Source organism: Hetaerina americana, unplaced genomic scaffold (genome assembly GCF_022747635.1).
Source record: "Hetaerina americana unplaced genomic scaffold, ioHetAmer1.1.p SCAF_2, whole genome shotgun sequence".
NCBI classification, from domain to species: Eukaryota; Metazoa; Arthropoda; class Insecta; order Odonata; family Calopterygidae; genus Hetaerina; species Hetaerina americana.
The window spans coordinates 111,062,376-111,206,554 of record NW_027286763.1 but is presented as its reverse complement, the minus strand read 5'-3'; the positions used below and the strand labels follow the sequence as shown (position 1 = coordinate 111,206,554).

The 144,179-nt window shown below is 41.0% G+C and overlaps 1 protein-coding gene and 1 long non-coding RNA gene across 2 annotated transcripts in view; both read right to left on the bottom strand.

Annotated features, from left to right (window-relative positions):
* The window catches only part of LOC139688231 (uncharacterized), a 309,590-nt gene extending 281,456 nt beyond the window's left edge, over positions 1-28,134 (bottom strand). The window contains exon 1 of the long non-coding RNA XR_011700729.1: positions 27,901-28,134. This is a non-coding gene — a long non-coding RNA (uncharacterized lncRNA). The remainder of the gene's footprint in view (positions 1-27,900) is intronic.
* Positions 28,135-61,497: 33,363 nt separating this feature from the next.
* On the bottom strand, positions 61,498-126,144 carry LOC139688211 (uncharacterized). The gene is made up of 14 exons (XM_071585641.1): positions 126,009-126,144; positions 83,561-83,874; positions 81,564-81,884; positions 78,965-79,065; positions 78,135-78,300; positions 77,157-77,945; positions 73,274-73,532; positions 71,124-71,361; positions 69,479-69,903; positions 67,379-67,587; positions 66,163-66,336; positions 65,820-65,924; positions 64,672-64,890; positions 61,498-62,480 (listed from the first exon to the last, which is right to left on the bottom strand). Exons 1-14 carry the CDS (start codon positions 126,142-126,144, stop codon positions 62,313-62,315), a joined length of 3,624 nt encoding a protein of 1,207 aa, XP_071441742.1. The 3' UTR covers positions 61,498-62,312.
* Positions 126,145-144,179: the final 18,035 nt, after the last annotated feature.

Genomic DNA, 144,179 nt, shown 5'->3' with positions numbered 1-144,179 from the left:
CTCATAGCTTGAACTCATAGCACAGGTTGAAAAGCTTTTGTATCGTCACGATAAATGCCTCAATTTGAATAGCGACTATGTAGAAAAATAGTTAAACAATGTGCCTTTCAATTGCACATAATTTAACTTTGTCTTGTCACAAGGTTCATATTTCGTTTCAAAACGTATGTTACTTCCTGAATAGAACTCGTATCTTAATTACATCTAAAAGGCTTATTTCCCTCTCCCTCCACCTCCGCCAGCATTCTCCCTTGAACATCCCATTGCCTCTCTCCTTCCTCAACTCGCCCTCACTCATCCGGATCCTTCCCAACAGCCTCCTCTCTCCCTCTCTCTCTCTCTCTTCCCTTCCATCATTCCCAGAATAAAATCATTTATTCACCTATCCACCCATTTTATTTCCTCCTCCCTTTATTGCGCCCACTCCTAGAAAGACTACGCCCGTGCTCTCGAGTCAACGACCAAGGCTCTGAGCCATACAAAACGATGCTCCTTGATAAAGTTGTCTCTAGTCTTTCCATATCTACTAAAGGCGCCTGTCATCGCTGTACACGCATCTCAAGCAACTCGTCTTTTCGCGCGTCATCCCCGCCAACCTTTCAAAACACTTCCCAAATGTACGAGGGTAGGTTGAAAAGTAATACACACATGCTTGTAAAACGCGAACAAAAATAAATAGCAAGATCGAGCGAAAAGTACATTTATTTACAATCCTTTAGTTTCAAAATTATACATTTATTTTTCAACGTAGTCACCGTTAAGGCTAACACATTTCTCCCAAAAGGTAACAAGTTTTTTCATTCCGTCACTGAAAAACTCCTCCGACTTTTCTCGAATTCAGGACTTGGCAGCTGCCTTCACCTCATCGTCCGAGGTGTAATGATTACCCCTGAGGTGCCTCTTGAGTTGAGGAAAAAAATCTGGGGAATAAGGAGGGTGTGGAATCGGTTCAAATTTCAGGTTTCGCAGAGCCTCTCCAGTTACATGCGAGATGTGTGGACGAGCGCCGTCATGTTGCAAGATGATTGGCACCAAGCTGCATTTTACACGACAAACGTCTTCTTTAGATATTCCAATATGGTTTGCAATATGCTTTTTGAGTGATTCGCTGTTCATTTTGGATCAAATCTTCCACGAGTTTGCGATGTTTGTCGTATGTGGCAGTGATCGAAGGTCCGCTGCGTGTTTCATAAACAACTAAGCCTTTTTCAAGCTCACAACCATGAAATTTTACTACACGTCGATTTAAAGTGCACCTATCGACAGCATAGTAAACATAAACAACTTTTAAAGGACGATGAATCTCAGTGGGAGTAACTTTTTCAGCAGTTAAAAATTCGATAACAGTACGATGCTTAACTCGCGTTGAGATATCACTAGAACACGTCTCCATACTTCCGCTTCTCGAAATGCACTGGATGAATGAAACGACCTCAAACCCGCGCATGCACGTTGAGGGGGAATCTTCCTTCCAAATGCTACAAGTAGTGCTGCTGACGGTCATTTTGTTTGCGGTCTACAATGTGCATGTGTGCATCAGTTTTCAGCCTTCCCTCGTAGGAGAGCTCTTCTAGTTTACCTCCAACCCTTCAACTCTACCTTAGATTTCCTCTTCCTCGGAAATACCATTCGATGAGCACACAGACATGTCACAAATGGAATATGGAAGTTGACTGTGGATAAAATGAAAGATGTCCTTTTAGCTAATATTGAAGCAGTAAAATATCAATGGATTTTAACCTTTTTTTCGAGGATAAAAGAGCCCAAAGAAAGGACGATTTAGCGGGTCCTGGATCTGTGGATCATGGAACGAAGATTTTCAGTCCGATGCCCTAGTGCTGAGATGATTCGGTCCACAGTATGTGCGAGTGCGAAATTTACAGTTTCCATTTGATCCAAGCGCATGATTGCTATTTCCATAGAATTCACGGTACAGCGGGATGATGTCAAATGAATCACCGGGGAGAATGGGAGATTGAGGAGGGAGTTGATGAATGACCTTCTTACCTCAACTATCCTCGAAACTATTGCCGTGCGGTTATCGAAAAAACATTGCATTTCCCTTTTATATTACGATACCTTAGTTTATTAATTACTGGGGCATTGTAGGTTTAGGGAGGTCGAGGAGATACCATCATCAAGGGGTGGGCATTTGTGGAGATATCGCTTGCTATCTTTGCTATAATTACATTGGCAAGGCCGACAATTGTCTCAAAATTACAGAGTTAGATTATAGCACTGATAGATTCAAAAAATTATTTTTCCCGCGCACTATTCGCGACAACAATAAAAGAGGGAACACCTACGACAGCAATAGGCACGCGCTGTCGAAAATAGGGAGAATACAAGATTAAATTCCCACAAAACACTCTCCAAGTCTGGTATCCTAACGTCACCCGCCGTGTGCCATGAGGGGTGTAGGTGGATGTATAAAGTCTATTGAATTTGTCAATTGACCGTCTGGAATGTTTAGAATACTAACCGGAATTAAGTGCCTGAATTTCATGGGTACATGCCCTCTTTCAATGTCTTTCCTTGTCGTCTTTGTGTAGGCATAAAAATTAGCTGCTAGCCATGTAATACTCGTAATATATATGTAGGCATGTTGCATGATTGGTGTTCGGTCACCCCCTTTCCATTCGGGTTTTTGTGGATCGCGGGGTGCCAGGTTCATGAAGAAATAGAGTGAATGCGTGTAGAATGACTGGTGACCTACCACCCCCTGCCACACGTCCTTGCGACGGCTTGCGGGGTATTGTGTGGATGTAGATCTTTGGCGGGAATCAATCCAAGTCAATCCCTAATGACACCTTCACCAGGTTGCATGCATGAATCATAATTTGCCAGAGTATGTGCACATATTTGATGTGATAAGTGAATGTAGTAAAATAAATCAATGATTAAATTAAAAATTAATTAGAGAGTTACATTTTGTTCAAGTAAAAATTTCATGCTCAAAATTTTTCCTTCGTAATATTTGCAACAAACCCCCGGTATATCATATTGGCTATTTATGGCAGAATTATATGATCTCTATTTTGACTTACCTATATGTGGTACCTATGGGCTATTAGATAACAGTATCAGAAGTTAGTTATTAGTTATTTCATTAGTTTTTGCCAAATATGGGAAACCTATTTCCCTCAAGACAAATATCCCTCTAAAATTAATTTTAAACGAGATTTGGCGCAGTGCTATACGTGGCAACACAAGCGACGTGTGTCTAATGTCGCTGCCATGACAGGGAGACCACTGCGAACTGCTCTGGGCTCCCCTACGAAACGGAAGGCCACGAAACGAAGCGGAAAACCATTTTAAGAATCATAAACAAACTGTCTCTTCCAACTCTAAATACATACGCTTCCATCTAAACCACCACAAAGAAAGTTATAATTTCTTCCCATTCCTGTTTATCCGAACGCTTTTTCCCCCTTTTTTTAAATCGCCGGTGTGCATATGAGACTGCACTTGAAAAAAAAACACGCCGGCATTTCAACGCAACTTTATGTCCACGCTATAACTTTTTGATAACATAAAAAAAGAAACCGAACACAGTTGTATTCACAATTAATGTGCAGTTCCATTTCCGAAGACCTTTTTCATTTCCGCCGAAAGAGTATCGAACAAGAGACAAAAAAGACGCGGACTGCGGGAAAAAAGTTCTAGGAAACCCCTTGGGCTCGCGCTTCGTCGACAGAAAAATACGCGGACGAGAGAGGAGAAAAACTTACTTCCATCATTCTCGATAGAGCTTCATTTCAAGTGCAAACTCGTCGAATGAATCCGAACGGGACGATTGAATGGATTTAAGTAAAAGGGAATGGCAGGGTTTGACCTTGATCCGGATCGAGGGGAAACGAAAATAAATTATATATAATGGAAGTCGCCTTATTTTATCCCCACAGGTAAAAAAATCACCCCGGGCGCCGAGATAGGAGCACGGGAACCCTGGGGTAAGGGTCGACTACATCCGGCACCCTGCGTGCTGCCTCTTTAATGTGTACTGCTGAAATATGCGAGACCCCAATTACGGTGGAGAGATGACCCCGGCCAGATACGGGTCCAGGGCAACGGTCGGGGCGGGCACTACATTTGAGGGGTGGGGTCCACGGGGGGCGTACGTATATGGCCGCCTTGATGGTCGAATACATGGAAGCGGAGGCCTTGAAAATTCCAAACGACCTTCCGAATGCCACTGCGCGCTAATCACGTGAGGGAGGGACACGCAGAGGGCAGCGCCTCGACCTCAACACCTGAAAATCGATATGTCGCATCGAAACTGTAAAACAAGGATGAAGAAACAATGTATTAAGATCCCGTTAGTTTATCGTTGTGACCAAATTCAAACTGGAATGCAGTTATTTGAGCAGACGGATCATCATTCAAATATGGGGGCTGTCCTGAAAGTAATTACGTTTTGAAATAAAATATGACCCTAGTGACAAGACGAACTTTAATTACGAGGGCAGGCTGAAAAGTAATGCATAAATGCTCGTGGACAACACACAAAATGACCGTCAGAAGCACTCCTGGTGGCATGTGGAAGTAACATTCCTCCTCAGCAAGCATGCGCACGTTGGAGGTCGTTTCATTCATCCAGTGCATTTCGAGAAGCAGAAATATGGAGACGTGTTCTAGTGCTATGTCATCGCGAGTTAAACATCGTCCTGTTATCGAATTTTTAACTGCTGAAAAAGTGACTCCCACTGAGATTTATCGTCGTTTTAAGACTAATTATGGTGACAATACTGTGGATAGGTCCACTGCAAATCGATGAGTGGTAAAATTTCGCCTCCTCCACAGGCAAAAAAGGTCAAAAGACAACCATCCGCAAAAAAAAATTTTTGACTGTGTTTTGGAATGCTCACCGAGTTCATGTGACCAAATTTCTGGAAAGAGGGAAAATGGTGAACACCTCCAACGCCGAGCATGTCGTGTTAAAGGCAGCCTGGCACCAATAATCTTGCAACATGTCAACGCTCGTCCACACCCCTCACGCACAACTGGAGAGGCTCTGCAACACCTGAAATTTGAACCGACTCCACACCCTCCTCATTCCACCGATCTAGCGCCTGGCGATTTTTCCTCAACCCAAGAGACACCTCAAGGGTAATCATTACACCTCGGACGATGAGGAAGGCAGCTGTCAAGTCCTGGATTCGAGAAAAGTCGGAAGAGGTTTTCATTGACTTTGTTGAAAAATAAATATGTTATTTTGAAACTTAAGAATTACACTTTAATGTATTTTTTTCACAATCTTTTGTTCGCGCTCTACAAGCACGTGTGCATTCCTTTTCGGCCTACCCTCGTATATACATTTGAACGGAACATTTCTAAACTATTTTTCTACATAGTCGCCATTCAAATTGAGGCATTTATTATTATTATTATAAATACACATGTGTTGATAGACAGTGTCAGGTGGCACACAAGTCCCAAATAATTGCAAAAGATAATACATAAAACCAGACAAACACAAATCTCTTTAACAAAACAAGTGAATCCTCATCCCATTTACAACCATTAATCAGCAAGAAAAAAAAGATACATAAAAAAAAATTAAGCTATAACATATAATACCATACACCACACATAAATCAAATTTTTACATATATGCCTTACATCTATTCTTAAAAGTATTCACTCTGTTAGGAAAGGGCTCGAATATTTTTGCAGGTAAGGTGTTCCACTCAACAATTGTTCTATTTAGAAAAGAAAATTTTTTTTTATTTGTCCTCTGTGCCCGGCATTTTATCTTAAATTTGTGATAATTTCTGCCTATAAATCCATTTCTGACCTATTTCTGCCTATTTATCATAGTGATAGACCACCATTTCAATTCCGTCCCTGAAAAAATCTGCCACCTTACACTTTAATCACTTGCTTACTCCGGCATGCATTTCTACGTGACTGTCAAAGGGCTTTGTTGCAAATCACGTCTAGCGAGAGATCCGCAATCGCATAATAGGCAATTTTTACGAATCATTTCGTTGATTTTCACCGCCAGTTCATCTATCACAAGTCTAGGCCGATCATTACGGTCCTCGTCGTGGACATTGGCGCTGTGGCCATTTTTTTCAACTGAATGCACTGAACTGCCTCACTCCGCCTTCATTCATTATTCCCTCTCCCTACACTTCACAAATTTGCCCAAGAATTTAAATTGGCTTGCGGCTTTTTTACCAGCGAAAACCTAATCACAGATCGCACTTTACAACTCGCGCGATTTTCTGTTTGCGGCGCACATTTCAACAGTTCGCAATTTGAACAAAAGTAGAGTAATCACAGTCTGTGTGCTCACACTACCACAGCAGGATGCGTGCACTGAGTGAAGGGACGTTTCGACATCAAGATGGTGGCCTCCTTAACCACCGCCACGCTGGGCCGAAACGTAAGTTGCTTTCTTGACAGTCCTCGTATTACCCCCAAAGGAATTCGATCGATTCAATGAGGTTGCGCCAGAAGCTATTTTTAGTACTTTTAATCCTAAGGGTTAAGTCGTAACATAACTCATTGATGAGGCTACAACCAGTAGTTGGGAAATCATTAAAAACCATAAATCAAATTATTAATTCCGCCTGGCCTCGGATATCGACCCTCTGGTTAGAGTGCTCTACTTAGAACTCCTCCGGAAAACAAATTTTTGTATCGTTCCTCTGAGCTTCTTACAAAAGTCAAGAAGAGGTGTGCAGTAGCTTTAATGATAACGTATTCTTTGTGGTCTGATGTTATGTGTTAGCTGCAAAGGTATGGCAGATAAGAATATCTATGATACCTTTGTAGATAATTCATGCTTTTGAGAAAAAGAAGAAATTATAGTTATACTTATAAGCCTTGCCAAACATGCCGCTATATTAATTACGTTGAGCCGTTGTTAAATTTCCTTTTCCCCACTCCACCTTGCTTGCTTAGCAATCTCTCTTTTAGAATACAGCTACCAGCGATCCTTTACCGATGGATATTCCCAGCATCCACTTTTCCTGCCTTCTCCGAATTTCCCCCAACAATCCTCTCTCCTCTGCATGCGTCCATACCTTCTTCTTTCGTCCTCCTTTCTTCCCATGTCACATTTGCCATCATCCTGCACACACACGCCTGAAAATCCTCCAATCTGCGCTTATCCTCTTGCCCCAACGACCAAGTTTCCGAGACATAAATAACACCCTCCATATTAAATTTTTCACAATTTTTTTTCTTTTCATATTGACTTAAGGTCACTGTAAAAAACTTTCTCTTCTTTTCATAAGCTTCCTTACGCAACGTGAACCTTCTTTGAGTCCCCGTTCATTCTAGTCTGATTCACTTTTTAATTCTGCCTTCTTTAGTTCATGCCCTCCTCATTAAAAGATTGATTTTGTCTTCTTACTCCTTAGGGCCTTAATTATCTTTGTTTTCTACGGAGATTATAGATGTTCCGTAATATTCGATACGCTTCGGTGACTTTCATAAGTTTCTTTTTTAAAACAATGTACTTTCGGCCAAAACATGCTGCAGATAGCACACGACCGGATACGAGGATGATCGTCATCACCCGGTGGGCAATACCACAAATGAAGCGTGCTTCCCTTCGCGAGTTCATCAAACTATGAAGAATCGCCAAACGCACGTCAAAATCACACCTAGACGGTGCAAAAAAGATAAGACGTCACTTGAAACGCTGCCATGAAATAATACAGATGAAACTATCAATGCACATATATATATATATATATATATATATGTGCATATATATATATATATATATATATATATATATATATATATATATATATATATATATATATATATATGCACGAAATTTAACAATGTTAGTTCAACGACATCGAGCAAACATAAACGAGTGTTTTCGATGATACAATGGAATAAAAGAAGTCGCGCAGAATTTTCACTTAGTAGGCCCATTTACTAAGATATTGAACCTAAAAAAAGTCTCGGTAAATATTTAAATTTGCAACCAAAAAAGTCGCTTCAAAGTTTCAACTCGAAATATCAAGTAGAAGACAATCTTTGACAAATATAGCACAACACTTTGTTTTCGCCAAACAGTCTCCTGGCGCCTTGGCGACATCTTCAAGAAGTGACAGACTGTGAACTCTGTTGCGATAGCACTAAGTACGTCTCGTATTATGAGGCGCTTGAGATTTCCTAAAAAAACGACGCGCTTTCGAAGAGAAGGAAGAGAGGAGGCCAAAAATAAAGTAAATTTCGCATAGTTTCTCGATTGATGCTTCGGAAATATTCGCACGGATGCTCAACGGAAACGGTCACTGCACCCGAAACAACATTCCTCGGTCGAACTACAAAAAAACTGGATGCTCGACAACTTTTTTCTTAAACAGCAATCTCACCGGTGCTTGGCAACACTCAGCACTTGCATCACGGTGCAAAACGCCGGAGTAGGATGGACACTTGGCAGGGTGGGCAGTTCGCGAAACGTTATCGCAGGAAGCACGGCCTTCCGGAAGTCGAAAGAGTGCGAACATTTGGGTTGAAGAAATTACTCATGCATCTCGCTCAAACATCCCCGATTAAAACTTCGCGATCCTAGAAAAAAACAAGTTGTTTTTTACGGAAGGACGCCGCGGTCGATGCAGCGAAGGAAACGACCGCCGTCTTCAGCGCGGAAGTAGATCGACGCTCGGCGAGAATAGGTGATCCTCCTTCCGTCGTTATGACTTAAAACAATCAAAGGGGATGCTAAAGCACAGGGTGACTCGCTGACTTTAAGAAGGCTTTTGTGAAAGATGAAAATACAACTAATCCGATCAAAAGAATATGTGGTCACGGAGAGGTAGAGCCGGTGATGTACATTATTATCCAAAATATTCCAACCAATCAAAATTATGCAAGTTAATGCACGATATGCGCGCGTCTCGTCTGCATCCTTTTCTTTTGAACGAAATATCTTCCTGATCAAAGAGGATACTTTGCTTTTCCACGCACAGAGTATTTTTATTACGGCTTAGATTTCGTTAGCAGGACAATTCCTTCCGCCGTAACGCTTCCATTAGTACCTTTTTCCTACGTTTGAATATGAAAAGAAATTAAGCGATTCAGAAAGGAAGGAGAGAGTGAAAATATTCGAGTTGATTTTGTGACACTCCTTGGAATGAAGGCATACGAGTACGCCTCCGTTTAAAGCACCCAGGGTACAAGGTTTGTATGAAAAGTATCCGTAACAAGTTTTTCTGCAAGTGTGTGAAGTGCTAAATTCAGACTGTCGATTAAGTTTACGCACAGAACGTATTGGCATTGATGAGACAGTGACAGTGCACAAACCATTATCACTTAAAATTTAGCAATGCGAAATATCTGCGCCAAACTCTTCCCGAAGGTCTTTCGACGACCAAAACAGTAGAGCCGGAGCGTCTGTCTGCGAAGACATTCTGAAACGACATCGCGACGATTTCCCTACCCCCTAACAGTCCCGACTTGTTACCAGCACACTATTCCCTATTCCCAAATATTAAATCCTCCTTCAAAGAGTACCATAATGGGACATTAACTGCTGTCAAAGAACGCTCAAGGGATGTACTTCGAAGAATTTGAGGCAATATCTGAAATAAAGCTATTTTGCCCCAGAAACTTTTCCCGATACTTTTTATACAAATCATATATGTTTTGAGATAGAAAGTCGTGGAGGTCAATGCAGTCAAAGAGACTCTCGCGGTGAGGAAAACTGAGAGTCTCGGGAACGGAAGTGCACGTTTGAAAGAACAAGTGAAGATGAAAGAGGCGAAATTATCGGTAGACACCAATGCGGGGGCAGCAGCGAACGAAGACAATTAGAGAAAGGAACAAGTTCCCTGAAATTAATGACGATGTGGTTGTTGACTTTGCCGACGATGAAAGGGAAGGGCGACAGGTATTTTTTTTATTTTTTTCTTTGCTGGTCCACCGCTTGGGGAAGAATTTGGATGGATACAGACTGATCATCGCAATACTTTCCAACTTCTTCCAAAGAGACACAACCCAAGATACCACTCTACAACAAGTCCCTCTTCATCTCCGTACACTTCCTTCTTCCCTTCATCCAGTCCAGCATTCCTATCCTGTTCCTGCCCTTTCCTCGTATGCCCAACATTCTCCCCTCTATTACAGTCTTCAACATCCCACTGCCGATCAATTCGTCCTCATCCATTTCCCTACCTCCTTTAGATTTCTTCCTACAAACCCCTCTCCTGGCCCACCTATAATGTCCTCATTTGTTTTCCTTTCGGTCCATTTCACCTACTCCATTTTTCTCCACACCTACATTTCAAAAGGTTCCAATCTACGCCTATCATTCTGCTTCAACAACCATGTTTCCACACCGTACAAAACCGTATTCCATATAAAACATGAAAAAATTAAGTGATTAAAATCAACAAATGGCACATTAGATGATTTTATTATTATTATTGAATACCCTGCAATCCTCCGCTAGGGTGTATGGCAGGGGTTGAATGCATACCATACTACCCTTGACCCAAAACACCTTTCCTTCATAGTGTAGTCGGAAAACTTTATATTATTACGATCCCTTATCGTTCGTGGGAACAATGACATGTTTAACCTATTTGTTCCACACTCTTCCACTAAAAATGATTTTTTGAAGTGCTTGGAGGATTGGAAAAAAACGTTGGCACAAGGATATAATAACTAATGGGGAATACTTTGACGGGGACAAAATAGATATTCATGATACAAATTCTTTGATCAATTTCTTGGAACAGACAAAAATCGAAGACAAGCCAAAACACGTCCAAGAAAAACAGCTGTCAACAATTAATTGAATATGCAAAAATGGTCGAACTTTTCGGCATAAGTGAGAGACCAACATAACGCCACAAAACAATCGAAAATCACATATACGTAACCCGCGAAAATTCAAAATTTGCGATATGCATTGGACAGACCTCGAATATATATGGTGGGTCGCGGGAGGCCAGGGGTAGAGCGTTGAACCACTGGCCGGAGGGCCCGGGTTCGACTCCCGGGCACCCCACTCTGGGCACCGTATCCAAAATATTAGAAAGGTTTGGAATCACTCCCAGAGAGAAGGTTAAATTACAGATTAAATCTCTTGCATAAATTGGAAGGATGTCTATTTCGCAGTGATGCTGAAAATGTATTATTACTTCTGTCGTCCTACGGTAGGAGATATCATGTAAATAAAATTAGAGAGATTAAGTGCAGAACAGATTAATTTAAGATCTATTTTTTCCACGAACAGTAAGAGATCAGAATAATACTGTCCGACCGCGGTAGGGGTCATATCCTGGTCAAAATCAGTCTGGTGTGTATTCACCCCCTGCCATACACTCCAGCGGTTGCTTGTGTTGCAATAAAATATCTAAACAATGTATCTAAAAATATTTTGCACACGCTACTCATTTTATTATAACGGCGCTGCACAAATTTAGCTCCTCCAATTCATAGAAACCTTACCTAAAAATCTATGAATTGAACGCAATTTTCACCAAATTTGGACCATTGATCTGTATTCACGTTACGTCAAACCATTTGAAGAAAAGAAATTCAATAATCGAACGAAAATGAGTATTAGCGGAGTTGCGACACCTAATGGACAATCTTTTGCATTTTATCGCGCAAATAGCAGTGCGAGAGGGAGGGAGGGAGGGAGAGAGACAGCAGGGGAAAGGGGCGGAGGTCCGAGGGGGAGTCGATGGGAGGGGGAGCGAGCGAGGGGAGGACGGCATGGGGCGGGACACCAGCGCCACCCACTATTTATACGCGGCAGGGCATTGGCAAAGGGAGCGGAAGGATTTGGAATTTCAAAGGCATCGAGGCGAAAGAACGGCGAGTAAACAAACACAAACGCCGTTGCGTTCCCTAGGAGTTGACAACAGTCGACGGCGCGGCGGGAAAGAAGGGAGTGGGGGGGGAGGAGGCACCCCCCCTACACGGCGATCGAACTGAAACCCTCCCTGGATCAGAGATGAGCCTCCGTTATGGAGCCTATCGATCTATGCGTCCGTCTACACAAGGTTCGTAAAACAAGTATCAGTAACAATTTTTTGCCGACGTGTTCGCATCAAGTGCTGAATTCAGATCGTCGGTTAAGAGTGCGCATGATCGCAGATCGTATTGGCATTGATAAGATAGTGACACAGTATACCCTATTATCACTGAAAATTTGGCGATGCGAAAGATCTGCGCTAAACCCTTCCTGAAGGTCTTTGAGCAAACGACCAAGAACAAAGTCTAGCATCTGCTAGCGAAGACCTTCTGAAACGACACCGCAACGATTCCCCAACCCCTTACAGTCTCGGCACCAACAGACGATTTCCTATTCCCAAAAAAGAAATCCTCCTTCCCTCAAAGGACACCAACATGGGGCCCTAAGTCAAGTCGACAAAGAAGCTTGCACGCGTACCCTTAAAGACCTCCCGGGAGCCGGGTGACACCTGCCAGGGAGCTTTCGAGTCGTGGAAAAGCCGCTGGCAAAAGTGTATATCGACGCTCAAGGGATGTACTACGAAGAATTTTCAGGAATATTAGCAATATCTGAAAGAAATCTATTTTCCAGAAACTTTTCCCATTACTTTATATACTAACCATGTATACCTGTGCAAGGGCACACTTCCAGGACACGCACAAACATCCCATTCTCTAAAAACAATACCCACTTCCAAAAACTATAGTTTCGGAAGCGAACTTACACTCGTGTTGTGACCGCTGAACCCATCAGTCACGTGAGAGTTTTATGGTGTCTTGAGCGATTAGCGCCTGGTCCATGACCGCATCCCTTCATTCCGGAAATCCGATACACAAATGTGTCAGACAAACATACACACACACACACACACACACACACGCTGGCACGCGACTACCTGTAGATCCGTCATGGCGCGCATGCGCGGTAAGTGCATTACGAGGGGATTTCGAAAATTGCGCCGACGGTTGACAGTTTCGTGGAGGTCAATCAGTTGGCGTCAGAGTTAACGGGAGGGATGGGCCCCCTCCCTCCCAGAAATATGACTCGCTCTTAAATATCATGGGTGCTGCACAGGATGAAAACGTTAAAGGACCCTTCTAGTTGAAAATCAAGATTATGTAGGAAAGGCGTCTTATTTTTAAAGGAGCATTGCACATATAATTAAAATGTCTAAGAATGATTTGGTGGCAAAGGTGATCGTAGGAAGAAGTAGCCTGGAGGAGGTGATCTCATTGGACTGACTCGGAAGAATTATTAAAAGGAATGGAAGTTGTAGATAGGAGAAACTAAAAGTAGAAGAGCTGTGGACAAATAAAAGAAACTACTAAAAGACAGAACAAATGATACGGAGGAGAAAACTTACTAAACGTTTTATCTAAGACGCTGCAATTCACGGGTCGGAGAGACTGAGGAAGTATCTCTCTCAAGCACTTAAATGTGGCATGGCGAAAATTGAAACATAAATATCTGGTGCATGGAAAGTATAAAAAAATGAAGAAGTTCTGGAGAGGATAGATTGAAAGGATCTCTATAGGAAAAAGAAAGGCGTTTCGAGTGTTTATTTATTTCACATTTATCAGAAAACAGCACTTTGGCCTTTGAATCGGGCTTATAATGATAATACAGCAATAGAAACAATTACAAACATCCAAACCCTGGACGGAGAAAAACCCACCCAAGGAGCCCGCACCCTCTGGGTTGGCAGGCGAGGAGGATACCTCGCCGCCAACGAGGCCGGAATAGGTCACGAGAAAGGATCGCACATCGAAGAGGATAATAGGAGGAAAGGTTGAGTGGAAAGAGTGGGAGAGAATGGTGAAGAAGGATTTGTTTTGATTGCGGGTATTATGATTGGATGATTTACTGACCAAGTGTTAAAGGGTGCGACACAGGACTGGACAACTTTCACAGAACTATCTAACGGAAATTTTTCCGTGGAGAGATTAACTACTGATGATGATCCAGGGATGTTATTCGGTAAGGACTCACAATGAGGGCATTTTGGCGCCAGGACCCCCGACGAGTCCCCCAGTGTTTAGGCGCGAGGGAATCGAGAATTACCATAGCAGTGACGCGAACACAAGCATTATCGTATTGTGAAAGATAATCTAGATTTCAAGATTTTAACGAAATCACTCCCAGAAAGAACAGGAAATTGTAGAACCTCGGAAAAGACAATTTTTTTTGGAGTCACTGCCTCTGTATTACCTAGGACCGAGCATCAATAGACCTTAAACATTATATCCGCCCAAATCCAATACACACACCGCTAATCAGGTGCATGTATTTAATACTACGATAAAATGTATGTACTGGAATGAAATTCCGTGCCTGTCTGTAAAATTGAAAGGGAAGGTAATAAATGGTTAGAAAGCTCCGTTTGCCTTGGGAAAACGCCTGTCGGCGGAATGCGCTGATCCACGTGGAAGCCCTTCCTCATCACACGCCAAACATTTAGTTTCGCCGTCATTATCGAGGTCTTTAATTCCAATACTTTTCAATTATTCGTTTCGAGTGAAATTGTGTTGTCATTGCCAAATACAATGCTGTCCAGAAAGTAACTTACGTTTGCACGTAGCGAGCAAAGCAGTGGAAGGAAGACGAATGTTTGCTGTATTGAGACACACACACACACACCAGTGCAGTACGCCTCGAGCTGCAGTGTTTGGAAGACCATGCCGCTTGTCGTTTGTTTACAGTGGTGACTCAAAATGAAGAATACAATTGGAAATCCCCCCAAATGTTTTAAATTCGTTTAACGATAAGGTTTTTTACTGGCATGAAACTTAAAAGCTGCTGGCATTCATCTTAGGGAAATTTGTGCTGTGGACCGACTGAGTGATGAGTAACAGTGTTGTGCGTCAGTGGTGTTATTAGTTCATAAAAGTGAACGGACAAATGTCCATGATGTCCAAGAACTGGCCGTCGATCTGTGGTGAACAATGAACTGCTCCAGAAAGTTACGAAAAATTTCGTCCAAACTGGTAGTGTTTTACGATATCTGGGTTCTTTATAAAGTTTTGCACATATTCAAAGGAATCGGTTGCATGGAAAAACGGCTGAAAAGTTAGGCTACCGCATGTTTTGTGCTCATCTCGACGAGGAACTCTAAGATACCGTCATCGATTGGCTGCGATCTAAGGCGGTAGAATGTTATGCTGAAGGAATTACTCAAGTATTTAAGATATATGGCAAATTCTTGGATCTTTTTAATGAGTATGCGGAAAAAAAAGTAGTGATGTGCAGTTTGGAGATGAAAATAATAAATTTTCTCCATCCATTCCTGTCTTTTTTTCAAAGCCTGAGGGAGGTTAACTTTCTGGACAGTCCTCGTGTAGCACCATTGGACGAAGGGGAATATACAGACTCGTACATACCTGTACGAGTGCTCACTTAAATAAATGTGACAAAAATGGACGCCCATCATCCGGAAAGTTACAGAAGAGCACTCAATAAAATATTCTAGACACGCCCGATACTGCCAAACGCGTGCCTAAAGACCCCTCATTAGGTAAGAAGTAATCTTGAAGGGTGTCCGAATTCGTAATGCATAAATATTGACCGTGGACTTAACGGGCCAGTGGCACCGGGAAACGGAGCAAAGGATCTTATAGCGCACCATATTAGAACTCCCATTGAAAACTAATGTTATTCTTTATTGTTATTCTTCACATATTTAAAAAAACGTGGCGTACAAATATGAAGAAATTGCATAATCCGAAGAAAGTCAAGAACCTAAAGGGGAAGAAGATACTTTAGATACGCCAAAAATGAATATCTTTCATTCGCTTTGAGGATAGTACTCGTATATGCTCCACCCGTTGCGACCCATGCCCAAATCTAATCTCTCTTCGGTAAATGACAACTTGGGTGCCCTCAAAGGCTAAATTAGACCACGCCAAAATCAATTCGAACCCTGCTTCTATGGCATATTTCCTGACTTATACGAAAGGTTCATCCGCCTGGAATGCTATCATCGCCGGCTACGTTCCTTTTTGTCACACAACTTTCTTAAGACTACTCACATCAAATGAATTAATTGAAATAGGGGAGAAAAGGTCCCAATTACTAGTTTTATTTCAGTATTAAGATGTCCAGGACTAACAATAGATTTGGCATTCTATATATATGTTTCGACTCCGCAACTAACTGATGAAAGAGACATCACGGAGCCGATCCTGGTGTCGATCGGTGATACCACCGATCCGAGATACCGTTCCATTCAGTGCGAGCCCGGTGTCTCGCACCGCTTCGACGGTACTTGACGGGGACAACGACCACGGCGAAGCGGCTTCTGTACAGCAACTGCATTGGCAAGGACGAATGTGTGACAGAACAGCTGTGCGACGATAATCCGATGGCCCAGAGGGAAAAGTAGCGACACGCGGAGCGAGCCGAGGCTCCGGAGACAACGCCAAGAAGACAGCGGAGAACGCATCGGTTGCAAAACTTCCGAGATTTGTTGACAGAGCACGTCCAATTCATACCTTTCAAATCTCCGCCTAAAAATATGAAGCGGCTATCTTTTTTAGATTTGAAGAATAAACAAAAATGCCGAACGTAAAAGATACAATCAACAATGTTGATCGTAGCCATTTCCACGATTGACATTTTAGATTATATCGTAAATTGGCTCTTTAAGAGGATGGTCAATTATGTAAGACATTACATTTCGCAACAGGTATCCAACGCTTTTGACATTGCAGCGGAGGAGAGATTGGTGCTAAGCTTACGCTACGCAAAAAAAAAATCGCTCCGCTAATTCCCAACCACCAGAGCCAGGTCTGAAGCCTATCAGGAGCAAAGATAATTCAAGGCTGGGACTGATAACTTTCTTTGGAGGTTCGTCATCCTAGCATTTAATTTTAAAAAAGACTTCGACCAAATATCTAACATAAGAACTGCTTCATCCACTTTCGTGGGGGGTTACTCCCCCCCCCCCTGCGCCTTGGATGAACTTCCGATTCCAATTCAGCTGCCATTTTAGCACACGACTTGCAATGCTTCATTTACTTTCGATACCATTTTGGCGCGAATATATCCACCCAGAGCACCTCTTTGATCTAGAGCGCAAAGCCTCGATCACAGAGAGTGAGCTGCCCTCGGCGATTCACACCACAGCGCGGAAGGGAAACTCGTAACGTGACAAGTGCCATGTACGTAGGATCTGGGGCGAATCTACACGCAATTCTGAGAAAATTAGCGTGCCATCAGCATTCACTGAAAAATTCTTTTTTATAAATAATTAATTTTAGGAATAAAAACGCAAACATGTCCCGTTCGTTCTCAAACTTCAATTATAACCTGACAGAAATAGATGCCACAGAGCCATTTTACATGCTCTCTACAAGGCATGAATGCGCACGATGAAATCGAATCCAGCAAATATCATACATACATACATACATATATATATATATATATATATATATATATATATATATGTATATAAGCTAGTATGATTGGATCACCGTCATACACACCAAACTGAATAAACATTTGTAGGTTGTCACTCTCATCGTACTTTTTATATCATCAATACTATATACAATATATATATGTATATAAGCTAGTATGATTGGATCACCGTCATACACACCAAACCGAATAAGCATTTGTAGGTTGTCACTCTCATCGTACTTTTTATATCATCAATACTTTTTTTCTTGCCCTTTCTCTGCCTTTATTTCCTAATATTTTCCCCTTTATTTTATTTTTCAGGAAGTTGTTGCCTCAGAGCATGTCCAAAATAAGTAACTTTCTTTTTGCCCATCTCTTTTATTAGATTCCTTTCGACATTTCTGTCGCTCAATTTCCCTCTTTTCCAATGTCCAAGTCTCGCACCTGCATTATAATGCATTCCAAACAACCGTTTTTACAAATTATTTTCTAATTTCCAATTACATGAGTTTGCTTCCTAAAAGATTCTTTTTTTTCATATGGCGTCTTTGCGAAGGCTATCCTTTTTTTCACTGCCTCTGTTGTCTCTTGTAATTACACTACCAAGTAGCAGAACTCTTCTACTTGCCTTATCATTAATTCTCCTATCATTTAATTTACAGAGGGTTCTGCCCTATTTCTAGAAACTATCGAAGCTTTGGTTTTCTTCACATTTATTTTCAGTTTCCATTTTTTCAAAGCTAAGGATAGGGTTTTCAGCATTCTATACATATCTTCAGCTGTTTCTCCCATGGTCACAATATCTTCTGCAAACGTAATGCAACGTATCTTTCTTCTATTTGTCTTCTCCTTCATTGTCTCTAAAGACTCTTCAACATATTATTCAAATAGATATAGTATAGACAGGAGTTGGTGACAAGAACATCAAGGAAAGAAAGGATTAGTGAAAACTCTCATGTGGAGTGTCGTTTTCTATGGCTCCGAAACTTGGTCTGTAAGCCGAGAGATTAAGCGAGGATTGGTGAAGTTTAAGATATGGGTGAGGAATGAATGAAATAAGTAAAATGGAAGGCGAAGAAAACACCACACAAGGGGAGGTTAAGAGAGCAGGTTTTTCTGAGAAGTCATAGAGAGACATAGACAGAGGTCTTTATTTGGACAAAATTGAGACCATATGGTCCCTTCTTCAATTTAGCCCATCGCTATACACGTATATATTATTTTAGCCAGAAAATTCTTAATTAAATGCATATATATAGAGAGATAGGCATACATTATACAGAGATTTGCGCATCTAAAAAATACATACATCCATATATACATGCATGCACAGATATTCAGAAGTTCAACGGCAGGAAAAGTTGATTAAGACAATGCGAGGTCTTTTCACTTAAGAGAGCTCATAATTTTCTATTTTCTCAATTTAAAATTGAATTCGCCATTTCTAGCAGCTTAGTAGGTGTTATCTCGATCGATCTCCACACAATCGTGACCGCGGATAAAAGGGCGAAGGGAACGTCGAGCGTTGAGTAAAGAGAGGAGGCGCCGGGCTCCACCCTCGGCTACCACGTCCTCGGCTATCTTCATTCATTATCTCCCGTTTGTCAACAAGGCAATAGCTCGGGAAGTTACGATAACCACATTAGTGTTGCTGATTGATACAACATATACAAGGTTAGCATAAAAAGTATCGGTGACAGTTTTTTCCTGACGTATTTGCGTGAAGTGCTGAATTCAGACCGTCAGTTAAGTGTGGGCATGATCGCACATCTTATTGGCATTGATAGGACAGTGACAGTGCAAACACTATTATCACTGAAATTTCATTGATGCGAAAGACCTACGCTGAACTCGTCCTACCGAAGGTCTTTGGATGGAAGACCAAAACTGACAAGAAAAAATAAAGAAAAACTGCATCGCAACGATTCCCCAACTCCCTTGTACGGCCCCGACTTGGCACCAGCAGACTATTTCCTATTCCCAAAAGTAAAATCCTCCCTCCATCAAAGGGCAGCACCATGGGACATTAAGTGCCGTCAAAGAAGGTTGCACGCGTACCCTTAAGGACCTTTCGCCTACCATGGGAGCCCTCGAGTCGTGAAAAGCCGCTCAGGCAAAAGCCGCGTGTAAACGCTCAAGGGATGTACTTTGAAGAATATTGAGAGGCATTGTGGCAATATCTTGTATAAATCTATTTTTCAAGAAACTCTTCCCGATATTGTTATAGATACCATGTACTTATATGATATCCCAAATGAAAAATTAAGTGAATAGTTAAAGTATCATTCACGCTCCAAGCCAGACAATTCTGAAAAGAGCATGGAAAGAGCTTGTTCATTTAGAGAACTTTTGACTTTTCATGAAATATAGCATCTTAGGAATTCAAAAATAAATCATTTGTGGAGTAAAGCGTTAACAGTGTTAAGTGCTAACGATCTTAATGTGCTATTAATTATAACAGGAAAAATTTTAAGATAAGATATGCCAACGAAAAATCTACCCGTGTAGCGAAAACTATTTTGTTCTTACCATAAAAAACACGAGTTGAAGTAAATCCGATAACTTTTACCGCGAGAGCTTTTGTGCGGATCGCAAATTAAATTAAACCTTTTAATTATTCGGCATAAATTGGGTAATGCCGTAATTTTACGTAAAATTTGTGCTGGGCCACTTCCATTAATATCACGATATGAGTATCTTTTAGGATATGTCGTCATTTGCAATTAAGTGAAAGAGAAATCATGCCGTCATTCAGTAAAAACACCAAAAACATTAAACATATTAATCAAAATAACTAAGAACGTCAACATTAACATATTTTATGCATGGATAAAACTGTCCCGGCGCCTTTAGGAGGGTGCCAGCAAGAAGCCGCGAACATTTTAGCTCATTGCAGGGTTCAATGATTCATCAGGATGGAATGGAGAGAAGAATGATCAACCGACACTGGTCTGCAAGCATTGACACCCCGGGAGCCGAGAGCCAAAAAAAAACGGATAGCGTAACCCAAGGTAAGGCGTCGCTAACTCATTGACGGCCAGAAGCCCCGTGGATGCGGACATTGCCCAGCTCCGCCCTGGGAGCGAGTGGCGGCTGCGGGCCGATTGACTTGAGCGAAACGTCGTCGAAGGCAGGTGGCAACCAAGAGTGTTGATTTCTTCGACGCTAACCCAATCGCCTGCGAGATCGACACGATTGGCAGGAAACGGCAATCACCTTGGAACTGCACCAAAGATCTTCTTGGGAGCGAATATATTGCATGTGCTACATGAAAATATTAATAGGGTGAACATCCTTACCATGGTTTCTTTTAATGCGAATAAATTGTAGGAACCTCAGCAGATTGTTGAAAGGTATACCGAAATTTCGCTTCAAATCATAATCACGCGTGACTTTTTTGAAAGTTCTGCATTACCAGTAGGGAAAATGGTGATAATTTAATCATGTCATTGTGGCTCAACTATGGTGCAGACCTTGACTCTAATTATTAGTGATATTCTACCGATTAAGGTAGGATATGGATGGACACCGCCTATACTATGGTACAGCGATACATTCTCTCGTCTCTCCTAACAAAACACAACCCAACATTCCACTCAACACAAGTCAATCTTCATCCCTGTGTACTTCCTTCCCCTCTTCATCCCGTCCAACCTATCCCTATCCTCATTATATGAAGAACAGAATGCATATTTCCACTGTTCTTTATTTTTGTACAACTACTTTCAACTCTCAGGCGTCATCATCACGCCTAAGCGTTGAAACAAGTATTACCAAAATAAAGAACAGGTGAAATATACATTGTGTTCTTCATTTAGTGAACATGAACTTCCACAAAGCTGAGCCATAAACAATTGAATATCCCTATCCTATTCTATCACTATCTCCAACATCCCAATGCCGATCAATACGCCCTTCATCCATTTTTCCTGCCTCTTTAGAATTTCTGCCCACAATCCCCTCTCCTCGCCCACCATGCCTAGCACTTCCTCATTTGTTTTCCTTTCTCTCCACTTCACCTTCTCCAAACCTATACCTCAAAAAGCCTCCAATACGCCTATCATCCTGCTTCAGTGGCCATGTCTCCCCGCCGTACATAACTACGCTCCATATCGAAGTTTTGACTATTCTTTTCTTAACATCCTTACCCAAAGTCGTATTTATTTTTATTAATTACATTTTCTTTATCTTTTAAGGTTTTCAATGCAATAAATACGCAGGGGGAAAACGCGACAACGCTTGAGGTAATTTGTTAACGGATCCCAAAAATACAACAAGCGCTGAAGACTGCAGTGGAGGGGAGTATGCATGCGTGCGTGCGTGGCAGAGAGGGGAAAGGATAAGTTATCCCAGACAGGATGCAGATAAGTATGAAATAAGAAATGGTTAATGTTGAAGTGGGCTCAAGTGGTCTTTATTGTCACGTTAGGAGGTGCGTATCGCTCTAAGAAGAATGCCAGTGCTATTGCACGGAATACCAACCTACATCGGTAGACTGCTGCTGGGAAATACCTCCCACAATGCAACACACTTCTTCTGCTTTACTGCATCCGAGCCGTTATATTTCCCCCTTCTCCATTACAAACTCATCCGAACAACGCACAATCTCTTCCCTAAAACAGATCAGGACGCTTATAATGGATCTTTTCGATTCTGAATGCTTAGAATGAATAGGCTCCCACTGTTGCCAAATTTCGCCAAGCAATGGACGCCATTTCTCTCGATACCATTCGAACCAATATGCCCGGAACGGCCGCCTGGATTCCGTGAACACGCTCGCCCGCGCTCCAGACAAAAATTGCTCGCGACTCTTTTTCTTTGAAATAATGATCCCTCCGAGACTCTGCACCGCATAGTCCTCCCCTTTGAGAACACCTCTTCCGTCCGGATGTAATTGATGCCGCCGCACCCATTTTCGTCCACCGACCTAATGCGTGCGTCAACTGTGTCCCACCAACCCTGTCCATGTCCTCAGCATTTATCCTCTAACTCTCCCTTTCCTATTTCTCGAGAATGGCCTCACCTGCGTGCCCTGGATACACTTTAATTAAATATCTACAATGCTGCTTTCTCGGCATGTTTGCTCGGGTGCGTTGAAATGGAACGAACAAGTCGCCAATGGCAAATAAATCAAGGAAACCGACAAGAAGGGAAAAAAAACGAGCGTGGAAGTATGTCTTCTGACGAACACAGGCTTTCGCAGCCTCCGAAGCGAGCCATTTTCCCCGACCTCCTGACCTAGAGATCCGATCTAAGGCGACTGAAGAAAAGTAACTATTGACTGAAATGGCATGTGCAGTTTCTGCGATCGGAAGTGACATTCTGGTGGATACTTCGCTTTGAACACAAAAGCCAATACAGCATCGAATACGACCCAGTGGTCCTGCGCCTCACCTCTTCGAAACACGATCCTCAAGTATGATGAGGGCCTTTGTGAGAGAACTTTTCGCGAAGCGGTTATCGCACGCCTTTATCTTTTCCCTTGACCCACAATGATAAATTTTGCCATAAATTTGCCCCCCCTGCCCCCCCTCCCGCCACCCGCGTGAGAAATTCGGCCTCTGACACTCCCAGATTATTTGAAAATAAAAGGCGCGGTCCAGTGAGAAGGATTTTGATCAATTACCCTTGAAATTGAAGCGCGCGGACACCTCAAACGCTCCATCAAGCAAATTAAACATAGATCTCTTCATCATCAACCATCCTCCCACTGCTTTTGGCCACCTCTTCCACACAGCTTCACTCGCCTACGAGATCCTATATTTCTTTTGAGGAGTTGTTAATTCGAACAACATCAAAGGGAAGACCTCTAGCAAATGAGCAAGAAATTACACATCTAGTTAGCACACCCGACGATAGACGCATAAAGAGAAGTTTCTCAGCGGTAAAAATGATCCTAAAACAGCTTTTAACACAGAATGAAATGTTTAGACATATGTGCACATTAGGAAAACACCTCTTGAAGATCTCTTGTGTGGAGCATTTCGTCGCAGCAAGGTGAAACGCGAAATTTAAGTGCAGCAAAGCACATGAGCCCGAAAAACTTTGTATCGCGGTGTTATATATATGAATGATATGAGTAAAATGAGCAGAGGATAGGATAGGATAGAGTTCGTGCGTAAGATAGATCAAAAAACAAACACTATGGAAAACATTTCATCGAAAATGAGAGAACTGCATGGGAGGAATACAAGAGTCGGCGTGACATGAGAGTATCTACGCAATATAGATGGGCGATAAAGAATAAATGCGAATAATTGGAGAGGAAGGCCGAGACCGGGAATATATACATGGAGCAAATCATGGGAGAAGTGGAGTGCAGTCCATACCTTCAAAAAATGTGATCGCTATCCTTTCCTTCACTTTGACCGCAGCTGAATTGTTTATTATTGAAGTGCCGGCGTGAAGATGCTCGAGGAGGGCGACTGGACCAAGACAGCGCGCCCACAATTTTTCCAAATTACTGACGCGACGCCAAGAAGGTGCGTGGGAGCATGAGGTCCTCAATATTTGAGCCCCACTGTTAAATGGTTGGTATTCTTATTGGCTATTCATAACTGACTGACTGCCTGTCAAATGAAAGGTTCAAGGTATCCGTATAAACAGTCATCAAGACGGTTAAGGCCGACCTTTCAGGATAAAACCTGATGGTAATGATAGGAGAGAGTAATTAGATACACGAGAGGCAAGCGTTAAATTATTCCAAAGCCGGAACCAGGATCAGAGCGTATTTGTCCGCACGTTTTCCCAAAACAAAATGAATTCTAGGCGACAATCTCTCCTCGATGAACCTATTAACAAGGAATATAACTATAGTTCATTGAAAATGTCACGCTTTAATTAAACAATTGCCATGTTACTATATAACTGGGAAAACATTAAACTCAACAACTGAAGCAACCGGAAAATGTCATTCTTGACGCTGATGCTACAATAAAAATGTTTCCGGTCTGATAAATTTGTTAGATAATTGTTGATTAGTTATAATGAGGAAAAATTAGGGATGGGCAAATAATGCAAGTATTCCGAGCATTTTAGTTCAAATCACGGCACTTTCATAAATCACTTCAAATACGAGAGCAATGCTGCAAAATGGCTTCGCCTCCCACAAATATTTCCTGTTTGCCTAATCTCTAGGATACGTGCAAAACGTCTCGACTCTCGGGCCACCAGCGATCGGGCAGAGTGCGAGTGCCCCGTGTGCAATGCTATGCGAGGAAACACATTTCCAGTTGCCCGACAAATATGCAAGTCTACATCGACGTACGCTAATTAAACGGTGGCACACGTAATAAGTGTCATACTTGACTGGACATCTTAAAAATGACACAACACGTAGAAATGAAAAGAACGACTTGGCACAAATTTTTAATGGTTCCTACGAATGATCTTTTTCAATTAATTATTTCAATGAATCTAATAACTGATTAAAATTGACCCTATCCTGTTATCTTCCCCCAGCTTTGTGGATTGGAAGGTTAGCTTTGGAATTGGTAATAGATGCTTTAAAGAAGGATACCGGGAATAATACCTTCACGTTCTTGTGCGTGGCTCGCAGGATCTAAGTAAGTCATCAGAACGGCTTTATTTTTGGGTGGTTTACAGCATTTGAAAGCAAGCGTGACTGCGGGTATGTTGGCCGTTGATTCACGAAGACAGTAGACACAAACATTTAGAAAGGTGTATGGCACCTGGGTGTTCTTGCGACACCAAGGGTACCGTGACATTATTGGTGTCATGACACAATTCACAATTATGACAACACATCATATTGGTACATGCGTGTATTCGGATAAAATACGAGATAGAAACACCGTCACAGAATACAAGATTCAAGCACTCGCTCTTCCCTTGCACGACACACGCCATCATAGCTGAGTCCCGAGCACGTATACCAACTTAAAGACTATAGTTTAATGAGTCAATCAAGTACAACTATTACTGCATTATTTCACTGGTATGTGTGCGTGTGCGAGTGTTTTTATACATTAGATAATATACTTCAAATGTACGTATAAAATAATATGCCCGCATGAATGGTTGGTGCTCTAACGCAACACGGCCTTGCTTGAGGGGTACTGCGTAAACTAGCGCTTCTTTACCGAAACGACGCAGCCATATATTAATTCCAATTATTAAACATTGCATACATGCGTTCCATTATAGATTGGGAATAGAATGAAAAGGTATTTGCAATCTAAAGTGGCATCTCACACATCGATTCCTACACGGTAAATGGTTGAGGGTAGACAGCCAGAGAGATCATTTGACGTTGACGCAAACCAATTGCGAAGAATCACTCAGACTTGTAGATCAACAATTACGTCGTGGATCAAAGATATCAATCGAAAGAAAATGCAAAAGTCCGCTCACACCCTTCGCCGACTTGCCGCCGCGCGTCCTCAATTACAACGAATTCACGAATGAAATTGCACTCACCAAACACGTCGACTCCCCACACACAACTCCAAACGGCTTTCGCCAAAATGCTTTCCAGAAAATGGAACGGGTCGCTTGTTTATGTTTAGTTATTTATTATCTAGTCTCCATGGTGCATCCGAGCAACAATGGCCGAGGATGGGGAAGGCCTCTAGCGGAGACTTACGAGTCCGCGTCCCCCCTAACCTTTTCATAAGGTTTGAATTTTACGGGTCAATTTAGCCGTGCCACATTACATGTATATTTCACTCCACCCGAGCGTAGCAGTCAGTGGAGGGGTCGGCGGGGGAAAAGGGAGAGAGAGAGAGGGAGGTATCTGGAGTAAAATTTCGGGCATGCGCAATTCCGAGTCGGGAGTACAACAGATCGAGAGGGGGGGGGAAGTAGGGTGAGGGAAGAGGGGACAATGGTAGGGGGGGAAGGGAGCGGAAGAAGGAGGTGAAGGCATTTCTTCTCCCCTGGAACGTGTGGGTACGCAAATAAATAATGACTAGCGATTGATTTTCGCGGTGACGTCGCCGGTCCGAAACACATTGTGGGGAAAGGTGATCCGGACGTACGCTCCTCCAACGATATATAGTACATCCGGCCCACCGATTGGCCCACGTACTCCCTTTTTAAAGCGAGACGGCAATTATGTTTTTACACAGACTGTGTTGTGGGTGGGGGAGAAGGAGGGTACGGGGGCGAAAGCCTGCGTAGGTGTGTGGGAGACTCCTCCGAACCCCTTCAGGGTATACGTCGACCGGCGATCAACCGTGACACGGGGTTGCGTACTCCGTGGAATGTTTCCGAGAGAGGTGGGGGATGACGCGGAGGCTGGGGGAATACCGACTCGACTCCAGCTCGTCCGGAACACCGTTTGACCTTCTTTAATTTTACAGGGACTCGTGGATGCTCGGATAAGCGCGTGACCCAGCAATACATGCACCCCGGTCTGACATTTCAATTCGCGGGAAATTTTCCCCGAGGACAACATCCGAGATCTCACGGCAACCAACGCAGCCTCCGAAATGGCAAAGGAATAAAAGAAACGGCGGGAGACCTCCATATGCCAAACCTTGGCCCATATATTTACTCTTACGATATATAAATGGGAAAAAATGTTGCCACCATTAAATATAAACAATACCATGGCAACAGTGAGGCCTGACGAAGTGAACCATAGAGGTTATATGAAGAATGAGTGCAGCATCTGAATATTATAAACTACTCTATGGCTGTATCTAATATCGTCAGCTACACACTTGGTGGATACTCTCGCTAAAAATATTTAGAGGCGATGGCGACACAGAATGGCCGAATTGAGAAAAATAAATTTCAGAGTCAAGGGTTATAAATATACGATGCTCGATGAACGCTCGGAATTGGACGCTAAAATTTACTTGAGAATCAATTCGGAGAAATTTATCCAAGAACTACACTAAAAACAAAGAGTTTAACTGTCAATAACTACGCTAATTACATTGGTTTAGCGTATATACCATAACAATCACCCAAGATAAACTTATTCGCTAGACAAACGGTGAATTAGTGGTCGAGCCAGTTTTCTCCGTCATGAGGTTAGCTGATTTCTTTCTTACAAGACAAGTTTCCATTCAAGATGAATAACGAGAGAAACAACCTCAGCAGTTGAACCACCGATCACCCGCTCTAAGTAACAAAGATACCGCGCGTTTCGAAATAAACTATTTTTTAAATTCAAAGCAGAAATTAAATATTCCGCTTCCATACATCTCATAATTACATCTATTACAAGAATGAGTCAAAAGAAAAATTCAAATTGCATCAGAATAATTATAACCAAATTACAGCTTTATGACCGGTATGATACTTTCGAGAATTGACCACAAATTTGAAAAATTTTGAAATAAATTGATGAAAATCAACCTGCCTCAATTAACATTAAGTTCGAGATCTACTATTCCAATATTTTCCCTGGCATCCTTTCATGAAACGTGAAAAAGTTGAGGTATAAAATATCTATCTCGCCTATTTGGAGAACGCAACACAATTTCGCGCCTACGACACAATGATACGGTAACACACGACACTTCCCTGGAGTTCAAAGTAAAATCTCGAGTTTGAAATGAAAAACAAAAAATAGTCTTTCAACTCACCTGTGTGACTCCTCCTTTCTCCCGATACAAGGGTAGGCAGGCCTCTCCCTTCACTTGATGATACTGCGTGATGCAGATTATTTATTTCACAAACGGTGAAAAAGTAAACCGTAGTCTCACTTTATCAAGTTTGACGATTTATTACACTATTTAAAATGTGGCATTGCCATTCACATCCCAAAGTATTACCGCTCGAAACACCGCATAAATGCGTACAACACGACACAGTCACAATCGCACAGCCAACAGGTTATGATTACTTTCTACGGCAGCAGACGCTTAAATGCGAGTACTGCCATCTAGCAGGGAAAGCAGAAAATACGGTTCGAAATGACGATCGTAATGCAATACGTAACAATTTCCGCTTAAAATTTCTATGTTAATTGTGTGGATTGTATTAAAATGTTATCAATAAAATTTTATAACACGTAGCTATTTAGCAAATACAAGGGTGCTATAAAGCTCTGCTCTTAGAAAATTGTCTCGCTAAAATCATGAAGTAGTATGTTCACGAGTGAAATAAACGTTTTAGAACTTTGTCAAGTAGGTCGAGGGGACGAAAAGTTAATCGACCTCCATGGAGTTAACTATCCGTGCCTTGGCGTGTATAAATCTGCCATTGTCATCAGGAATTCCAACTTTCGCTCAACGCGATCACATTACAAAAAAGTCTTCGGGTAACTTCTCAGTTGACTCGAGATCATGCAATACGTGGAATAAGGGAATAGAGTCGGCTCAGAAGTAACCTATTCAGAGGTGATAAGCGCGATGATTCATTACGTATATCTCTGTTCTTTCAAGCTGCACAAAAAGCAGTTTCTACGGCGTTGAGCTTTCAAATTAGCCCTTTCCTAAAATAATATTTTGACTATACTTAAGTGGTTTGATTTTAAACAAGAGATCCAAGAATAAGGAACAACCATGCATTCTTCCCGACCTGGACAAGGGCATCAGGTGATTGATTCTTCATTTTATGCATTTTAGTCGATTTTAAACTCATCGTAATTCTTCAACAATTCAACGCCATCACTTAATTGTCAGCTCGTACAAACTTACCTTCGGTCCTGATGGACCAATTGCCAATATTTTTATGTCACAATTATCGTTGAAATTTGTTTTCAAGAAACAATAAGATTTTGAATATGTTCTTGCGGAAGACTATAAGGACAATATGGCAATGGCATCTTACACTAACACCATTTAAAGATTGCCAACCGAAGGGGGAGGTTTTGAAGAAAATTATTCTATGATGAATATTGTGAATTTATGAAACAGAAATAAACAAGAAATTGTTTACAGCCATGGGTTAAGAATTCAGAAATACTTTCCTCCCTTTGTTATTTCAGCGCCATAAACAAACCAAGAACACAGTAATCTATCCGAAGGTCGGCCTGTTTGGTGCTCACCTAATACGAAGTCCGATGGCATGTAAAATTCTCAAAGCAGAGGTGGAGGGACTGAATCTTTCCCTGAACTGATTATGGTTTCCCAGGAAGTTCTTATACCCAAAAAATCACACAGCCCAAGTGAAGCTGATATCGCCCAGGGAGACTTGCCCAGGAGTCGAACCTGGGCCCTCCAGTCAGTAGGCCAATAGTCTATCCCTTGACTACTGCCATATTAAATAAATTATTGAGAACTACATGGTTCATAGTAGTATTTTTAGGGGTGGCGACCGACTGCTGAGGTCATTTGCGCCATTGGGGATGGACAGGAAAGGATGAAGGGTGGAGAGAAACCCGGCGTCGGCATTAGCCTACTCTTTACGAAGGGCGCAAAGGGGTTTAACGTTTAACGTCCCATCCGACAGACGGCGTACTCACCCGAAGTGCCCTCCACAAAGCACCGCAAGTAGGGATCGAGATACCTCCGAAAAATATTCAACACCGCCGGTATTTGAACCCGGGCCCTCTGGGTGGGAAGCCAGTACATTAGCCCCCGCGCCATCTCGATCCCCGTGGTTCATTTTTTGTAGCAATTTTAACTGTTGTTAGTATTTGAAGTAATGTCCTCCTTTCGTTAATTTTTCATGGCATGAGAAATAAAATTAAGTTTGCTAGGATAATCAACTCCAATAACTCATAAAAGAAACAGAATTTCAGCACTAAACAAACCTTGCAGTTGGCTGAAATTTGTGGCTTTCTGTTCTATGAACAACTGAAAGTTTATGAGGAATAATTTAGGAAGGAAATCATTCACAAAGCTCTCTTATTAGCAAAAAGTATCTTTTTTACTACTTCAATAGACCTTAAATGTAAGAAAACATTTCATGAGGAGTCAATTGATTTTGTTTATCCAGCATTAAAATATAACAGTGGCTATTATAAACTTCAAGTAAACAGGCAAACTCCTGACATTAGATTGTGGGAATTTTATCATCCAAACTGATTTTTCAATAAACAATAAAAAACTACTCATTGAACAAACATTTTAAAGAAAAGAATAGGTTCATTTGGGAAATAGTCAAAAAAAACCAAAGGTTATATTACTTAAAGGTTTCAAAAAGAACATAGTGGTGATGTTTTCCCAATGGAAAAAGCAGGTGTTATGTTTTACTTTTTGACTCTTTCTCGGTAACTAGATGTAGAATTACTCGTTAAGAATTCATCTTTGTCTACCATTTCAAAGCTTGGTAATGTAGCAATCTCAAAATAATATATTTGTGTACATCAAATAGTAAAACACATATATATTGGTACAAAGCAAACAATCAACAAACATTTTACTGATAACTGTTTGCATTATCTCGTTCTCGTACAAAATCAAGCAGACCTTCAAGGTAAGAGTGGTTGCCAGTCAGTGGTTGAGATAGGACTCTTTCGATTTCCTCTTTCATCAGATGATACACATTCAGAGGGGCACGTGGCTTCAAGACATCACCACTGTTGAACACTGACCAGAACCTCTGCAAAAGAAGACGAAAATCAGCTCGCTGGTTGACAAACATAGACATCACTGCACATTAAGTACCCCATGTAGCAGAGGTCATCCGGGAGGCCCTGATCACTTATGGCCTTATTTTTCCCTTTCAACTTGCTGTCTTTTAAATGGGAAACTCCTCCTAACCACATTCACGAGAAGGTTCCACACCACTCCTCATGGGACTCTGGAGGGTTTAATACCTGATATCCAAGTTTCTCAAAACTCCATTCAAATTTGCAATTTCCTGTTTTATCTAGTTCACAGGAGCTAATTCTTATGACTTTTCGGGATAATATAGCTATTAATGTCAGCATTTCACATCATAGGTATTAGGATATCGACTGGGAAACTGAAAATTATACATTTTTATGACTACGGAGGGTATCCATAGAATTCATTGTCATAATATGTATGTAAATTATCAGTGGTTGATGTTAGTGATTTCACAAGTTTGATATCATGAACACGGCATGTCATTGGTAAAATTTTAGCCTTCACGTCATGGAAATGGTTGAGAAAATAATCCAGTGATGCAACAACTGAAAAATTCTAATTTTTACCTTTCAAATATAACTTTTAACTCATGAACACGTGTTCAAATATTTATCACTGGAGGAGTTATGCTGTTGTGTCATATTTCCATTACAAAAATACCTGCAATTTACATTTGTTAACACGGCATTAATAAAAAAAGTCAAAAAACATTTATTAATTTGCAAACAAACTGCAGAAATAATGAATCAACACAAGAAAATTAAAATGCAAACTCCATTTCAATTGCTCGTATCCAAACCATCAATTCATAATTTTGTCATTGCTTCCATCTGACAAAAAAACCTGGTTACTTCTTGAATGACATCTGCTGATTGGTAATGAACAAAGATTACAGACAGAAATATTGAAATAAATTGTTATATCCACCTTGATGACAATTTTCTAAAAGCAAAAATGTATGGCAGATGAAATAAATTATTCCCTGTTTAAACATTATAATAAATCCTTCATGTCCACGATCTTTTAGTGACATCTTATCCAGCGAGTGATCTGTGAGGAAGGAAGTCACAGAACAGTTGTTTCATTTCCATTATATAAAATACATTGGCCTTATTTATATGTCCTCTTTGAATAATGGTTGGACTTTGGCAACCAAGCCACGCTTTATCCTGATTCAAGGTAGGGCCATTAGAACATTTGGTGTGTCATTGATGATCTGGTCACTGCTAATCAGAGGCCCACTTATACTGGTGATATAGCTGATAGTGAATACCTCTTACAGAAAATGATCATTTAAGAGTGCAATCAAGAAAAGTAGAATCTATGAAATTCAGAACTGTAATGTGAATCCATCAACCATCAATGACGGTGGAATAAACCAAATAAAATGCTGTCCAGTGTAAAATAAATAGCCCTCAAAACGCACATTTGCCTGTAAATTATGAATGGGCAGCCTAAGGTGGTTGAAAATATTCATGGCTACAAAATAATAATGCAATTACTTGATTACCATGTTTATCCAGATGTTGAATGCATGTACATTACTCGTAGCATTGGATGATACCGCCATGTGGGCCATGCATATGTCTAGCTATTTCCAATCTATTTTAAATTTAAATCATAGGGAATCTTGAGTATCACTTGCCACACCAGGATTCTGGTAATATACCACACTTGTAGCATCAAGCTTTCACAGCATGTAATTAGAAGTGACAAATTTACAAAACTTTTCACTATAATTCCCCAAAATTAATACACATAATATTAGTATCCAAGAGTATAGGCAAGTAAAACTCATTGCCCCTTTTCAGCACTAATGTGATGCCATTTACCTGCTTTACCACAGTAAAATTTTCCAATGAAGCAAGGGTTTCACATAGTAATTAAAGCTACTGACTCATCTCTTCCCCAGAAGAGGACAGCTTTCTCAATTCTATGGAAAGTTTTTTTATAAAATATATCATAAAGTGAATCTCTTATCAAATGATCAGACCTTATAAGGGACATTAACCAAATGCAGGGGAATTTTTTTAATAAAAATAGCATTTGTCTTTTTTTGCTCCTTACGCCACATAATTAGGATGTTAAGAAAAGACTCGTCAAAACTTTGATATGGAGCGTAGCTATGTACGGTGCGGAAACGTGGTCATTGAAGCAGGAGGATAGACGTAGATTGGAGGCTTTTGAAATGTAAGTGTGGAGAAGAATGGACAGAGAAGAAAACAAATGAGGAAGTACTTGGTATGGTGGGCGAAGAGAGGGGTTTATTGGGAGCAATCCTTTGGAGGCTGGAAAAGTGGATGAAGGGGGTATTGACCGGCAGTGGGATGTTGAAGACTGTGATAGAGGGTAGAATGTTGGGCAAAAGAGGAAAGGGAAGGAACAGGATAGGGATGTTGGACGGGATGAAGGGAGGAAGAAAGTACTCAGAGATGAAGAGGGACTTGATATAGAGTAGGATGATGGATTTTGTGTTTTGTTAGGAGTAATAAAATATTTGTTTGGTAGTTGTGTCCATCCAAAAACCTACCTTAACCGGTAGATTACCTTAAAAAAAATGCCACATAATTATGCACCAGATTTTATTCCACAAAGAGCTGATTAAGGCAACTTACAAGTACAGACTCGTAAGTATTCTATAAAACTTTCTCAACCAAATGTACTTTGAACAGATAATTTGATAAACATTCTAATTTCTATGAATGGGCATTGTTGTTACGATACACAAAAATGAAGTAGGAATAGAGGAGAAAAACGGGAAGATTTGGTAAAAAAATGAGTGGCCTATGAAAGGATGTTGATTGGATGCCCTGGTCTAGACAAGTATAAAAGGAATCAGCAAAAGGAAGTAAGTTTCATGAAATATGTGCTTTAAATAATCAGCAATTTTGGACTCCTGCCATAAAACATACAGCCAGAAAGATGTCAAGAACTAAAAAGGAATAAGGAAGTGCGAGGAGCATCATAAAAATAAACTTATAAAAAACTTATAAAAATTCTAAAAGACAAAGATGTGAACTGGAGAGACAGAAGAAGACTGATAAGAAATTGGTACTTAAACCAGGAGGTGTGTGTGTGTGTGTGTGAATTGTTGAAAAGTGGGCTCGGTTTGATATTGGGAGGGGAGTTAGGCAGGGGTGCTGTAACTCCCCCACCTTCTTCAACCTTTATGTGGGAGACATGTTTAGCAAGAGCTGAAGAGAAGATATAGAAGTGTCAGTCGGAGGAGGAAGAGTAGTGTGCATCAGATTTGCTGATAACATGATCCTTTTCGCCGAGGAAGAAGAACAATCAAATGGGATGTTGCAACACTTCACTGGCATGAAGGAGAAGTATGGCTTGATGAAAAAAATGAGCAAAACCAAAGTAATGAATGTTGGTGGAGATGAGGAAATAAATATTGTAATGGAAGGAGATAGGCTAGAACAAGTGGAGATGTACAAATATTTGGGTATGGAGGCAACAAAAAGCTGGATGAATGAAAAGGAAATTAAAATGAGGATAATGATGCCAAGGAAGCATTCAGCAGAGGAAGAAAAGTGTCTGAAGACTGTCAGAATTGATATTGGGCTGAGAAAGAGATTGGTCACATGCTATGCACAGGGTGTTATGCCGTGTGGATGTGGAACGTAGACTGCATTAAAAGTAACCAGGAAAGGCTGGAGGCATTTGAGGTGTGGGTGTGGGGATGAATGCTGAATAATTAATTGACAGACTGGGTGAGGAATGAGGAGGTGTTGAGGAGAGTGGGATAGGAGAGAATATTGCTGGTAACCGTCACAAATACTAGGAATAGAAATTGGCTTGGAGACATGCTAAGGTGGAGACTGCCTCTTTAAGGAAGTGCTACAAGGTATGGCGGTGGGGCCAGGCAAGAGGAGTGGAGTGGAGGGAAGGTCAAAATGACGGACCATGTGGAAGAGGGTTATGGGTGCAAGGAAATGAAGAGAAAGGCCCAGGAAAGGAAAAAATGGCGGAGAAGAGGCCCCCATGGACCTGTCAACCACAGCAGATGACCTATGATGATGAGAAAGATGTATGTCCATGCATAAGTATCTTCATTTAAAAATCTTCTGACTATAAACTCATTATTATTACATTTGTAGCTTTGAAAAAGTATGTCCCACTTGTACTCCCTGGTTTATATTGCCATGCACCTCAACAAACTTTTCCCATGGACGACATTAAGAGAACAAACCTTCAATGTGACGGACTCAGGGTCTGTGCGAATAGCTTCAGCAAATGCCCTCAGGGCTCCATGAACATCCTTCTCAACGGTGAGGAGGTAGTAACCCTTGTTGCAGAGCGTCTGCACTTGGTGCGGGGTGGACTTGTATCTGGAGAGCATGGCATCGAGGTGGAAGAGGGGGCTGTAGCGGCTGACACAGCCGATGGCCCCAACACCACGGGTGATTGAGTAGCGCCCTCCCCTCACACCCCCTCCCCCCACCTGGGCGCTCGACCCCACCCATTCCTGCTGGCCTGTCTCCAAGCGGTGCTGCAGAGCCAAGAAGCCAAGCTCGGCTGGGAAGTTCCCCACCCCTCCCTGGGCACCTGAAATGGGATGACAGTCGCAATTAACAGAGCAGCATCTTAAGGTACACTGATATTAAAACCACCCAATGACTCCATTAGTTGAGCTAAACCTTGAAATTTGAAGCAGAGTTGCTTCTTCACTGAACGAAGTGTTTTTGTCAGAGACAAAAAAGCCTGTTGGGTGCCAAATAGGGCAATTGATTGATGCTTATTGGTTCTTATGAGACATGTTTGAGATGTGTATGAGACACATCACATTGATTGCAAATATTCCAGAGACACAATTACAAATGCAATTGGAGTTTGAATACAAATGATAGTCATAAATAAAAAAGAAAACAGTAAACGGGTGCAGTAACAGCACACATAAGAATAATATTATTCATCAACAGAGAGAGAGAGACACGAATTCATCCACAGTATATAATTGATGTGCGCTCAGGAACTGATTGATAGAATTTAACTTTACATGACCGTGAATTTTCAATTTCCATTAGTTTTCTAGGTAATGCTTTCAGGAATTTGTCTCCAGCATAAAAAGGGTTCTTAGTAAACATAGCAATGCATTATGGGCAGTTATCCTCAAGTCATTACACCCTCTTGTGCTGTGCCTATGTACCTCAGCATTGGTCATCACATTGAACATGGCTTGGTTTTGCTGTAAAATAATAATGGCATGGGAAATATACGTACAGGGAATAGTTAACATTTTGAATTTTTTTAAGACTTTAAGTTTGTGCAGTCTAAAGAGGTGCATGGAATAATATCAGCACCCCCACATGGCAGTTCCATAATGGTAATCTATCACAGGAAGATATGAAACTGTCAGCAGTGCCTTGTATTAATGGGGTATAAATAATGTATGCTAAATAAAAAATAGATAATATAAGTAAATTTAACAATTGAAACACAGATACTTGACTAAGTCTCACAGAAATATATCTATTAATAGAACATTAGTATCGGAAGATGTAATTAAATTTGTAAAAAATATATCTCAACATGTTATTAAAAATGTCTTCCATTAGGGAATTAAGTTATTCTTTTATCGATTGGTTTTAATGTTCACCCAACGTTCCTGTACTTGAGAAACACATTCTGATGATTAATGTTTTTTTATGCAATTGATATTATTTCTAGAGAATGGTATTGTTTCCTGATTATATATTAAACTTTGCAGCATATTACACTCTACGTGCAATGCACCATTATATTTTCCTGGAAAAATGAGTTAATTCCCCTTTCATAATGTCCTCTGCTGTCATGACATCGTCTTTTCTTGATGATATGAGGGCTGCCTAGAAAGTAACTTATACGTTTGCGAGTAGCAAGCAAGGTAGTGGGGGGAGCCAAATGTTTGCTGTTTGGAAACACAGCTGCAGTGTTTGTAAGGTTGTGCCACTCATTGTTTGTTGACAGTAGCAAGTCAAAATGAGCAATACAATTGGAAATACCGCATAATTAAAAATCAGTTTAGTGATAAGGTTATTACTAGCAATAAAACTTCAAAGCTGCTGACATTCATTGAAAAATTTGTTATGTGCCAACTAAATGTGATGAGTGACAGTATTGTGCATCAGTGGTGTTGTTAGTTTAAGAGTGAAGCAACTTATGTCCATGATGTCCAAGAGCTGGCCATGATGTCCAAAAGCTGGCAGTTAATCCATCATAAGGCTAGGCCAACCACTGGGGTCCTCTTCATGAACTTTGGTGCCAAGGAACAAGGTGGTGTGAAGGAACATCTTGTTCCTTTAAAAGCCCCAAAAATTTTGGAGTTTAAGAGGACGCCTCGGTAGCTTAAGTGGCTAAAGCACTCGACCGGATATTGAGGGATCTGGGTTCGAGTCCCAGTCAAGGCGAATGATTTTTACACTCTGAAATTGTTGCATTGACAACCCCTTATGTAAATGTGAATGTCTTAGTAATTGTAACCCCTGTAAAAGGAATGAAAAAGGAGGGGAGTATTGAGATTGAGTTTGGTGATACACGGGGAAAGTTAATCACTTGCAAGTGATCAGACACACCCTCAAATTACTAAGACATTCACATTTACATAAGGGGTTGTCAATGCAACAATTTCAGAGTGTAAAAATCATTCGCCTTGACTGGGATTCGAACCCAGATCCCTCAATATCCGGTCGAGTGCTTTAGCCACTTAAGCTACCGAGACGTCCTCTTAAACTCTGAAATTTTGGACCGGATCGACCGGATATTGAGGGATCTGGGTTCCAGTCCCAGTCAAGGCAAATGATTTTTACACTCTGAAATTGTTGCATTGAAATGCACATTAGCGGATGACTCCGTTAAAAGTTACTGTTGCGGCATCTCCCGCAGTTTCTTTGGAAGTTGACTATGAATTTCAACTGGCTTGTGGTATTTGCCAGTAAAAACCTAATCACAGATCGCACTTCACAACTCGTAGGATTTTCTGTTTGCAGCATACATTTTAACACTTTGCAATGTGAGCAAAGTAGAAGAACCCAGTCCGCACACTATGACAGCAGGATGTATGCTGAATGTAGGGACGCTTAGACATCAAAATGATGGCTCTGGTCATAACCACACTAGGCCAAAACGTAAGTTACTTTCTTGACAGCCCTCATAATAAATATCCTCATTGAAACTTTTTCAACCTCACCTGACAGGGACCCTCCAGACAGGATCAATGCTTTACGATAAGAATCTAATGCCTGCTCAAACTCCTTCCTTGTCTCATGGTAATAAGCTGCATAATGATTCACCAATGAATCATTCGGCGCCAAATGCAGGGCCTTCACCATGCATTTCTCTGCTAAGTCCATGTCCTGTATGATACAAAAATATCAAGCTGTAACTTATAACAGCTTCATAGAATTTTCAAAAAGGATAATTACTGATTACTTAATTGGCAATGGCACTTGATGAAAAATCGAATTTTCACTCCACAAACTTTGATGCTAACTTCATGAATTTGTATACTGCATTATTTTGGGAGGAGATCGAAAGAGGAAGACTTTAAGAGTCAAAGCTTCAGCTGATCACGTCTACATTAAAATGAAAAAATTCCTATATCTTAATATCAGAAAGATGCACATACACGTACATTGTTTGTATAAAATGTATTGGGAAAAGTATCGAGTAAAGAATAGATTTGTTTCAGATATTGCTATAATGCCTCAAAATTCTTCAAAGTGCATCTCTTGAGCGTCAACACACTTTTGCCAGCGGCTTTTCCATTACTTGAAGGCTCGCTGGTAGGCAGATTCTGGAAGGTCCTTAAGGGTACATGTGCAAGCTTCTTTGACAGCACTTAAGGTTCCATGGTGATGTCACACTTAACAGATGGTCTGAATCCATCACTTAACGGGACACGTCAGGAAAAAACTGTTACCAATACTTTTTATAGAAACCTTAAATGTGAGTTAAAGATTATCAGGTCAGTACAAATGTGCATCAAAAAATATCAGAATTTCATGTACTTTGGTGGATGATAAAACTAAGAAAGGCTGTCAAGGACATAGCTTATTTCATGTGCATTCATTATATTTAGAACAATAAAGGTGCTTAATATATAACTATCAGTTATATTTACATTTCTTAAAACTTTAAAAGTGGCCTAAATAAACAGGTACACACACCTGGTCTGAAAAGGTTCTAACAAGATTTTTTCTCATCTTAAGTGTTGTGTGAATATAATTAATAGAGTTAAAAGAACAAAAGTTGACCTTTGTTCATTAAACTCAATATCCAGTCAAAACTAATTTTACAAAAGACATTCCCAAAACATTTAGATTGAACAGGGGCAAATTAAACCTGTCTAAGGTAGCTTAAGGGCCAACTTCAAATGTGCACAAATTTGATTAACAATCTGCCAAACCATTTAAAAAATGGAACAGTAATTTTACTATCCAAGAAAAATCTATTCGCACCAATGGTTGATGAGTGTTATTATAGTGTAAATGAATATTTATGCCAAACTTAAGTTTTACATTCCAACATTCATCATTAGTTTCCTGTCATAATGTATTTGTATTTCTATTTGGGAATAATGTGATCTATATCCCATTGATGTGTCCTATGCACCTGTCATGTACACTGTCTGTCTTGTATCCTCAATACCATACACTGTTTCTAGTTAAAAAATAAGTATATATAGTTAGTAATTTTTGGCCAGGCCAAAAGGGCATCGGTAGACCACATTTATAAAACTATTCCAAGCATGAAGAAGGAAGCCGGATGAATGATAAAATAATGCTAATGAAATTCCATGGCTTCATCATTGATTCTTGTGACTCTTCAAATGTACCATGAAGGAGTAAAGACACTGATAGTTATGTTAGTAATTAATAAAGGCATGCAGAGAAACTGCAGGCCCTGTAGATATATCATAGACATAATAAAAATGTTGCACATAAAAATAAAAGAAACTAAAAATAAGTATTCATAATATTCTGTGCAATTACTTTAAAAGGTGTTGGTAAAGACAACAACCCTTTGGCACAACGAGCATTGATGTAGGGACAGTTGGGCTCTTTAGATGCTGCCTTCACGTACAAATCTCTGGCTAATTGGGGAAGAGATTCGATTTCTTCAGCAGTAAAGATTTCCGAAATATGTCCGGGAATGTATCCCTGGTGCATGATCGAAGAACTCAAGTGTCTGCAAAAGTCAAAAAGAGAGGAAAAAATACTATGAGCATGAGAGAAAGAAATAAAATTCACATGGATAAATATTAATGCAAAACATGTATGCACCATATTATCAAAAAAAAATGTTTAAATGGTTCAAAACTGTTAAAAAAATAACTTTTACCTTCCTCCCAACTCCAAAAAAAATGTATTAGTTGAATTTTGAGTCAAACAAATGGTGTATATTATTTGGTTTGACATGGAATCACTCATTATTCTTTTGAAATTCACAAATACAATTAATAAGGGTAAAAAATTAATGTGTGGAATTGATTGTTGATGTGGGCACATCCAGTCCTAGTGAAACAATGCTTAAAAGTGAGATCAAAGGATAAGCTTGCCAGAAATATCATGACTTCATCTAATTAGGCTTTGCCAGAAGATGTTCTTCAGTCTCTGCCCTGTGGAACTTCATAGGTGTCAAAAAATGTGCAGTCACTCCAATCTAAATTTCATTAAGACCATACTTGATTGAATGCTGACAGTGCTGTCTGTCAGGTGAAATGAAAGGACTGATAAGGAGGGAGGAAAAGCTTTCTTTTTGCTAAGAGGTGGGAAGGAGTGAAGGTGACAGTCAAAACAGTGAGAGGAGCGTGGCCAGTGCATGAAGGGCGGAACTGAAAGGTGAGGGAGTCCTGAGTCACACTGCCACCATTATTAGTCGTTTAAATCATAAAACCTTCTGGAGATAGTGCAGCAGTAACTCTCCACCCATTAGTTGATCCAAGGATGTTCCTTTAATTGGCTGTATGTTGGTCTGTTGGTGCATTGGGGCAGGAAAGAGGAGGTTGCATGATTGTCTTTTAAAAATAAGGAAGAGCTATCTGAGATAGGTTTTTTGTCTGTGGGATTCAGGGAAATAGGTGCCACTGACTGACAACTTACTTGTACACATCCGCCAAGTGGGAGAGGCACTCGGCTTCGGGATGAAGTTGTGCCGCTCGTTGGAGGGCAAGCAGTTCTTCTCGCCCTGCCGGCATGTGGAACTGTGTCTTCCTACGGTAGCGACCAAGTATCTTTCCCAGGAAGAGTGACCAGAGCCAGCAGTCCGGATCTAGGGTAAGAGCTGCCCGAATAGGTCCCACGGCCATCCTGTTACCACGGTAGCCGTATTCCATGAGAACTCCAGTGTGCAAGCCATGGATGATGGCTTTAGCTTCAGGGCTCATGCTAGAAAAATTCTATATGATGTAAAAAAAAAGAAATCTGCTGATAACATGTAAGTCACCCACTTCATATAATGCACTATTTAAGTAGATGGTATTGAGGTTTTTAAATGATTTTAGCAGACTTAAAGGTAAACATCACCTTGAGTCATTAACAGAATTTATTTTTCCTGAGTTGTAGTACTCCACATCATGATATCCACGCAAAGATGATGCAAGCAATTGGCAATTAAACTCTCTGCAATATTTCAAGATGCTCTGCAATACTTACAAATAGTCTAATTGGTTCCAAATTTCAACCATGCAAACTTCCTCTAAAATTCAAAAGCTTATCAAGCAGTATCCAAAAACCTTGAAAATAAATTTGGCAAGATCAAGCAAAGAGATTTCATGATGATGCTCTTTTCAATCCACTGGAATACTTTGACAATTACTGTTTTGCTAGACCAACATAAAACAAGTCTCAAGAATTGCCTACAAAGCACCAAAAAAGATAAAAAAATAAAGTGATTCACAAGCTTATGGCTCAAGCACTGGCTTATGATACTCTATATGTGACTTTCATTCAGCAAAATTGTTGTTATACATTGCAGATAATTACAACAGTACCATTATATATTTTTTGCAAATACTTTTCTACCCAACTAGGGCAAAATTAAGACCCATATGGCCCAGAATCTTTTAACACATGAAATATTTACTAAAATCTGTATGCAAACCCATTTTCAAAATTGCATCACATCTCAACAGGCTATAGCTTGCATGTAACACAAATCATGTTCACAAACTGCATGATTTGCCGCTTAAAGTGTCAGATCTTTGAGAATATGAAAAAAATACCTCTTTCATGGAGTGAATTGTGTCCCATGAAGACCTGTACGATCCTTGTTGGAATTTGAGGTGTGCAATTGATGCCAGAAGGACATAGTACACACCATCCTTCCTCCCCTTCTGAAAAAGGAATCCCTCAGTGCAGTTTATGTCACTCTCAGCCTTGTTCACCAGCATCTGGCAATGATAAATGTCCGCAACAGATGATGCCATTTGACCCAACAAAGCCTTCTCATATGCAAGCACAAGGTAGATGCAGATAGTCCTGAAGAAGTTATTCTGAACTAGACGAAAATCAGATTCCTTGGCTGTTAAATACTCGACGAGAGGCGCTCCATTTCTCTCATTATCACTATAAATCCAACAGCCATCCTTAAACTCTGAAAAGTAAAATTTGCATAGGTATTTCTATTTAATTCTGAGAACGACTTTACGTATCCACACTTGGATGATTTCTTTTATTACAATCAGAGGACGAGATGGCGCAAATAATGGGGAAAATAATTTTTTATAATAATTTAGCAGTTCGATCAGTCATCATTCACAATTGACGACATAAAATTGAAAATATTCAAAGGGATCTGTTACTAGCATACCTACCAGCACCATCTCTGTCCGGCTTCCATACGAAAGGGCACTCCAGGTACTCAAGATAATTCTTCAAAGATTTTTCTTCTGAATTTGGAACACGTAGTTCCATCTCGTCCTTTCCCGTCATCAGTTTTTGGTTAAATCCTAGGGATTAGCAGGAAGGAGACAAAATCGTTTCAGTATGAGACTCAGATAAAAATAAAAATTAGAGCATATTTATTCTAGGGCATTAACAATTTGATATACCTTTAAAACCTTCCGCTGCTTCCTCAGATTTTTTGTTTCCTTCTCGCAAATCTTCTCTGATTAAAGAACCCACATTCTGAAGCTCATTTGTACCCTCGTCTGCTACGCTAGCCTTACCTTTTAATTGCTCCTTATTTCTAGCCAAAGTTTCGTAATTCGTGTCATCTTGGCACTCTTTCATTAGATGTTTCCCGGATTTTACTTTTCGGTAGTCTTCTTCTTCTGGTAGTCCTTCACTCTTAGGGTTAGACCGTTCTGTATCTACACACTTGTGGCAGCATAAACCTTGCTTAATTATCCAATGGAAAAATCCTCGACTTTCACCACCGTCGATCATGACTGCACCGATTGTTTGCCTTATATTAACGGAGATATAATCGCAAAGCAGAATAGCTTTTTCGATTCTTGAGTTCGACGCACAAAATGATTGTAATACGCCAGACAAACTTGATACCCGTTTGATCCGGTAAAAACACTACAGAAATGGATGAACACGACCGAGATTGATTTTAACTTCTATTCTGCCGTGACGAACGATTTTAAGCCTTGACATCTACCCAAAATGCCTCCGCCGGCAGATCTCCTGATCCCACCCCTGATACCTCTGTGCCCCCCCCCCCCCCGCCCAGCTTTTTAATATGTTGCAAGCTGCTCTCCGTTCAAGTTGGGACAACAAACGGCGTTACGCATGCTTGCAACATTGTAACATTTTGCTTCGGTCCGTGGAATGATGAGTTGTGTGGCGTGAATGACTAAAACTACACAAAGTAGTGTACTAAAAGAAATTGAGACGGAGGTCATTTGATGACTATCCATTACAAGTTTAATAAGTCGCTGTGAAGGGTGTATCTGCCCAGATCTCCGGTTAACGTGGTGAAGAGAGGGTTAGAAGAACTTGCAGTTATCTGAAAGCATTCATTATGGGTCAGTTTCAAGGAAAAAGGGCAAATGAGGGTTCCGTGTGTGAAGCTGAAAGTTATTCATCGCGCATCTCCTCTAGGCGAGACGAGGAGGAGTCGGCTTGCTGTGGAACAAGATCCGAGGGAAATAAAAAACGTGGTTTCTTTGCAAAATTTATCAACTCTCAACCTAAAGGGACAGTCGTCACCAAAACAGCATTATGTGGCAGCAGCGATCCATTCACTGAGAGCATTTGTGTTGGTCAAGATTTAACCTGCTGCAAAGAGTCGTTGGGTCATACCAAAAGCGGTGAGTGTGAAAAACATTGCAATGAGCTTCCAATCACGACGATGGATAAAAAGTCAGAGGAAAGTTTGAAAAAGTTGGAAGACGAAATTCGGGATGTAAGAAGTAATGTGGGAGGGAAAAGTTCCGAAGAAAGTGGAACAGACAATCTCGCTAAGGTTTCAGTAGAACTAACCTCAAGACCGACCGTCGGCAATCGTAGTAATGAGGGAGGAGACTTTGAATTGCTGAGAAATGAAGAGTCATCTTGTGCCAAGGAAGAGCTGGAAGAGAGAGTGGACGAGGAATTGCGAAAACTGGAAACACCACTGAATTGGCTCAAAGGGTTCGTATCGAAAGAAGCTTCTGTAAATAGAGTTTCCTGTGATGTAAGTGAAAGCAATAGAGATAATTATTTAGGGAAGAAGGATCGGCAGGACTATTTTCGCGCCACGATCCAATATCTGTGGCAGCTGACAAGGCATACCCTGGTCGGAGGTAATCTTCAAAAAGCATCGAAGGAGCTGTCCATAAGTAAAATCACCAAAACGCGATTCTCCAACGACCATCGCCCGAGTGCCGAGGAATGGTCTTCATCAGCCCGCAGAGGAGACGAAGATCTCACAAAAGCCCTGGGTATTGTGATCGATGGTACTGAAGCTGTCCTTTTGTTCATGCTGGGGAATGAACGAGACGCCATACATCTGTTGAAGGTTAGTTCCTTTATTTTTATCATTCGGATCAGTAAATGGGTGAGCGTAGGAAATCATGGTTATTCTCGGTCCGTCTCTCCTAATGCTAGTGCTAGACCAGATGTGACACCCGGCGAGTGGTTAACACAATCTTTACTTAGCGTGATTGCTAGCCTCTGTTGTCACCTCGCCATTGTTTCCGCGCATATGGTATACTCGAATTCAGAACCGTCGCATGAGAAGTTTCAACAACCTTCGCGTGAGATTACACCAACAACTTCAGCAAGTAATGATATTATAAGCGTATATTTAGAATAGTCAAACAATGTGTTAAAATTATGTAAATGCGTGATGCGGCCACTAATGAAATAATGCTAGAGCGGCGATCATAATTAAACAATTTCCCTCGGTATAATTATGTAACTTTTATCAATTATTTGAAGTAAACGTTCCGTATGCCAGTGGGAAAATTCGCCAAACGACCGCAGGAAAAGAAAAATATTTGGCTCGAATATGTCGAAGGTAAGACGATTTTTCAACCATAAGGGAAGCAGTTGGTAAAATGATATTCCAGAGAAATGATTTTTTAGAATATAAAACGTCAATATTTTAAGAAAACGAAAGCATCGCGATTTGTAAGTTCTCTTCAATCTTTACGTAAAGAGAGGCCCAAGGAAATGGGAGCCACTAATGGTATGGCTTAATTCTTGCCAAGAAGGCTTGGAAAGAGCTGAGATAAGTAATTATTCTATCTTAACAAAGTGTATCAGATGGGGTACCTAATTATTTTACTATTTTATGTTAAATATAAATTCACATCATACTCTTAAGATTTCACTTTCCACAAAAATAGTATATCCATTCAATGTTCGTTAAAAAAAATGATTACTGTTATATTTTCATGATTATCTGGCAGACAAAAATCCAGATAATGCAGACTATGATTCAGCAATTGAATACAAATGTCATGATTGTAAATATATTTAAAAAAAGGTGTACACTCTTAGAAAACAATAAGTAACTGACTCCTTTTGTGGAAATTGTAAATATATACTAATATAGTGAATTGAGTTAAATTTTTAATTAAAATCAAAATGGCATTTCTGGGTTTCATACCAAATTCAGCAAACCAATTTTTTGAATTGTATTCTGCAAGGGTGTGTAGTAGGGTGCAATTACACACCAGAATGCTTTGGATCAAAATGCTTTTCCCTCCTACTGCAGTTGGACAATTCTATGCTGATGATACCTTATCATTCATGGGAAAAATGACTTCTTCAGAATATCCGCTCTACACTTAATTTCTCTATTTTTTGACTTGATCTCGCATGCCATTGTATGATGGGGCTCAATAATAATTTAATAAAAATAATGGTGTTAATAATACCTTTTCAACACCATTGCTCAAGAGATACCCTTCTAATTTATGCAAAAGATATAATCTGTCATTTATTTAACCTGAATCTGTGCCTCCTATTGGATATAATTCTCTTTTACCAAATTTTTCCTTGCTTCACTCTCCTTCAAAACTTTTCTCACATAGCCCTTGAAATTATTGTGAACATATCTATCAAAAGATGCTTGAAACATTGATCTCTAATCTAATTTTACAGGCTGACCTGCCAATCAGTGCCACTGCCAAATTACCTCCATTTGCACATTTTCCTCCACCTTTGAACTACTGCCTTCCAACTCTGACCCCATTCCATCCTTCTTTCATCCCATTCCTCCCACTTCCGAACCAGAAACCACCATTTCTGAATTTAAGATTCATACTTATTTTCCTCTCTCTAACTAAATAAAGGGATAAGAATAAAATTTTCCAACTGTGGTAGGGTCTTATTCAAGTCAAAATTAGTCTGGTGTCTATTCACCCCCTGCCACACACCCTAGCATTGGCTTGCAGGGCCATAAAATATCTATCTAAAATAAATAAATACTTAAATGGGCACAGAAAATCTCAGCTCCATCAGCCCTGCTTCAAAAGTAAGTGTAAGCCAATTTATACTATTCACAAAATTCAATTTTTTAAGGAAGGCAGTCATTTTTTTCTGTTGGAAATAGAGCTTTTACTTGAATAAGAGCACTAAATAGGTATTTTATGATGGCTGTCCAGAAAGTAACCTCCATTTGCAATTAGCGAGCAAAGTAGTGGGGGAAGCCGAATGTTTGCTGCATCGACGCACACACACACTAGGGCAATACGCCTCAAGCTGCTGTGGTTGGAGGGCTGCCCTGTTTGTCATTCATTTACAGTATTAAGTCAAAATGAACAATACAATTAGGAATTTCACCAAATGTAAAATCCGTTTAGAGATAAGGTTCTTACTGGCAAGCTTCAATAGAAACTTCAAAACTTCTGACATTCATCAGGAAATTTGTGCTGTGCACCAGCTAAGTGATGAGAGACAGTGTTGTGCATCAACAATGCTGTTAGTTTAAGTTATTGAACGGACCAATGTCCATGATGTCCAAGAACTGGCCATCCGTCAGTTCACCTGTCACAAGGCTAGGATGACCACTGCGGTCCTTGTCGTGACCATTGATGTGGTGGCCATTTTTAAACTGAATGCACCACTGCCTCACTCAACCTTCACTCATTATTCCACCTCCATACACTTCACAAAGTGGCCCATGAATTACAATTTGGCTGGTGATATTTTGCCAATAAAAACCTAATCACAGATTGCACTTCACCACTCGTGGGATTTTCTATTGCAGTACGGTAGAGGAACCACAGTCTGCTCACGCTACCGCAAGAGGATGTACGCTGGGTGTAGGGATGTTTAGATACCAAGATGGTGGTTCTAGTCCCCATATCTACTGCCGCATTAATTACTTTCTTGTCAGCCCCATATTTTTTGCCCATGCTGAAATTCATATTCATGAAATAGGTATTTTTGAGCATTTTTTTTTACTTACCTAATCATTTTTATCTCATTTAAGTTTGGCACTGATGGGGATCCTTTATTTTTTGGGTCTTCAGACAACAGTAGCTGAATTCCTGGAGGAACAAAATGTCATTGACCATCAAAGTTACCTCGTATTGATCAGTTGGGTTGTGTAATAACTGCCCATTCTGAGAGATATTGTCTCGAATGTCATCCAAGTGAAGGGAACTGTGTTCAAATGTGAGGGATATTTCAATTTGGATTTAGAGTTCACTATGTTCTAATGTATCTCCCAATTTAGGAACTGTTTGTTCAAAACACAATGATACGGATAATTATCAATAAAAAATCTATGACACAGTGACTGCAACTTTGTCACATCAATTCTTTTAAAAATTATGGAAAATAATCATGGCATAAAAATTGCTGACTCATTAGATCCTGATGGCATTATACATTTATTCTGAAAACCACAAAACTGTGCACATGTCTTTTGAGACTTACTGACATAAATAAATAATGGAAAATTCAGCGCAATCCACTAAGAGCGGTGTGATGCTCCCAAATTCTCTACCAAATTATAATTCCTCTTTGTCACTTTAGTGCTTTGATAATTTTGGTGATCAAAACCATATTTTTCTCTAATAAACTACATAATTTTTCCTGTGCCTTATCCAATATATTTGTATTATTCTTACTGTTTCGTAAAATTTTCCCGTTTGCATTCAAGTATTTGTGTTTAAATGATGGATAATCAATGCAATTTTGTGCTTGAAGCCTGTCATATGTCATTATTACTCTTTTATTTTGTTTAAAGGCCAAAGAGTAAGGAGATAGTATAGGTATAGAGGGGATGGTATAGAGTAAGTAATGAGAGGGTATAATGAGATGGCCTAGTCAAAATAGGCATACAGGAAAGTTGAAAAGTGAAGAATGAATATAATGGAAATGGAATTAAAGACAATAACAGAAATAGAAGGAAATGCAGGACTTTCACAACATTTGTTTTAGAATTGAAAACTATGATAAATGAATTTTATTAATAGAGGTGAAAATTTCTTTGAAAAATTAAACTTTGCATTATTATTTGGTATTCTCCTGGTTAAGGTAAATTTTGGATGGGTACAGCCTCCACAATGGTAAATAGATACATTCTCATTACAAAGCACAACCTGGTACCTGTCCCTCTGAATCTGTGTATAGTTCCATCATCCCGTCCAACATCCCTATCCTGTTCCTGTCCCTTCCTCATTTGCCCAACATTCTCCCCTCTATCACAGCCTTCAACATCCCATTGTCAATCAATACATGTATGCTCTCTAAATCCATTTTTCCTGCCTCCTTATGATTTCTCCCAACAATCCCCTCTCCTCCCCCACCATACCTAGCACCTCCTCATTTGTTTTCCTTTCTGTCCTATTCACTTTCTCCATCCGTCTCCAAACTCCCATTTCAATTAAGCCTCCAATCTAATTCTATCATCCTGATTCTTCAATGACCATGTTTCCGTGCTGTGTGCATAGCTACACTCCATATCAATGTTTAAACAAGCCTTCACTCATCATCCTCACTCAAAGTCCCAACCATTAATACCTTCCTCCTTGTGAAAGCTCTTACATTAGACCTATGCATTTAATCTATCAAAGTTGAACACATGCTGAATTTTTCAAATGCCATTACAAAACTTAAGAAATATGTTTTTTTTCCAACTTATTACTCCATATTTACCCATTTCTTTTACTTAACCTTCTATGAAAGTACACCGTCGTTGACCTTTGTTTCTTTATTTCCTGGAAATACCACCTGTTTTCAGAATTATGATACATTAATGCATGAATACATTTTACTCGCAGCAGTGAGCAGGCGGGATTCAGATGTATTCAGTTAATAATTAGAAGCAATGACTGTGTTATACACAATAAGCACCATTCATGACCATATTTAAAAATTTTTTTGAGAATTTTAAAGTTGTGCCACAACTATTTTTCCGTGGGAGGGGTTAAACCAGACAGAAACACTGATGGATGCAGAATGACATTTTTGCTCTTGCCCTATGAAATAATACAGGGAATAGCAGCTTCTCCTAACAAGATCACCAAATAAATATATTTATTTTTCAAAAAGTAGCTTTTTTATTAAAAATTAATTTTATTTGACCTTCTACGACATATCCTGAACTAACTAATGGAATTATTTACATTTTCTTATGATCGCTATTACTCATTTTAGGATATTTATCAGAATGTTTCATATGACCTGTTTAATTTTCCATGCATTGTGTTCAAGGCAGCATGGTAGCTTAGTTTGTATAATATTCATCTACTGAACAGAGGGTCTTGGTTCTAATCCAGGTGAGCTTATGGGAAGCCTCACCTAGCTGAAGTCTTAAGTTTTTTTTAGAACAAGATATTACTGTGAAAACTCAAGTGGAAGAGGAAAAGAAACTAGCCCAAACTACAAGGGCTGTCCAGAAAGTAACCTCTGCTATGCTATAAAAACTACATTGGAATAGATATAGAAAATTTATTGTTTTCATCTGGAAACTACATATCTCACCTATTTTATACTAATTTGCCAAAGAGATTGAAACATTTGCCAATTCTCTGGACTAGTTTTCACATTCCTCCAGGTGTAAAACATGTTGTAGTCTAACTTCTCAGTTGTGTACCCATGCAACAGAGTCGTAGAAATCGGTAAAGACCTATCAAAAGATTTTAGATACTGTATAATGCCGGTTTTCACCAACTTTTTCATCAATTTTCAGTTAAAGTTCATTGCTTAGCACTTCCGAGTGGCCACTTCTGTCATTGTCACATTAGTGTTCACTCTTAAACAAACAACTACATCAATACACATCTCTCATTGTCACTCATCACATCTGGTCTGTACAGAGCACAAATTTCCAAAAGATGAATGTCAGCAGCTTTGAAGTATTTTATCAGTAAAAACCTTATCACAGAACTAACTTCACATTTGATGGGAATTTCTAAAGAATTGCTCATTTTTACTTGTAATTGTAAACAAACAACAAGTGGCATGACCTCCTATTTGCCACACCTTGACCCGTACTGACCTACTCTGTGTGTCAATACAGTGACCAATCTGCTCCCTCCACTGATTCTCACACTACATGAAAACAGAAGTTACTTTTTGGAAAGCCCTCATATGAAGTTCTTATGGAATGGGATAAAATGCAAGTCCTACTATCAAACCTAACTGGTCATACCTGCCTCTTAAGTTAATTTCTGTCATTTCTTTTGATGATTTACAGGCACTTAAGAAACAGCAAATGTCCCAAGGTGTCGAGGCTGCCATCAAGGGGATCAAGGCTTCAGTTTTTGCCTGCACGGATGCCCAGCTACCCACAGCAGTGGACATAGCCCGGGAGGCAGTGTCAATGGTACCGGACTATTGGCGCTGGCAGTACCTTCTTGCATCATCCCTGCAGCTGCTGCTGTCAGATTCAGAGGACCCATCCAGGGAGACGGAGATGAGATTGGAGATGCTAAAGGCGATGGAGGCAGTGTGCCAGCTGGAACCATGGAATGCCAGGCACGCCCTATCCCTCGCCAATGCCTACCGCAATGCTGCGTTTGAGGTGCGGCGCAAGCAGAGCCTGAACGAGAACTACAGGGAGTATGCCAAGAAGGCCATCTCCGCTTGCGAGGCCGCTGTCGAGTGTGCCTCACAGAACGTGCACACCTACGCCTTGGCTGCCCGTCACCTCTGGAGCATCAAGCAACTGTGTCCCGAGGCAGCCCAGAAGGCTGTATCCATTGCGGAGAGGTCCATGTGGGTGTTGCTGGATGCAGGGGAGGACCGCGACACTGAACATGGAGAGATAGGCGATTCAGAGCTAGAGAGTCATGCAGGGGCAGCACTCACCTTAGGACTCTTCTGGGAGTCAATTGGCCAAGTGGAGAAGGCAGAGTGCCTCTTCCGGATGGCAGCCACCAATCCTTCTTCTCCGAACCATGTCTCATACAGGTCAGTGTGGCGCAATTCCTACCGGTGACCAGAGATCCCTAGCCCTGAATTTTTAATTTATTGGAAATATTTGAAAAAAATCACAGTTATCCATGCAAACGTTGGTTTGATACATAAGGGTGGAGCTGACCTAGTAATGAGGCAAACGGCATGTGAAATATACTGATCAAGGTAGAGAGGGGGAGACAGTTCCTCTTCCTGTTTCTCAGGAAGATCTGATACCCAAAGAATTACCCAGCTCAGGTCAAGCTGACGGTAACCTGGAAGCATTGCCCAGAAACAAACCTGGTTCCTCCCGGTCATTAGCCCTGTGCTCTACCCACATGACTACTATGTCCTTGAATAATTAAAACTAAAAGGGAATAAACTAGAGCAGATGGAGTAATTGATATTTTTAGACAGTATTTTGGAGGAAAATGGGCTCCATTGAGATGGACATTAGGGGTAAGATTTTATTGACAAAAACATGTGCAAGAAGAAGGGAATCAATGACAAATATAATACGTTAAGACTTTGATATGAAGCATAAGTTTTGTATGCGTCTGAAACTTGATCTTTGAGGTATTAGGATGAGCACAGATTGCAGATTGTGGTGAAGAGTGGAGAGGAAGGCTAGCAATGTGGTTAAAATTTGTTGGGAGAAGAGAGGAAGTTGTTGGGTGATATCTGAAACAAGAGAATAAGTGGGTGGAGAAATATGGAGATGTAGGGAGCGGAGGGTAGAAGGCAGCAATAGAAGGGAGGATGTTGGATATTTGGGGAAAAGGAAGGAAGGGAAGAGACGAGAAATAGCATGAAAGCTGGTCGAAAGTGTGAGTGAGGAACTGAAGAAAGAAATTCCGAAAGAAAAATTGTGGGAAAAAATCTTATATAAGAAGGGCACATTAAATGTAAATGTCCTGGGTGTTAGATATCTGTCGAAACCTTCTTTTGAGAGGTAAACCTTCTATGATGGCCAAACATGCATTTTTGATTTCTATGCCAAAGCCATGAATTACTCTTGGGAAATAAAGATTCCTTCTCTGTAACATGAATTACATGAGCATCTATATAGAGAGTGGGGCACTCTATGGAATGTTAAGGAAAGCCCATATTTTGATCACATAGGTTTGTAGTATTCACAGAACAAATAGATGATGAAAATGTAGCATGCAAGCCACTAAAACTACCAAAGAAAATCCCACTTACCATGAAATGTAGCCACAGTCCATGGCTCCCATACATGTATTTTTTGACTCATATTTACTTGATTTACACATAATGGGTAGCATGAAGGGAATCAGCATTAAGACAAAAGTTAAGACAAAAATATTTTCATTCCTCTAAGAATAGCAAAATTCTTTGGATGGCAGAAGGTGATATTTTGGGTTGGTTTTCACATTGCCTTAGTTTTTCAAATGAAAGTTATTTCAAAACCCATAACAAAACCCCCATTGATCTGCTGACATCATTGGGCTCATTGGGCCTCAACCCTTTGATAATTTTGAAAAAATAGTCAGGAATAATGCAATAATTGGTTAATTCTCATTGAATGAGTGATGAATCAAAAGGAAAGCAGGATGAGGCAACAATATTTTCAACATGTTTACAACCAAGTTCATGAGCATGGGGACAAGCATAGGACAAAATGGAGACGAGAAACACTCACACTAAGAGCTAGAAACAGAAGTAATGGATTTGAGAGAGTTACCTGATGTAATTCTGGTAGTTAGGCAATCCTTTTTGCTGCCCATCTTTGAATTTGCATCTTTGTTTGGAAATTCCTGTTTCTATATATTTAAATACAATTGCCCTAATCTCTCAAGTTTCAAGCTAAAAAGATGAGCAGGTATTCCAAACCTCATTCTAAGCTCTGAATAGAATCAAAAATATAAGAAAGTATTCTTAGAGGAGGTGGTGCTGACATTTATTTAAGTCTGTTTGGCAAGGATTTGTTCAGGTACACCCCTGTAACTGCCATGGGAGTTAAAGAGATCATTTTCTATTTCAAAATACATGATAAATGACAGGGGTTGTTGTTTGAAAAAAGCATTCCTGCATCTGGAATTAGTTTTGTGCCACTTATAATTTTAACACCACAAACCTAAATAATTCTGGAAAATATTGGTTTAACCAGAAAAGATCCAAGAGAGATGGCAGGAATATATAGAAGAACTTGTATTGTAAAGGAATCAAGCCAGCAAGGTTAGACATAGAAAGAGAGTACAACGTGATGACAATAGCTTAGGTCCTGGCTTACATGATGGGGAGATAGAAAATGCATTAAGGAAGATGAAATCAAATAAAGCCTTGGGGGTAGACAACATTCCTTCAGAACCACTAAACAGTCGAGGAAATCGCTGTAGGAAGAGACTGTATTGACTGATTCGTAGCATCTTTTAGGAAGGAATCTGGCTGGAAGACTATGAGATCAGTGTTAGTTCCTATGCAGCTAAAGTGATTCTCAGGATCATCAATAAAAGGATGGAGAGCAAGGCAATAGATTACTTTAGGGATGATCAGTTTCAGTCAGGTAGGGGAGAGGCACACATGATGCCATTGCAGTAATGAGATCACTAATTGAAAGGAATATAGAATACAATCAAGATGTATTTTCCTCTAGCATAGATTTCGAAAAAGCCTTTGATAGAGTGAATTGGGAAAAACTGATGACTATATCGCTGAAAATAGGAATAGATTGGAGTGACAGGAGGCTAATCCGCAACCTGTACATGTCTCAGACTGCTCAGGTGCGAGTTGGGGAACGGAGAGTCCAGATGGGCAGTGCTAGGAAGAGGTGTCAGGCAGGGTTGTCCATTATCACCGTTGCTGCTCAATGTATACAGGGAGGAGATGACTAAATAAGCATGGGAATAACTGGAGGTAGAAATAAAAGTCAGAGGAATTTATAAAATCAGTTAGGCTTGCAGATGACCTAGCTTTAGTTTGTCAGTCAGCCAAGAGGTTGCAAACTCGGTTGAGTGCATTTAAAGGTCAGTGCTATACAGGGTTCGTCCGGAAAATAAGTGTACTGACTCCTGGGCTGGGCGCGCCGCTCCAGGTGCGCCCAGCACCGCTCTGACGGGCTGCGATTGGAGGGGGGTATGTTGGCAAGCGACGCTGAAAAAGGCAGTCGGCTCTGAGCTGTGGTGTAGTGAGGAGCTCTGTTAACGCGAACCTCCACGCTCGACCCACGTCACGGAACGCGATGCCGAAGTTTTTGGAGCAGCGTTATTCCATCGAATTTGCGGTAAAGCTTGGGAAATCGTCTACCGAAACTGTCGGTATGATTAACCAGGCTTACGGGGAGTCAGCCATGTCCAGAAACATGATCTTTCGGTGGCACAAGATGTTCGTGGAGGGCAGAGAAGAGGTCGACGACGAGTCTTCGAGAGGTTCCCGATGATGCCTTCGCGGGAGCGTTCCAGGAATGGGAACGCCGCTGGAACAAGTGTATCGACTCACAAGGGTCCTATTTTGAGGAATATTAGCTTAAGATATGTAAAAGTGTAATAAATTTTTTTTCCTGAGCTCAGTACACTTATTTTCCGGACGAACCCTGTAGGTATGGGATGAGATATAAGTATTAATAAAACAAAGGTAATGTGATTTTCTAGGAAGAGAAAAGCTAAGTTAAACGTTAAAATAGGAGGGGCCTGTTGATGTTGTCTTGCGATAAAACCATAGTCATGGAAAATAAAAACTCCATTGGAAATTTAGTCTTCCCTCATTTAAAATGTGTGGGCAAAAAGTAGAGTATATGGAGCAGTTTCCTAATCCCAGAAGAGTGTTGGATCAAATTGGTTGGAGTCTCACAGGTGCAAGAAGAAGAATTGTATTAGATAAAGAAGCTTTCAAAAAGAGAGAATTGATGACAGGGATGTTGAGTAAGGGTGTTGAGAAAAAGCTCATTGAAACTTTGATATGGAGCATAGTAATGCACGGGAACATGGTCATTGAAGCAGGAGGATGGATGTAGATTGGAGGCTTTTGAAATGTGTGTGGGGAAGAATGGAGAAGAAGTGGATGGAAAGGAAAACAAATGAGTAAGTGCTGAGGAGGAGAGGGGATTGTTGGGAAAAATCATAAGGAGGCAGGAAAAATGGATGAAGGGCATATTGATCACCAGTGGGATGTTGAAGATTGTGATGGAGGGGAGAATATTTGGCAAACGAGGACATAGCAGGAATAGCATAGGGATGTTAGGTAATATCAGAAGAGGAAGGAAGTATGCGGAATTTAAGAGGGACTGTAATGCCCAATTTCAAGTTGTGTTTTCTGTAAGGAGATGAAAGTAATTGTATATTTGAACAATTTTTTAGTCTATGTTCATCCAAAACCTACCCTAACCGGTAGAATACCAACAATAATCAGAAATTTTAAATGCAGCCATTAATGTATAATTATTCAATTACTGTGATAATTTTATAGGAATTTTTAGTATTGAAAAGAATCATAGCCAAGTAAAGTTAATCTTTTTCAGGAAGACTTGGATTTTTCGAGTCCTGGAAAATATCTTGTCGCTGTAGGTCTTATCAAAAACCAAAAGTTTTTCCAAAAATTTTTTATTTTCCAGCCACCTTCAGCTTGATTCATGTATCCGTCTTCAGCTTGATTCATGTATTGGAAGGCATAACATGGAATTGAGTTTGGAAATCCTGAATTTAATGAATCCATGATTAGCATGGAATATGTAGTCAGAACAAAATGACATAGTTGACAGATTTCTGAAGCATATTCAAGCATTCTAATGAGAGAATTTTTCCATAACTCACTTGCTGAATGAGTTCAAGGGCAAACAAGCGATTTTTTTGGTGTTTTTATGCAATAAAAATACTGACATGGTATTTAATATACATGATTCGTAACCAACCGATATTTATTAAGTTCTACACATAGGAATGTAATTTCTGGCAGGTATAGGCAAAGGCGTATCTAAATTCCTTGTATTTGTAAGTGTAGGAAACTTGTTAATGTTTCTTTTTTCCTTTCAAATCACTACAGAGCTGAGCTGGGGCTCATTGTGTTAAGCTTTCACAAACAAAAAGCCCACAATACCAAGACTAAGAACAAGGCAAAGGTTGACATATTAAGCCAGTTGGACAAGCTGTTGGGAAAATATTCTGAGCCCGACTTACAACTGCAGACACTTTGCCACAAAGGTCATTACCTGATGGTCATCAAGAAGGACCCCCGGCCTGCCCTGGATCTTTTCTGTAAGGCTGTTAACCTGAGACCTGATAGCTTATTTTTAAAGGTAGGTCCAGAAAATGAAAAGAATGGATTGATATAAATATATTGTGACTTGAATATTTTGTTCGAATGCATATGATACTGAACAGCCTTGATTTATCTTGGTTGTTTTATTATTTTAGTTAAAATTGTTAAGTGAACTAAAGCATTATGCATGAATAGGTAAATGAGTAAGAGTTTAAAGGAGCTAATAATTTTATATTAATATAAGGGAGGCCAGCTAGTCAAAATTTGCGAATTTCCAAAATATTTACTATAAAACAGATATAGCACAGTAAATTTAGCATTTTCTGTTAGCGTACACGTTGATCGGGAAACAAAGTAGTCACAATGGTGATGCAAAATCTTAAAAAACAAATTTCCATGCTAGATAACCTTGAAACAGAAATAATCTAATTACTAATTGAGTTTATACATATTTTTAAGGATCTGATTCATGTGAAAGTTAATCTAGAGACTTACCAAATTAGACCTCACATCCATAACTGCATCACAAGAGGTCAATCGAATTTGAATACTACTTATTGTAGATTATCATCAACTTACAACATATTTGATAATGTGAACATATGACTGTACATAAAACTATCTGCCTACTCAGTTGAAATTGGACTGCATCCAGAGTTTCAAGAATAGGGTCTAGGGTTACTTGCTCACCCACTTTACTCATTGGATGAATTATTTTGTGACAATCTTCATTACATTTAAGAACTTATGTTTATATTTTGAATAATATTTATATTGACGACATTTAATATGGTTGTACCATTTTTCAAAATGAATAAAGTATTATTATTAGAGTCACAGAATTCTTACAATTGGGTTGCACCACCCAGGCAATCTGTATGTGGGCTAGTTGATTTACGAGTACTCAGTCCAAGCTGTCTGGAAGTCTATAAATCCTATTATACTACAATGGGACAATTTCAGAGTGTAAAAATCCTTCCCCTTGACCACACTCTGAAATTGTTGCATTGAAATGCATATTAGCTGATGACTCTGTTAAAAGTCAATGTTGTGGTATCTCCAATGCAGTTTCTTTGGAATTAGCCCATTGTAGTAGTTACCAAACTTGGGTAATAACACCTTAAATGATTAAATGAAAAAGTTGATTTTTCAAATAATTCTCAACTCATTAATTTTATTGTTTTGTCAACTTTTTAATGAAATATATGTTTTATTATTAGAAAACAATGTAAAACTTGACATGTTAAACATTAATTCCTCTTATGAAAGGGGATCCTGATAGGAATCCTTTTGGATTGATACAGGGAGGGAAAGTGAGACAACTTCAACAAGGCACTCCTCCACCTTTTGTCATGCATGGCATCTATTTGTCATTTCTTTAATGAATAATTTGTTCTTTGAGAAGTGGGTAAACGTTTTAAATGAGCTTTTGTGTAAGTCAAATATTGTTGAATTGAGGATTAGGATAAATTAAAATTTTATGTTAATAATTTTCCCAGGCTTAACATTAAATATAGCTCAATTAACTAATACTCATAATATATTACTTTTAACTTAACTCGGATAAATTTTCAGTTTGCGTCCCAGTTGTCCAGTTCCAAATAATAATGCAAGTCAACCTGAATTAATTCATGGTTAGGAGAAGAGTACCGTTCATCAGTTTGGTATTTTCTCCAAGTGCTCTTTGCTTGTTCACTCATTCTCCACCTCACTGACGTGAACTATGAGGTTATGACCAAACAACACACAACAAAAACAAGCGTCAGGGTGTTAATCTACTTTCAGAGCCTTCCGGATCCGGGGCCATTCCGGACAGGAATGAAATGATTGTCATCCTTCTATGTGAGTAAGAGACAAAGGCTCTTACTCACATAGAAAGACTCACCCTCCACATTAGTTCTTCACTTAGAATGAGACTTACGAGGTTTGGTTATACGAGCGATGTCCAGAAAGTAACTTACGTTTCCGCCTAGCGTGACAGTGGGTGGGGCTAGTGCCACCATCTTGATGTCTAAGCGTAGCTACACTCAGTACGCATCCTGATGTAGTTTTTCCATTTTACTGCAAACTATTAAAATGTGAGCTGCAATAGAAAATCCCTTGAGTTGTGAGGTACGATCTGTGTTTAGATTTTTTAGTGCAAAAAACTACAAGCCAATTGAAATTGATGGGCAACTTAGTGAAGTATGTATGGAGAAAGAATAATTAGGGAAGGCAGTATGAGGCAGTGGTGCATTCAGTTCGAAAATGGCCACAGCACCAAAGTTCACAACGAGGACCACAGTGGTTGCCTTAGACCTGTGACAGATGAACGGACGGTGATAATAAATGATAAACTCATGAAAATCACCAATTTACCTCTGACCACCTATGAAGACATGCTTGCAATGCTATGAAGACATACTTGCAGTTTGACAGTGGTGCATAATTGCATGCTTACGTAAACAATTAGGTTAAATTGGTGGTAGATTTCTTCAGAGACAGAATTGAAAAGCTTGTGTATTGTTATAATAAATGATAATCAATTTGAATGGTGACTATGTTAAAAAATGGTTTTAGAATGTGTCTTTCAAATGTATACAATAAACCTTTGTCTTGACCCTAGGTTCATATTGTATATCAAAACCTAAGTTACTCTCTCGACAGACGACATATATGCACCAGTCTTGAAACTTTCAGTTATCAGATTTTTGTGCATGAGTGTATGCATTAATATTATGGATAATATTTTTACATATGAATTATGATATTACTTATATAATTAATACAAGTAATGGCATCAGAAAATAACAGACATTTTTCTATGAACAACTGTCGCGATGTCTCCTTTTATTTAAACATTTTCTAAAAATGTGGCAAGGTTTTTAGGAAATAGATCTGTGGCTAAACAATCTCTGCGAGTCAATTCCTCTCCACTCACCCCTAGATTCTCCACAACTGCACAAGTTATTCTTTATTCCCCTCCAACATCTCTCAGAACTGAACACAGTGAGAAAACTGTTCCATGCTACCCTGGAGCTTGAAAATTTGTTCTTTCTGGTTAATTCCAATTCTTATATTTTGGGTTCATATAGGATTCAGTTTCAACAAATTCAGCCACAACTGTTCAAATATTACTTCCCTGTGTGAAGAACTATACAATATTTAAACAATATTACATATGCAACATTTTCAGAGTTTGAAAATCATTCGCCTTGACTGGGATTCGAACCCAGATCCCTCAATATCCGGTCGAGTGCTTTAGCCAGTTAAGCTATCGAGGCGTCCGCTTAAACTCTCAATCAAATAAAGCCACTGGGATAAAACATTAATATTCCATTGATGCCAGAGTCAAGTCTTAAGTTTGCCTCTTATTGTGCACCTGGGGAAATTATTGCCATTCAATGGTGCTGTTCTTTTTCAATGTTATAAGTTACTTCATATGTATACGTGTGCATAAATCCTTGTAGCTCACATAAAAATATACTAGCAGTTGGTTTCAATTGCGCTGTTGTCACCTCTGATTGTAACTGAAACTCACTTTCCTTCAGTTTTAATTCTCTACACAAGGCAAATGATCCCTTGTGCAAATGACTCCTTGAAAATAACGAAAGTTCATGCAAGCAAATGATTAATCTCCATCAGATTTCAGTACTTACATTAAAGGCGCATGAGTGTGAGCTACTGGGTATAGCCATTTACTTTTTAAATATCCAAATTTGTTGGTTTTTAATCATCGATTATTCTCCCCAGAGGTACTACCCAAGATTCGGTTCAAATCAAGTACGTCCTTTGAGGATCTCAGACCTAATTCACGAGCTGGCTTGCAAAGAACTGGCCTTGATCCAAGTGAGGGCCAGCAAGGGCTCCCCCGAGGCCGTCAAACGTGCTAATCTGCTAAATGAGCAAATCCAGCTGGCTCAAAACATGAACAAATCCCAGATCTCAGAGGCAAATGATAAGAGTGGGCCGGAGGGTGATGACAGCAGCAATGAATCGAGCAATGTTCCACCAAAGGCAGAAGCTCATCCTACCACCTCCGGAGAATGGCCAGGGGAGCAGAAAGAGGATGGTTCACTGGTAAATTGTGAGGTGAGAGGCACCATCATCGAACAGCAAGCAGAGCCACTCGAGAATCATACAGTGGAAGTCACTGCCATTGAAAAGCAAGCCGAAGATGATGGCAGCAAGGATTCTGATTCCAATGGGGACACTGCCAATTCAGTTATTACTGTAAAAGTCAGTGACCAACTCATAACAATGTTCAAGGAGACTACTGTTTGAAACCACCATTGAGATTCTATGGGTCACGCTCCATGGGACGCACCTAGGGGCATTGAAGCAGTGCTCTAATATTTTTTTTAAGAGTTTGGAGGTAACTCTGCTGCAGACATTAAACATGATGCCTCAGGTTTAATCTAATTCCTTTCTGAAATAATGAATAATATGGTGATACCTGTATTAGTAAAATAACTAATTATATAGAGTATTGGATGGTGCTTGGAAGACACGCTCCAATGCTGGGTTGAGAAAACCCCCTCCAACTCTAGTCCATATTTGAAATCATTTTTAAAATGGCTGAAGTTATAGATGAAAATTTTTTCAAAGAAATTCTGTTTTGCTTCATTAATGTCCTCCACAGTTGTGTTTAAGTTTAGTCCAAATGCATGACAAAGTTGTCTTTATTAATTTATGGTTGTGAATTGTTTAATATTCAGGGTTTCATCAATACAATTTCAGCACTTTCTTATCATGCTATGCACTGGTTGAGGTTAATAACCAATTTTTTATTTATACATAATTGGAAGATAGACAGTATTCTTATTTTGAAGTGTACTATTCATTAAAAAAACTAATAAAAACACATCCTTGGAAAGTTTCATTTTCATTTCAGATTGCCCACTTCAAACCAAAAGGCTAAGTGCAGCAAGCACAGTTTTGCAGTTGGTAACACAGGAAGACTTGAGTCCTTACTAAAATGGAACAGTAATATGAAGATTACCCTTATCAGCTTGTATTGCCATTACTCTAATCTTTGTCCAAATAACACAAATCAAAAGCAGTGTATTGTTCACTCTCATAAGATGATCAGGTACAGTTATGATCACTGGAACATGCGAAACTGTGTCACATAGGAGGCAGTCAGTCCCAGATTGAGTTTTTGAGATAATCTCTGTGGTTCTCTTTCTATCAAACACTACTAATTCATTCTCTCGTACAAAAAAATATACAGAAATGCACACATTATATTCATTTCATCCGTTTTGCCATTCTCATCACTCGAGTACTGCATGTACCGATGATGGTTGGTTGCTTCCAGGCCTTCCTTCCTTCCCGTGGAATCCTTTGAAGCTGCATCAACGTCCTGACGGCTTCTCCAAGGCTCTTGAATTGAAAGAGCGATGAGATGCCTTTTGAATGTTGATTTCTATCCCCACACAACAGTGGCCATGTTTTACACTAGGCTGGTCTCATGCTGGCTGGCCATGATTAAAAGGAAAACTGTGGATGGCCCTTGTTCATCCGTCACACGACATAAACACTCACATTTTCCTGGCAGAATGACAGCTGGGCCTCTTGAAGTATTCGGAGGCGAGGACCCATTGGAATGCCCATCTTCTGAAGTCTTTCTTCAGTTAGGTATGGCAGCTCCACCAACCCTATCCTCTCATGCTCAAAGGCCGATGCATATTTCTGTCAAAGACATGCAAAGAAGTTTCATCAATTTGTGATAAGTTGAATGATTTGCTGGTAAAATCATTTCCATTCACTACAAAGAACAGCCACAAAAGAAACAATGAAAATTTTGCATATGAAATATATGATAAATCATTAACCCATGGAAGTGTATGGGAAGTTCACAATTATTTCTAACACACAGGTCTGGGACTTGAGTTTGATCCTCTGTATGATACAGCTGATTTAAAAATGAATCACTCCACATTTCAGCTTGCTCTATCCTGTGTATCCCATATTAGATTAAATCTTTTCTGACAATTTAAATTAACCCAATGAGTGGATTCAGAGAAATGTGGTAGACAGATGCACCAAAAATAGACAAGTATGCTAAATCAGTTCAGTGAGTTATTTTGACAGAATGAACAGTAGGATCGTACGTGTTTACAGGTATACATGTGCATACGTGATGAGTTTAATACATATATATATATATATATATATATATATATATATATATATATATATATGTGTGTGTGTGTGTGTGTGTGTGTGTGTGTAATATATATAAATCTTATATATACATCTTTTATAAAAATACATATATATATATATATTAAACTCATCACGTATGCACATGTATACCTGTAAACACGTACGATCCTACTGTTCATTCTGTCAAAATAACTGACTGAACTATGTATAAAATAATGTATAAAATTTAGGGCTAGTGGACACAGTCAGAAACACTCAAACAAGAGACTCACTAAGTTTTGAATTTTTAGTGGTTGCAGCCACCTTCCTCAAGGACAAGAGGGATAGAACTACCAGGTGGTTCAGTGGAAGCAGTGTTGCCAGTTGGAAGTGGCAGTTCTATCCCTGAGAGTCTCTTGTTTGATTGTTTCTGTGTTGTTGACTGCATCCACTAGTGCTAAATTTTATATATATATATATATATATATATATATATATATATATATATATATATATATATATATATATATATATATATATATAAACCTTAAACACAGTAATCAACCCGAAGGTCAGCTTGGTAGGTGATGGTAGAGTTCACAGTACTAAGCCCTATACGGCGTGTGAAATTCACACATCAGGGTAGGGGGCCAGTTCCTTTCCCTGTGCCGGTTGTGGTTTCCCAGGAAGATATGGTACCTGAAAAATCACATAGCTTGGGTGGAGCTGCAGGTGCCCAGGGAGGCTTGCCTGGGAATCGAACCCTCCGGTCAGTAATCCAATGCTCTACTCCCTAGACTACCATGACCCACATATGTATATGATATATATTATATATATATAAAGTGTAAAATATATATGAATTACATATATATATACATATATATACATTGGTAATGTATATATTGTAATTGTGTGTTTCTGTATTTTTGTCTGTGTCCATTAGAGCTTAATTTTACACATTATTTCTTAATAATTTTGACGGAAATTAGCTCCATCTTCCTCAGAAGAAACAGTAGTACTGACAGTACTACTGTTTCTTCGGAGGAAGACAGAGCAATATATATATATTTTTATTCTATATTCATAAAAAAGGAGCATAGAGCACGTAACACACATAAAAATTCACAATTGCCTCAAATTTATACTTAAATATCCACAATTTCAAAGAAATAAGTGTTTAATATTTTAATCAAGGTACATGCACAATTTAATGGCAAGCAATAATCAAAATGATCACACTAATGTGAATAATGTTTATTGATCCATTGGCTCACATATGCCTGACATACGAGATCTGATTGATCTCGTCAGAATATAAGTACAGACACGAAACATAGTATCATCAGGAGTTTATCCTGCGATGTTCCAAGAATCCATCAACACAATACAATGGTGTATTAACAAGAAAATTTAGTATTTGTTTAAATGCCTAAAAAAGAATCTACATTTTCATTGTATTAGGTGGACAGTTGTGTAGTTTGAATCCATAGTGATAAGGACCTTAGCTGTTGTTTCATTCTTATCATCTGGAGTGAACATGGATATTGTATTTAAATCTTGTATCATGACAGTATATTTATTGAAATGCCACTCCCATGTAGAAAGAGATACTCCAATACATCAGTAATACAATGCCATTATATTGACAAATAGCATTAACAAAGGGCATATCAAACAGAAGTAAGTTATTGAAATTCAGAAAAAGTACATTCCACTGTCAAACTAGTCTCACCTCGTAGCCAAGTTTCTTGAGGAAAATCCTTAAGAGTGGGGGCTCATCCCCAAAGAATTTGGTCAATTTCTTCACCCTTTCGGGGTTAGTTAGGGCAGGGACGTTATTGCAGAAGCTGTCCTTTTCAATGGGGCCTTTGGCAGTGAGCCATGGCACAGATGGAGACCTCATTGGCTGAGCTCTCAGCTGGGCTATCTCCCCTCTCATTGTCTCTATTTCCTGTGCACAAATGACAGAGATAAGAGGAAATCACATCAAATACACTGACGTCCATACAGGATGTCAGTACATGGTGTACGTATTCTAATATAGATTAAAGCATATTTTTTCTTTCAAAATATTAGTTTTCATATTTGGCCTTGCAATTTCTATGATAATTTCTCATTCTAGCAGCCATCCATTTGTATGTTTCCCAAAGGAAGGCTCGACTCAATATTTGACTCCTCGCTCAAATCTCAGGACTTATTAGTCCAAACAAAATTTGAGGGTTCTACATTTTTCATGTTTAACTTTTAACATAGGCACTTGAGCATATTTGCATACTTCAAACTATTACTGATTGATACTTAAGCACATTATTGTATCTATTTGCAAATCATGAAAGCATGCCATATCAAATTTAAATTTCATCAGTAAGAAAATAATAATAAATTTTAAAAATGCATTGAATGCAGGCTCTTGTGCCTTGACCAACACTTATTTTAGACTAATATCATCAAATATTTATAACAAAGTCATTCTGAATTTAGATAATTATAAATCATTAACTCGGGAACTCCAGCCAATTTCTTCAATCATTTTCAAAACTTCAATTTCTAATGGTAATTGCAATGCCACTGGAGAACCATGTAACCTCCAAAAAATTAAGGCTTGACTATAACCAAGCATCCAATTCTTAAATGAAACATTTATTTGCTCATAGGTTGTCCTCATATTAAATGACAACAAAAAATTGGAGATATGAAAATGGTACATGGTGCGGTGAGTTAAGCATCACTAGCAGTTAAATTAAGGTAGTATAGTATTACATTAAAACAGATATGGCTTAAAAATTCTGTTCTGTGGTTCCATGATTCACTAGAATTTTATTTAACGTCACTATTCAATTTAAATATGTTTTTAATGACTAAAAAGCAAGTAAATCTCACCTGCATCATCAAGTGCTGAGTCCTCATTTCGGAGGAAAGATGAGCAACGCTTCTAGCCAGTGTCACAACATGTGACTCCAACCTCTGAAACCTTTTGTTGATACCCTGAAAAGATTTTGTGTATACTTCTATCAAAAATTGTTAAATAGAAGATAAAGGAATCTCATAAAAAATAGATGTAAAACAGCATTAAGCAACCAAAATAAAAGCATTGGCCAGATCACACTAAGTAACATTGGGTAGGCTTAGGTAAGGCCTATGCTTGATGTCACTGCAACCAAATATGAAGGAAACCAAAATAAATACATATGTTAATTGATTTTAACAATGGCTTCATCAATACCTTTATATCTTTCACCTTTTTACGGTCTTCGTGTCGTCTTTTATCCCTCATCGGTCTGCTGCTTGCGGAGCTAGGTAAAGATGACAGGCTGCCATACATTCTCCTCTTGTTTATCCTTGGATCTGAAGGTTGATATCTACTTCCGTGCTTCTTAACACCCAATAGTTTCAATACCTATGAAAAAGAACCAGGAATTGAAGTCTAAACACTTTCAACAGGGGATAATTTGATTCTCTTTTATATTGTTTTCAAAATGGAATGAAACCACTGAGGTTTGTGCAGTACCAATTGGCTTTAATTTCATTAAAGTTTCTAGTTATCCAGATATTATAAGATATGGTGTGCACCAGTCTTATGGCCATATTTGTGGCAGTAGTAATCAAGGGAGGTTACATTCAGCTGAGGCCATTGACACAAATAGGGATGGATGGGAAAGGAAGAAGCGTGGAGAGAAACCCAGCGTTGGCATTAGCCTACTCTTATCAAAAGGCACCAAGGGGTACGCAGTTTAACGTCCCATCCAAAAGACAGCATACCCATTCAAAGTGCCTTCCATGAAGCACCTCAAGTAGTGATCAGGATACTAATGAAAAAGATCTGTCATCTCTAGGATTCAAACCAAGACCCTCTGGGTGGAAAGTCAATTTGTTAGCGACCATATCATCCTAATCCCCTCCAAGTTGGTTCCACAAGGAGACATTTATTTAAAAAACTTATGTCTGGCTAATGTATTGTTAGTTGCATGTTCAATACAATAAATGTTAATTCACAAATCACAATATATAAATATATTGTGATTTGTGAATTAAATAAATTATAATTATATGTAAAGACAAATAACCTAATATGGACTTACAGCAATATAAATTGTGGTAACAAAGATATAAATGGAGTAGTTTTTTTCTTATTACCTCAAATCACTAAATGCACAATAATCAATAATGATTCAATAAAATGGACAGGTTTTTTAAACAAATACTTGTGGTACTACTGAGGGCATCATGATTGATCCAGGCATTTTTTCAATATTTCCAGTAAATTATTTTTACAATCCAATAGTTTTTAGAAATAAAATTCCTAACGATCCATTTCATCATTAAGTGCAGTATCAATATTCCCATTCCATAATACAAATGTTGCTTTATAGGGACATAGCCTCTATGTAGTTATGGTATAGATTCCTAGAGGAATAAAGTATATATCAACGAAACATTACCTCCGAGTACATGTTTTCCAATCCTTCCAGCTGTTTTCGAATTGCATGGGCATCTGTGGTGTCAATGGTGGCATTCATGTCTTCCTCACTAGTGTTTTCAGTCAGCCCATCGAGCATTGAGTCAAGATCCAATCCTGTAGTAGTCGACGTCATGTCCCCATTGTCAAATCCTGGGGGTGCTCCAAATGATGCCAATGGAATGGCATTGCCTGAGGATGAAGTTGATCGAGTCCATTAAGGAGGAGAGTCACACTACCAAGTCCAGATCAAATGTGCTTTCCATCTTAAACACTATGCATAACCGTCATATCAAATTTCTCTTTGCAATTAATAGACTGTCAACTTTTGGAATAAATAACATGACAGGAGTTTCATAGCCATCAGACAAGGATGCTTACAAGCCACTGCAGTCAACCCTAAAGTTGGTTCAAAAGATGAGGACTGACCTCCCACAACCCCTGTTATTATTATAAGGAAATCTACTGGTTAAGGTAGGTTTTGAATGGATAACCAAATAAGACCTTAGAGATGAGTTTGGTGCAGATCTTTTGCAATGCCAAATTTTCAGTGATAATAGTGTGCACCGTCATCTCAATGCCAATAAGACCTGCAATCATGGGCACACTTAACCCTCTTCGTGAGGTGGGGATTCCAGGGGCACTAGTGAGAAGTGCGAAGGGTAATTTAAGAAAATGTATCACCTTAGGAAAAAAAAACATTATGAAGTTATTTGTTCAGATATCCATATGCAGTTTTTTTATTTTAAAATAAAATATTGTGGTTAATAATGATGTTATACATTTACATCATCTGAAAAATAAATGTAATTATTACAGTATTATAAATTTGAAGAATATTTTTTTAGCAATAATATTTCGATTTTTAGACACAATACTAATATTTTTTTAAAACATTTTACAATAAAACTACCATATTTAAATATAAGAAAGAATCAAAAAGACATGTAGAAAAAATTATAAATAAATAAAGAAAAACCGGTGAATTGCAAATTTTTTTGTCAGCCTCTGCATAGTTCGATTTTGTTGAAAAGGCTAATCTCACTGAGTCAAATTGGGACTTTTCCCCTTTCCTTGAGACTGCGGCAACGTACTTCCAATCTAAAGGCAGAGAAAAACGAAGTTCTAACTCACAGAGAACTGCTGACAATGTAATCCAATACACAGGGTGCAAATGATTAGATAGGATAGATGGCAAGAGAAAACAAAATGATTACAAAGCAGTGCTCTCATTTCCATCGTATCAACAAAGTCCAAATAATCAGTTACATATCAACACCACCACACCATAACACATTCAAGAGATTTCAGATGAACACAGATTAGTAGCCTTTCAGTGGCTTTTCAAAGTGGAAAGACCACTCAGAAAAAAAAACGAGCAGACAATTAGGCTGAGCTTCCCGACATGTACAAAACTGAACGTAAAATTATAGTAAGAATTACACTTTTTGAAAAGCATTTAAAATTGCTAATAAAAAATTAAAAAATGTGAATTTTATGGAATTCACCCTATCGATAGCACAAAAACCATAAATTATTAATGAAAAAACCATAAGTTACAACAATTTAAACAATAGCCTACGCAAGAGCCGATATATCGGCCCGCTGCACTAAGAGGGTTAACCAACAATTTGAATTCAAAAATTCATGCACACATGAGGAAAATATTTTTACTAATACTTTTTATGCAAACCTTGTATCCAAGAGAGCAATCAAATTAATCAAAGGAGAAATGTGAAATTTAATACAAATTGACAAAAAAGTTGGTGTGATTGAAAATTAGTCGGAAATACATTTTTGTTACATTACATGCGCTTCAAGTGCTAGATCCTAAAATGATTCATGAATACACTTGCATCCATTTAAGCCATCATTTATGAAAATGTTGGCTGAAACAAATCCATTGGCAAATTTTGCATATTTTAAATATGAAAACTACAATACGAGGTTCTCACTAAGATAAAATTTCGTGTATTGTGATTCTAGTGTACCATTATGATTTGCAATTGTTTAAAAACTGCACATGAGATTGATTCTGCGGTGATGTGTCTAGTAGCTACCCATATTCAAAGAATGTCCGTACCCAACATTGCCTTTACACTGCTGCTTGGACCACCATGGTATTGCTGGTCCTTCCTTGTGGCTGCACGCCCACGGTCCGTGAATCCGGGGGTGGAGCCCTTGTTGCTGCCTCGGCCACTCCCAGGCCACCACGCTCCACCTCCCCTACCCGCCATCCCCCCACCTCCCTCTGCAGAGGATGACACACCCCTCCCCGGACCCGCCCCTCTCTCCTGCTGCCGCCCCTTGGTCACCGACATGGAAATGCCACTGGGATGTGAGATGGCCTGGTAGAGGCGCGAAGAGCTGCCACCCCCCAATCCCCCTCCCCCCTTCCCTTGGCCCCCAACCATGTGATGCGGCACACCACCGTGGGCCAGCATGTGGCTGTTGCTACCGTGGATCTTCTGCTCCACTGGCCCCGAGGACTTGTTAATGTATGGCATACTGGAAAAGAAACAATAAATTCTTAGAGAATACCCTAAAACATATGGATTAAATAAAAAGTTACATGGCAGCGAAATTCTTTGCAATAGTCATAAATTATATGGTTACATATTTCTATTAGGATATTACTAAACAAGGACGATGTATGAGGGCTGTCAAGAAAGTAACCTTCATTTGCATGCAGCAAGTGAAGAAGCAGGGTGAGCTAAATGTTTGCTGTATTGACACACACACACAGACAAGGGTAGAATGCCTCAAGCTGCCATGTGTGAAAGGCTGCTTCTTGTTTGTTTATAGTAGCAAGTCGAATTCTGCAGCTAAGTTTGGGCTTTCTGGAGCAGTTCATGGTTCACCACGGATGGATGGCCAGTTCTTGGACAACATGGATGTTTACCGTTTACTCTAGAACTAACAACAACTCCTCTGATGCACAACACTGTCACTCATTACTTAGTCAGTGCCCAGGATATTTCCTGGGCACTGACTAAGAAATGAGTGACAGTGAATGGCAGTAAAAACCTTATCACTAAAAAGATTTCACATTTGGCGAGATTTCCAATTTCATTGCTCATTTTGACTTGCTACTGGAAAACAATCGACAACCGGTGCAGCCGTCCAAACATTGCGACTGAAGGCATACTGCACTAGTGTGGGTCAATACAGCGACCATTCAGATCCCTTCATTATTACTTCCCCTACACCAGAACAGAGGTCACTTTCTGGACAGGCCATGTACAATTAATTAACGAACATTAAATAATGAGTTTATATGCCATCCATGAAATGTCTCTAATGTTTATAAAATATATGAGTACATGGGGATCGGGATTGGTGGCTATCGTACTGGCTTCCCACCCTGAGGGCGCGGGTTCAAATCCCGGCAGTGTTGAATATTATTCAGAGGTATCTCGATCCCTACTTGAGGTGCTTTGTGGAGGGCTCTTTGAGTGAGTACGCCGTCCGTCGGATGGGACGTTAAGCTGTGGACCCCTTGGCGCCTTTCGTAAAGAGTAGGCTAATGTCGACGCCGGGTTTCTCTCCACCCTTCATCCTTTCCTGTCCATCCCCTATGGCGCAAATGACCTTAGCTGTCGGTCGCCTCCCCTAAATACTACTACTATATGAGTACATGAAGGAAATGTTGGCTGTTTCCATGGATTGTTCCAGTTGTGTAGGAAATTTCTCCCTAAACAAAGAAAAGAATAGTAGAAATGACTTACCTGGAGCTTAGCTTGTAGTGCTTCCCTCTGTCTTTGTGAGCGCAGAGTGGGGATGAGGGCGGTGAGCCACCAGGAGAGAGGGGGGGCAGTGGAGGCGTCATGGACATGCTCTCACTCACGACTGAATTGGCAACGCCAGAGATTGTCATTCCGTAACCACCATCCATGGAATGGAGCTTTGGATCCAAAATCTGCTGCAGCTCAGATTCCACAACATCAACCCACTCAGTGTCGTGCTCTGCAATGAAGATGGAAAGTCAAACATTTATTAATTCTCGGTCAATTTTCTTTTAAATTCCATTAACTCTGTTTTTCATCTTATTTAATATACATAATGTATTAAATTCAAATTTCTATTGACTAATTTGACCTTAAAATCACACATTTATCAAACTAAACAGAATGCTAAAACATGAAGAAATAAGCAAAGACTTCTTTCACAGGAAAGAATTTACTGTTCTCGACTAGTTTCGCTATACTGTAGCATCATCTGGACTGATTAAAAACTTTCAGACTTCATGGCACAAATGATGCGCAAGGAGAGGAAGAAGGCACAGATAGGCATCCAAAAACAATTGCCCATTCTGACCAGCATACAAAGAAAGGAAAACATCACCAATGACACCTTTTCCCTTTCCACTCCCCCTTCTAGACATTCCTCAATTACCACCGAAGAACCACTAATAACCTCTACCCCCCCCTCCCCGAACTCAGTGACTAACCACCAAACCCTATCACCGTCTCTCTGCTTACAACACACCCACCACAGTTTCCTCCTCCCTTCTTCACCCTGCCTTCCCCCGTCCGACCCCACCCATTGATGATATACATGTATATGATTTTTTAAATAGTTGTTCGATCGCTACCTTTAGAATCACCAGACTGACACCATTTAAGTCACTAAAATCTCACAAGGATTTGAACTATGAAAAAGAACCTGAGAACTAAAACCAAAAAGAACTCTATGTAAACCAGAACTCAATGTATTTGAGAGATGGTTGAGGCTGAAACTTTGTTAAAATCCATTTCTAAAGGAAAGAATGGAAGATTGTGTTCCCACAAGAAAAATATATTGCTGTCAACTAGATTCACTACACTTTGAAACTCGTTGACTGGGTACAAAAAGTTTACACTTATATGTACAAGTAAGTGCTGTTCTTTCAGTCACTCTTCCAGTAGCATAGGGTGTGCCGTGAGGATTAACCCTGGCACAAGTTTCCATTCAAGCTTCCATAGCAGGTTTACCTTCAAACCTCCTCTAAGGCAACTCAATTAATTTCTCCAGATGATATAGATTTACTATACAACAACAATAAAGCTGATGATAATTTATCAATTTGGCTCAATTTTTGAGTAGTAAAAACTAGCTTTATTCATTTCACCTGGACACCAAATCTATCACCTTAAGTGTCAAATAAAGATAACAATAAGAAATAAAAATTTAAAATGTTTTGTTCTTTGGGTTAATAATAAATAAATGAAAGGACTAACTTTGTAGTTCCACACGAAAATTTTCGTGTGGAACTACAAAGTTAGTCCTTTCATTTATTTATAATGAATTGGTTCCATAAAGTTATGCCAGAAACCATTAATTACTTTGGGTTAATTTCAAATATCTATGAGATGAATGTGAAAGTTTACTCCCTGGATCACTCAATTAGCAAAGAAAGTTATAAGTGACGCATCAACATTGAGAACACATTTCACATCAATATTTGAAATCCTCCTAGAGATTTCTTACCTAAAATAAAACAACTTATTTTAAAAGAGAGTATATAAAATAATGAATAAGTGCCATGAATAATTTCTATTAATCTGTCTTATTAGATATTTGTGGGTATAGCTGTGTTCATTAATGAAAAACTCAATGTTTCCTGCTTCTTACCGTGAGCATCATCAGGAAGATTAAAGGAAATACATGTAATGTTGCTCAGCAATAGGTATAGTGACGGTCGTTGTCACTGGAAGCTTTTGTGGAGGGATGGACTTTCATTTTATCTCTTCCTTATCCTGATGATGGCAAGCTGTTTGTACGAACATCCTCAACTGAGTTCTCTCATGTTTTGTTGACTCTAGCCGAGGATATATGTTCTCTTTCCAGATGCCCATCCCTTAAGCAAAGGGGAAAGGTCAAAGGGAGAGGCCAGTACCTGGATGCTGTTGGCTGTAATGAGCAGCTCGCGATGCTGGGTCAGGGCCATCCCTCTTCTCACCACCCTCGTGGGGCGTGCCCTTACGGCTGCCCCCAACCGCACCATGGCCAGCTGTGCCTCGCCCTGAGTCTGTGGATGTGGAGCGCCCACTCCTCCGTGCCGCTTTCTCGTAGTCCGAGCTGCCCCCACCCATGCTGCCACTCCCCACACCCTCCTCTATGCTCTCCTCCTCACCTCCCTTACGCCCCCCGCCGCCCTTTGGGGTGGGGTTGCTGCCCCCCCTCTGCCCAGCACCCTCCGCTCCTTTCTCCTCCTTCTTCACGCCTTTGGCACTCAACCTGCTGAAGCTTGAGGGGAAAAGGCATCTCATCAGGAGAAATCTTACTTTGGGTCCAAAAAATTATACATGAGTGGTGATCTCATATTTCACAAGCGTGCTCCGTTTCATGCATCTGAATTGCTTCACACAAGGCACTATAATGTCTCATTATTTCATTCCTGTTCTTTTGTCAGCATGAATAGGATTTTACACGGAATTTTACAATGTTAGCAAATGTAATAGCTACATCAAACATGGACATTATTTTGTTGAAATGTATTTATTCAACTTATTTTTTTTTTGGTTGCAGTTGGGTAGTTTTTTTGGTGGTTTATTAGGGGAGGCAACTGACAGCAGAGGTCATTTGTGCCATGAGGGACGGATGGGTATGGAGGATGCATGGACAGAAACCCAGCGTCAACATTCACCTGACCTGAATTCTAATTATTAGAAACTATATGATAATGAATTATAACTGCAAATTCTTCATTAACAAATTTTAAGTTTTACCATTTAGTTTTAGGTCTTTTTTGGATGCACCAGAAAAATACTGCCTTCATTTTTCTGGAAAATTTTGCAGTGCCTTCACACTCCTCAGATTTTATGAATAATCAGAATTATCAGTGTCACTTTCTTCACTGTTATCAATAACACTGATGTCACTATCAAAAGGAAACTGTTTTACATAGTCGTTGGTCAAAATCTTGCCCTCTTTGGCAGCCATTGCACCGGGGGTAGTACAAGTACACATGGCCTCAAGGGCAAGCATCTGTGGCTGTGATGGCAGGAATACTGCCAGCAGAGTAACGTGCATTACCAGAAGGCCACGATTTCATTCAGTAATTCTATCTTTTTAGTTGAATTAGAAACAAACAGAAAAAGATGAAAGGTCACTTTTGTGTCGCAGCAAAAAAAATTGCGTTATTTCTTTCATAATAGCAAGTTCAATGAAGACAAATATTTTGGTATTTTTTATTTACCTTGAGTGGATGGCACTCATCAAGTATACAAAGTGAAATATTACTTCTTTTATCTTATGTTGGCTATGAATAGGTATATGAACAATACTTTATATCAAATAGAAGGAGGCTAGGAGTGAGAGAAGACAAAATAAGTCAGTGCTGGATGTGCACTGGGTTAACAAATAAATGAAGACGGAATGAAATGAAAATACTTTGAAATCACAGAGTTTATAAAAGATCAAAATATGAACTGCAATATGATAACTTCCAGAGAATGTGTAGAATGAGAAAATCAAAGTAATCAAGAAGATAAATTATGAATTTATCTGACATTTATGCTCCAAAAGAAAGTAGAAAAAAAATAATATGCGAGACCGGTGAATTGTCATCTTTGTAAGCCAATGGGTTAATACCCCTTGAAAAAATGTTCCTGAATAAGAAGAGAGCAATAAGAGAATAAAAAAAATGTAGAAATGAAAAGTAAAAATCACTGAAGAGCGAGAACTAGACATGAGCTTGTCTGATCTAGCACAAACATACATTTGGCCTGCATCATCGATTTACATTTTCTTCAAGGACAATACTAAGGAGATGCTTCAAAGAGAGTGAGTAGAATATTCATGCAATGGTTAGTATTTTCAGCAATGTTGAAAGGCTGCTTCTCATACGGATAAACTAAAAGCAATTGCAATACAAAACCATTTACGAGAATATAATTTGTGAGAAGTGGAAAATGACTTTCAATAATCTCGTTGAGAAGGTGCAAGGATCATAAACAGCTGAAGAAAAAGTTTTTGATAAAAGCCATGGGTGGTTGGGGAGATTTAAATGAAGAATTGGCAACCATAGCATAGTGATGCCCAGTGAAGCATTAAGCTTCAACACAGAGTCAGCAGAGAACTTCATTGGTGACTCCAAGAAGCTAGTATATTCTGAGAGTTACCATCCGCAACAGGTTTTTAATTGTGATGAGACTGGTAGACATCTCTTCTGGAAAAAAATGCCGAAGTCCACTCGTACAACAGAAAAAAAGAATGCATTGCCCAGCAAAAACCACTAAAAGACCATCCTACACTGTTATTTTGGGTCAATAAATGTCAATGTGAAAATTAAACCCCTGCTAGCTTACCATTCATAATCTCCACGAGCCTTCAAGAAATCGGAAAGCTTAGGAAACTGTTGCATTGAGCAGTATCACCTTAATTAGGCAGTGACTATGCACACAAAAAATTTAATTAATGATAATATTTAATGTATTTTCACATAATTTTGAAGTGTCAGCAAATACATATGTCTCTAAACAGATGTGATTCATTCCAATATAGAAGAAAAGATGAATATGATCCACAACCCTAAACTATGTATATACACTATTTCTTTAAAAAACATGGGGTATAATTTATTTTTTGCATTAAATGCATTGCCATATTTTAAATTAATTTATACATGAACATTTTTTTGCTAAAATGAGGGTTTCACTTTATGATAAAGATCCCAGAATGAATTATGCTCATCGAGTGAAGTTCCACAGTTGTAAACATGAACATAAATAATTTTTTAACTAATATTTTACAGAGCTCTCTAACATTTTCCTTTTCATGGAAAAATGTGAACACCTTTCCTTACTACCTTGGGAGATACAAGCATTTAAAGCATTAAAACACTTTCTTAATTTCTCATTTTGAAGGAGAGAGTTATACCTGTACCTTGACTCAAAAAGTATTTGTCAATTTGTGATATGTTTTTCATTTTAAAGTCCCAGTCAAGGCGAATGATTTTTACACTCTGAAACTGTTTCATTGAAACTGTTGCATTTAAGCCATAAGTTGATAATTAGCTGGTGTTAAACCATTGTTTAATTTTTATGATATCATAAAGCATTAGGGTACAACTTTTACGACTGACTTCTGACCTGTCTTAATAAAATATGATTAGGCATTGATTTGACCCAGTAATTACCATTGATTTCTTCACAAATGCTAATGAAATTCCTTAGCAAGAGTGAGTCATGTTTCACAATATGCTATCAATTTGATCTTACTTGACAATTTTCAATCTGGAATATAGGGAGTGCCATAACTACTTACTTTGAGATCATTCCACCGTTACTTTTAGAAATTATGAATCAATTACATTGTGATGGGTGTTGAGTCAATGGGAAGAGCATTGATGCATTCTGGACCACTGTGCACTCAGCTGCCTTAAACACATCACACCCTTAAAGAACTTACTTAGCACTGACAAAGCCTTGCGTGGGTGGGTGGCTGCTGTTCCCATGGCCACCCGAGGAAGAATTCCCTTGCGCATGCTGCTGCCTCACATTTTGCACTCCGCTTGCACTGATGTCCCCCTCACTGCCATTCAAGGCGTACGCGCCACTGAACTTGGCATTGTTCTGCTTCCCCTGCTCCCCCACGGGCGTACTGTAGAATGCAGGCTCCCCTATCCCCATGGACCCCATTGAGAACTCCAACTGCATCGACTCCCTGAGCACCAAGTCCTCGGGTGTTGAATCCTCCCTCCTCTTGTCCCCACCCCCGACACCCTTCTGCTGCTGACCCCCTTGTGCATCCCCTCGCTCATTGCCATCATGTCTCACCACCTCCACCCCCTCCCGGCGTGGATTCCTCCGCACCCCACTGTGCCCATAATCATCACCAGCCGATGGCCCGGCCCACTGGTACCCCCCCTTCTGGTGCATTAGTTCCCTCCTGGCAGCACCGTGTGGCTGATCCACGCACTGCTCGTTCCCACTCTGCCCGAGGTCTGCCCTGTTGCCACCGCTGCTGTTGTCAGTCTTGCGGAACTGTTGAGCTGGCGACTGTTGGTAGTGACCCTCTGGCCTCTGGTGCCCCTCGTCTCTGTCTGCAAGGTTGTTTGACTTGCGGTTTGATGGCTGTTGTGGAATGCACGGCATTGCCCTCGAGGAGCTGGCCTCATTCAGGTTTGGGATTGACCTGCACCCTGAGTTGTTGAGCCCCTGCTGAGGTCTGCTTGTCTCCTTCCCACCACCCCTCTGTGCCGGAGTGTCCAAGGGACCCTCGGCATCTCCAACTCCAGCTCCCCCTCCTCCCATGGCATCCCGTGGCACCTTGCTTCCTCCACCAAAACGACTCGATATCATGTCCTTGATGTGGTGGTAGGTGCGAGACGGGAACGGCTTGCTCGATGACTGTTGGTTTGAAAGTCTCCCTGCACCCTTCTCGCCATCCATGATGCCCGCTTCCACATCGTAATCGGTCCTCGAAAGGTGCTGTTCCACTTCCATCTCATCCACCTTCTGCCGCACGCTACCAGAGTTAACGACAGTACTTTCACCTTTGGCATCTTCTTGAGCAGGGTCCACCTTTGGTGGTCCTAAGTTGCATTGTGCATTGCCGTATGTTCCCTGCTTCAAAAAGAAAGAGAGTAAATAGCTGATTACAGGAATTATTATTATAAAGTAATCTACCAGTTAAGGTAGGTTTTTGGATGGATACAACCACCAAATAAATATCTCCTAACAAAACACAATCCAGTAAAATAAAATAAAGTGCTTTAAGTTCAATTGTAAACTCACTGCATATATGTTACATACACTTTGCTGGGAATTTGGTGTAGACCAGGTGATTCCTGAGTCATTCCTCATTGACTGCTGATGAGACTGGGCATATTCTCCAGGGTTCCGATGGCTGGGTCCATCATCCCCTGCAGTCATGGTACTGTTGCTCCATTCCCTTCTAGGTATGGCTCCCATCTGCTGCCTACAGTAAGCAATGCATGCAACACAATGTAAGCAAGCAATGATAAATTAAAAACCACACATCAATCAATATTAAAGCACATAAAAATATAAAAATTCCCCCTCCAGTTAAACTGAAAGCTATATTATTGCATTTTCTCACCCAAAATCCAGGGCAAGGCTAACATTTTGTGAAGGAGGGTGTTATTTTGAAGTAGTTGGGTGGCCGGGCAGTTTTTCATTGATCAGTTTGGACAAATTCTCAGGAAAAATCAATGGCTTTAGATATTCAAAGTGAGTTTATGTGACATCACATGTGATACCCACCAATGCACCCCTGAACAAAACAGCACAGAAGTGTCATCACCGCAGGTGTGGAAACATAACCAAATTTTATAGAAAACTGCTAAACTACTAGGAATTTATACTGATACAAAAATAGTATCCTATATATATGCACAATTACATGGAACATCTCTATACGCAGCAAGGTCAAGGTTTACCAGGGCATTAGCCAGGCATACAGAAAGAGAGGCCAATAACTGCAGAAATATGCTGCAGCACGTGCAGCTCTGTTTAATGACAATGAATTAAAAGATGAAATATCAAATCTTTTTAGCTCGTCTGAGTAAGGGACTAAGAGTATATTCTGACAGATGCACACAGGCAGGATTTATCATGCTTACCCATTGTACTGATGGGGAGACATAGTATCACGAAGCTGCCTGGTATGAATGCTACCATCCGGGCTCTGGAAATGCTGACCGTATATTCCCCCATGCACATGCTTCAAGAAACAATGCAAAGAGGTTGGAGCTCAGTAGAGTAATATAAGCAAAATGAATTCAAGCCCCTGGCATCAATGAGACATTTGAACAATTCATAAATAAATCAGCATTTAAAGCTCCAGTCCAAAACTCTAAAGGCTGACCCTCGGTGAATCACAGCAATGAACATAAAATGCCACACCCTCAAAAATAAAACCATGAGGTATTTGAGGAAGTAACAATTTTCACGTGGATTTCGGAGGTTACTTATTGTAGGTCATGTACATTAGCTATGTTTAAATCAATGGCAGAGGGTTCTTGTGTATGTAAGGTATGAGTGGAATAAAAAATTAGTGTGAGACTACCCACAGACTTTTTAAAGAAAAATCCCAGTATACTTCATAATTAGTCAACTTTTTTATTTCTTAAGATTTGTCAAGCTTGTAATTTTTCAGCTTGAAATAAGTATGCTAGTCTGATGATTTACATTTTCCCAATATATTATGCAGATATTTTCCCATTAATAAGTTGGCTTTATATGGTACAGTTGCTGAACAGAAGGTAACCACCGTTTGCATGTAGCGAGAATTCGATTGGAAATCCCACCAAACACAAAATCCGTTAAGTAATTAGGTTTTTACTGGCAATAAACTTCAAAGCTGGTGACATTCCTCGGGAAACTTGTCCTGTGACTGAACACACAGATATCCAAGAAGTGGCCATCTGTAGGTCCATCTATCACAAGGCTAAGTCAACCACTGTGGTCATTGTCGTGAACATTGAGGCAGTCATTTTTACACTGAATGCACCACTGCCTCACTACGCCATCATTCATTATTCCATCTCCGTACACTTCACAAAGTTGCCCATCAATATTTAAATTGGCTAGTGGTTTTTTGCCAGTAAAAATCTAATCATCGATTGCACTTAACAGCTCATGGGATTTTCTATTGCAGTGCACATTTCAACAGTTTGCAACGTGAACAAAGTAGAAGAACCACAATCTGCCAACACTACCCGAACAAGATGCGTGCACTGAGTGTAGGGACGTTTATACACCAATATGGTGGCTCTAGCCCCCGTTAAATTAGGGCGCCAAATTTCAAATGAAGGGGAACTTAAAAGAATGGCTGGAGAGAGAAGGTTATGGAGGTCACCTCATAATTAACAGTTTAACAAATCCTTTAAATTCTTACTTCAGTAATGAAAATATTCAAAATTAAAGATAGATGAAAAGGAAATCACTGATCCTCACTCAATTCTAAGTAAACTACATGATTATTTTATTAACAAATGAAATATCAAGGCAACTCTGGATGAAACAATATCACTGCAAATTAAACTGTAGTACAAATACTAAAAAATCCATCTTTCTGGAACCTATACACAAAAAAGAACTACAATTTATTGGTAATAAAGCAGGAAATATCAGGAGCTGATGAAGTACCTGGATAGCTCATAGCCAAATGTAGTGACATTATTTAAAATCTTAACTTTCATATAATCAACAAATCTCTGGTTAATGGAATTATTCCCACCTCCCTAAAAATCACAGTCATAACTCCTCTGTTCAAAAGAGATGGCTAAACAAGTTATTTGCAGTTATAGCTCAGCCATATTAATTCTCAAAAATATTTGAAAACTTTTTCCATAAAAGAATGTATTCATATCTAAAAAGATATATTTTAAATGCCAATTCTCAAAATAAATTGCTCAAAGCCAGATCTACAATAGACACAGCAGTACATATTCAGTTTCCTCAGAATTATATTTCCCGGGAGCAAACAGAAAAAGTTATCAGTAAATTTTTCTTCAATGATTATTCTTAAACTTTTGATTCAAAAGATAATGTTATCCTTTTCCAAAAAAAAACTCCATGCAATGTTATCAGAGGAACAGTATTAAATTGGATAAAAAGCTTCCCCATGGGGAGACAACAATATGTTAAATTCCATAATATTACCAACAGCTGGAAGTATTCCATCATTCAATCAGCTCCACTTACCACTTACCTCAGTTCATATTCCCTACGCAACAGTCCTCAGTCCATTCATATTCCTAATATACCTGTATGTATATCATTGACATCTGAAGTTCAAACAAGAGACAACAAATGTTTCTGAAACACTCTTTGCAGATGAGTATTCACAACTGAAAATCTAGCATAACTGGCAACAGCAAACTAATAATCTATTAAGTCAAACAAAATAAAATATTTAAATGGTTAAAATCAAATCTTTTATCTCTAAATCTGCAAAAGACAACATTATAGTAATAAATGAGTTTGACCACAATTCATTGAAGACTTAAACTGTAGGAATTTCAAGAGTTGTTGGAGTAATGAGTGGCTAATGGTACGAACGCAATATGTACCAGCAGGAGTTGGAGGATTCGGTGGGCGCAATGAGGCATTTTCTCAAGAAGAGGATGGCTCGGAGGGCTGCCACAAGCCAATGACCCCCAGACTGACAATAAGGGTGAGACCACATTGTAGTGCTTCTCAGTAAAGGGCACTCACTGTGTTTGGAGGGGGCTTGTGCTGCTGGTGATGGTGCTGGTGGTGTTGCTGCTGTGAGATGTTGGGCACCACCTTGCGCCCGGGGGATTTCCCCGCAGCTTCCGTCCAGGCCATCTGTTTGACGGGGGCGTCGGGTGCCACGGCAGAAGTCCCCGCGCCTCCACGCCCCACAACTCCCCCTACTCCACTTCCCCCACCCACCCCTCCCCCACTCACCACCCCACCCACCAGCCGCTTGCCGTAGTCCTGGATGAGAGGGATTTTTGCTTTGAAGGTGTCCGAGGCCTTCTCCGCACTGCTCACTATCACTTCTCGCTCAATCTGTGGGGAGGAACAAAGAGCATCAATGCCACGGCCACACACATATATACGGGGAGGGGGGCACAGTCCATTAAAACTAATCAATACTCCACCGGCCTCTTTTGCAAGGGACTAAATCACAAACATATTATGTCTCTATCATTCTAATTTGTGAGAAACTCCTGACGTGTCTCACATGATTTGTTTGTCTCTCATTTTGTTTCCCTAAAATTATGTTTGTTAAAACTTAAAACGAAATGTTATTTTTCTCTATCACTATGCCGCCGGCGGAATAGTGACGTCCTCGCCTATAAACCCAGACGTCGCGGGTTCAATTCCCACCGAGGTGGTTTATCCTCAATCTAGGGTTCGCTTGTATGTAATTGCCTTCAATGTAATGCAAGGCTTAGGTGGAAGAAGGCATTATATGTCTCAACCCCGCCAAATTAAATCGATAAACAAATATGAAATTTTATATTTTAATCTTTCCCTATGAATTTTATATTTTAATCCTTCCCTATGAATGTAATCATGCTCTTTTAGGAACTCATGATAATATTTTATCTCACTTCCATTACTATGCGCATATTTTATGTGCATTAAAAGTTTTTATTTGCACCAGGAACCTATCTCCGACATTAACGTCATTTACGCTAACCCCAACATACTTTTCCTGCATGAGTAAATATTTTCCAACTTTTGAATATGTTTATATTTTTATGATGGCCTTGTATAAGATATACTCTTTACAGTGGAATAAATACAAGATGTGTATAACAAGAGTCGGTAAAAATAATTTCCTCACGTGTTTACGTGAAGTGCTGAATTCAGACCGTCAGTTAAGTGTGAGCGTGATCGCAGATCGTGGGATTGGCATTGATAAGAATGTGACAACGCACACTCCATTATCACTGAAATTTGTTGTCTCCGGCATAACTTTATGGAATTTATATGAAATATTGAAATCAAATGAAAAAATTGACTTTTGTAATTCCACACACTCAATTTAAAAACACGACCCAGGGTTCGACGTTTCCGTCATCATCAGGTTATATTGATGATGAAACGTGTATCGTGCTTTTAAATAAGTGTGTGGAATTACAGAGTCAATTATTTCATTTCAATAATCACTGAAAATTTGGCGACGCGAAATATCTGTGCTTAATTCGTGCCGAGGATCGTTGGACGCACGACCAATGGCAGAGTCGAGTGTCTGCTTGTGAAGACCTTCTGCAACGGCATCGCGGCAATTCCCCAACCCCCTTTCAGTCCCGACTTGGTATCAGCAGACTATTTTCATTCCAAAATTGAAATCCTTCCTCAAAGGACACCACCATGGGACACTAATAGCAGTCAAAGAAGCTTGCACATGTACCCTTAAAGGATCTTCCGCAATCCGCCTACCAGGGAGCCTTCGTGTCGTGGAAAAGCCGCTGGAATGAGTGTGTCGACGCTCTCAAGGGATGCACTATGAAGAATTTTAAGTCATTTTAGCAATATCTGGGATAAATCTATGTTCCCTAAACTTTTCCCGATACTTTTAATTTTAACCTTGTATTTTACGGGAACCTTTGTCTTAAAAACGAAACAATTGAAAAAATACGTCGGTTAATACGGGAGGGTCCGGGGAGTACGACAGAAATGACGACTGCCCCCAGATCGCAAGGGGGAGACGGAGGGGGGGGAATGGTTCTCACCGGAAACTTGCTGGAATGGGTGTGGAGAGGGGGTGAGGCCTCTGGCGCCCCCGGAAGGATCCCCTCTACCGCGTCCCCCTGGTAGTGGTGGCCGTCCGACAACTGAGACGACACCCCGGGCAATTGTTGCTGCTGCTGCTGGAACTGCTGTGGCACCATGGGCAAGGGCGGCATCCTGTAGGGCGGAGGCGTGGGGCCACTGCCGCCTCCGGCTCCACCTCCTTCGGCGGCGGCCGCTTCCTGCAGCTGCTGTTGGGACGGCGTCGGTTTGGGCGGAGGGGCGGGCTTATAGGGTCCATTGCCCTCCACTTCTCCTGTGGCAAGAGAGACAGGGAACAATCACAAACACGTCCATCAACGGTTGACCATTGGCCTAATCATCTCGCATAAACTGCAAGCAGAATCGAAATTAATTGAATACTGCTTTATTATTCAAAATGATAGAACCATGGACACTGTAAAAACTGGTCATTTCTGTCGCACGTATGTATACATATATATATATATATATATATATATATATATATATATATATATATATATATATATATATATATATATATATATACACACACACACACATATTTGCTTTCATGTGGAAATATATTTAAAGAGAAGGGATAGGAACACACATAAAGGACGAACACAGGAGAGGTGGGGAAGGAGGAATCGAGCAGATCACAAGTGCAAAAATATTTCCTTGACCGGGATTAAAACACCGGTCTTTCCACTTGCCGGGCCGATGCTCTAACTATTTGAGCTATCGAGGAAACGTAATTTATACTGAGATCTGCGATGCTTTATACAAGCAAGTGCCCCGATTCTTTGGCCAAGAGATGGCGTTAGGGAGCTGTTTCACCCACCAAAGGAGAAATAGAAAACACAAAAGGGGAAAGGACAGTAGGTAAGCAATCATACAACGTCATAATGGATAGGAACAATGCGTTTCGTGGCACGCATAGCCAGAACAAAGAGACGAGCCACATTGGCCAAATACACACTCAAACACGAAAACCCACCATATGGCGAACAAATATTCATTCTCATGAAAATAGATAGGGACACACTCATACATTTATATATATATATATATATATATATATATATATATATATATATATATACTACCTTGATCAAAAAGTTTCCGGAATAACCACCGTGTGGCGCTCCCATCGTTCCGATTTGAGTTCTGTTTTTTTTGTTAAATGGGTACATCTGTTGTTGATATTCCCTTTAAATCTTAGTGTCATAACTTGACATTTGCAAAAGTTACGTAGCCAAGAGTACATCTATCTCTGTGTGTGTTGGCGATTTTTTACAATTTCAGAAATGGATTTAAATTTGCAACAACGAACTTGTATTAAATTTTGCGTAAAAAACGGATTTAGTGGCGCACGGACGTTGGAAATGTTGGAAAAGTGTTTCGGCAACGATTCTCTAAAAAAAACGGTCGTTTACCAGTGGCACGAGCGGTTCAGAAGTGGTCGTGAGTCAATCGAAGATGATGAACGCAGTGGCAGACCATCGACATCGAAAGTCGGTGAAAAAATTGATAAAGTAAAAGAAATGTTGGTCAATAACCGCAAATTAACCATCAGAGAAATAGCGGAGGACTTGAACATTGCCTATGGATCCGCCCAAGACATTGTGGTTAATGATTTGGGTTTCCGTCGTGTAGCAGCAAAGACCTCAATTTCATGCAAAAAAGAGACCGTGTTGACGTCGCAAAAGACATGATTTGCGAGGCTGAATCCGATCCCACATTCATCAAAAGGATCATTACTGGAGACGAGACGTGGGTTTATGAGTACGACACGCAATCCAGACATCAGGCAAGTGAATGGCGTTCACCAAATGAGCCGAGACCAAAAAAACCACGTCGTTTTCAGTCAAAAAAGAAGGCAATGCTGACGGTTTTCATGGATTACAACGGTGTAGTGCATCATGAATTTTTGCCAGAAGGCCAGACAGTAAACAAAGAGTATTATTTGGGCGTTATGAGACGTTTGCGTGAAGCAATTCGCCGAAAGAGACCAGAAATGTGGGCAGAAAACTCGTGGATTTTGCACCATGATAACGCACCGTCGCACAGTGCTATCATTATTCGTAATTTTTTGACGAAAAATGCAACAAATACCATCCAACAGCCACCGAATTCACCTGATTTGGCTCCCTGTGACTTCTTTCTGTTCAATCGAGTTAAAAAACCATTACGGGGAACGCGTTTTAGCAGCCGAGAGGAAGTAATGGAAAAATCGCAGGAAGCACTGATGGACATACCGAAAACCGAATATAAAAAATGTTTCGAGGATTGGATCAAGCGCTGGCATAAGTGTGTTGCAGTCGATGGGGATTACTTTGAAGGGGACAATATAGATTTAGATGAATAAACTTGTATTTTTAATTTTCTGAATAAATTCCGGGAAATTTTTGATCAAGGTAGTATATATACGAAATCCCGCCAAACGGCGAATAAATACTCATATATACAGAAACAGATATAAGGAAAAGGGATAGGAACACACATAAAGGACGAGCACAATAGAGGCGGGGAAGGCGGAATCGAACGGATCACAAGAGTAAACACAAGAGTCGTGTTTGAATGTGTATTTGGCCAATGTGGCTCATCTCTTTCTTCTGGCTATGCGTGCCACGAAACGCACTGTTCCTTTCCTGTATGATGTTGTATGAATTCTAAACCACTGTCCTTTCCTCTTGTGTACTGTCTATTTCTCCTTTGGTGGGTGAAACAGTCCCCTGACGCCATCTCTTGGCTAAAGAATCGGGGCGCTTGGCGACATATTAGACCCACGGATCTCAGGGTAAATTACGTTTCCTCGATAGCTCAAGTGGTTAAGAGCATCCGCCCGGCAAGTGGAAAGATCCGGTGTTCGAGTCCCGGTTGAGGAAATATTTTTACTCTTGTGATCCGTTCGATTCCGCCTTCCCCGCCTCTATTGTGCTCGTCCTTTATGTGTGTTCCTATCCCTTTTCCTTATATCTGTTTCTGTATATATGAGTATATATATATATATATATAACCTATAAGAAAGTCTCGCGGATGTGAATAATAATGCATATTAAGTCAGCACTAGCGAACAAAAACACAGAAACACACAAAAAAGAAAAGAAACTCGCATATTTTCGAATTTTCAGTGGTCAAGCCAACTTTCTCAAGGAAGAGAAGGAGAAGCCAACACACATATTTACTCATACAGGGGAATGGAACAATGTGTTCTAGGTACTAGATACTCTTACAACGGACTACAACGACAGCAGAACAATCCACTACCTCTACAAAAACCATGTAGCAGCAATACACACGGAAAATAGAATGAGCATTGAGGTTAAATAAACAAAAGAGACGAGGATACAACCCGCCGTCAGCACCATTCGACATATATCAAGAAGAGGCGAAAGAAGAAGCGAAAGAATTGGGCGTCACAGGAAATTGGGTGAATGGCAAAGAAATCAACATGTTCCGGTTCGCAGATCTGCAAGCATCTTTGACTGCTATGCACCATGTGCTTCTGTGGGAATATAATGTGAGTGTCAACTAGAAGGAAACTAAAATCCATCTGTGTTAGAAGTGAGAAACTGAAGACGGATACCAAAATTCGAGGAGTGAAACTATGGCAAGTGGAATGAATCTTTCATGTACTGCCTCGACAGCATTATAACTCGACACCGAGCGAAGAATATCTCAAGCTAAGAAGGCATTCATGAAGAAGAAGAAGTGACTGATATGCTCGAAGAACCAACGATTGCAAAAAAGAAAGCAGTTCGTCAACACGTTCATATGTATCAGAGCACCCTATGGATCAGAAACATGGAGCATTGGAAGAGTGGACCGGCGAAGAATAGAAAGAGCCTTTGAAACATGGCGCGGAAGATAGGGATGCTGAATAAGATAAATAAATAGCCGGAGTGAGGAAAGAGGAACTATATACGTAAAGAAGAGCAAAAGAGGACTATGGACCAGGAGGAGAGAACTCTACGGCAAAGAAGAACGAAATGGATTAATAAGAAATATAATAGAAGGGACAGTTGAAGGTAAGATCCCGCGAAGAAGACAAGTAAATTGGAAGCAAATTAAGAAGGACGTTAAATAGAGAAGCTATCAGGCAGGGGGTGACAGAGGATTACAACGTCAGAGATAGGGAAGAATGGAGGACTGTACTATGACAATCTTGCAATTGAAACAACTAATGACGGTGAACAATGAAATGAAACAATAACGAACAATCAAACAAATCAAATGATAATCAAAACATAAATTGATAGATTTTCTGCGAAATTTATTCAAGTTCTGTCGCACACAACCCAGGAAGATATCCATTCAGTGCACTAATTCTAGTCACTGGGACATCGCAGCAACCTGACAGCGCCTCTCTGAATTTATTCCAAGGATGCGGATTGAGGCAGTTTCGTACCCGCGGTTTTACAAACGTATACGGTATGGCATTTCCATTTACGAGGGATGTGTGTCCTCTGTTTTCACTAAAATATACGCTTTCCATTAAAATGTAGAGCGAAATTCACCAAAATTCGCGGAGCCAGGGTTTCCTCTTGATTACTTGGGGTCGATCCTCGCGAAAATCAGCCGCCCAGGCCCAGGAATGGATCAAGCGGTCTCCACCAACCACGATTTCGTACAAATATTCTACTTTCTGTCAAAAAGTAGAAATTCGCGATCCCTAAATGCAAGTTTACAGGGGACTAAATTGTCCACAGAACCATCATAAGAAGGGGGCGTTTTAGTCTTGCGTGTTTAGGGAGTGCGACAACTGATCGGAGGACCCGGGTTCGATGCCAAGTGATTTTGGACACCCTCTGCTTTTCCAAGCTATATGATTCCTCCCCCAGGAAGCAGCAGACGGTACGGAGAAAGGGTCTGACCCTATTTTCTTGGTCGTGTCAAGCCAATCCTCAAATTGATTGCTGTGGTTGTTTGGTTGAAGTTACGGCAAACGTAGTCAGGCCTCCTTAGGCATTGCCTCAGAAATGGTAGGCCTGCAGCTGAAATCGCAACAGTGTAAGAAGGCCTTGATTGTTTATTATTTTAGAGCTCTAAGGAAGGTACATATATAATGCTCTAGCTATTTCGCATGACAATTCAGGGGTAGCATTCGAACCAAATAATTCTGGACGTTAGTTCGGACGCGGTTTGGAACTTAACCCACCGTTCAGGCCCAAGTTCCAATACTCATTTAGGAATATTCGTATACCATTAGCGACGCTATTCAAACAAAATTCCATGATTACGGATTGCAGTAAAATTGTGGTAATTCTTAAGTTTGACATTGGGACAGGTCCCATGAGACCCTTTCCTCAGTGTATGTAAATCCAAGAAGGAATATATGCAAATCTGGAAGTTCCATAAAAAATATAGTACCGCTATAATAGATTCATAGTGGTTCCGAATGCAGAAGACGAAAGCGCCAGAGATGTCAGAAAAGTAGACACTGAAATAATGAGCAGTATTCAGAAGAGACATAGTAACTTCAAGTTTTTAAAGGACGACATGATGAATTGAAACCCGAACGAATACGGTTGTCTTGTTGCCCGTTGAATCTGGATTCCTTTGGAAAGAAAATTGAAATCTTTCAATAAAATCTGGAATATCATTTATCGCACCCACTACTGGTATAAGTTTCGGAGCTTCAAGAGTAAGCAACCACGAGAGCGGCACTCTTCCCGGCCAGGCAAATGCCGGCGCCCCGGGCGGAAGGCTCTCTCGCCCGGAAAGGGAATCGAACACGTGGGGGCCTGAGGGGAAGGGGGGCGGGAGGAGGTTCTCACCGGCGGACGTCCCTTCGTCGTCACTCCTGGCCCTCTGGTTCGAGTTACTTCGGCGGACGCGGTCCTCGGCCTTGAGCCGCCGGACGGAGCCGCTGAAGGCGGGGGCGGAGGCGCCCCCCGCCCGGCCCACCACCGAGGGCGCCACGGCTGCCGCCCTCCGCGAGCCCACCGGTCCAAAGACACCACCCCTCCTAGGACTTGCCCGCGGCGGCGATTCGAGAGGCTCCTCGTCGGGAGGAGGACCGCCCCACGGAAGTAGGTCGACTCGTGGAAAGACGAGACCCTGTATTATCCACTCCGACGGCTATTACGATTAGTATTCGTCAAATAAAAATAAAACACTCCCCGCCTCCTCTGATGTATTCCTTCTTCCTCCTCTCCCCTCCCTTCTCTTTCAACTCTCCGAAGGTCCGGGTTCTCACAGTCAGCAGTCCTCGGTGACGGCTTCCTCAGGGTTAATGGCGACTGTGTGTATAACGCCCGTCAGCACACGAGTTCCGTAAACACTTTTTTTTCTTCCCTCACATTTTCCGTCACATAAATTTCCTCAGGTTGATCCACACATACGGCTGCTCCATGTGCCGGCACTCTAACTGGACTCACGTTGTCAAGTCTTGAACAATCGTAACAACAACAAAATGGCGTTGACGATTCTCGAAATTCACTTCTCACTGCAACAGCACAAGAGCATAAATCCAAAAAAAGCCGAGTCACCAATTGCTGCTAAACAGTTTATTTCCGGGCTCAACGACAATTGAAACCGTTTCGCATGAAGGCTCTGTGGCGTTGAATATGTTGGTGGCGCACCACAATTCACCCTTCACGGAAATACTCCCAGGCACCGCTCTGCTTGGGGAATCAAAAGTCACCTGCACCAAAAACTTTTTCCCACCCTACTCTTCACCGCAGAAACCATTCATACCCTACTACGAGAGCTTTGAAGGAAATTGGATTCGGCATACGGGGGAGAAGGGGGGGGGGGGTTATTGGACGCTGATAAGCTCGACGGTGCGAGACGGCGACCCTGTAGGACTCGAGTCTCAGGATAAGATGACGTCAGTGGTCACTCTTGTGAGACGAAAGCACACGATGGGAAGGCGGCGAGGTGGGAAGAAAAGATTGTTTCCCAGACGACACAGGGTCCGACGCTTCGGCCTCCTCGATCGCGGGTTTCGTTTCAAACAAATCCTTAACTCCGCGACCCACGATGTCGATCGCTGAGGTCACTTCCGCACGGCTTCGTATCCATCGCGGCTTCACACGGGGTGTTAGACGGTTCGGGAGGGAACGTTGAGCGGTCTTATAATCCTACACTCCACCAGCGAAGATGCAAAACATCTATCTGCGAATCGACGAACGTCTGTATCCTGTAGAAAAATTCAAAATGAAGATGGGGGACAAAACGCAGTTCTCGTCGTCAGCGAAGGAATGAGAAGGGCAAGGAAGGCAGGAGAGCCGTAACGAATCGCGGTGGAGCTGCGGTCCCTTTGCCGAACGCGTTCAAAAAGCGGCGAGCGAGGGAGAGCGAGTCATTTAAAAGCGAGACGGTTGGCTGACGGAAGGAAAAGGGGGTGGGTGGGTGGGTGGAACCCTTCCTCGCGCGCCTTGGGGCCGGGCGATGCCCATTTGGGGGTGAGGGATTTGGATATTCAGGAAGGAAGCGAAATAATCGCCCAGTCCAAACAACGACCTAGTATCGATCCGCACCGATCTCAACGAATCCGATTGTCGGAGTACGCAATAATGGAGATTTTAGCGCGGATGAAACGTCACGACCTTAGCATTGTCGACTTACACGCGTCCCATGAGATGCCCGCTAATTGGTTGTCGTTGCGGAATCGGATCGCCCGAACTCGACAAGGCTGAGAGGAGTGGGGTGCAAGTGGTGCGGTAGACCGTTTGCTCTTTCAACTGTCCGGGCTATCGGTGTCCTTTCTTCATGGCAAGTATGCATCCGAAAAGGCCGCCCTACATACGCGGGGCCGCCAAAAAGACTGCGCCCCGTCGGAGGGAGGCCCTCTCACTTCCGTCGGAAGGAGGGCTTCGCACCTGTCGCGCTGCCTTTCTCCCCGCCCCCCCCCTTTCTCCTCGCCTGCCACCCCCCCTCTCTCCCATTACACATTTCCCCGACCCCCTCTCTGCATGCACCCCTTCCTTCCCTCGCTCGACGGCCCCTCTCCATACAGTTGCCACGCACCCCTGAGTCTCTCCCCACCCCTCTCCCCATACCCTCACTCTCTTCCAGTCTCGCCCTGCCCCCACCCCCGCATTTCATTACACCGCGAGCGGTCAACGGCGGGATGCCCTGTCCCGCCAACCGGGACGCCCTCGCCCCGAAAGTCGAGGACTGAGAGAAGAACAAAGGATTTGGCTCGCGAGGGGAGAACTCGCTTGGGACTCCGGGCTGAAAAGGGTTGCTCCTCGAAGAAAGGCCAACGATGGATAGAGAAGACACACGTAAGGTTACGCATGGAGAAATGCAATGATATCGCCCGTTCATCCATTACAAGGATTGTATAAAAATTATCGGGAAATTTTTTTCCGCAAGTGACTGTGCGTCGCACCGTACTCGCTCGGGGATGAGGGATCTGACCTTCAACACGCGCCAAGCGCCAATCTCCTGCGAGCGTTCGTTCAGGCTAAATCGTGTTTTTTAGTGGACTCCAGTCGAGTGACTCGGTACAAGCGCAAAGTGGTACGCCATCAAATTTTGTGCTAGACTGGGGAATTTGGGTACGGAGATGTTGGGCATGATTCGCCAAGTGTTCAAGGATGAAAGCATGTCTCAAGCTGCGGGTTTAAAGAGGCACAAGCTCTAATAAGATTGCCGAGATAGTGTGGAGGACGAGCCCCGCGCTGGACGGCCGTCGACGTCAAGAACCGACGACAAGGTGCAACGTGTGCGTGTCAAGTGCTGAATTCAGACGGTGTCGGTATAAGTGTGCTCATGGTCACAGATCGTATTGGCATTGATAATACATTGACAGGGCACACACCATTATATCACTGAAAATTCGGCGATACGAAATACCAGGGCTAAACTCGTGGCGAAGCCCTTGACGGGCGACCAAGAGCAGATCCGAGTGTCTGCTTGCACGCCTAGCCTTAAAGAGTACCCTTATCTAAAATCCTCCTACCACGGAGACTTCGAGTTGTCGAGGGAAAAAGTGTGTCGATGCTCAGGGGATGTACTTTGAAGAATTTCGAGGTTTCGTAGCAATATCTGAAATAAATCATTTTTTTCCAAAACTTTTCCCTATACTTCTCCTACAAATCATGTAGGTAGTGTAAATAATAACGATAAGACTTTAGAAGACCGGCAAATTTGGGGTGGGGAGTGAAATTTTTTTTGTCAATAATTAACTTCCGAATTTGCCGCAAATCAATAGTGAAAGAGATGGTGAAAATCGCTCTTATCAGAATTGTATGATGAATCACAGATAAATTGAAAAAAATCAACATAGACATCAACATAAAAATCAACATTTAAAAGTTTTCTTTTGTATTAAAGTAAACAATTTTGGAACTAAATTTTATTTTTTTCTGGAAATTAGAACACGAAAAAAATATTAACCCGTTAACCAGCAGTGGTATTCAACTACGAGGGCTTTTCAGCGAGTAACTTATGTTTTGAAATACAATGTGAACCTGGAGGCAAGAAAAAATTTCCCATTCATGGATTTGATGTTGGGACCTATCATTTTCGAATGCCTACGTTTTTTTCTATAAAATATAACAAGTATTGTGTGTTGTTGATTGTTGTTAAATTCATAACCAGTAGAGTATTGTGTGGAATTCTTCCGATGGCATGATTGTTAAGAAATGGCGTCTCCCCTTTGAACATATGAGCCATGAAATACGAGGGCTGTGAAGAAATGAGCTTACGTTTTGAAATGAAATATGAACCCAGAGACGTGAAAAAGTTTTATTACTTTGAAGTATTATTCATTTGAAAGTAACGTCCTGAAACTATTTTTCTAAATAGTCCTCATTCAAATTGATGCATTTATCACAACGATACACGAGCTTTTCGATTCCGTGTCTGAAGAAATCTGCCGCCTGTCAAAAGGCTAGGCCATCCACTGTGGTCCTCGTCGTGAACATTGGTGCTGTGGCCATTTTAAAAACTGAGAATGCACCACTGCCTCACTCCGCCTTCACTCATTACTATTCCGTCTCCGTATACACTTCACGAAGTTGCCTATCAGTATTTAAATTGATTTTTGTTCGTTTTTTGCCAAATAAAAATCTAATCACAGATCGCACGCTTCATAACTCGCGGTATTTTCTATTACAGCGCACATTTCAACAGTTTTCCATGAGGGCAAGGTAGAAGAACCACAGTCTGCTCACACTACCACAGCAGGATGAGTACTGAGTGTAGGGACGTTTAAACACTAAGATAGTGGCCAAGCCACCGCCACGTTAGACCGAAACGTAAGTTATTCTCTGTTCAGCACTCGCATTTACTCATTTAACGGAAACCAAAAGCAATGGTCCTCTCAGTGACTTCAATGGCCGTCCTACGATTCAATTTTCTCAAAGTGGGCTCCAAGCTCCATCCAGCGCAGTCATCAAACCCTAAGGCTCGTCTCCGAGTCAAAATATACAAGAATAGTGCGCTATATTGTATCATGTAATATAAGGGGTTAATTTAAACATTGCATTGTAAACATATGACCTGGAGCATGCGTACATCCGTTTCATAATTTTGCTATCATCTGCGTGATTGATGGGTCCCTGGCATAGGAGGGCTCCTTGTAAACCCTGAACGAGTTAGTGAGTGCGATTCAGGAAGGTCTAAAACACCCGAGTGATTGGAAACGTGAACTTGGTCCTTTCAAATTTCAATTTGTTTTTCATTCCTGTGTGAGTACAACGGGTCCCTGGCATAGGAGATATCCTTACAAACCCTGAGTGTGTGTGTGTGTGAATATGATTCACGAGAGTGACTGCTTTTCCTCAACACACACCCTAATGATCGAGTGATTATAAGTTTTTTCCTCATTCATTATTTTTCCATTGTTTCTGTGTGTGATTGAAGTATACGTGGGTCACTGTTTCCCAAACACACACCCAAGTGACCTAGTGAGTGTTCCCTATCCTTCCCCTTACATGTAACTTTGTTTTTACCCCCCGATTAAACAAACCAAGTGCCAGTCAGGTTTACGGTCTCGGCTATTCCGTTTTTTATCTGATATGAGTTACTATCTTTGATGCCTTTTGATAGATGAATATAAGTTTCAATGCCAGCATAAAAGGGTCCTTTTTGAAACAAAGAAGTGGAACACTGTCACCCAACACTCAGTCGGTGTACAGAACAAATTTCCCGATGAATGTTGAAGCAGGTTTGAATTTTTTTATGTCAGTAAAAACATTCCCACCAAAGAATTTCACAATTGGTGATATTTCCAATTGTATTGCTCATTTTGACTTGGTACTGTAAACAAAAGACAAACGAAATGGTCTTCCAAACACTGCAGCTCGAGGCGTACTGCCCTTGTGTGTGTGTGTGTATGGGTGTCAACACAGCAAACATTCGTCTCCCCCACTACTTCGCTCCCCCACGAAAACGGAGGTTACTTTCTGGACAGGTCTTGTATTCAGGCAAGTAATGAGAAACCAACTCGTTATTTTTCCAATCAATAAGCCACAAAGGTTCAGCCATAGCGCTCTGCTTGCATCCTGTGGGCTTATGGAAAGCAAAGAAAAATAAAATACTTTTAGCTAACTGTAATGTCGATTCAGTATAATATTCATAGGCATTAGTCCGGACATATTGCAGAATACGCATACGAATAGCCAAGATTGAAGGCATACTAAGTAGCAATGAAATGTTGAAGAGCGTGGTATAGGGGGTAGAACGTTAGGTGAGCGAAGTGCCCACAGGAAGGAAAAGATGGGACGGAATGTAAGGAGGAATTTCAGAAGGGTTCAGAACAAACGAGTTTAACGATAACACTAAAGGAATTATAATGGCCCCACACTACTTAGGTAGATCAGACCACAAAGATAAAATAAGGGAGAGAGATTCAAATACTCATTCTTTCCCCGAGTAATCAGAAATCATAATAGTAAGAATCCGAAGTCAATGCAACAATTTCAGAGTGTAAAAATCATTCGCCTTGACTGCGGATTCGAACCCAGATCCCTCAATATCCGGTCGAGTGCTTTAGCCACTTAAGCTACCGAGGCGTCCTCTTAAACTCTGAAATTTTGGGGCTTTTAAAGGAACAAGATGTTGTGACGAAATACCGTACATACAATGTCACAGGCATTCGTAGTCGTGCGCAAGGCGCCACAGTCCACGAGGTTAAAGCCAACTTTAAACACTTATGGTGTTTATACTTTGACAAATTCCAAAGAAACTGCGGGAGATGCCGCAACAGTAACTTTTACAGGTTACAACAAGTTACTGTTGCGGCATCTCCCGCAGTTTCTTTGGAATTAATCCGAAGTCACTTTAGAAATATGAAAAACATTTAATTAACAAGTTGGAACAAAATTAAACATTGCAGAGATGTTAGGTATACTTTCAGGTGCATGTGAATGTTAGTAGTTTGAGTATTTGCATGTGTGTGGGGTGTAAGGGGTTTTTGCATGAATGCATACCATGTTTCGTTTGTGGACTGTATAAATTTGTGGCTTTTGCATGCAGTTTTTTTCTTTTTCTTAATCACGGGTGGTACCATAACACCTCCCGCCACGCACCCTCGCGTCGACTTTCGGTATATTGAGTAGATGTAGATGTAAAGAATCTGGGGTGGGAACCTTAAGATACGCGAAGACTCAGGACTAGATTAAACTTATTACAAAGAAATAAAGCGAGTGGTTTTGCATCCGACACTGGAGATATAATCAGGCCCCCTGATTACATTGGCAAGGCCGAAAATTGTCACAGAGTTAGAATGTCGAACTGATAGATTCAAGTGTACTATTCGCGACAGCAATAAAAGGGGGAACACTTAAGAAAATAATAGGTACGCGTAGTCGAAAATAGGAGTTTACATCCAATCTTCACCATTTAGGCAATAATTAGTTTTGTTGTTTTGTTCTCTTTTAGGAGTGGTGACCTAACACCCCCCGCCACACGCCCTTGCGGTGGTTTGTAGATGTAGATGTGTTACGTATATGTAGATGAGGACAAAAGTTGAGCTGAAGAATGAACCATTTAGATAGAGCATGTTACGTAGAATAAGAAATTTAATATTAGACGGAGCTTAGTCTCTGTAGTGCGACAAAATGGTCAGTTCCTACAAAAGACAATTCCGGACGGCGGACCACCGTTGATCAAATAATAAATTCGCAGACATATAGAATACAAACGAGGATTATTTACTGGATTGCTGAAATCAAAACTGTGGCACACTGTTGGAAGCTTGTAACATTTTATGTAGGTCCACCAACAAAACCCATCAGCAAACCACCGCCACCGATAAGAGGGATACTCCCGGGGCCCGGAGAGGGCGGTCAAGGGCCCCGGGAGGCCGGCCCTGAAATTCCGACGTCCTCATAAATCTCAGATGCACGGTGATTTATTTTGTTAACTAGGTCCCTCAAACAGAAACTAAGGCAACGTGCTGGAAGCCACCCCTGGAGGGAGGAGAGAGGGGGGGGGGGAGGAAAGGACGGGAGGCTATGATTAACGGGGAAGCTCTGCTCTCGCTCCGCCCACTCAATTTCTACTTGCCGTCGCTTTGGGAACGCCAACAATGCAAGCAACACGGACGCCGAAGAGATCCAACGACAACTCCGACACAAAAACCAACATTTTCGTTTTTCGTGTGCTCTTGTGACATTGGGTATTGGGATTGATTGTCTTCAGTTTCGACGCCGGAATAGCTAATCGCATGTCGTTTTTGCCACCCGGTTCACTCGGGTTTGTTGCGGGCCGCGGACATTTGGCGGCCCATGGCAGGCCACGTGGGATGAGCGTCTGGCCACTCACCAGGAGATATAAAGTTCGAATCCCGAAGATGCCTCGTTCAAAGACACCAGCTGCTAGGTTAAGTGGATACTGTAACTCTCTGTACAAACTGCAGGCGAACAAGGTAAGGCCGTACTTACATACTACAAAAAGGGTTTCTCCCAAAAAGTAAGTAAAACGATTTTTCCTGGCGAAGCGGACGACTGGGGTGGGGCAATTTGTGGCGGGAAAAATGGTGAGAGGTATTGGGAAAGCGACACGACCCGTATCAAATATATGCGGGCCGTTACAGTCTGCAGATCGCTGCTAGACTGAGCCCCCTGCTCAAGAGTTGCGTCACGAATTTACGATGCAACTTTCCATGGAACAATGATATGGGATAAAATTTTGTGTTAAACTCGGGAACTCGGGTTCGGAGACCATGACCATGGTTAAGGATACTTCTGGAGATGGAGAAATACCCCTAGGGATGGTTTTCTGCTCCCGCACAGGATGTTCTGGGAGGGTTACGAGGACGTTGACGATGCCCTGGACATCCACCAACAACACATCGTGATGAAAATGTGCAAAAAGTGAGACACGTGCTCGATTCTGATTGACCCCCAAGGGTAAGGATTTTAGCAGAAGAGCGCAATAGTCAGAACACCACAGTGCATTGCATTCTCACAGAAGATTAAGCCATGAGAAAGGCGTGCCAAGATGGTTTCCAAGGTGCTGTGGGAAGACTGACTGTGTGACAGTCTTGCCTTGGAACACGGTGAGAGTGACCAGAGTTTTTCAGAATAGGTGATTACTGGCGACGAAACATGTGCCTTTGAATATGACCTAATAACGACCCCCTTGAGTACCATTTTGGACCACTGGATTATGTCAAAGATACCTGGTGCCTGAACGAGGGTCCCGTTGATGTCCTACAGGAAGCGTGGAAAAGGCGCTGACATTGGTTGGTTGACGCAAAAGGATGTTGTTTTGAAGAGTTTTAAATTAAGATTTTAAGTTGTGATTAAAAGTAAGAATATCGGCAAGTTATCCGGCAAAATTTTTATTCAAGCGCCGTATAGTGGATGAGAAATTCCAGACAATACGTAAGGTGAAATGCTTCACCGTTACCTAAAATCCGCCAATTTAACCTCTCTCGTATTCACAACTGTTTTCCGAATGTGAAATTTTAGATGATCTTGGTTCCCATCCACTTATCTTAGACGGCCACCCTGTAATTATGTCAATTATTTTATATGTATTAGGCTATATTATAGACATGTATGTATTAATAAAGTTTCAAAATAAATTGGTTTCACAGTTATCCCTCGCAGAGAGGACGAGAGTAGAGCGAGAGGAGGGCGGAGAATGTTTCTCCCCCGGTCCTCGGTGAAAGCAATCACTCCGGTCACTTGAAAAAACAGTATTTCCTCCCTCAAGTCCCTCTCCATTTCCTATGCCTCTAACGATGACGAAGGCAAAACAAATTCTCGAAAACTCTGGCTATTCCCGGATTATGACATTAATTGTAACATATGAGCACTTCGGTCCAAACACATTCGTTCTTTGACCAACTGCATTCTTCAACTATCTAACTTGACACGAGCACATAACGTGCATTTCCAATAAAGTGTACATATACTGCACTACACATCAGATCAAGAAATTTAGAGATCTGAAAAGAATCCACAGGGCACAAATAATTTCACACCTCGATGATGCCGCAAGATGATTCCTACTCCCTTTTTCATTCCCTCATCCCTATAGAGAGAAATCTCCATCCTCTGAGGTCTAAAAACTGTGAGATGCGTTTCATATTTTATATTCTGACCGATAAAAATACCAAAATCATATGATAACAGTTTCGGGTGACTGAAGATGGACAAGAGACGAGGATTTCAAATAAATATAATCACGTCCGAATTTCTAAACACAAAAAAAATGAACGAGACAAATTCGGAGAGTAGCGGCCGTTTGGTCATCAAAAACATATTCATTAAAAACTTTTGTTGGCGGTTTTAGCTTTTTACACACATAATACCATTTTTCCCCATGATCGCCGTTCCCTTTTAAGCTCGTATTTTTTTAACGTTGTACTTCCCCGTAGTTTACTGGATGAATAAATAACTTTCAATGTTATCGCTTAGAAAAGATTAATGGAATTGATTTTGATTCAGAAAATCCGCAACGTTCTTTACCAGAGATCACCCTATGTTACAGCATGCAGGCTGTCGAAATAATTAGCTGCGGAAATCAGATCCTCTTTAAAATAGGTACTGAATTGTTCAGTAAGAGGCAACACCACTAATTTTCTTGTCAATATTAAGAAAAAATCAATCCTCGTTGATTACCAAGTCATTATTAAACGTAAATGTAATTATGAATAATTCGCTCTTGCAATTACTATTCATATGCATTATTATGAATTATAGTATTCGTATTACTTTTTAATATCATGCAAAATCTTACATTTAATTTTTTAATACACTACGCAAAAATTTGCTTGCCGGATCAGTATTTGCATTCAATAAATAATTTTTTACCCTTGGTTTTAATTTTAGACGCATATTTATTGATTTATTTTATTTATGCATTGTTAAGTTAATAACACGTATAACTATAGCATATCCCTCTACCAAAACGTTGTTTGTATTTGATAATTAATCATCTGCTGTTGCGACAACTCAACGTATATTGTACGTCCGCATGGAACTTCCAGTATTTTTGGGGACCTCTGCTGCGCCCTTCGCCCGATAATGGCGATTACTTTCGCCTTTGAAACCCGAGGGACAATTTCTAATCAAATTAAATTCTCGAACAACCCTATCCCATCTGTCAGTTCTCACTGCGATTTTGGTGTAATTTTTGACATGAAGCTCGCCTTTCTCAAGCACGTTTAAAGGATTGTCGGGAAAGTGATGGCAACAGTCGGACTACTTTATCGCCACATTGATGTTCGTGATCCTCTTGTCCTTAGGATGGTATTTCTTGGTTGTGTCCTCCCAATTTCAGAATACTGTTCACCAATCTGGTTGATGGCCTACCCAACTAATTTAGAGTTACTCAACAGACCTCTTTATTTCTTCATTGCCATTTCCCGTTATCGCATCCCTTCCCACAAAAATACAACCTGGGAGCTTACTTTCTCATCCTTTGGTATTTCACATCTCTATTGCCATCGATTGCTATGCGATATGATATTATAGCATAGCATCTTCAAAAGTACTCTCCATAACAACAACCCTCTTCCTCTCTTCTCAGTTCGTGTTCTCCCTCGACCAGCACATAACTTGAATCTGATGCAGATTCCAAATTTCCGACTCTCAACATTTCCTATTCCATCGACTCTCCGCTATATTTAATTCCCCAACCATTCAGTATCCTTCCCTGGACTTCTCTTCCTCACCGCTTTCGCCTCCTTCCTTAAATGCCAGGTAAGCCATTTAGCCCTCTCTGCTTGCATATCTGCTCTCCTGCTATCTTGTAGCAGTTTTTGATCTTTTTTATGTTAATTTTTCATTATTGTTTTTTGCTCCTACCCTTCCTTTTTCTTGATGTATATTATATGCATTGTCACGCAATATAAAAGCCTTTTTGACGTTTTTGGCAGCTTTGTTAAATAAATAAAATTTAAATTGAAATGCCCACGCGCAAACTTGTGCCACAATTCATTATGAATCGATTCGGAAAGTTACTACACCCGGAAAATGGATTTTTTCGTAGCAAGAATTTTTACAAGATGCCGGAATCAAGGATTCTTCTTGAATTTTCGAGACTCATATGAGATTCCTTCGCCTCTTCACCAATTAACAAGGCTGTTTCCAGGAAACGATTCGCTTCTTAGAAAAAAAACAGCGATGGTGTTTTATTTACGACCACGGCAAAGTTCTGTCATGCGGGCAAAAGGACAGTTACGCAGCCTAGCTAAGGAAGCTAAACAGACCAGCGATCGTCTTCACTTTTTCCAGCCCCTCTCTCCGCGAGTCCAGTCGCTCCAGCTCCAGAATACAAATGACAATCGTTTGCGCTATCCGCGTATGCAATTGAACGTGGCCAGTGACCGCTCCAAACTACCGCATCGGTGACGTGTCCAATGTTCACTATAACTTTCAAACCTTCTGAGTTCGTAAAAGTGATGGTGATTCTCTCCTCCAATATGTGATTGTCTTCCATATAATGTCTGTAATGTAAGGGTTAGGTGGAAGAAGGGAATATACTATATACAACCTCGCCCAGTTAAGTCGATAAATAAATAAATAAATTATATCCCCAGATATTCCGAACATTTCATCAAAGCTCTGTCTCTCTCTCTACACACACACAGATATATGTGAATATATATATATATATATATATATATATATATATATATATATATATACACACACACACATATATATATATATGTATATATATACACATATATACATGTATATGTATGTATATATATATACACATATATATATGTATATGTATATATATATACACATATATATATGTATATGTATGTGTATATATATATATATATATATATATATATATGAGAGGAGTCATATACTTTGAAGGAATGAATGCTCAAAAATTTAATTTTTATATAATAATGTCATATTTTCCTTTATATTTTCTGAAAAAAATACACCCCACCCTACTTAGAGAGATGTTGGTGATCGGAATTCCTTAAAGTCTTCGGAGTTCTCGTCGTAAAGGTAAAAAAGGTGCCTTGATTAAATTAAACCTGGCAACTGTTGACAGGTTTCACTTTTTTTAAAGTTCAAGCGATCCGTCAATTACTTCATCCAACAGAATCATTTTAATATACTAATAAGCGGTAGATCTACATTATTTAGAAAAACATATTAGTAAATAAATGTGCAATTAAGGAATTGATTTACAAAGTAAGCAGATTGCTTCCCTCTAAAAAACTCATAAAGCTTCCTTAGGAACGCTAAGCTTCATCTACATTCCCATTAAGCCATTAACTTGAGCGTATTTCACAAAATATTTCGACTATTTAAAATATACAACGACTGACCAGAGAGTAACTTACGTTTCGGCCTAGTGTGGTGGTAGGTATGGGGGCTAGAGCCGCCACCATCTTGGCGTCTAAACGTCCCTACACTCAGTGCACGCATCTTGCTGGGGTAGTGTGAGCAGACAGACTGTGGTTCTTCTACTTGGCTCACATTGCGAACTGTTGAAATGTTCGCTGCAGTAGAAAATCCCGCAAGTTATGAGGTACGATCTGTGATTAGATTTTTAAGGGCAAAAATTAACAAGCCAATTGAAATTCATGGGCAACTTAGTGAAAATTGTACGGAGACGGAATAGTAATGAGTTAAGGCGGAGTGAGGCAGGGGTGCATTCTTAGTTTAAAAATGGCCACAGTAGTACCAATGCTCACGACGAGGATCGCAGTGGTCGGCGTAGACTCGTGAGAGATGAACTGATGGTGAAAATCAAAGAAAATCATGATAAATTTCTCAATTTAAATTAATGATTATGTAGAAAATAGTTTAAGAATGTGCATTTCAAATGTATATAATTCAACTTTGTTTTGCCACTAGGGTCATATTTTATTTCAAAACTTAAGTTACTTTCTGGACAGTCGTCGTACATAAAAATTAAAGACAGAAGCAGTAATCGACGGCGAATGGATGCAAAAACTAAGTCACTGGTTCGAGGCCTTCAAGTAAGAGGTGCGCCGGGGCGAAAAAAAAGAAGCATCGCAGCCGCATCTGGTTCGGGAAATGCCAAATGTCGGCGATGAAAAACCCAAATGGCTTCCATCCAAATTTTTGGCGAACCTTTAACGGTCTATTCGCCAATTTCTTCCAAACCTCTGGCGAATGCCGACCTTGGGCGTTTACGTTGTTGGGAAGAAATAACAAGTAGACCCTTTCTTCCTTTTGTCGCACTGCCTCCAATTTCATGTTTTCGTGCGCGACAAAAAGCGACACTTGCTGTAATCCTAGCAATTTCACCGTTTGCCGGTGGGAAGTGGTCATTCAGAAAGACAAGAAGAATAAACTTGGCGTCGGTTGCAGAAACTCAGTGAATATTCGAAATACCTTTCAGAAAATGCGAATAGGAGATCGCGCCTCTTGCCTACGCAGTTCGCCATATTCGCCAACAACTCCTGTGTCACTCCAGATCCTGGACCTCACAAGCGGTTGGAGTGGGAGTCCACTAGAAGGCTGAGATATCTCTGCTTTCGGATTCTTAATAGTCATCGGCAATTCCTGCGGAATTCATTATAATCTGAGTCTTCATAATTAAAAAAATTAAAGATATAATGAAATCAGATTGAGCTGCCAACAATTTAAGCGTGCCTCAATGCAGCAATAAACATTACAATCATAATTTACAAAAGCACGTTCAAGCAACAACATGAGAATGCACATTAACCCGGGCTAGACGACTTGGTAAGCACACGTTTTCAATTATTAATATCTCAACTTCTTCGAATCTAGCAATGATAAAAAATAATTAACAATTGTAATCCATTATATGTTAATTATACTACTACTTGTACTTCATCAGCCAGTTTTAAATTGATATGATTTTTCTAAAATAAACGTAGGCCGTTGATTTCCCGGACGAGTTATTTTTTTAGAGGAATTTCCCGTTAATTGGGTAATAAACACCGGAGAAAATTTTGGAAAATTATTCAGAATTCTGTCTCGCTTGTAGACTCGGGAAAACCGGAACGGCGTCCATCTGCTGCCCCCCCGATGCGGGGTCCCGAATCACGGTCGCGGCCGCGAACCGAGCCTAGGTCCAAGGGGGCATCGTCAGCGGAAAAATCCGCTACGTGGGTTGGATTTTAAATGAATGTGAGGGAAGGTCGAGGGGGAGGGGGAATGGCAAAAGAAAAGCCCTTTAAGCAGCAAAGTCCTTCTGGGCGTGGGGAGAGGAGAAGTACGCAATGGAAGAACGTCGAACGTCTTCCTCAAACCCCTCCCCCTCGACCCATTCCCCTCGCCCCCTCTCCGTTCCCCCAATGTGATTCGCTCCAGAGACTTCGACGCGCTCATGAACAACAAACGGGCAGACAGTAGGTGGCTCCCTCTACCACTCTCTCCTCCCTCCCCCGTGGGAGAGAGACGAGTTAACATTAAGCCCATTCTCCTCTGCAGACAAAGTTTTCTTTGGAAACAGTTTATTTAATTGCTCCCTTACACATGATTTGTATAAAAAGTATCGGGAAGAGTGTCGATGAAAAATAGTTTAAGATATTGCTACAATCCCTCAAAATTCTGCATCCCTTGAGCGTCGACATATCCTTCTGCCATTGCGACTTTTCTATGACTCGAAGGCTCCCTGGTAGTCGGATTCCGGAAGGTCCTTCAGGGTACGTATGAGAACTTCACTGATCGCACTTAGGGTCGCATGGTGGTGTCCTTTGGGGGAGGATTGGTTTTTTGAGAATAGGAAATAGTAGTCTGCTGGTGCCAATTAGGGACTGTAAGGGGGTTGGGGAATCGTCGCGATGTCACTGTAGAAGGTGTACGCAACGAGACACTCGACTCAGCTCTTGGTCGCCGTTCATTAACCTTCGGGACAAGTTTAGTCCAGATCTTTCGCATCGCCAAATTTTCAGTGATTATGGTGTGTGCACTGTCACTGTCTTATCTGGTATGGCAATACGATCTCCGATCACGCGCACGCTTATACCGACACGGTCTGAATTCAGCACTTCACGCAAACACTTCAAGGAAAAATTAGTTCAGAGACTTTTAATACAAAACTTGTACTTTTTAACAATGTCTTTTTCTAACTTAGAATTAACTTAAAGCGCAGCTCGTGCGAAGAGTTTTCTCAATACCGGTCGCCGGTCGCGAGTCAATAGTTAATGCGGAAAATACGTGCATTATAATATATATATTTAGTGAAAATACGTACTAAAAATACTTTAAAAATAAAGCATATACGAGTATCGTATATCTTTTAAAATATTGAAGCATGAAAAATAACCAACACGTCACAACGCGTTTCGTGCAACTTTCGGTGGTCCCAGAGACACCCACAAGAGGGTAGGAGATCGCAGGATGATGAGGAAAGAGAATGCGTTTAGGGGAGAGCTAGGGTGCAAGGGTAACTGATGGAATATAATGCGGGTGATGGCGAGACAGGGAATCAGTGCAAAAGGTTAAAGCCGAGATCGTGAAAAACCGAAGGATCTTGTTGATGAATTATCTTCCCACCGGTCAAGCAATTACTGGACGACGCCACGCTAACCACCTAGAACAACTACACAGCAAAATACACACGAAAAAAGGCCAGGTTTGGCAAGGAAGAAAGTCATCTTCCATCAACACAATGCATGCCTACACACTAGTGTAGTTGCCATGGCAAAAATACGTGAACCAAGGTACGAATTGTTGCCACCCCCGCCTTATTCGCCTGATTTGGCTCCATCGGATTTCCATCTCTCCCCCAAGTTCAAATGCTTCCTCCGTGGACGGAGATTCTCTTCAAGCGAAGAACTAATAGCTAAAGTAGACGGGTATTTTGCAGACCTAAAGAAATCCAATTTTAGAGATGGGATCAAGACATTGGACCATCGCTGGACCAAGTGCATTAGTGTACAGAAATACAGGAAGCATACCACAGCCGGCGGAGGCACTGAAATTGGTGTGTCAATACATAATGGGGCTCTTATGAAGAATTTCAGCAATTTGTACTTAAAAATGCAATGCATTTTTTCCCCCAGATTTATTCCACTTATTTTTGGGAAGGAACTTCAATGAAAAGGTTTCACTGAGGTAAGTCGTTTATTTCTATTCCCTTCCCCTCGATCGTCTCCCGACTCGAACCCCGTGCAGGTCCCCCGTTTTCCCGTCGACGGTTTCGACTCCCGGATAGCAGCATCCGGAAGGGGGGGCTGAGTTGAGTTGAGCGGCGCGACCCACGAGATGCTCCCACAAGATTCGGACTAAGTAGCGGGAAGGGTGGAGATTGGAATCGCCGCTTGAACAACCGAGGGGTGCCGGAGAGCGTTGTCAGCGTCGGAGGGGTGGGCGTGTGACATTGCGCGTGCGAACCAGGAGGCGGAAGGGGAGGGGTCGACGTTCGGGGGGCCCTCTCGCACCGGCCCCGTGGCCTCGACTTTAGGGCCGTGCGATATGACGATGTGCAACAAATACGCATCGAAATTTCTACCGCTTCGAGCTGGTCGAGATGTATAATCTTATATGGACCAGCATACAACTGCATGTAGATAATTATTATCGATATTACGCAATGCTCTTTCAACAAGATATTATTATTAACTATGATGTTACCGAAATGACTCCTTGACCATTATTACCGTTATGACTATTAATCGGTAATCGAGAGTATGTATACACACATTTATGTGTATGTGAATGAATATATATATATATATATATATATATATATATTCATTCTCTTGGTTACAGATATGTATGTTCGCCATATGGCGGGTTTTCTTGTTTGAATGTATGTATATGAGTGTGTGTGTGTATATATATGTATACACACACACACGTGTATATGACAACATTTGGACGGCACAATAGAACTCAAAAATATAAATAGAAAATACGTAAATCGACACTCAAGGAGTTAAACCTTTTGGCCTTCTTCAGGTCAGTCTTACGTAGTTTATATATATATATATATATATATATATATATATATATATATATATATATATAAACTATATATATAAGTATATGTATATATATGTATATGTATATATATATACATATACATATATATATATATATATATATATATATATATATGTTTTTGCAGTAATTTGTTGTTTTAATATATACATTTATGTACACACGCTCACCCAAGATCGAAATTCGATCCTGGTGCATTGAGCATCCCTACTTACTGATCAGGCTCGCATGGGCAATGAGGCACGTAAATTAGGATAGCACCACGTGATTCTGTGGCCTTAGATAAGATCGATCGTAGAGACAAGAGAGGGAGGAATACGACGAAATGCGAGGAAATGGAGCAAGGCGTCATTCCTCATCACTCGGGCAGCGAGCAGAAAGAATCAACTGCTGGTATTTGATATTCGGGACTCGTTAAAGATGGCGTCGGACAACGCAAGGTGGAAACCCTTTATAAAGTGCTTGGAAACAGTTACGAGAAAAGAATAACAGTTTTAAACCAGCATTTTTGAATTTGCGAAGGACAATTCTCGGATAAAAATTCTAGAGCAAAGTTAAAAAACAGCGAGGCATTGGCGTTTGTGCAAACCTGATTTTCCATGCGATTATATTTGTTCGATAGTTGTCGAAGGGAACCCGCCACTTGTTTTCCCATTGGTCACCAAAGATAATTTCCTCGGCCCAGAGGCCAAAACGTGTGATTTGAAAACGAGGGATGCTGTTTCCTCCGAGCGTATAGGGATACAAATGTGTCTACATCATATACATGAGTAAATCAAAATGCGAGAGGGGGCAAACTCCCATCATAGACGCACTGCGATCAATTGGCTATAGTGCGAGGGTAGTTTGAAAAGTTCTCGGAATCACCGCGAGATGTCAGCGCTCACGGGTTTCCCGGATAGTAATAGGTAATTCTTTATGAGTGAACACGCAACGAGTCAGTGCACTGGGAAAAGTCCTTAATTAAAGGTGCGGACGCCTCACTATTTTTCTGCGACTCTTGACGCAGGATCACCAGTGCATCAAAAGGAAAATTTCCGAACAATGTTTGACCCGTTTTCAACGGAGCAACCAACAAGATTTTCCTTGACGATTTGTGATCGCAGATGATACTTGGGTCTCCTACCATACCCCAGAGACAAAATAGCAGTCAGAGCAGTGGAAATATGTTGATTCATCACCAACAAAGAAAGCAAAAGTAATACGGAAAGGTGATGGCTTCAGTTTTCTGGGATGTGAAAGGGATTTTGCTGATAAATTATCTTCCCACTGGTTAAAACAATTGCTGGACAACGTCACGCTAACCACTGAGAACAACTACACAGCAAAAGACACACGAAAAAAGGCCAGGTTTGGCAAGGAAGAAAGTCATCTTCCATCATGACAATGTACGCCCACACGCAATTGTATTTGCCATGGCAAACATACGTGAACTAAGATACAATGTATTATATATATAAATTACGATAATTTTCCGACACAGTTCATTGCTCATCACAGACGGGCGACTATTTCTGTCATCATCACGGACATTGGTGTTCACTCATAAACAAATGACCACACTGACGCCCAACTCTTGTCGCTCATCACATTTGTTCCGTACAGAGCACAAACTTCCCGATGATGAATGTGAGCAGCTTTGAAGTTTATGCATCAGCAAAAACATTATCATCACTGAACGGACCACGTTTGGCGGGAATTCCCATTGTATTTTTCATTTTGACTCGCTGTGGTAAACAAACGACAAGCGACGCAACCTTCCAATTAATGCAGCTTGAGGCGTACTGACCTAGTGTACGTGTGTGTGTGTGTGTCAATGCAGCGAACATTCGGCTCCCTCCACTTCAATTTTCACGCTGCACGAAAACAGAGGTTACTTTCTGGACAGACCCGTACTTACTAACGTATTGCCACTTTCGCTACATATATCAAAATCGCACGACCTATTCCAATGTCTCAAAATATTTTCTCGTATTCGCAATCGATTCATTTGTCTCACGAAGCCTATTCTTTACGACCACGCGTCGAGTTACTCTTTGCATAAAAATCCTTCATCGTCGAAACATTGGCAATAAAGGGACTTCGCATTATAACCCACAATAATGTAACCCATCGATATGTAAACAAAGTTCTGACTTGATTTTCGTTCCGATACATCAACCTGACACTGCTAGGAATTGTACGCTGAGCTAACTTACACCAACAGGACGTAATTTTGTCCACCGGCAACTATGCCCCGAACTTAAGCAGGTAAAAATTTAAGATCTTCGATAGGGGACCAGGTGAAGAATGATACCAAAAGAGCTCAAGAATGAAAAATCGGTCATTATTTTTTTCTTAGGGCCACAACTGAGTTTCGCCGACCATCCGAACATAATACCGCTGAGATACTTACTTAATAGCTCTCGAAACAGAACCCAAATTATATTACTATTATCCACTTGGTGTAGAGTTCGGCAATTTGGCTCGAACTGGGAAATTTAAGGAGAAACATCCATTCCACTGGACTTCCTTTTATTAAATTAACGTCGCCCACTCAAGCCCGTGTTTCTAGATCCAATGATATGCATTCAGGAAGCCGAATCACGCCTAGTCTTATTGGTAACGCGCAAGGCAAAGGATGGGTTTCACGATAAGCCTCTTCTTAATTATAGGACGGATCAAATCCTAAACTCGAATTATCGTTTTTCCCATCAAGGAAACATCTCCCTCTATTTAATTACTCCGCTTTGGATAACGCAAACAATAGCTATGAGATTTCCGACACGATATGCACGTCTGCACGTGGACGAAATTCTCGATTCCACGGAGGAATTTCTCTTCGGGCGATCCGAGGATTCGTTCCTTAAACGATGAGGAAGGAACTTCTCAAGAAATGACTCTTAAAGGGGCTATTTCTTTGCTTTCGTCGCTGCTCTTCCGACAGAGAAATCGAACTGTCGTTATGCGATAGATCGCTAGGAGTCTCTCGAAATTGAAAACATTGAATTTACAAGTCGGAGCAAAGTTAAACACTGCAAAGCTGTTAGGTATACTTTCAGGTGCATGTGTATGTAAGATGTAGTTTGAGTGTTTGCATGTGTGTGGGGTATAAGTGTTCATGTATGAATGCATGCCATGTTTTTTTTGTGGATATATGATTTTGTGGTTGCATGTGGTTTTTTTTCTATTTTTCTTTTCTAAATTACGGGTGGTGTCCTAACGCCCCCCGCCACACGCCCTTGCGGCGGCTTGCGGGGTATTAAGTAGATGTAGATGTAGATGATCGATCGACTGAAGGTCGGCACTCTTTCGCAGAGAATGGGACGTAAAAGTGTTCGATCACGGCAACGGCTTTCCTATTGGGGGAACCTTGGGAACCTTAGGAACCAAGGAACATAAGCATCGTAGTAGTTGTAATCGCTGCCCCTGGGCTCCCTCTGCCCCCCCCCCCCATACTCCTGCCTCCTTAACTGTAGTAAGTACAATGCCCTCGCCTACAAAATGCGGTGGATGAGCTGAGCGATCCGCATCTCGTCAACCCCATTGGCAGACTACTAACCGTGCTAACAACGAGACATTGGCCACTGAATTCAAGCGGAGAATAGTTATTGGAAATTGAGAATTTCTTGAAAACTACCACAGTGCGAAGCAGAGAGCCTCCCTAAGGGTGAATACATGGACGTAACGAGCACAAGTAGATGAATATTGAACAAGCAGAGACCGAAATGCTATACCCTGGACTGAGATATATTATTATTTAATTCCCTCGCCCCTCGAATTTTCCATGATAACACCCCATCTTTCCACATTCCAATTTTCAACCAATTTGAAGATTCTTTCACCCGATATTTAAAGAGATTTTGGAGAGGAATATACGCATAACTTGGGTCAATCGTTGTTGCGTTCATCATCTCTGATATGCTTGCAAAAACTGTACAGAAGGTAACTCGGTGCACGCATCCAGCTGTGGTAGTGTGAGCAGACTGTGATTACTCTACTTTTTTGCTCACTCTGCGAACTGCTAGAATGCGCGCTGCTGGAAAAAATCCCGCGAGTTGTGCGATACCATCTGTGAATAGATTTTTACGGGCAAGAAACCACAAGCCGATTGAAATTCATAGGTAACTTTGTGAAGTGTGTGCGGAGACGAACTGCTGATGAACTGACGGTGAAAATCAACGAATAAATTCGTGAAAATCGCCGTTTTACGCGATTACGCTGGGCTGGGCTTGAAACACTACAGCGCTTTGACAGTGACGCAGAATTGCATGCTATTGTAAACAAGTGGGTAAAAGGTCGTAAGGCGGCGAATTTCTCCAGAGACGAAATTGAAAAACTCATGTTTATTTATGATAAATGCCTCAATTTAAATGGTGACCATGCAGAAAAATAGTTTAAGGACGTGCCTTTCAAGTTTATATAATAAAACTTTGTTTAGTTATCACGTTCATATTTTATTTCAAACCGTAAGTTACTTTCTGGACAACCTTCGTTCATGTATGTGCTTGCAAGCGTGTTTGTATCTATGTGTTTGAGAGAGAGAGAGAGAGAAAAGCAGCGAGTGGCGGTGCGCGTGAAGTATTACCACAAGTTAAGTGACGCGAGGAGTTCTCGGCTATCACGAGTGGTAGCCCCCGATCCTTGGTGCTACTTCACCCGAGGGTTTCGGCAGCAAACCCATGAGTCATCGGATCGCGGCCATTTCGGATCTCGCAGCCCTGAGACCGCTGCTGCCGGGGAGATTCTCGCTCGCTCCACTGGAGGCGGCGAAGACCCCTGCGTGCAATAAACATGGCCGTGTCCGCCTGCGCGCGTGTTTTCCGCGGGAGTCTGCCCCGTCCGAAACCGGCCCGCCGGGGAATCGTTCCGCCAGGAGGATTGCCAATTATCTCGACCCGGGAGTCCCGAGCTGAGAGTGTTGTACGCGTCCGGGAGGGGTCGCCGGCGGGGGGCGGGAACGGGTGGGTTGGGGGGGTGGGGGGTTCGGCGGGGTTTGTGAGTGTGAGAGCAGGAGGCTCCAAAGGGGGCGGGGGAAAAGGCAGGAGGGCAGAAAGAGAGGCAGCGGAGGCCATTGAAGCGACGGAAGGGGTAATAATGCAAAACGAAGCTCCCCTCTGGCACAAAAAGAGATTTTCCCCTAAGTATAGATGCCGATACAAAATATACCGAGAAATAGCACGTATTCTTTCCCCATATACCAGTACCTATGTTTCGGTGAACGACGAGGAAGAGGCAGGAATAAGATAAGGATGTCTTCATATAAGTAAAACACAGCAAATATTTTTAGATTAACAATTATCTCAAAATAATGTGCACACACATCCAAAGTCCTTAACGGTTTATTAGTATTGAAAAGTGTGAGCATCGTTGCGATAAATGCCTCAGTTTGAATGGCGACTACGCAGAAAAATAGTTTTAAAAGGTAGTTCACTCCGCTTTCGTCGGCGAGCTCTCCTCTTATTGGTGACGAGGCACCGCCATTAGTGGACGAACATGAGAAGAGATTTCAGATTCAGAGGAGAGTAAATTAATTAGTGCGAAGGGATTAGTTCGTATGCGAACTTCCCACGCCAGGCGCCAGGGAAAGGGAAAGGGTGATTTCTTCCGCCGTTCCCACAGGAACTGAGAGCGAGCTCCAAAGGCTTCGTCCTTATTTCGCCAATTCGTGTGACTGCCAATACTGTTCGCCAATCCTAATTCCCTCGAAGGGCAGTCCTACGCACACCCCTACCCTCTGGTTTTCCATCCCTCTTTCATTCTGCACACCACAAATCACAAACGGATCTCAAAGGGAAGAAAGAAAGAAAGAGAGAGAGCGCAGTTACGGCATTGCAATAAATGTAGTTCCTCCCTAACACAAAGGTTTCATCAAATTTTTTATTTATTTATTTATTCAGTATTAGTCCGAAAACAGCACAATTTGGCCTTTACATCGAACTATTAACAACGATAATAATGGTTACATTTACAAACACCCAAGCCCTAGATGGAGGGAAACTCACCAAGGCGGAAATCGAACCCGCGACCCTTGGAATGGCAGACGAGGACGTTACCCCGCCGCCACCGGGGCCGGCATTTTGTTGCAATTATAACAAAAGTTCTCAAACCCTGGGCCATGACTGTTGAATACAATTTCTTCGTGTCTTCTACAGTCTTCTTATTATTTGTCTGTAATGGATTTGAGTTAGATAAGGGCACTTCGATCTCGACATAAATACTCCGCAATTCACCAAAACGGTGTGTGGCAGGAGGTGCAAGCACCAGGTGGGAAGGGTGAGTGATAAGGGAGGATATGGGAGAGGAATGGAAAAAATATTCATTAAAAAACTATCAAATAAAGTGCAAATTTGTACGCATGCTGGAGAAAGACTTGCTATTTCAAAGAAAGTGTTAATTCACCTAATACTTGTGCGAACCCACCTAAGACTTGAACAAATGGCACCGAGAGAGTGGAAAGGGTGAACATGTGGATGCTTTTGCATTTATTGAGAGAATTTTTGCGGAAGATGATGGAGTTGAAAAGCGCACGAATGATGGCTGGTAGTCAATCATTGGAGCATGCCAAGAAATGGTCCCTCCAGGGCAGCATAAGAATGGCGGCGAATACAAGGGTACTCTTCCGTAAAGTACATATCTTGTGGTAGAGAAACCTCGAGGTATCCCAGTATGCACAAACATATGAAATGCGTCCGAAAACACCAAGTGAGCCTTCGGGAACGAGAAGGGAAGGATTTACAAGGATGAAGAGTTTGGGCGGTCAGAGAACTGAGAAGAACTTCGCCCCAAGACAATTCCTTTAACCCGCCCACCAGCGGCGCTAGTTGCCTTAGACCCAATGATTGGCGGATCGTCGAGCTGTGCGTATGGTGCCAGTTATGTTAGTTTCTGTTGTCCTTGTTTTTACTCTGTTTGTCGAAAATGGAAATTGACAAAATCACGCAGCAAAAAATCGACATCAAGTTTTTTGGAGAAGTGTGGTAAAAGTTATCAAGAAATTACTGAAATGTTGACAGCTGTTTACGGTGATAATGCTTTGAAGAAAACATCCGTTTTCAAGTGGATTAAGCATTTTAAAGACGGCGGACAAGATGCCACGGATGATGCAAGGCCGGGTCAACCTTCAACCACCCGTGTTGACCACAACATTGATCGTGTGCGGTCCCTTGTCCTTACCGATCGTCGAAAAACTGTCCGGATGATAGAAGCTGATGGACTGAATTTAGGAAAATCAACAGTGCACACTATTATCACCGAACATGATGAATGGATCCTTCACCATGACAATGCACCTGCACATTCTGCATTGATTGTTCGCCAGTATCAGGCAAAAAATTCTATCACCATCCTTGATCATCTTCCTCATTCGCCAGATCTCGCCCCTTGCGACTTTTTCCAATTCCCAAATTGCAAAAATGTGATGAGGGGACATCACTGGGAAGATGTGGACATAAAAGAGCAAGAAACGACGAGAAAACCAATAAGCCTAAATGCCGAGGACTTCCAAGGGTGCTTTAAACAGTGGAAAAGAAGAAGATGGAATAAGAAGTGCATAGCGACGAATGGAGAGTCTTTTGAAGGGGACAAAATCGATGTAGGCCATCTTTTGCAAAATAAAGTTTTTATGGCCTCAGTTCGTGTATTTATCGGGCAGATTTGTATTTTGGGCATTAATCAATCTGCGCCTGCAAGCTTCCAGTTATAATTTATCGTTCTAGCCTCTAGAAGATGCAAATCTTCCGGGATTTCTTTCGCGTGCGTCCATTTACTGGGTTGAAAATTTGGCCGAAGCTACAGTCGGTGTCTTCAGGTAAGGAGTGAAGACTCCGACTGTAACGTCTGCCCAACTGTCGTCCAAAAAAATAGACACACAGGGAAGAAAACCCGGAAGGTTGGTGGATCTTCAAATCGCTACTCTCCGCGGTAGCCTTCAAAACGAGTTCTAAGCTCTAGTTTAGTTCCATGTTCTTTCTCGAAATATTTTAATTCATTTTTCACGTTATTTAATTTTTGTTATGCATTTAGTTTGCGGGGAAGTTGTAGTCCAGAGGGTAGACCGTTGAATTATTGACCGGAGGGTCTGGGTTCGACTCCGGTTGGTACCTCTGGGGACTCTAAGCTTCGCCCAATCTGGCTGACTTTTCCGGTGCCAGAAACACTTCCTGGGAAATCATGGGTGGGGCTGAAGAAGGATACAACCTTCGTTATTGTATTATGAATATGTCGTAGGAATCCTATTATTCCATTAAACTCTACGTAAAATCTCCATCGAAAGCAATCAATGCGGAATGTACCGTGGAACATTTGAAGGGTGATTGTGAAGCATGTAACACCGGAATGAAGGAATAATATAACCGCATTGTTTACGCAATCCAATCGAAATAAGCGGAAGGGTCGTGGAAAAAGGAGAGCTAACAGGAAATTGAAACAATTAAGGAAAATTAATTAAAAAAGAACTAATTAAAAACGCCTTTCTGATCTCCGGCGATAGAAGTTACGAAAGTTCCGACACGATGAATCTTAAATGTAGGTGCATGCGAGGAAAGGAATGTAGCCTCGTATGCTCACCTGATTGCCTCACACAACGACCGAAGCAGAACCAGCGAGAGTTATCCTCTGGTAACTGCTTCAGACGATGAACGGCGCATTCAACCACGTATATGACCCATGCTTTATCCAAGTATCTGACCTTTGTTTTATCCACGTATCTGATCCATGTCTATCGACACAATATTAAACCTTTCCTGACTCCTTCCGAGGTATAGGGGCACCTTAAAAACATTTTAATGTTTGCCAGGCACCATCACCAAACTGGGGTCCCTCCAGGGGTGCTGTGGAACACAGGTTGAGAGGATATGAGCCTTGAAAAGGTCGACTACGAAGAAACTCATATCGAATCGATGGAAAACGAGGATTGATATTTCGGTGCTCCCTTCGCTTCTCGCCCTACCTTAATCACCCCCATTCGTCCTACAGACTCTTCCCCATTTCCCAAACAACCCACCCCCCTCTATCTATCACGGGATAGGAGAGTTAAGGTGTCGTAGCAAGAGTAATGCGGGACGGGGAGATGAGAGTGAAAATCATTTTTTCTTAAATAGTCAAGAATAGAACAAAAAGCATGCATCGGCAGGCCTTCTCTTTCAACCATCGCCTTGAGAGAAATCCTCTCGGGTCTTCCACCGGGTTCGTGCTTCCATCGCTGCCGACGGCTCTCCAGAACTTCAATGATATCACCTAAAGGTATGTGCGCCTATTATAAGAAAAACACTGTGTTTTTCTCATGATGACGAACTTCCACTACATATCCCCTGAATCTGTTGAATATACGATATCACTTATTATATTAATGGAGATATTCCTGCCTTAAGATGTCTTAGTTACGTTAAATAAAACCGTTTCTGACGTGACTTCACGTTCCCCGTTATTATGTTTTCCTTTCACCCCTCTGCCAACTAAACTGACATCAAGCAAACCTTTTCAACAATGCAGTAACCCCTCCTCCCAGCCTGCTACTTAATCACCTGACTCATTACCCATTCCCACCACTCCTCTGCCAACTAACCCGACGCCAAGCAAACCTTTTTCAACATTGTATTTTTCCCTCCTCCCACCCTGCTAATTTGTCAATATTACCAATCCTCCTCCACCACCCCTCTTCCTACCTCGACCAATTCTTGCTTTCCTCCCTCCCTCCTCTTCCCCTCCGTCCAGAGATATATATACTGTGTTTGAACTGTATTTTCACCTGAAGATGTTATACCATAAAGAAACCTAGGTAGTAAATTTAAAAAAAAATATTTCTATGAGGAAAAGCAACGTTACTTATTTTTCAGTTACAATTCAGTTTCGTTTATTAATCATTACTTTTCTCTTCCTGAAGAATTGAGTCATTCTTTCAACAACTTTTTTGTCCATAAAAGAAGACCCAAATAGAGCATTTCATAAATTTATATGAAATTCCAAATAAATTTACAAGCTTCCCTTGCCAAATTTCCGATTGTGTTTTTAAACTCGATGACGCAATCTCCCAGAGGTGTGGCAACTGTGTTAAGATTAAAATTGCATTGGGTAGTAATACTTAAATAGTCATTCTGTCAACTGTATTTAAATCCAGTTATGACATATTGGTTTGTTCTGTTTTTACTTTTTAATGTAAATCGGAGAAAATGCTTGACTTGCATAGAATCATCGAAACGCAGGATGACATATAAGTCGCGCAATGCGTTCACGTATGTACAATACGTAGAGGTACATAACACTGAAATTATGACAAATAATGAGGGATGTATGAAAATTCCAGAGCAATTCATTGATTACGTTAATTTCAACCTAAAACTCACTTGTACTAGAGCATTCGAATTTCTACCGAACAAGTCCAAAATAAAATTTGTTTTCAAAGATGGAGAAAATAAACGAAAAGTGAAAATCAAAACACGGTTTGTAAGGTAGGTTTTGGGTGAAGACAGATGGGTGCTAACAACGGTAGGTCAAGTTAAATATTTGGGTTAGTTCTGGCAGGATGCCTTTCATGAGGAGCACATGTCAGGAGGATATGCGGATCCGCTCTAAAAAACTCGGCTTCATTCAACGGGTGGTGGGGAAATTTAATGAGAAAGTTAAAGAGAGGTGTTATTTTGTTCTAGTTAGACCTTATTTGGAATATTCTGCAAGTATTTGGGATCCTGGGGGGAGAAAATTTGACAAAAAGAATTAGATAAAGTGCAGAGAAAATCCGCCACATTCGTCAAGTATTGTTACGATAAGAGGACGAGTCAGGCTAACCTTTTAGGGGATTTAGGCCGGGAGCCACATGAGATACGAAGAGAACCAGCGCTAATTAGACTTTTAGAAAGGTTCAGAACAAACGAGTTTAACGATGACACTGAAGGAATTCTAATGGCCCCACACTACTTAGGTAGATCAGACCACAAAGATAAAATAAGGGAAATGATAGATTCCAGTACAGATATATACAAATACCCATTCTTTCCCCGAACAATCAGAAATCATAATTGTAAGTAACCGAAGTTACTTTAGAAATATTTAATTTATATTAAATTTACAAGTCAGGGTAAGATTAAACGTATGTGTATGTTGGTTGATAGTACACACACACACACACACACACATACTACCTTGATCAAAAATTTCCCGGAATTTATTCAGAAAATTAAAAATACAAGTTTATTCATCTAAATCTATATTGTCCCCTTCAAAGTAATCCCCATCGACTGCAACACACTTATGCCAGCGCTTGATCCAATCCTCGAAACATTTTTTATATTCGGTTTTCGGTATGTCCATCAGTGCTTCCTGCGATTTTTCCATTACTTCCTCTCGGCTGCGTTCCCCGTAATGGTTTTTTAACTCGATTGAACAGAAAGAAGTCACAGGGAGCCAAATCAGGTGAATTCGGTGGCTGTTGGATGGTATTTGTTGCATTTTTCGTCAAAAAATTACGAATAATGATAGCACTGTGCGACGGTGCGTTATCATGGTGCAAAATCCACGAGTTTTCTGCCCACATTTCTGGTCTCTTTCGGCGAATTGCTTCACGCAAACGTCTCATAACGCCCAAATAATACTCTTTGTTTACTGTCTGGCCTTCTGGCAAAAATTCATGATGCACTACACCGTTGTAATCCATGAAAACCGTCAGCATTGCCTTCTTTTTTGACTGAAAACGACGTGGTTTTTTTGGTCTCGGCTCATTTGGTGAACGCCATTCACTTGCCTGATGTCTGGATTGCGTGTCGTACTCATAAACCCACGTCTCGTCTCCAGTAATGATCCTTTTGATGAATGTGGGATCGGATTCAGCCTCGCAAATCATGTCTTTTGCGACGTCAACACGGTCTCTTTTTTGCATGAAATTGAGGTCTTTGCTGCTACACGACGGAAACCCAAATCATTAACCACAATGTCTTGGGCGGATCCATAGGCAATGTTCAAGTCCTCCGCTATTTCTCTGATGGTTAATTTGCGGTTATTGACCAACATTTCTTTTACTTTATCAATTTTGTCACCGACTTTCGATGTCGATGGTCTGCCACTGCGTTCATCATCTTCGATTGACTCACGACCACTTCTGAACCGCTCGTGCCACTGGTAAACGACCGTTTTTTTTAGAGAATCGTTGCCGAAACACTTTTCCAACATTTCCAACGTCCGTGCGCCACTAAATCCGTTTTTTACGCAAAATTTAATACAAGTTCGTTGTTGCAAATTTAAATCCATTTCTGAAATTGTAAAAAATCGCCAACACACACAGAGATAGATGTACTCTTGGCTACGTAACTTTTGCAAATGTCAAGTTATGACACTAAGATTTAAAGGGAATATCAACAACAGATGTACCAATTTAACAAAAAAAACAGAACTCAAATCGGAACGATGGGAGCGCCACACGGTGGTTATTCCGGGAACTTTTTGATCAAGGTAGTATATATATATATATATATATTTATTTATTTATTTATTTATTTATTTATCTATATGAGTGTAAGTAAGAAACTTTTTCGCTTTTATTCTCTTTTACGGGTGGTGATCTAACACCCCCGCCACTCACCCTTCAGGCGGCTTTCGGGGTATTGTGTAGATATAGTTGTAAACTGTAGACTCCTGCATTTATTAGCCTTGTCTAACGAAACACAACCTGACATCCGACACAACAATAATCCCCTCTTCATCTCCTGATATCCTCCTCCCTTTTGTCTGTTTGTATTTTTAAGCACCTGAAAGCCACCACTAGTGTGTGTGGCAGGGGGTGATTACACCTTCTGACTAATTTTGACCCGAATATTTTTACGCCTACCACAGCCGGACGAAGTTATTCTGATCCCTTATCATTCGTGGAAAAAATGATATCTTGAATCTGTTCTATACTTAATCAATCGAATTTCCATTCCGTCCGCCGCACCTATTCTATTCCTTCCCTTCAATGGTGACTGTTTCTGGACCTCACGAAAATAAAAACAAAAAAGAAGAACAAGAAATACTTAGCCACGACTAGGTCCCGTGCTCACTTTTCCTGTGTGGCGCGTTGGACGAGTACCAAATTCGTGGTACCGTGGTTGGTTCAAGGGTTCAAGGGCGCCGTCGTTGCCGAGGAATCATTTTGCGTCACCACGTGGTGCTAATCAAAATTGCACCTAACGAGGCGTGACTGCAACCTTTCGTCAAAACGCGGGTCACGCGTTTCGACAATCGCTCGGCCTGCGACGCGATATTCACGCCATGGACGTGAGCATCGCCGTCTCTCGAACCACTGGACCGGAAAGTTTTTCCATGAAGGGAAAATGTGCAACTGAAAAGCACAGTAAAGGAATACGCGGACGACGGCTGTCGTGGGGGGAGAGACGTCCCGGCGAGCGGGCGGGCGGGCGGCAGATGCGTGGCGTTAATTGCGGTTCCCACCCGGAACCCGAGCGGTGGCGCTGTGGACGAAACAGACGCGGAGCGCACGGCGACTGCGAACGAAGCACCTGGAGCGGCGACGAAAGGTTGAGACTTTCCTCATCCACCTTCCAAGATTTTCACCATGAAGTATGCTCAACGGGTGATATAATAATGTTTCAATTGCATCCTCTATCTCCTTGAAGGAAAGGATAAATTTTGAGCTTCTTTACGGCATTTTCTAAGACTGACTACAAATAATAATACCTCCTTAAAGCTGTAGAGGTTTTTTTTGTGCAAACCACTGTAAAAGGAAGGAAAAAGGAGGGGAGTATTGAGTTTGGTGATACACGGGAAAGTTAATCCCTTGCATGCGATCAGACACACCCTCAAAATACTAAGACATTCACATTTACATAAGGAGTTGTCAATGCAACAATTTCAGAGTGTAAAAATCATTCGCCTTGACTGGGACTCGAACACAGATCCCTCAATATCCGGTCGAGTGCTTTAGCCACTTAAGCTACCGAGACGTCCTCTTAAACTCTGACATTTTGGACCGGATCAACCGGATATTGAGGGATCTGGGTTCGAGTCCCAGTCAAGGCGAATGATTTTTACACTCTGAAATTGTTGCATTGAAATGCACATTAGCGGATGACTCCGTTAAAAGTTACTGTTGCGGCATCTCCCGCAGTTTCTTTGGAATTTGTCAAAGTATAAAAACCATAAGTGTTTAAAGTTGGCTTTAACCTCGTGGACAGTGGCGCCTCGCGCAAGACTACGAATGCCTGTGACATTGTATGTTAGGCATTTCGTCACAACATCTAGTTCCTTTAAAAGCCCCAAAATTTCGGAGTTTAAGAGGACGTCTCGGTAGCTTAAGTGGCTAAAGCACTCGACCGGATGCTGAGGGATCTGGGTTCGAGTCCCAGTCAAGGCGAATGATTTTTACATTCTGAAATTGTTGCATTGAAATGCACATTAGCGGATGACTCCGCTAAAAGTTACTGTTGCGGCATCTCCCGCATTTTCTTTGGAATAAGTGGTTGTGTTTTTTTTACTTTATTCCCTTCTATTTCCGGTTTTTACAACGCCATCAGGCAATGCAGTGTTTTGTCCACTTCATATTTCCGAGTATTGGTTTTACTTTACTGTAAAACCTAAACGAATGAGTGTGTGTGTGTGTGTGTGTGTGTGTGTATATGTGTGTGTGTACGAAGGATGCTATTCATATTTTGAGCCTAGACAACACTAAGTGCTTTAGGCGCCATCTGATGTTTCCATCTGGAAGTTTGATCCTTTTAACGCTAACTTTCTACAGCTCATTTAGTCGTTTGATCATTTCTTGTGCTGTTTCCAGTGACCCGAAAATTTTGTTTCAGCGAAAAAATGGAGTTAACTCGTGAACATTCATGCGATGTGGCAACCGTGCTGTTAGAGCAACGTAGAACCGTGAATTATGATTGGTACAGGAGAGTTTGTTTGCCAGAAGTGCTCTGTAAAATACAGAAAAAGAAGCAGCAACGAATGATCGTTCTTCATCATGGCAATGCAAGCTCTCACAGTTAGCCTGAAACAACTAACTACCTATTTGACTGGCCAAAACGTGGAATTGAATGGTCATCTTCGGCACAGCCCCGATTTAGCACCAAAAGACTTCTTTTTTTACCAGTTTATCAGGAAAAAATTGCGTGGCTAACATTTTTCGTCTGCTGAAGAAGCCATTAATGCATTCAAATACCAATTCTTCTTTCTGCACTCCAATTAAGCTACCTCCTTTCGGAGGTAGCTTAATTGGAGTGCAGAAAGTGTTACGAAAATTGGTTCGAGCACATGCAAAAGTGTATTGATAATCATGGAGAATACTTCGAAAAACAATAAAGCCATTTTCAACTATAAATTACGGCTTTTTCATTATTAGGCTGAAAATATAAATAGCAATCCTCGTATTATAGCACCCTCCCTGGCGTCTGGATTGATTTCTTCGCAAACTCATTCGGCATCTTCCTAGTTAAAAATTAAGTCATTAAGGTAACCCAGGCCCGGCCCCTGGCAACGGAAAAACTTCCCCATAAATCACCTCGGGCTAACCAGTGTGATTGTGTGTGTATTAGTAAGATCCTCAGATACGGTCCCCGACAATAGGATTAACTTCCATTTAAATCTATACAGGAAATACCACCCCCTCCCATCGACTAAATCTGAATGTCTTCGTATTTTTTTAATGTGCATCTGATCACTGGCGAGGGATTAACTCGCCGAGTAAATCACCGCGCCAATCTCAATGTTTCCCCTCCCTTTTTTTACTGGTGTAAAAAACCCTTTGCGGTTAAAGGAAATATTATTTAATAAGGTCACCCTTATCTTCTTGAAGTTGGCCTCTCTCTTCTGAGCCTTCCTTTCCTTGTGATTCGTAATATGTGTTTCCTGCGTCCAACCTCGCTTGTGTCACGTGCTGTAGCTTTGCCTCCATCCCCTCAACAATTCCCTTCGCCACATTTCTTGCCTCAATACATGTCCCACTATCTCTGATATTATTTTTTCTGACTCCCTCCAAGATGACCATTGAAAAAATTTGGCTATTTTCTATTGGTAATAATAAAAATAGGATGTGAATTTTGATGTATCTTTAATTCAATGGAAGAGACAATAGACAAGTTATAAAATTTCCGAATTTGATGAAACTATCAAATTCCTGTGATAAAGGACTAACTCTCTTCAAGCTTTCACTTAAATCTCTTAAAAAAGTTACACATTGTTAGAGATTTTATAGATAAGCATGAGCGAAAAAAACATGCCTCGTAACCTTTCCATCTTCATGATCGACCAAAGATTTGACCGGGCAGAGAACAAGTTACGTTTACAGAATAACACGACTGGTGTACTAACACCCCATGCCACACTCCCCGTGTATGGCAAGGACGTTGGAACGCCCGCCAAGAGAGTAGGGGGGAACTTGTTTGCACACAGGGAATAAATTAGTACATAGTTCTCGTAAGTGTGCCCCATGGTGTTTCATCAGTGCGTGTGGGACAACCTAAACCTTGAATATACGCATGCGCTTCTCTCTAATTCGGTCTCTAATCTTCGAGGCATGGAAGAAGGATTGGTTTACACAAGAGGCGATTCAACACCAGAAGCAGAGCGTTCGGCTACTGACTGGAGGGCCTCGGTTCGATTCCCCGTGTTTAAGAACACTCCAAAAACTTCCTCCAAGCGATGTAATTTTTAATGTATCTTTAATCTTTAATTTATATGTATACCATAAACACAGTAATCAACCCGAAGGTCGGTTTAGTAGGTGATGGCAGAGTTCACCCAGTACTAAGCCCTATACACGGCCTGTGAAAATTCACACATCAGGGTAGGGGGGCCAGTTCCTTTCCCTGTGCCGGTTATGGTTTCCCAGGAAGACCTGGTACCCGAAAAATCACTTTAGCTTGGGTGGAGCTGCAGGTGCCCAGAGTGCCTCGCCCGGGAATCGAACCCGGTACCCTCCGGTCAGCAGTCCAACGCTCTAACCACTGGATTACCGCGACCCACTATATATATATATATATATATATATATATATATATATATATATATATATATATATATATATATATATATGCATACGTTTAAGACAAAAATGTTTATGCAGGAATATATATGCTCTGTGGCTGTAGATTGGCATGAATTGAATAGTTTTGAATGCGGTTTTTTACGAGTGGTGACCTACAAACCCCCACCACACACCCCTGCAGTGGCTTGCTGGTTATTACGTAGATGTAACCTCACCTATCAATCCAACATTGTATCTAGTTGATCATGCTGTGGGCTTTGGTAAAACCCTACTATTGACAGCTATGCTCCTATTTGCTCATTTGTGGAATTCCTGAAGAATTAGTTTGGCCCAAAAAGTCGAAAAGTTCGCATTAACCCTAATCTGGGAAAAGAACGTCATTTGTTATGTAAGGAATGCGTTTTGCGTTATTTGACGCCGAAGAAAATGCACAGCCAAGAATAATTAATCAATTAAGAGATGAGGCCAAGGGAGAACGAATTACAAGGCTAAGATTAGTTTGAAAGAGGAGGTGAATGCGTTTTGCCATTGTAGCGAAGAGTAAGCTAAAAGAAAGGAATGCCGTGGAATATTGCCAGGAGGCTTTTGTTTCCTCCGTGGCACGAGATAAGGCGATCGACAGAAAGCGGAGTTCATGGAAATGCTGCGAAATACAGAGGCAAACTGGACGGGCAGGCGAGCCACTCGAAACCTGTACATGACTCAGACTGCATAATTGAGGGTAGCGGATGAAGAATCTCGATGGGCAGCGAGAGGCACGGGAGCAAGACAGGGTTTTCCGTTAGCGCGTGAGCTTTGTAATATATCGTACATACACGCCAGGAAAAATGGCGAGGGAAGCAAGGGGTGTGCCCAAGGTAGGGTGGAGGGGGAACTGAAAGTGGTCGGGAATGTGATAACTACATTGAAGTCTGCGGACGATCAAGATTTTTAATTAGCCAGACAGCCAGCGGATGGCAGTAATTGATGATTGCGTAAGTGACTGAGGTTGCTGATTAAAGAATTGGTGAAAGAGGTATCGGATGCATGTACATTACGGCAAATCGAGAGTGATGACCTTCCCAGGAATCAAGAAGGCTTGGGTGAAAATTGAGGCGATTCATTCATCCATCGCAATCCACCCCAAAATTAGTTTCTAAAAGAGTGGTACAATCAGACGCGTGAAATCCACAAGGAAAGTTTTAATTTAAAGTATCAGTAACAATTCTCCTCTGACGTGTGCGTGATGTGTCGAATTCAGACCGTGTCGGTTTAGTGTGCGCATGATCGCAGATCGTTTTGGCAATGACAAGACAGTGACAGTGAGCGCACCATTAGCATTACTGAAAATTCGGCGATGCGAAAGATCTGCGCTAAATTCGTCTAAAAGGTCTTGAGCGCTTGAGGCTTCAAGGTAACCGACTACCTGACGAGAAACGGCATCGCGACGATTCCCCGAGCCCGTTACAGTCCCAAATTGGCACCAGTAGACTATTTCCTATTCCCAAACGTGAAATCCTCCCTTCCCCAACGGACACCACCTAATGGGACCTTAAGGGCCATCAAAGAAGCTTGCAAGAGTACCCTTAAGGGCCTTCCGCCTGCCAGGGAGCTTTCTAGTTGTGGAAAAGCCATTAGGGCAAAAGTGTGTCGACGCTCAAGGGATGTACTTTGAAGAATTTTGAGGCATTTTAGCAATGTATGAAATAAATCCATTTTTCCGAAACTTATCCAGATACTTTATATACAAACCTTGAATTAAAAAAGGGGTCCATTTACTACTCGTATGCCACCATTTTATTAACAGTAACCAAAAAATCCCACCGCTAGGAATTTCAGATGCAGTTTACCAAAGAAATCACCCGGGACCCTCCAATCAGTAGCCCAACATGCTACCAACTATTTAGGATAAACCGCCCATTGAAGTTTATTGACCCCAGCCTCCCATCTAGAAGCATTTGATGGACCCAGAGAGCAAGCAAGCACTGCTAAGCATTCTAAGTCCCACCTTATACGACATTAAATCCTGTTACACTCAGCTTTGCAATTAAGCGTGTGTTAATACCACTTACTTCCCCTTACCCCACGCAGGCAAAACATTTTCCTCCCAATTCATCGCTTGTCCTTCCCTCTCTACCGCAGTCTTCATCTACATCTACATACTACCCCGGAAACCACCACGGGGGCTTGTGGCGGGGGGTGTTAGGTCACCACCCACCCGTCTTCCATCATCCCAAGGCCTCTCGGGACCTCCTGCATCCATTTCTCCTTCCTTCTCGTAATTCCCTTTCTCCCCCATTCTCCTTTACTCCTTTTCATCCCCGTCCATTCTTTCATCCTCCTACACTGATAACACTCTTATTTGTGCTAATCCTATTACCCCAACGACCAAGTTTACGAGCTAAACATAACTCCGCATTCAAGTCTTCGCCAATCTTTTCTTTGTGCCTTTACTTAAAGGACTCTGCAACCAAACCCTCTATTTATAAACGTTTCTACATTAAACGAGAGTATTTTTCTAATGCGGTAGTTTGTCGAATATCTTCTTAACACGATGAAATGAAAGGCCATAAACTTAAGAGAACAGTTCACGTATTTTGGAATGATTGTCCAGAGCGCGGGATTTAAGAAACTGGGAGTAGCGAAAGATGACCTTACAAAGATGGGGTAATTGACGACACGGACTTAGAGAACACATGGACCATGTTATGGAGACCAAAATGCAGCGTAGCGTTTTATGACTCTGAAATTAGGTTTCTGAATAAGGAAAAAGAGGGCATGGTGGAGGCTTTAGATGTTACAGACGGTTCGTGGAGGAAGGGTCGTGAACCACGGGAATAAGTTTGAGACAAGGCGAGGAAGCTTGATGAGGGAACAACGAGGGAGTAAGAAAAAGTTTATGGCTGAGATATTAAGAGGTAATGGGGTGTGGAAGGAAGGGATGATGCCGGGAAAAAGGAGGAAAAGGAGGGAGGGAAAGAATGTGGATTTGTGACTTTAGACGATCACGACGGTGTGTATCAGCTTATGGGCTCCATGCAAAAGTTGTGAACCATAGATTGCTTGAACATTAATAACATCTCCGTAATTTAAGGCCCGTAAAAACGATAATGTGAGACCAAGAGCGCAAAAGTTGTTTTCAATCCTTTAGAATCTCTTCGAACCGGGTTTGAAAGGTATTAAAAATGCGTTATAACGAGCTTATACGGAAATTGCATTCGGTAATGGAGGACCACTTAGAACAAAACATATCACTCATGACGTGAATGGCCTTACGCCACATTTAAATTCAAAGCTAAAAGCTAAGATTTGCATAAACAGACACATCAAGGCTTAATAAGGCAACGGTGGTAACTTTCATGAAAAAAGTGTGATTAGCAAAACAATGACCGGATAACATAGAACCTTTTTACATGCATGCTTCAGAAAACTGATCTCGTATTTCAGCGAAATGAGTAACATCAAAAATCCACCTCTACACCTTAAATAGGGAAACGAAAAGAGATGATTTTTCATTAAGATGGATGGCGTTTTTGCCGACGGAAGTCTTTCAAAGGCCGAGCCACACACGCCTGTCAAAATCCCGCGGCTCATCCAATTCCTATCGAGACCAGTTTCCCTGTGATGCAGTCAATGTAATCAACCAAGGATCTGCGCAGCACCACGGACCTCCCTCCCCTTTCCAATCACTGCGCTGTGCACCCAATTGCGCCCAAAACAGCGCCATTTACAGCAAGCATAAGCACCCGTGATTGAGGTCAGCGGCAACTTTGTACTTATCGAGTAGAAATGAAATTCTACTGGACACATAAAATAGCTGTTCTCCATAACATGCCCGCCAACATTCAAATGCTTGAATTCATATAAATATGAATATTTACACGCAAAAAGTTGAATAAGAGCAACAACTTTAAATAAGTATCTTCCTTCGGCGTAGTTCAGGGAGGACGTAAATCAAATAAAATCTCATCAGTGGTCATCATCATCATTTCGAAAGGTCAGCGATCACCACGCAAATATTAGAAGCTAGCAGATTTCAAAATACTATCACATGAAAAGGTATCTTTTATTAAAACTGGCAGGAAATATCTAACTCGAGCCCATAACATTTAAATCATACATTCGTAACAACACCAATTGAGAACAAATAAATACTACTATAAACCGCATTTCATTCAGGTAAGAAACTTAAAAAATATACCAACTAGAAATGAAATATCGACTGCAGCTTGCTATTTCCCCACACTCTCACTGCCTTCCCCCTCTCCCCCCATAATTTCCCAAACAACCACCCACTCCATCCAAAATAAACACTCCCCATGGGAACAGACACCAGTGACACTGACCTCTCTTCCTTCGCCAGACCATCTGTTGAATTTTTCTTCACGAAAGTGGTCAACAAACTGACAGGTGTCCACACTTTTATTGTTTCCAGGATTCCACACCCTAAGCAGACGTAACCTGGCAGCCAAGTATTACGGTATATCGTAGATTCAAAATTACCACCTCACAGCAGATCGTAAAAACGAATGGAAATGACTTAAATTTTTAATAAGCAAGTCGGTGTTTTCTTCTTTGCCGAGGCGTGTGAAAATGGCGCTCATGAACCATTCATAATCCGAATGAAAACAATTTACAATGATTTTTTATTTTTAAAGTTGTCCAAAATGTACTTCTATTGGGCTCCTGAGGAATTAGGGCGAGTAAACGCCAAGGATGATTCACAAAACGGAAGGAGCCGTAAGAAATAGGAATGAGCACAAGCTGATAAAAAATTCGAATCCTATGTACTAAAATGTAGGCAGAGATACTCACTTGCTTGGAGGAATGTGTTTGAGACTATCCATTGAAAGAAAAACAAAGGTACCAACCTCTTAGCCATGGGCGGCGGACTCTTTCATACTTCAAAAGTTGAAATCCACCTTGAAAGGACGCCGATTTTAAACTACTGAAGACATCCAACAAAATTACTTAAATGCTATCCTGAAAGAAGCGTTCCAGGTGGCATTCGAGAGCAGGTAAAACGTTGGGAGCGTTTTATTGGTAGCCAAGGGGTGTATTTTGAAGGCGATAGGCATGATTAAAGGGTAACTAATAAGGGCAAGTATTTATTCAATCAATTCAATTTTATCTCATCTTCTTTTGGACAGACCTTGTAGTGACTTCAGATAAAAAACGAATCTGACGATTGTTTAAATTTCACTTACTTCAATTAACTTGAATTTTAATTGGCATTAGTAATGTCTTAGTATATCAGCGATGAGGTGACGAAAGCTTTAATATTCCAACTGGCCCCTAAACATTCAAAATACCTCCTAATGTGCGGAGCACTGCTCAAAATGCACAGATCGAAACTTTTCACCACAGATGCAAAGAGCAGAGGACCGGTGTTTACCGTCTTCACCTCCGTGCTAAACATACGTATAGTGCGCCCATTTCCCCCCGCCTCTGTTAGCACTCCATATCCTCCTCCTTCCATCAAGTTTCCTTCGTCCTATTAGTTTTTCGTCGCTGTTTACCGTTGAACTTGTTCCATCTGATTCTTCTGCTTTCACGTTCTCCCATTGCCTTCTTTCATGCTGTTTACAATTATTTCCGCTGATATCCATGATTTACTAAACATTTTTTAATCGTTTCTATTTTGCCATTTTCTGCTTTTTTTATTTCTCGCTCGAGATATTCCCATTTTTTTCTGCTGTACTTAAGCTCACTTAAGGATTGTATCGACTGGTTTGCGGTTCACCCCTCCCTTTTCGCATCAGTTAAGTCTTACGTATAATATTCCGTTTTATTGATCACCTTCCCTTTTTCATTCCCTTAACTTTAACATTACACTTCATGAGCACTTAATTGTGGCGCGATTCTGTATCTACGTTACTCACGGGAAACTGTGAGTTGATCACGGCACGTATTTCTAAATCTATGTATATCTAACCATCATATAATATAACTAAAAATACCTGTATCTCCAGAAATGTTTCCAGAATACCTACGTTGACCGTGGGGAATAAACTTGGTGTTAGTTGTAATTAAGCCGTTTCATCTGTACAACTCTATAATTTAACACCACCGCCACTCCACCTGACCATACCCCAACCTCAATCCCATCCCTCCCTTCTTTCCACAACCACATTCTTATCCCCCATCACTATCAATTTTTATCCCACATCACTATCATATTTTATTACAGGTAAATGTTAAATCTTTTGTCTGATTGATCGTTTACAACATGCTATGATTGCTTGTCGGCGTGTACAGCTGCATTACCACTAGATTGACCGCGCCTGCTCTTATTTCTATTAATAATATTCTGTCATTCACCTGTTCGTTGACCGTTACCTTTCTGCTCAGTTTCTTATCCATCACTATGGCTACCCCAAGCTGTATCTCCTCTTCTCCTGTGTAATACTTTTAACTCTGCAATATTGGCTCCAGCAATCCCCGCTATCTTTCCCTTTCTCCTCTCATGGGCTTGATATTTCACAATACCTCTCTCCGTACATCGCTTTATATTTCCCATCTTCCCTGTTTTGAGCATCGTCCTAACATTCCAAGTTCCCACTTAAATGGTGACTTTCCTCTTTCGTCTCTCCTTTTCTTCTGTGATTGCATCCTAAACGTTATTGGCACCACACGACAATACTGCAGGATAAGAAAATACAAATGAATGACACCTTTATTCGTAAGACAGCGCTAAACGAGTTGTCCTAGGGCTCTGACAATTTACAGCCGGGCTCGTGTGTATGCATACAGTATAATGGAATGTACATCATTTTAAATGTACTTGTATGTACCTATATTTTAGCCACACAATGTTTGCATAAAAAATATGGGTAACAATTTTCTCCTGACGTGTGAGTTAAGTGCTGAATTCAGACCGACGGTTAACTGAGCGCATGATCGCAGATCGTTTTGGCAATTGATAAGACAGTAACAGTGCACAAACCATTTCAATGAAAATTTGGCGATAAGAAATATCTGCTATAAACTCGTATAAAAGGTCTTGAGCGCTTGAAGCTCCTAAGTAATCGTCTACCTGACTAAACATAGAATCACGACGATTCCCCAACCGCCTTACAGTCCCGACTCGGCACCACCAGACTATTTCCTATTTACCAAATGTGAAATCCTCCCTCCCCCAAAGGACATCACCAAATGGGGCCCAAAGTGCCGTCAAAGAAGCTTGCACGCGTACCCTTAAGGGCCTTCCGCCTACCAGGAAGCCTTCGAATCTTGGAAAAGCCGCTTGCAAAAGCACCTTGATGCTTGAGGGATGTACTTTGAAGAATTTTGAGGCATTTTAGCAATGCATGAAATAAATCTATTTTTCAGATAATTTTACCCATACTTTTTATACAAGCTATGTACTTTTTATTTGTATCAAAAGTAAAACATAAATATTATTATTATAAGGTAATCTACCGGTTAAGGTAGGTTTTTGGATGGACACAGCTACTAAATAAATATTTTGCGACTCCTAACAAAACACAATCCAGCAACCTACTCTTCACCAGGTCCCTCTTCATCTCCGAGTACTTCCTTCCTCCCTCCATCCGGTCCAACATCCCTATCCCGTTCCTGTCCTTTCCTCATTTACCTAACATTCTCCCCTCTATTACAGTTTTCAACATCCCACTGTCAATCAATACGCCATTCATCAATTTTTCCTGCCTCCATAGGATTTCTACCAACAAACCCCTATTTTCGCCCACCGTACCAAGTACCTCCATATAGAAAATAAAAATAAACACAATGAAATAAATATAGACACCACAGCGTTATACTTCACTCAGTTTACCCTATAATTAGTGGTTTTCTGGACTTTCCGATCTTTATAACTCAATTTAATTAAAGCTGGGAGACCTACAGTAATAAATTTTCGTTAAAAAGTAGCGAGTTGTTTGAATGGCACTTATATGTCAAATAGTTCAAATGTAAAGCGAATTGTTTGTTGGTATTTGACGAAACCAGAAGAAGAACTGGATCGATCGTGCGGGACGGGCTCACGAGATAGACTTAAGTTTCAAGATCGCATTCAGTGCCGTGGATGATGAATGAGGTTCTCAGATTCGATGAGCGATGCGCGGCCCTTCAGGCCTCCGGGGCGGCCCATCACGCCCACCGAAGCGGAGACAGTGTTTCATATCGAAGAGTAGAAGGTCGTGATATCTATTAAGAGAGCCAACTGTCCGTGGGCTGCTTCGCGGAAGCGTGGATTCATTCCCGCGGATTACGACCTATCCGGCGTCCGGGAATGAGCCGAGAAGGCGCCTCGTGAGGGCTCGGGGAAATGGGCCCCCAAAGGGTCCAGCAGTGCGCCCGCCGCACCATCCTCTTATCCCTGGAGTCAATCGCGGTTAGGACTCTGAATGAGACACTTAGATGAGCGGCGGGGCGCCCTTTAGCCAACTCCGTCGCAGAAATGGCTCTCATTTTACTGCTGTTATGAACAGTGGTCTATCGGCCAAGCTAAATTTCCCATGGAACCAGAAAAGGAGCACCGTTACAACCTCGCCTACCCCGAAATCACGAAATCCTCGCACGCCACATTACGTTAATTAGGGCGGGTGCAGTGTCGACTTTCGGGGTGGCTTTTTCTAATCGCATTGTTGGGAGAGACTGAAATCGGTAGGAATTGAAATAAAGCAGTACGGAACAAAATAAATATGTACCATACCGTGGAAGGCATCTCAAGGGGGGGGGTGAGCCCTCGTCCCTTCTCCCTGGATCCACTATGTTATTACTACAAACCATTTATACTATTCACAAAGTAACTTACGATTGCGCGTAGCGAGCGCCGTAGTAGGAGTCGAATGTTTGTTGAATTAACACACACACAACAGGGCAGTACACCTCGAGCTGCAGTGTTTGGACGGCCGCTTGTCTCTTGCCGTTTGTTTTCCAAATAGCATTTCCAAATGAACAATACGATTGGAAATACCGCCAAATGTAAAATCCGTTCGGTGGTAAGGTTTTTACCGTCAATGAACTTCAACGCTGTTGACATTCATCAGAGAATTTGTGCTCTGTACGGACCAAATGCGACGAGTGGCATGAGTAGCAATGGTGTTGCTAGTTAAAGAGTGAACGGATCCGTCAGTTCATCTGTCACAAGGCTTAGACCAACCACTTCGGTCCTCGTCGTGAGCATTGGTGCTGTGGCCATTTTTAAATTAAGAATGCACCACTGCCTCACTCCAACTTCACTCATTATTCCCTCTCCTTACACACTTGACAAAGTTGCCCAAGAATTTCGATTGGCTTGTGGTTTTTTGCCAAATGGAAAATCCCTTTCAAAGATCGTAATTCACAACTCGCGGAAATTTGAAATTTTTTCACATCCGCCCTATTCTCTCGATCTTGCCCCAATAGACTTTTTCTTAATCCTAGAACTCAAAAAACCATTGCATAGTGAGAGACTGGAGCACAAATGACGTAATTCAAGATGTGGAACAATGGTTTTCGACGCAATCTTCTGAGTTCTGCAATGAAGGCCTTCGTAAGGTCAAGAAACACTGAGAGAAATACATAACTCCGGATGGTGACTATGCAGAAAAGTCTTAGGAATAACAATTTAGAACCAATCTTCTATTTCGATTATCTTTTATCTATATTTTAAGTTTAGGATGCCACCTCGCCGATTAACAGGCCGTAAGACCACCATCAGGGTCGCCATGTAGAGTTCAATCGAATTTGCGTAATGGATTACATCCGGAAATAGTATTGGATAAGGTAATTGAAAGCTTTCCTCATAAAATATTGAATTTTTGCGGAAGACGAAAAGAACTTGCGAAAGTAGAGGTTGTAACGCCGCATACTATATATTGTGATTATACAGGTAAGTACATTGCACGGTGGCGCCTCCCGTGTGATTCCTGAAGTTGATGCGGAATTTTTACGAAACAAGTGAAACCACGTGACTTCCTCGCTCGTGCTCAACGCAATTCCTTCAATTTATCACGTGCCATTTATTACCGGGTTATTTTCAAAATACAATGGCCCTTCCCGACTTCATCCCACTTTTCCCCATCTCACAATGGCGGCACTTCCGCCTCATGGTTTCTAATTGTTCTCCTCTCTTATTTAATTGCATCCAACTCGATGATTAGCATTCCCCGTGACTCGCATTTTTCACGCTGGAATTCGAAACCAAAAAGCCTTGCGCGTCGTCTTAGTCGAGCCGCGTTAATTGAAACGTGCGCAACGCCGTTTCTCAATTTTTACAAAAGATGAGAACTAAAGCAGTCACTCCGTCCTAATAAAACCAAGACAATTCTGCAACCCATTCTGCAATTAAGAATATTAAATGTGACACGTGCACATTGGGTGTTTGCGAACTTTTGGGAAAGGCGATACGAGTATGAAGTAAACATACCAACAACAATATTTGGCAAAAAGGGCTGTGGACTTTTACTGAATGTACTTACATTTATTACTCAAGTATCTTTTTCTGAATTTATTGCGTTAACCGCGGCAATCAATCCGAAGGCTGGTATGGTGACGATAGAGGTCACATCGCACTAAATCTTACACAGCGTATGAATTTACACATCATCTGATGTGGACCGATGATAATTTGGACCAGTTTCTTTCACTGTTCTATGCTTCTCTGGAAGATCTGATAACCGAAAAAGCACACTTTGGATGTAGTCCGGGATGGACCAAACCACCGGGAGTCCTTCAAACATAATACTGCTCTGTACTCACTGTCTTGCCCCTCTCATTTTGTTAGAAGAGTAAATAGCGCACCACGGACGTCAAACAATTTATTTAAGATTTACATTTCTATTGATTTATTATGGTGATAATCGTCCACTCTGTCTCACCTGCGAAAAATTGAAAATAAAATGAATCCGACTAAGAGGCACTTCAAGATGATGCCATTTTCATCCAATGATGGTTCAACCATGAGTATGTCTCGCATTGGACGACTTTATTTACAAGTGCAAGGCCGTTAACGGGCATATATTTAATTTTATTTTAAAATTAAATATATTTACGTTTCTATTCGTCCCCTTTCGTTCGATAAAAATTATGTATCTTTCGGGGAAGGAAAGACGCGTCCATTTTGAATGCAAATGCGTTCACCAAAAATTACTCGAAATCCTCCCGATGAAGCACGAACGCGATTCGCAATCAGGAAAGTCCCGTTCTAATCATGCTATATTTTTAACGTGATAAATTATTAAAATTAATATTAACATATTCATGTTATCACGGGCACATTAGCAATTCATATGCAATGGATTCACAGAGAAACTAGTTATACATGACACATTGACGAGATCGAAAGAACGCCGTCTTGTCTTCACTTGAGTACCAAAAAACCGGAAAGTCAGTGGAACCGACGACCGGTTGCGAAGGGGCAGATCAAAGGTGGTTCATTGGTGGCACATGCGTAATGACGCGATCCTTCTTTTCTTGATAGTTTCCGAGAAAATTTTGAGATAAATACATCAAGAATGATGCCAGTGAAGACAGAATTTCTCTCCGATTCATTGAACTTACACAAAAAACCTTTTCCTGTTAAAGCAGGATTGATGTAATTGATTTATTCGTATGAATCGTGCTTCGTAGTGGTGTCTTCTTCTTCTGCGGCACTACGGTCTTCAGTGGATTTTGACCTCGACTGTACGCCTCCATTTAGGTCGGTCTGGCAATCTCTATTTTCAATTTTGAATCTTCTTACCTTTGAGCATAACATCCGTCCATTTTTCATATTTTCATCAATATTCCCATCTTTCTGTGGCCTATTGGTGTGATAGTCCATATGGCCACCTGTGCCCTTTCGAGGCTCACTTCTTGCAACCATCTTATTCGCGGTTCTCAAATAAATTTCATAATATTTCCCTCACTCTTTACTAGTTGGAGACGTTCATGGCTGATTCTAACGCGCCAAACCTTACTGAACCGAATACTCTTCTAGAAATATACCTCACAAAAATTCCAGAACTTTCTCGGCTCATGCTAAAAGCCAATGCCTCATGGCCAAATCCAGCAACGGATCTAATTACCTACTTATAACGTTTGTCCCCTGGATTTAATCGTGATAAAAAGTAAAGATCGAATATTTATTCTCGCCTCTCCTTACCCCTCGAACACGTGTGGCAAGAATATAGCATAGGCTCCAAACCACGATATTCACTTTCCCCCGGATAAAATTCAAAACATCTCAGTTTGAGGAAATCGCCTGTATAATTACGGGTATGCCTATGTAATTACAACCTGTATATAATTCTTCCCCGAAATGTGCTTCACGTCCATCACACCAATCACGAATTTGGTCCCGATTTCCTGAGACAAATACAAATGGAGAACTTTTAAATTATGTAGTTCAGCTGAATAGTTTTCCCTAACTCGCTCAATTAATGCGTTGTTTCAGAAAGTTAAACGGTCATAGTTACACATACATAGTGTTTTGCCAACCGGGATTTTCCCGATTAATTACGTAATTTAATAAAAGAACTACGTTGTCATTTTTTCACAATGGTGTGTGTCCTTTGCGTGGAAATGTCTGGAGGTTCGTCGAGGGACGGAATGGGGGTGGTGAGAGGAAAAGGTTTTTTATAGGGAGGGTTTCTTCCCGCACAGTGATGGTGGTTGCTCTTCACATGCGGGGGTGGAGCGTGGTGGAGGGGGGGTCCGTCGGTCGGTCGGTTAGTGGCCGTCACCCATGAGGGCGGCCCAGTGTAGCGTCCGCACTCGGAGGCCGTGGGATGCGGCGGGGGAGTGCGAGGGCGGCGGAAGCGCGATGAGACGTTTGGATAACATCCCCTCTTCCCCCCGGGCGTTCCTCTCCTCCCTCACCCCACCCCCCTCACACACACACACACCTCCACGCCGCGCTGCACTGCCACCTGCCGCCCAACTGGTGAACGGGTCACACGGGAGGGCGGAGGGAGAGGGGGCGGATGTCGGCGCGTAGGTAAGACTGACTGAAAGGGGAGAGGGAGGACGGCACGGCACTCCTCTCGCAGTCGCAGGCGTCACTTCCGGTTCTCATGGCAGCGGCGTCGGACTCGGAGAACGGTGCGACGGCGATGACGAGCCTTGTGGGGGCCGCCGGCGTCGAGATCCGCCGGCGTCGAGATCCCCGCCGCCCATGCAGGCGTTGGAATCTCCCCGCGACTCCCTTTGTTTCGCAATGCGGGCGTTGAAATCTCCACCAACGAGGGGGGCCGCGAGCATGGCTAGGCGACTGATTCTAAATTACTGATACAGCTCTATCAATGGATGGGTGTACTACCCACATGATAATTGTTCTATTGAATCACTAACATCGATGTAATGCTCTATCGAGCCATGCACCAATATGGAATGCTCACAATTTTTGTGATTCTACCTTGCAATTATATTTCCCAAATGTAGATTTAAATACCCATAAAATACGCACTCTTAGGTTGTTAAAACACAAATTGAATTTCATAATTTAAATATATTTTTGTAGCGAACACGCAAAATTATTATTAGTAAAATCCATTACATAAATTTTCATATTGAGGGTAGATTTTTCGAAGATATTTTAGGGCACAAAAATATGTTTCAAATTATTGAAATTTTATTTCGAGTTTTAATGAATATTTTTGCGTGGATAGTGCCTTGGGTCAATCAAACATGAACTCCAAACAGCTTCTATTAACCACGTGTGCTCACCCAAACATCCCAGGGAAATGTTTCCCGGGGTCTACCTCGTGGTTTGGATGTGCCAAGGGGATCGAGATGGTGATTTGGCTAACGTACTGGCTTCCCACCAAAGGACCCAGGTTCGAGTCCCGGAGGCATCAGATATTTTTCAGCGGTATCCCGATCCCTACTTGCGGTACTTTAGGAGAGCTCTTTGAGGGAGTACGCCGTCCGTCGGGTGATACGTTAAGCTGCGGACCCCTTGGCACCTTTCCTTAAGAGTAGGCTTATACCTACGTGGGGTTTCTCTCCACCCTTGATCATTGGATGGGATCCTATCCATTCCTAACAGCGCACATGACCTCAGCTGTCAGTCGTCTCCCATTACACAACTACTACTACTTGGATGTGCCAAAATTTTAAAGAGGTGGCTTAAATCGAGTATCAAAACACAAGTATAATATCGAGATACATTTCATATTAAAATTATCGAATGAAAGATATCGAATTGGAATTGAGTATATCGACACAGACCGCCCATCCCTAGCTGCAGGAGACCAGGATCGAAGTTTGTGGCCCAAGTCATGAGGAGCTGAGGCGTAGTTAGCGCTAATAATCGTGGAGGGGGGGAGAGATAGTAGGAGGGCATTATGGCAGGGGCGCTGAGGACCCATTGTTCTCCCGGCGTGGGCGCCCACGACCCCCGTGGCCCCATATTCCATAAATGATGCATCGGCACACGCCTCAGAAGCACCACAAAACTGGTCGATTTCTAGCGAAGAATGCAAAACTACGTGAAAGTGACGGAGATATTGTATTGCATCTCGTCTACATTCAGGTTGATTGTCCGCTGAACACACTTTTAATCAACCAGCTCGATCATTTTGAGACCATTCGCAACGCCATGGAAGAGCTTCGGTTATGCCAGGACCTATTCGAGAAGCATTCTTAATAAAAAAAGTCTCAATTTATACTTTTACATAAAGGTCACTTTTAATCACAAGTAATTTGTGCATCTTGTTTTATCGAATTGAATTTGGCGTTTAGATACGTGGAATATACGAAGAATTTCATTTAATTTTATTTACGTCTGAAACTTACCCTTAACTTCTTCCAAAAATATGGGTAATTGAAAGAAGTGAAGGTGTTGTCCTCAGTTTCATCGTCCAATTTGAATAAAATACCTTCCATCCTTATTCCTTGGGCATCTGCCGACCCCAGTTTATAGTATAATCAAAAACCGATCCTAAGCAGAGACATTAGTCGTGCATTTACTCAGAATCGTGGCTTGGATTACAGCCGGTCGCATTTGTGAATCATCGATTGTATCCCGCTTGCTAGTGAAGGCAAATTAATGATTTTGGTTGATATTCTGCAAAAAAAGCATATTCTATGAAACGCGCAGGTTCCACGAGGTGACACCCTCATTTCAATTCTCAGTGATCTCTAGAAAGTTGAAAATAAGCTGCTTTAGGAGAGCATACCGCAGTAGCAGTAGAAAAATATTCTACTGCTATTGGGTAAGAATCGACAACAATTACAACGAAATCATTATGAAGGTTGTCACATCGTCTGAATGAAATCTATAACAGAATGAACTAAGAGGAAAGTAAGTAGAATTTGAGTTAAATTTCTCCCCTAGTAAATTTATCTTTACATTATTAATATTCCACAAATTACCTCTACTTAAATTTAGATTTCAAAAAAGCGTGTGAAATGTATTTAAAGAAATAGCTCTGATGATTGTGCCTACAGAAGTAGCTGGACTTTCGAATTATAACTGAGATGATCCTTAATTTAATTGATTAAGGGATAAATAGAGATAGGAATGTAGAAGAATAAATAAAACGGATTATAAACGTCGAAGTCCTCGACATAATCTCCAACATCATCAATTACGGCCGGGGATGCTAATCTTTATATGATGAAACTGTTGATTCCCTTACTCAAGAGCCAGAGACTGGAAGATGGTGCGAATTCCGGAGGAGGCAAAATTTTTCGGTAGTATACGGATACTTATTTGGGGAGGTTTGAGAAGAGCACCTCAAGGCGGAGTACCATGAAAAGTCGTTGAATTGTATGACCCCTTGGTGCTTTTCATTGAGATTCGTTGGCTAATGCCGATGGTGGGTTTTTCTCCCCCTTTCCTCCATTCCATGACTATTCTACCTTTACTGAATTACTCACCTATCCTTCATGGCGCAAAGGACCTTAGCAGTCTGTCATCTCCTCTGATAACTACAGAGTACAAGGTTTGTATGAAAAGTATCGGGAAAAGTTTCGGAAAAATTAATTTATTTCAAATATTGCTGCAATACCATAAAATTCTTCAAAGCACATCCCTTAAGCGCCTACACACTGTTTCCAGCGGCTTTTCCACGACTCGAAGGCTCCCCGGTAGGCAGATTCCGAATGCTCCATAAGGATACGCGTGCAAGCTACTTTGACAGCACTTAGGGTCATGGTGGTGTCCTTTTATGGATGGTGGATTTCACTTTTGGAAATGGAAAATAATTTGCTGGTGCAAAATCGGGACTGTAAGGGGGTTGGGGTGATCATCGTGATGCCATTGCAGAAGGTCTTTGCAAGCAAACATTCGACTCTGCTCTTGGTTACCGTCCATACACCTTTGGGATGAGTTTACCGCATATCTTTCAAATTGCCAAATTTTCAGGGATAATGGTGTTCACTATCATCTTATCAATGCCAATACAATCTGCGATAATGTGCACACTTAAACGATGGTCTGAATTCAGCACTTCACGCACACGTCAGGTAAAAATTGTTCCCGATAATTTTTGTACAAACCTTGTTTTTTCCTTGAGACTTTAAAAAGCAACGCGAAATAGGAACTGCTTATCCATGCATTGGTTTAAATAAATTTTGAGGTTATGATTTCCCTTGCACATAATGTCAGACTACAACATCATGATAGTGAAGTCTTCATGCACAATAGGTAAGTGTATCCTAATCCAAAACTTTCGGGGGCTGGGAATCTGTGGCGCCAATCACAAGTTAGTCCGAGTCTGGAGGACATATTTATAGCAGTCACGTGGAATATTTGTACCCAAGATTTACCGCGAAATGAACTAGAAAGTGTGGAAATATTTCGTCGAAACGTACAAAAATAAATCTTGGGTGATATTCAGCGGGAATGGGGCGCGGATGATTGGACGAAAGCAACTGTGAAAGGATGGCGATCGAGGAAAGTGCGGGACTGCAGAAGAGAGCGATGCGAAGATCTCGGGATTATTCGCAAATTCAAGCGTAGAGAGAAGCCCGAAGGAAGAACAGGAAAAAAAGTGTCGAAAACATTAACGAGACCAAGAGTCTCAAATGTTTGTGGAATGCCAATAGCAAAAGTTGTGTGGAAAGGTAACAGAGGAAGAAAATCTAATCGATAAAAATTCTATTTTGGAATGGTAGAAAGCAGAAATGAACGATATGATTTCAAGGAGAAATAAAAAAAGTGAAAACAATAAAAAGCAAGAGATAATACGTAGATCTCAGGGTCGCTATATTCCATTAAAAATCTCGAACTTGAAGTCACAAACTGGAAATAGTCATTAATATAACTCCAACTGTAACCGCTGCTGTGCAAGGAGGAGGATTACCAAATGGACCTTAAAAAGGTCCACGATTAGATGCTTCCATCTATGGGGGAAGAAACCATGGCATCTTCCCCCCAATCAACTCAGCACGATTATCCGCACCTAAGAAAATTTAAAATATGAGCCCGCGTGACTGTTCTTACCGCAGCTAACGTCAACATCGCCGCTGCCATCGACAGAGGAGATCGCGGAAAAACTTTCTGCCGTTTAATAAAATATACGTCGCGTGATAAAACAATAAATATCACGAACACTCAGAGAAATACTGAAAATTTCACTGGGTGCTATTGACATGTTGCTAATAGGAAAACTTCGTGCTACGTGTTTGTACGCAATGGATTCCGAGACTGTTTACACCCGAATAAAGGAGTACGTTCGTATGCAGGGTTGTTTGTAGTTGAGTTTGATGTCATGCGGGATATTGAGGAGTTTATTTCAAAGGTTGTCATGGCGTATGAATCTTGGCTACATCCTTTTGATCAAGGGAGCAAACATCACAGCTCCGAGGGGATATCTCCAGCATCACAAACACTACAAAAAGCCAAAGTGGTGGATTCTGCTGTGGAAGTTATTTTGATATCATTTGTTGACAACCTGTTAAGGGCGCATCAAGTTGTACGAGAACCAACACTCTTATCTCTAAATGGAACATACTCTACTTGTGTATTGGGAATTCTCCAAGGCTAAATCAACCACAAAAAAGCCATAATTCAAAGAAACAGGCTGGGTACTGTACCACGATAATGTGCACTGTCGCAAACAAAAAACGCTGTTGCGGATTAGTTGGCAAAAATCAACGTTAAGTGTGGCCCTCATCCTTCCTAGTCTAGACCTAGCCCCATGGGCCTTTTTTGTTCTCCAACGTGAAGAAGCATCTTCACGAAAAGCGTTTTCGTCATCAAAAGCATTGATGAAGGATGATGGGGCAATTTCAAAGGGCCTATGAAAAAATGGCTTCCTGCCTTAGAGGACTGGAAATAATGGGGGAGAAGTGCATTACATTTAATGGGAATTACATGAAGAGGGAGCATCAAAATTTGGAGGATGCGCTAGGGTTGCGTTGGTAAAAAAATATAATAATTATTAATTGAAGAGTCCTCGTCCTTTTGGCGCATCTTAACTTCTGCGACAGAAAGCCGAGGACCAAATTCGAAACACTTCATGAAATATAAGTTGATAGAAGTCCCTCAAAACTTTCGAGAGTTCATTAAAATCTTCTTCAATTGCGAACATGAGTAGGTTCAAACACAGATTCATTTAAAATTTAACTCCAATAATCCATTCAATTTTTTCTCCACTTATTCAGGAACAAAATTATATATATATATATATATATATATATATATATATATATATATATATATATATAATTAATAATATATAATATAATTAATAATATATAATATATATAATACAATTTAATTTAAATATAAAATTAATAATTATACATATATAATTCATTAGGGAAAAATTAAGATATTGTACTCGACATATAGTATATGAAAATATCAGGCGGTTAACATCTCAGAGGATTGCCATAATCTTCATTAAATTAAACTTTGAATTTTTTTCCCTGATGAATACAAAACTACATTTCTCATATAACTCACCTAGGCGAGCATCCTCAAATAGAAATAAATTTGCTTAGCAATCCTTCACTGATTTCAGGGATTAACTTTTAACCTAAGTTGATAAAGACGTTCCTGTTAGTAATATGCTCAAGGATCGTTGAATCTTTTTAGAATTGATGCATGATTAAATGTAGTCCATAGAACTATTATCTTAATGTATAGCCCTTGGGTCTAGTGAGAACTTCAGGCCAGTGGCGCTCGTAGTAAAACGACGTGCTCATTTTCTAGCCTCTAACTCAGGGAAATTCAAAAGCAGAGAGTAACCTCTATATTCTTCGTCTGACTTAAGAATAAATATTTGCATTATTCAAGAAGTTCTCTCGGGTTTCCCACCGGGTCAGGTTGCAGTACACCGACGTTTCGAAGGCTGACTCTGCCATCGTCTTCAGGGTGAAGTGAAACGTCGGCGTACTGCAACCTGACCCGGTGGGAAACCCGAGAGAACTTCTTGAATACCATACGCCGGGAAAACCTGAGATCCTTCAATATTTGCATTATTGTTGTTCTTTGTCTTCATCTTTGTCTACAAGGAAACGGTATGAGTCATTCAGAGAAAAGTGAATTAACCCTGGGGATTAAGAGCTAAGTTTTATCTCAGAGAATCTATCATGTTTGCAAGACGTGGTTGAAAACGTGTCTTTGCTCGCATGAAGAGATGTACGAGAAGAATATGGAGTTGAAAAATGGTCTCTTGCAATTTGGGATGTAAGGTATTTAGTGTCGTATAAGGTGTGCATTAGAAATGTAGCAGTGCTTAGTCCTTGGGTCCATCAAATACGTATCCTCACACATGGACGGCAGTCTATTATTCAATTATGTTCGTTTCTATGTTTTGCTATGTTACGTGGATGGCTGGTCTTTGATTGACACAAGTTGAAACGAGCGCCAACAAGAGAGCTACGAGCAGGATTCACGCTAATTGCGGAAGCTTCAGCGAGGGGTTCCAACACGTCTACGTTCCGCGAGATGCGAAGAAGTGAGTGATACGAAGGTGGACCGGGCATAATGGCACGGGGAAGAATAAATGACTTTGTGTAATTCATGCAATCGTGCTACAAAAACCAGAAATCTTCATGATATCATCTTTTCATGAGCTGCAAAGCGACCTCAATCCCGACTATCCGCCGTCACTCCAAGGCCTCACAAAAAAGCACATCGGAGCATTCACTCGCCGAAGGAGGTGTCGCTTCCAAACGGTGCATTTCCTCAGAAGTTAAGAGGATTAAAAACTGCTGGGGCGTTGATCTTTTTTATTCCACACGCAATTCCATCATTCTCAGAATATTGTTTAATCTCCCGTGGCAACGATCCGAAAATCTCCCGATTCGCCCGACGGACCAAAAGCCTAAAATATCCCTATTGCAAAGGAAACACTCTGTTTTTCCACATAAAATATTTATTCACGACCTAGGTTTCGACGCTCAGCGTCATCTTCAGGTGAAATACACCTTACATCTTTCTTACATCCA

Coding starts and splice junctions, on each gene's coding strand:
- LOC139688211 (XM_071585641.1), bottom strand. CDS start 126,144: ATGGGGGAGAAAGGGAATTACGAGAAGGAAGGAGAAATGGATGCAGGA. Junction 78,301..78,964: donor TCTCCCCATCAGTACAATGG/GTAAGCATGATA, acceptor TGCTTACTGTAG/GCAGCAGATGGGAGCCATAC. Junction 69,904..71,123: donor CACTACAAGCTAAGCTCCAG/GTAAGTCATTTC, acceptor TTTCTTTTCCAG/TATGCCATACATTAACAAGT.